The 117,142-nt window shown below is 41.9% G+C and overlaps 3 protein-coding genes and 2 long non-coding RNA genes across 9 annotated transcripts; 3 read left to right on the top strand and 2 right to left on the bottom strand.

Moving 5' to 3' along the window:
- Positions 1 to 22,425: 22,425 nt before the first annotated feature.
- Positions 22,426 to 26,016, bottom strand: LOC125722397 (uncharacterized). Its single transcript, XR_007386359.1, has 3 exons — positions 25,501 to 26,016; positions 24,973 to 25,126; positions 22,426 to 24,409 (listed from the first exon to the last, which is right to left on the bottom strand). It is a non-coding gene; the product is annotated as an uncharacterized LOC125722397 (long non-coding RNA).
- A 2,586-nt stretch (positions 26,017 to 28,602) lies between these two features.
- On the top strand, positions 28,603 to 31,811 carry LOC125722380 (transcription factor HES-4-B-like). Its single transcript, XM_048998538.1, has 4 exons — positions 28,603 to 29,392; positions 29,498 to 29,593; positions 29,701 to 29,788; positions 29,976 to 31,811. Exons 1-4 carry the CDS (start codon positions 29,285 to 29,287, stop codon positions 30,536 to 30,538), a joined length of 855 nt encoding a protein of 284 aa, XP_048854495.1. The 5' UTR covers positions 28,603 to 29,284; the 3' UTR covers positions 30,539 to 31,811.
- A 24,333-nt stretch (positions 31,812 to 56,144) lies between these two features.
- On the top strand, positions 56,145 to 94,680 carry LOC125722368 (uncharacterized). 4 transcript variants are annotated; one of them, XR_007386340.1, is made up of 5 exons: positions 56,164 to 56,436; positions 57,154 to 60,879; positions 73,162 to 73,278; positions 73,880 to 74,024; positions 94,599 to 94,680. XR_007386340.1 is itself a non-coding variant. In XM_048998519.1 (4 exons), exons 2-4 carry the CDS (start codon positions 57,195 to 57,197, stop codon positions 73,963 to 73,965), a joined length of 3,888 nt encoding a protein of 1,295 aa, XP_048854476.1. In that variant the 5' UTR covers positions 56,145 to 56,264; positions 57,154 to 57,194; the 3' UTR covers positions 73,966 to 74,449. The 4 variants fall into 4 exon arrangements, 2 of the variants coding, with proteins under 2 accessions (XP_048854476.1, XP_048854478.1); XR_007386339.1 differs by lacking the exon at positions 94,599 to 94,680 and adding an exon at positions 83,052 to 85,104; XM_048998519.1 differs by lacking the exon at positions 94,599 to 94,680 and having other exon boundaries at positions 56,145 to 56,264; positions 73,880 to 74,449.
- Positions 94,681 to 97,457: 2,777 nt separating this feature from the next.
- On the bottom strand, positions 97,458 to 99,554 carry LOC125722389 (uncharacterized). The gene is made up of 3 exons (XR_007386348.1): positions 99,406 to 99,554; positions 99,086 to 99,129; positions 97,458 to 97,569 (listed from the first exon to the last, which is right to left on the bottom strand). It is a non-coding gene; the product is annotated as an uncharacterized LOC125722389 (long non-coding RNA).
- A 14,026-nt stretch (positions 99,555 to 113,580) lies between these two features.
- On the top strand, positions 113,581 to 116,873 carry LOC125722376 (uncharacterized). 2 transcript variants are annotated; one of them, XM_048998532.1, is made up of 2 exons: positions 113,581 to 113,705; positions 113,778 to 116,873. In XM_048998532.1, the coding sequence occupies exon 2, from the start codon at positions 113,936 to 113,938 to the stop codon at positions 114,914 to 114,916; it is 981 nt and encodes a 326-aa protein (XP_048854489.1). In that variant the 5' UTR covers positions 113,581 to 113,705; positions 113,778 to 113,935; the 3' UTR covers positions 114,917 to 116,873. The 2 variants fall into 2 exon arrangements, with proteins under 2 accessions (XP_048854489.1, XP_048854490.1); XM_048998533.1 differs by having other exon boundaries at positions 113,634 to 113,671; positions 113,761 to 116,873.
- The last annotated feature ends 269 nt before the right edge of the window (positions 116,874 to 117,142 follow it).

Here is a 117,142-nt window from a genome sequence, read left to right as displayed (position 1 = left end):
TGGGATATGTAAGGAAAACAGAGTAATACTATAATCTGTTATGTCGGATGAAACTGACCTTAATATTGCTTTGTTCAAAACATTTACTTCACACTTGATATAATTATATAGGCATGTTCTGTGTTATTCATTTTTATAAAATAGGTATTTTTGGACCCAAAGAAACTCCATGCAAAAGCACAACATAGTTCTTGGTAAAGGTGCATAACTTAAAAACTGAAATTCAAATATACTCAGACAGATTTAAATAACGTGACTGTATTAAAATATAATCTACTCGGATGTGTTATATTTAATACTTTTGAAAGTAAATACAAATACATGGATAATGGCAAGTAAAACACAGTGGATGGGATTCTTTGCACAGCATTCCAGTTGCTTTATGGTTCCATAGATATGGGTGTCCTCTAGGTGTCGCTTAGACGACCTGTCTCAGGGAAACTTGAGACATTTTACTGCCTCTTTTCAATTTGTTTATCTGTTAGAGTGGGGGTCCCGGACTATTTTTCCTCAAGGGCCAGAATGCATCAACAACCTGGGGAGCTTGAGATTTTGGGCCCCATGAAAGCATGTCACATTGGGCCCCCAACTCAGCCCATCACAATTATGAAACAATTGTATTGGGCTAAGCAGGGGTGAGTGGGGGGGATCAATCATGCAGTCTGGTTACTGACCACTAAAAATAATAACAAATTTCACAGATAGCTTGAGTATGTGCAGTGTATAATTACAGCCCTGCTGTTTATAGTAAAATCATTTAACAATAATAAAACTGATGTCCAAGTTATAGATTAATTAATCGTGTTTCATCTGTCTGAGTGGTATCTGTATAATGTAGTTAAGATCTGTTAAGTTTACTGTAAAGATATGCACAAAACCCTGAATACAGTTTGGCAAAAGAAATGTATTGTGCCACAATCCATATCTGCCGGGTTGTGGGGGTCTGGAGGCATGGAATCGACTCAAACTCTGGTCTGCAAAGAGGTAAGGCTAACCCTAACCCTAACCACCACAAACAACTGCATCGCCTCATTCCATTTGGAAGACTGACCTTTGGACAGTTGAAAAAAATCTAACTTTTTCGTAAGTCACAGAGGCTCTGTGTTCACAAAAGATGAAATGATGCGTTCAAAGAAAAGAACACCATTTCTACTGTGAAACATGGAGGAATCTTTGTATATACGTAGGGCACAATAAAATCAGGAGATCATCAAGGCATTCAGGATCAAACCATATACAGACGCTCCTAGAAGTTACATTCCGAATGGCTGTTCGTATCTTGAAATATTTGTAAGTTATTATTCAACATCATTTTAAGGGTATACGCAAGTACAAAGAACTAGGATGATGGGAGTATGCATGCTACTCTGTGGAGGGAGTAGCAGCTTGAAGTTATATCAGGCAGAATTGGTGCAAAGAAAAAAATAATTGATGTTGCGGACAGGAAACAGGAACCCAACAAACACAATTTGGACTTAGTTCTTTTCGTTCGTATGTCTGAAAGTGTGTAAGTTGAAAGTTTGTATGTAGAGGAGGGTCTGTATATAGTCCCTGGTGTTAGAAAGGTCTGTCTCAGTCATAAGTCATTGGTCCTCCAGCAGGATAATGATCCATAAATCACATATATAAAATGACATACATATATTCTAAAAGGTGAAAGAGTTCCAATACTTTTGGCCACTTATGTAGTTGCATCATGTTACCTAAACCTCATCTATCAGAAAACTGATTGTCAGCTAAACAAGTGCCAAGTCCTGGAAAGAGTGTTTATGGAGAGAAAGAGCAGGAATCAGAAGAAGTTCATTTTATTTAAGACTGGTAAATCAGTGAATGTCACTTACTTTCACCCTGCTTTGGGATGTCAGCACTCTCATAATAAAAAAGAAACCCCAGTAAATTATTTTCGATTGGGAGACAATAATAAAGTTCCTTTCACATTAAAAAAAGCCAAACACGCTGTGTAATGACGCTGTGTCTCCACAGAGTGATGCTAGAGAGCTGTGAAATTCCAAACCTTGACATGTTTAACATAGGGGATCCCAACCCGCAGTCCGTGGGTTGGTGTCCCTGGCCAGGAATGCGGAGGGTTTATGAAGGAATTGGTAAATTTGGAAATATAAACTAAGTATTTTTGGCTTCTTACAAATCCACATGTCCGTGCTTTCTGCTGGCATCTGAAAAAACTGCAAACTATTAAACTAATCTAAACAGTACCATCCATCCATACATTTTCCAAACTGCTTATCCTACTGGGTCACAGGAGGTCTGGAGCCTACCCCAGAAGTAATGGGCACGAGGCAGGGAACAACCTAGGATGGGGGGCCAGCCCATCGCAGGGCACACTCACACACCATTCACTCACACATGCACACCTACAGGAAATTTAGCAAGTCCAATTAGCCTCAGCATGTTTTTGGACCGTGGGGGGAAACCGGAGTACCCAGAGGAAACCCCACGACGACATGGGGAGAACATGCCGACCCCTCTAAACGGTACCACCCGATGTGTTTATTGGTCTGCAAATTTTTGAACAATGTAAACTGGTCCACGGATATCAAAACCCTTATTTTAACACATTTTATCTCCATGTTTTAGGGAAGTTTTATTACGTGCATTTCATCTGTATTTTCGTATGGTTCATGACATTTATTGTATACAGGGGTTCTGTAAGGGGGGTGGAGGGCAGTTAGAACAATTCCAAGGGCCCCTGAGTGGCAGGGGGCTTAAAAAATTAGCAAAATAATTGGATTGGTCTGGACTGGGAGGCCCAATGTGATATACCTTTATGGGGCCCAAAATCTCTAGCAACGCCCAGGATTGTATAACTCATATTTATTATATATACTGTACTGCTAATAATGGACTAGGCTATGCATTTTAAAACATAAGGGTTCTCTTAGGTAATAACCTACAGCAATGTTTATGGATGATGTTTTCTCCCTTTTAAATTCTGTATACAGCTGGGGGGAAATTTGACTAGAATTTTAGACTGGCAACAGTGATTTCATCTTCAGCAGTGATTTTGCAGAATCAAGTAAAAATTTCATGAGATTTAGTTTAGCTATACAGTATGCTTCAGGGATTCGCAGAGGCCTGGGGGTAGGGGGGGAGGGGCTTGAGCACTTTCTCCTTCTGCAATGAAAGTCCTGAGTGCCCCTTTTTGATTATAACAGAGGGGGACACCTCATCAGCAAACTTTAGCCATTTTCTCTCGCAGGTGAAAGGACATCTCCCCCTCAGAAAGATTCTGCTTCATTTTACAGCTCCGACTTTAAGATTGACCTTAAATCTTTGCACCTTACCCTCATCCTATACAAACTCTTCATGATACAGTAACAATTGCATATTTAGGAAATAAATGGAAATTATTTTTCGAAAGAGTATGATTTATGTAACCATTAACACGTAAAATGAATGGAAATGATCAAAGCACTATTGAGGACAGGAACCACTGGAATGACAGACATAAGAAGAGAGAAAACTGGACGCCAGGAAAGTGGCCTAGGGCTTTGCAAAATGCCAGAGAAGTTATAGGTAGTCATTAAACCTGTTGTAATCTCTTTTATGAACAACAGTGGAGGTAATAGTGATGGAAGGAGCAGGATTTTCAAGCAAAAAAGCAAAAACTAAAATACTAGCTCCTAGCCATGATGCAAAACTCCTCACCCAAAAATCCCAAACCAAGCACTTCACAGTTTATCTCTAGTTGGTTTTGAAGATTCTGCTTCTAAGCCATACCTACCCGAAAGGCTTCACATTGTCCGGTTTTGTAGATGACTGGTCAAAAGTAGATTGAAAGGTCTGGATATAAATTAAGCATTCCTGTGCTAATCTCACAGAACATCAGTTTTCTGAGCATGGCATTGTTAATATACCATTACCTTATATTCTTATGTACTGCCACCTAGTACTGAATTAGTAGTGTTCCTATTTCCCCCAGATCTTTTTCTTCTGGCTCTATCCCTGCAGGACCTCCACCCAGGGGTGTAGCAGCAAACTTTGGGCCCTGGACACAATACTGTGCTGCCCCCAGCCCAAAACCCCTTCCAAGAAAAAAGGGTACTCAAAAATATATCATTTATTTACTATGTTATATATAATGATTAGGTTAGCTGGTATGCATCTAAGGCTTAAATAGCTGACATTCACTTTGGTTAAGTGTGCTTTGAATGATATATCTTGCTGTATGAGGATTAGACTTAAATTTAGTCTCCGTTCCAAAACAAAGTGTTTAGAGAGGAATTCAAAAGAGAGAAATAAAAACGTAAACAAATGTACAATATAAAAAGCTAATAATCAGCAATGTAAGCATGCTTTGTCTATCTTACTGTGGATAAATGAGAATTTTATGCTTGCTGCAGGTTAGAATTTCACTTGTTTGAAAGCTAACTGCATTACTGCAATATATTTACTGTTTCACACTTCAGGCTCACCTTTTTTTCGGAATTAAACTTGTCAGCAGTTGCATGCCCTCTTTTCAAGTTCTCTCTTGCTCCCTGTGGTCATTGTGCTTCTGAAATCCTGATTTTAGTTTCGGTTTCATTTTGGACTCACTGCATAAGTTATTTACTCACGGGTAGTGGCTGTAATAACCGTGTGTGGGTTGAGCGAGTAGGGAGATGACGCAGTAGGGAAATCAGGATCAGGCAGACGAAGATCCAAAACCACAGGGTTTATTGACGAAAAACACTCACACGGAAAACTTACATCAATGATCAGACTCGGGAAAACAGACTTGAACGCGGACTAAATACACAAGATTTCTCTGCAGGGGTGCTGAGGTTACTCTCCATGACAGGGTGAAGACCCTATTGCTCGATACATAAAGCTTAAGTGTATGCTTTAGTTCATATCAGCAGATACTGTCATGCTACCATTTTTCTCATTCATAAATGCCTCTTACTGCAATTTTTAGGATTTTCACTGAAAGAGGCGTTACTACAGAATTTCCCTGTATTTTGGGGAGGCCACTCATAAATGACAGCGTCACGCAAATATTGAAATTTATTTCATTTGGGTGGTAAATTAGAGCAGCATGGTATCTGGGTATTTTAAGTTATAAATGTGTCACATGTGTTAGTGATCAATAAATTTGACAAGTGATGCCCGCAGTTAATTACCGCGTTTATTTAAAAACAGGAATCCTTTCTGTGTCAGCATCATGGCAAACTTTGCTATTATACAGCTCCCTCAATTATGGGCACCCCTTGTAAAAATTTGTAAAAAGGGTTAGAAAAAAATCCAACCTTTCTTTGAAATAAATGTATTCAAAGAAAAACAAATTCTTCATCAAAAAATAATTATTTAACAAAAATTCATGTGCCACAATTATTGGCACCCCTGGGAATTATAGTGAACACAATGTAACTGAAGCATGTTTCCCCTGTAAATTGTACATCTTTGAGTTGATTGGAGCGAAAAGGAACCTGCAAGCTGCCATCCATGACTTCTTGATTAACTGGGATACAAACATGAGGTGACATAGATCCCAAATTCCCTTAGTCATCCTTCAACATGGCAAAGAAAACGAAACTAATGAAGGAGAAGTGTGTTGACCTTCATAAGTCAGGGAATGGGTATGAAAAATAGTTACTCGCCTGAAAATGTCCATTTCTACTGTTAGAGAAATAAAAACGTGGACAACAACTGGAACTGTTACAAACCTGCCTGGAAGAGGACCCAAGTTTATTTTTTCTCCGCATACAGTAAGGAAGATTGTAAGAGAGGCAAAAAATCCCCAAGGATCACTGGTGGTGAATTACAAGACAAAGTAAAATCTTGGGGTTACGTCTCCAAAAAAACCATCAGACATCACATTCATTCTAACGTATTATTTGGATAGTATGCCAGAAAAAAAGCTTTTTTGTCAGTTAACCACAAATGTAAACACCTTCAGATTCTGAAAGACTACAACCCCTGGCAAAAAGTATGGAATCACCCCACTCAGAAGATGTTCATTCAAATGTTTAATTGTGTAGAAAAAAAAACAATGACATACATGACACAAAACTATTTGATGATGATGCTGGAACTTTTGTTTGGTGCCGTTCCAATGAAATTTATAAAGACAACTGCCTGAAGAAAACATGCAAATTTCCACAATCATTAATGATATGGGGTTGTATGTCAGGTAAAGGTATGGGAGACATGACAGTCATTACATGTTCTATAAATGCACAAGTTTATGTTGAGATTTTGGACACTTTTCTTATTCCATCAATTGAAAGAATGTTTGGTGATGGTAGCATAATTTTTCAGGATGATAATGCATCGTGCCATAGGGCAAAATCTGTGAAAACATTCCTACAGGAAAGACATATAATGTCAATGGCATGGCCTGCAAATAGTCCGGACCTTAATCCAATTGAAAATCTGTGGTGGAAATTAAAGAAAATGGTCCACGACAAGGCTCCAACCTGCAAAGCTGATCTGGCAACTGCAATAAGACAAAGCTGGAGACAGATTGATGAAGTATACTGTTTGTCATTAGTTAAATCCATGCCTCAGAGAATTCAAGCTGTTATAAAAGCCAGAGGTGGTGCAACAAAGTACTAGAAGTGGTTTTATTTGGTGATTCCATATAATTATCCTCAGATTTGTGTGATTCCATATTTTTTTCCTCTGTTTGATCTTTAAAACAGTTGTCATTGACTATAGTTATCTTTCTTTGTTTTTTTAAAAAAGTGTTTTATACAGCCAGACGTTTGGATTGTTGAGTGAAAATAGTTTTGTGGCATGTATGCGCTTGTTTTTTTTTCTACACACTTAAACATTTGAATGAACATCTCATGAGAGGGGTGATTCCATACTTTTTGCCAGGGGTTGTATTACATCTTTGACTAGAACCAAAATTCAATGGTCTGATGAAACAAAAATGGAGCTTTTTGGTATTAAACATTCAAGGTGGGTTTGGTGTAAAAAGAAGGATGGCTGTAGTAAGAAGAACCTTATCTCTACTAAAATATGGTGGAGGTTCTGTGATGTTGTGAGGCTGTTTTTCCTCCAAAAACCCTGGAAACCTTGTTATGGTACATGGCATTATGGGCTCCATGAAATGCCAGGATATTTGAAATAAAACTTTTGCTGCCTGCGCCAGGAAACTAAAACTGTGCCGTCACTGGATCTTCCAGCAGGACAATTATCCGAAGAACATGTCCAAATAAAAAAAATGGTTAGGTGATCACAGAATCAAGCTTCTGCCATGGCCATCTCAGTCCTCTGACATGAACCCCACTGAAAACCTGTGGGTGGAGCTAAAGAGAAGAGAGCACAAGAGAGAGCCGAGGACCCTGGATGATCTGGAGTGATTCTGTAAAGAGGAGTGGTCTCAGATGCCCTGCTTGGTATTCTCCAACCTTATAAAATGTTATAGGAGAAGACTCAGTGCTCTAATACTGGCAAAGGGATTTGTTGTATTTGTTGTACAGAGTATTAAATGCACAGGTGCCAATAATTTTAATAGTTTTTCTTTGAATAAACTTATTTAAAAGAAAGGTGGGATTTTTCTCATTTTTCAGTGTCAGATGAAGCTACTTCACTGAAAGTTAGATTTTTTTAACCATTTTTTACAAATCTTTACAATGGGTGCCAATAATTGTGGAGAGTGTTGTAGGTGTTGGAATACATCAGAGCAGGGCGACTTGGACGTTCATTGGCTTTTACATGTGACACCCCTTGCCAATGAGCCACATTAATCAGACACCAGTGTGTTATATACCAGAAGGAAACCTTTATGAATGACCTTATTAAATTATCGCAGCTCTCATTTCCCATGATGCTGTGAAGTTACCGCAATATTTTTTAAATCAAGCACTATATTTCCACGTGTCTTGGGAATGTCTGGGAATTGCTCAGAAGAAACTGAGTCCATTGATTCAGAGAGGAAGGTCTGGTCTGGGCTGCTTGGTATCCTGCAGCCATGACTTTAACCAGAAAAGTGAGGACAAAGATGAAGTACTTGGATTTTCAAAAAACAAACTCAAACAAATACCTCCTCCTTTTGTCTTACACAAAGCAGAATATGTTGCTTTCATTTATAATGCAAGCATTGTGCTTATGTACTGTTATCTTTTTGATTATGATGCTTGGCTGTGGAGTAAACTCAGAAGTCAAATCAGCACATCTAATATGGACCAGTCAAGGATGAAATAACTTCTCAGGCTTAATTCCCTGATCCCTCATCTGGGGTAGAAGTGACTTCCTTTACCTAATCTAGTCCCCTCACCATGTCTTTGTGTCTCCATAGTGTGGGGTAATAGGTGCCTATATGAATGGGGCAGCTCTTTCTCCATTTATTTGATAAAACTGTATCCTTCATCTTCCTCAGATATGTAGGTGAATCACTCAAATAGATAAGTTCCCCACTTCCATATAAAACAATCACAAAATAAGATACAGAGTGTAAGTTGCCATTGTTTTCAACACTGATACTAATAGAAACATTTCCCAGCAAAAAGTGACTTTATTTATGAATGTATTTATTTGTTCGATCTCTCTAAAAGCACATTTGGCAGAAGTAAAAGGCCACTGTGATATAAAAAATTTTACACAAAATTAAATACTGAACTTTATACAAATTTGTTAAAGGTTGCACACGTCAACTGCATTACCCAATCCACAAATGTGTTATTTTACTAAATGTTACCACCCTGCCCATGCGTGTGAGTGGTGCTGTAGCATAAATACCTGTGATGGAAAATAAGACATAAATTTTCACAGCAAGTGGTTTTCAACGCATTTTATTCTGCGTCTAGCCATTACCTGTCTCCCAATCCCACCACTCTTGGAGCGCCATCTACAGGCCTGGAGATGAAACTATTTCAGTACCTTATGCACAGCGTTAGATCGCAGGTGGTAATGAAAATAACTGTAGGAGATAAACCTCCCTTTGAAACAAACGTTTTCTCCAGCTGAGATTTTAATGAATAAACAGAATAAAATAAATTCTATATCATGCGTTGTGTGATTCTTTTTTTTTTTTTTAGTGGAAGTGTGACATGCATGGGTTCTCTTCTGAAATGGTAATATGACAATTCATCAAAAGGACCTGTGCTGCAGGCCAAACCCACTTCGTCTGAGCTGGTGGCCACAGGCTCTACAGTGCTTTGAACTGACTTTTGTCTCTTGTGCGTTTCTCTTGTAGGTACTCGTTTTGGTTCGTTCTCCAGGGGCAGGTCATTGACTGGTAATAGGAGGTTGCGATGTAGTACCCTGAAAGGCTTACTTCCTGTTTCTGGCTGCACTCTAAATACTGGCCCACCTCCCATCTGTTCCACAACCCGGTACACCGTCTTCTCCCAATAGGCACGTAACTTCCCTGGACCACCCCGTTTCGAGAGATTTCTCACGAGCACTCGATCGCCTGCTTGGAGTGTTGACCCCCTTACTGCCCGGTTGTAATACTTCTTACCCTTCGCTGAAGACTTTTGGCTGTTTTGAATTGCAATCTGGTAAGCTTCTCGCATTCGGTTAGCCCACTTCTCTTCAAAACCCTTGTAATCATATTTCTCTGTATCCGCTCTTAAACCAAACGGCAATCTTGGTGCTCGTCCATAGAGGAGAAAAAATACAGAATAGCCGGTAGCGTCATGCCTTGTGCAATTATAGGCATGCACAATGTGAGATAGATGTTCTTTCCACTCACTCGTTTTCTCCTCATGGAGGGTTCACAACATCTGGAGGAGTGTCCGGTTCACCCTCTCCACAGGGTTCCCCTGCGGGTGATACGGGGTGGTCCGCGAATGAGCAATTCCGGACAATTGTTGTAGTCTACGGAAAAGACTGTTCTCAAATTCCCGTCCCTGATCGTGATGGAGCTTCTCTGGATAGTCAAAACGAGGGACAAAATCTTGAAAGATCCTTTCTGCTGCCGTTTTTCCTGATTTATTCCTCATTGGGTATGCCTGACACAGCGTGTGAAATGATGGATAAGGACGAGAATATACTCATAACCCTCTTTACTTTTCTCCAAATGCAGATAATCCACACAGATTAACTCAAAGGGAGCACATGGGAGCCTTCTGATGTACAGGACGTTTTTGCCTAATGCAGGTACACGTTTTGGTCACATAGTCCTCAATCTCTCGCTGCATAAACGGCCAGTAAAAATGTTCACGTACCAGATGTATGACCTTATCCACACCCACATGTCCCATCTCATCATGCAAGTTCTTCAGCACTACTGTCTTTAACTTTCCAGGAAGCACTAACTGCTTGTACGGTCCACTGGTCCGGTAAAGTATTCCATCTTCCACCCTCAACTTATTCCACTCATGTAACCGCCTCCTTGCTTCAGGTGTCATCAGTTCTTTGTCCCTGTCACTAGGGATCCATCCTCTCTGCTTACATGACATCACATCTTTGATGGCTGGGTCGTCTTCTTGTGCAGCTTTGATGTTCTCCGATGTGACAGTAGCCAGATTCTGGATTGGCACCTCCATCTCATCGTCCTGACTGCTGAGCTGAAGCAGCGCTGTCCTGGGAATATCATCGTCTTTTGTGACCTTACTCCCTTGCCATACGGCGGCCACAGTCTCTGAGGACACCGATGCTGTATGCTCCTCAAGGTGGTCTGGTAAGTGTAATGGGTACCTGAAGAGGGTGTCAGCATCTGCATTCAGCTTTCCGGGTCGATATTGGACATCAAAGTGGAAATCGACTCTCCCACCCACCTGTGTCCCACAGCATTGAGTCGGGCTGTGCTAAGAACATATGTTAAATGTGTTAATGTGTTTGGACAGAAGTGCCTTTTCACTCGATGTATGAGACCCTGGTACTGCCCCAGTTGCTTTTGAAAGCTGTGAAGAAGATTGAGTGTTCCCTTTCAAATCGAGGTCTCAGTATGTATATTTTTATCTTGGCTCATCAGTGTATAAAAGGTCTATCTCTTTCAGACCTTTTCAGACTATTTTATGAATTAAACCTGGTTGAGTTCATTCTTATTCAGGCTCTGTGCCCTATTAGATTTTTTACTAGAAACTTAAGAGAGATAAAGGAGCCTTTTATTGAGGTTTAGTTTCATAGTGATGTCATCTGCTCTATAACAGCAGTGTCTGTACTTTTTCTTATGCTATATATGCATAATGATTGCTCCTTGCTTGTTCAATCATTATGCATTACTTTTCAGACCACAACTGTCAGACTCAGACGAGGGAAGGAGGCAAAGTGCAGGCATTGGGATCAATAGAAACATTTCCCAGAAAACAAAATTGGCTTTATTAAACACAATAAAACAAATGAGGGGTTGAAACAGGGAAGCACAAGGAAAGAAAAAAAATGCAGGCATACACAGGGGACCATGTAATGATGTCAATGACTGCACTAGGGAGCTCACGACTGGGATGCACTTTATAACACCACTGACGAGGGAGCAGACGAGAGGAAGCTGGAGTGAGTTACATGAGGGCTGAAATGAGAGGCAAGACAAATTAACAAATTAACAGGTGGAGTGAATGGGAGGGAGAAGCAGGGTGTAACAGCTCCCCCCCCCCCCAGATGAGTGCAGTCTATGCATGCAGGACAGGCAGGAGGGGACAGAGAGAGATCTAACACCAGGCAGACGTCAGACAAAAACACAGGACCGGATAAGACAGAACAGGACCAAACACATTGAGACTCTCACATGCCCGGGAGCACTACATCACTAGCAGTGGGCAGATTGGCTGCATGGTGGTCTCATCAGGGAGCGATACATTCTATCCCCAAACCTTTCACAAAACCTCTCCGATTTCCATTACCTCCTCAGCCTCAGTTAGAGTGTTACAGTCAGGCGAGGTATGGAGGTGAAGGGCAGGCATTGGGATCAAACAAAAAAGGGGTTTATTAAACACAATGACACAAAAAGATCACAAGGGTGGGGGGTCAAGACAGAGAAACACCGGGAGACCCCACAGATATACACAGGGGACCACGCAATGACATCAATGGTTGCACTGGGGAGTACAAGATTGGGAGGCACTTTATAACACAAGGGTGGGCAATCTTATCTGCAAAAGGCTAGTGTGTCTGCAGGTTTTTGGGATAACCTTTAGGTCAGCTGTGCAAACCCCGGTGTGAGGACTCTTCATCCAATCAGTCTTATAATTAATAATTTAATGAGGGAGTTGCAGCGAAAACCTGCATATACAGCAGTCCTTTCTGGGTAAGATTGCCCACCCCTGTTATGACACCACTGATGAGGGAGTAGACGAGTGGCAGCTGGAGTGGACCACACGAGAGGTAAAATAAGAGCTATTAATATATTAATAGCTGTTCTATTCATGTAAAATATATCCTTTGTTATATATTTTTGTCTTTTAAATGTGATTTTAATGGCTTTTATTTACAACCCCAAATCAGAAAAAGTTGGGACAGGGTGGAAAATGTGAATAAAAAAATAAAGCAGTAATTCACAAATGTCCCTTAACTTTTATTTCATTGCAGACAGTATGAACACAAGATAATTCATGTTTTTTTTGGTCAACATCATTTGATTTGTAAATAAACATCCATTCTTGCCATTCAGGCTTGCAACACATTCCAAAAAAAGTTGGGATGGGGCAATTCAGGGGTAGTAATTAGGCATAATAACTAACTAATGATGTGATTAGAAACTGGTGATGTTAACAGGTGATTGCAATCATGATTCGGTACAATAGCAGCATCGAGGAAAGGCCTACTCCTTCAGGAGCAAAGATGGGCAGAGGATCGCCAGTTTGCCACCAAGTGCGGGCAAAAATCTTTGAAATGAAGAAAAACGTTTCTCAAAGAAAGATAGCATTAGATAGGGCATTCCTCCCTCTACAGCGCATAACATAGTGAAAAGAATCAGGGAATCTGGAGAAATCAGAAACTGAATGGCCGTGATCTCCGAGCCCTCAGACGGCACTGCATTAAAAACCGTCATTCATCAATAAATGATATAACTGCGTGGGCTCAGGACTACTTCAGGAAGTCACTCTCAAGCACTACAGTACGTAGTTACATTAGAAAATGCCAGCTAAAACTGTACTGTGCCAAAAGGAAGCCCTACATAAATAGTGTCCAGAAGCGCCGTCGACTTCTCTGGGCTCAGAGGCATTTGGGATGGTCCATTGTGCAGTGAAAACGTGTATTGTGGTCAGACGAATCGGTTTTTCACATCTTTATTGGAAGAAATGGACGCCGTGTGCTGCAGACCAAAGACGAAATGGACCATCCAGACTGTTACCAGATACAAGTCCAAAAGCCAGGGTCTGTCATGGTATGGGGTTGTGTCAGTGCCTTTGGCAAAGGTAGCTTACACTTCTGCGATGGCACCATCAATGCTGAGAAGTATATTTCAGTTTTGGAGGAACAAATGCTGCCTTCAAGACGACGTCTTTTCCAGGGACGCCCATGCTTATTTAAGCAAAACAATGCCAAATCACATACTGCACGCATAACAAAGGCATGGCTGCGTAAGAACAGGGTGCGGATGCTTGACTGGCCTGCCTGCAGCCCTGATTTGTCTCCTATAGAGAATGTTTGCCGCATTTTGAAATGAAAAATGTGTCAACGAAGACCCCGTACTGTTGCGCACCTAAAACATTGTTTGCAGGAAGAATGGGACAAACTAACACCTGCAACACTTAGTCACTTGATTTCTTCAATGCCTAAACCTCTTTTAAGTGTTGGTAAAAGACAGGGGAACTGTACAAAGTGGTAAATGGTGTACTGTCCCAACTTTTTTGGAATGTATTGCAAGCCTAAATGGCAAGAATGGATGTTTATTTACAAATCAAACTATGTTGACCGAAAAAAACATGAATTATCTTGTGTTCATACTGTCTGCAATGTAATAAAAGTTAAGGGACATTTGTGAATTACTGCTTTATTTTTTAATTCACATTTTCCACCCTGTCCCAACTTTTTCTGATTTGGGGTTAAATCTGCTCTTCTGCCTTGTGTCTTAATTGTGCTGTATAAATTAACTTGCCTTGCCCTGAAATAAAAATAGCTAAATCACAAATTGTAAGCTCGACATCTTGCCTGTCTTTCACAAGCCAAATACTCTATGTTCAATTTAACGGGTATTTGTCTAACTAGAGGTATGATTACTGCAGGCATCCCCACCCACTAATTGTCCTTTACAATTTGTTCACTAATCGAATGTTCTAAAGCTCTGCTGACATTATACATGCCTGTAAGTTCCTTTTAATGTTTCAAGCTTGCCAATTAACCTTTTAAACACAACCAGCCTAGCCTGGGTTTCCATGATGGAGTGGAGCTGGAGAAGGACGTATTGTCTAGTGTTTGTAATGTCATAGGCCACAAATGAGGCTGTGCTGGGTGTTTCACAGCCTTTATAGGACACATTCCAGGCCACAAAATCTTTGAATGATGTTTTTTTATTTAGTCATGTGTTAGAAAGTAAAGAGAAATACTTCAAAAGTTGATAAGATTTAAGCTCAACACACAATTTTATTGAATGGTTAGATTTGTTCTCTGTTTGCTTATAACCACAGGAAAAATCTTCTAGTGAACCATAAGTCTAACAAATATATTATTTTATCTAATTATTATAGAAAAATTAACATTAGTGTCATTATTTTAATTATCATTTTACCAAGAAGTGGCTTTATAATGGGTAGATTATCATTACTGCAGTAATCAGGAACGTGCAGTGAGGGTTTTTTTAAACAGTGTATGCACTGGTTGTTTGAAGTTGGCCGCTGTTCTTTGGAAATTGTGTTTTAACATTTATTGTAATAAAGAGTGCATATTTTACTATAAGAGTTTGTAAAGCATGATGTCACGCCCGGCTCGTCCAATCCTCGTGTGTGCCACGCCCCCTGATTATCCACGTGTGCTTCCCTAAACCATGCCCAGCTGTATCCTGTTGTTTTGCCCTGTTCTGTTTATTTCAGTCCACGTCTCGCCCTGCTTGTTGTCCGTCATTGATGTTAGTAATGTTAGATGATGGCCGTGATGCCCCTTCTGCCCGTAGCCATCTTCCCCTTAATAAATCCCCAGTTTACCCCATCTTTTTGCCTGCCTGCCTTGTCCTTCCCTGCCTCCTTCCTGCCAGCCTGCCCCTCCACACCCGCAAAACCTGACACACGAACACTGCTCTATCATTTTTGCGTAACATACATCTAGCCAGTATAGTTTCTTCTATTTTTGCCCTTGCATTTCCATAACATCAATGCATTTATATGTGAAGGTGCTGCATCTGTGATTATCATTAAAGGTATCGGGTCCATTTATGCGTTGAGCACAATACTCTTGTAGCGAGTGTGTTTTTGTATTATCTATTTATATTTGTGAAGTTGTTCTGATTATTATATATGTACTTTAGGCCGTTGTACCACGGAAGTATCCCTGATCAGAGGTTTATGGGTTATCTGTTATATTCTCCATATATATAAAATGTTTATACACACACCCTGTCACGGGGCGTGCCGATTGGGAGATCGCTCAGGCAGCGCGAGCGATCAGGAACGAGCAGGCAGGCAGAAAACAGAGGACAGCGGGACAGAGGCGGGAGGAGGAACGAAGGGACGAGGGACAGAGAAAGGAGCCATGGAAGGAGGGAAAGAGGCAGGGGAGCAGGGAGAGAAGGCGGGGGAAGAAAGGGAAGCCCGAGGGAGCCCCAGCAGGCGACGGGAGGCAGCCGGAGGGGCTGCAGGCGGCCGGGAGGCCGGAGCCGGAGGGGACCAACGGAGGGGCCAGGGAGGGAGCAGGAGGGAGTGCCAGGGAAGGGGACGAGGGAGCAGGATGGGACCCTGGTGAGGGCAAGGCGAGGGGGGGAGCCGCCGCAGGCGGCAACGTCTTCCGCTGCGCACGAGCGGGTGGACCCGCAGTCGACGGAGGAACCGCCGTCGGGGAGCCCGCAGGCGACCGACCAGGCACCGGAGGGGGGAGCGAGGCAGGGCGACGAGGCAGCGGAGGGAGACCCGCAGGCAACAGCCGACCCGGAGGGCCAGAACCCGCGGGCGCCAACCGAGCCCTAGCGCAGGCGAGGCAGGGCAAGCCAGGGGGCAGGGCGGGTGGGACCCCAGCCCTGCATCTGTGCCCCCTCCCCTTGGTCGGGGTCGATGTCGCCGGGGTGAGAGTGAAGGAGTCACAAGCAAGGTCCCCAAGGGGTCCCATTCAAGCTCCTCCACCTCCGGAGAGGGAGGACCCAAGATGGAGTCCTCTGGGACCTCCTCGGGGACTACGGCAGAAGGGACTGGAGTGGGGTCAGGAGTTACAGGGGTTATAGTCACACAGGCAGGTCGTGGAGGGGGCGCCGGCCCGGGAGCTGCAGGCTGCTGCAGAGGGGGCACCGGCCCGGGAGCTGCAGGCTGCTGCAGAGGGGGCGCCGGCCCGGGAGCTGCAGGCTGCTGCAGAGGGGGCACCGGCCCGGGAGCTGCAGGCTGCTGCAGAGGGGGCGCCGGCCCGGGAGCTGCAGGCAGGAGCGGCTGCGCTGGGGGCAGCGGAGGCGGCTGCACGGGCTCTGGGGTCACGTGCATTGTCGGCTGCACGTGCGTGGGGAACGCAGGTTCTGGCGGCAGCACGTGCTAGCTAGCCGCAGGTAGAGGAAGCTGCGCAGACTTAGTGGACAGCGGCGATGGCTTCTCCGGCTGCACAGGTTGCAGAGGCGGTAGCTGCGCTACTAGCGAAGGCGGCAGTGACGGCGACTGCTCCGGCGCGGGGTCCGCCGGCAGAGGCGGTGGGAGCGCCTCTAAGGGAGACTGCCGCTGGATGCGGGACTGGCAAGTCCCGGGAAGGGGAGACGGGCACGGTCCTCTTCTGGACCCGGGGCACTCGAGGGATCGAGTCCATTACAGCCCTAAAACCTCCCCAATTACTCAGTCGTTCGGGCCGGTAGTGGTACCGGTCCAGGGGCGGTAGCTGCTCCGGGGGGATAGGCTCCAGCACAGGGAACGCGAAAGGCTCATCCTCCTCGTCGTCGCTGGGAGCCCAGAGCCTCGCTAGGGAGCAGGCTCCCATACGGAGCGGTTCTGGGTCGAAGCCCAGGACGAGCTCCTCTCTCTCGCCCTCCGCGAGCGGCCAGGGGTTGGTGAGGGAGCAGGTGCCCAGACTGATCGGCTCCTCAGGAAGCTTCCTTCTCCTCTGCTTCCTCTTTTTCTTTGAAGGGTCTGTCATTCTGTCACGGGTCGTGCCGAACGGGAGATCGCTCAGGCAGCGCGAGCGATCAGGAACAAGCAGGCAGGCAGAAAACGGGGCAAATTGGGGTTTATTAGGGAACACGAAGCATGAACATTCACTAACATCAATGACAGACAAAGGACTCAGGTAAGACACGGACTGAAATACACAGGACTGATCAAAGTAACTAGACACAGCTGGGTAAAATCGGGGAAGAACACGTGGGTAATCAGGGGGGCGTGGCACACATGAGGAGGCGACGAGCAGGTCATGACACACACGTGTGTGTATATAAAATATATACATATAAATATATATAGATAGGGTATTTATTAATAGTATATAGGCCTGTATATATGTGTGTGTGTTACGTCAGGACGGGGAAGCAGGCGAAGGGAGCTGTGAATACAGGCAAACGGGGTTTATTCAGGGCAAACACACTTTAAACATGCAACGTTAATGACGTACTAGGGAAATGTACTCAAATGCGGACTGAAATACATAGGACAAGCTGGAAATAACATCAAACAGCTGGGAACAATAAGGGTTTCACACAAGGTTAATGAGGGGTTGTGGCACACAGGAGGATTGTACAAGCAGGTCATGACAATATATATATACTGCCAGTCCATAGGATAAAAATATCATAATTTGCAATATTTTTTTTATTTTATTAAAGGCCCATACCTTAATCTTTCCAGTTTTTCCCAGGCACTTTACCTTGACCAAGATGTTAGTGCATGTTGTTAATTCCAAAAGCGTATGAGGAAAATATCAAATATTCTTGCACAACAGCAAACACTTTACCATTGCTTGCACATATTTTCTCATTGCAGAAGGACTTTTTGCAAAACACTACTCACAGTGAACATCTGGTAACAACAAATATCATCAAGCTAGTCACGAGCAAATGGCAGCAGCTGTTAACACCCTGTCTCAAAACAGTTCCTGAATTAGGTCAAACTTGCAGTTGGTTAAGTATATCCCACATATCTAACTGTAAACCCCTCAAAGACAGTATAAAAGGTTGTGGTAATGTAGTTTCATTTTAAACACAAAATGGAACAAGGCCAGAGAGGATGTAGACGTGGATGAGGACAAAGACGACCAAGAACAGAGGTCAGTTATGAAGTTAGAGTCACTATCATTGACCATGTAATTAATTATGGCCTCTCTATGCGTGAGGCTGGTGTAAGTGTGCAGTCTAATATTTGTGCGGCATCAATTATTGAAACATTTACTTGTGTAATTTAAGTATAAACCACGGTTCATGGAGTTTTCAGATCTATATATACTGCAATATTCTACATCACATATTTGCCTTTTTAGAATTGAAAGAAGACCTGCAGCTGGTGGGTGTGGCAAGATTTTTACTGCAGAGCAAGAAGCAGCACTTGTTCAGATACACTTTGTTTATGGGAAATACAGGCTGCTGCAATTGCAGACCACACAACATTCAGTCAGTTTGTCAACTATTGAACAGTGATCAGGTGAAGAAACTGAGATATCAGTTTGTACAGGTAATGAGTCAGAGTTCTTTACTGTAACTCTGTGCAGGACCTATTTCATTTCACATGCTTTCGTGTGTTTCCCATTGGAATGGATGTTGTGATTTCAGAGGATTATGGAGCTGGAGTCCCGTGCTGAGCCTCCTACATTCATTTATGGAGATGAAGCTGGCTTCAATCTGGCCAAGACCAGCAGTCATGGAAGGAATGTCATTGGGCAGTAGTGCAGATACCAGGGCAAAGAGGTGCAAACATAACAATGTGCTCAGCTATATCAGAGACTGGTCCTGTAGTATACATCCCAACAGTTGAGCCATATAAACTTATTGAATTCCTTGATAGGCTTTACAGAGCACTTCTGCAGTCTGAAGGGAGAGAAGATGCTACTGCCACAGCTCAGCATTATGCTGTCATATGGGACAATGTTCCATTCAATCACACAGCTGCAGTGAGGGACTGGTTTGTGGCTCATCCACATATACATATAACCATGTAATTCCTACCTCCATATTCTCCATTCCTCAATCCAGTTGATGAATTCTTTTTCTGCATTCTTTTCTGAAAGTTTATGATCACATCCATATGAGGAGAATCCACTGTTTTCTATCATATTACAAAATTTGTTTTCTCAGTACCTGTGTTTGCATTAACACCCAATAAAGCTACCATGCCTGCATGAAAACATGTTTTCTCATTCTTGTGTTTGTTGCTCCCTCTGTGTGTGTACAGATGATTTTATTGCAATGAATGAGTGTTTTGTCTGAAAGTGTTCACTAACTGCTTGTATGTATTTACTGATGACTGATCTGTGTCACTATTTGAATGAGTTAGACTTAGGGTAACAATTTTGCAGCATGTATTTATTGTTTTGACTGACATAGTGGGTTTTGCAGGCAAGATTGGGGAGTTTTTACAGATCTGTTAGTGTTATGCAGGCTGCCTGAAACACATCTAACCATTCAGATCGTGAGTTCAGTCATCAGGCAAAATAAACTTTTTTCATCAATATTCCTTGTTGCTTTTGTGAACAAAAATGTTGTTCTTGTTTTTTTGTTCTTGTCATGCAAATAAATGTTTTAGGAAATTTGATGATTCAAGTTCACACCTGTCCCATATATCAAACAATTAAATAAAATGCACAATTTTTGGCAAAATACAATCAAACCCCCCTCCCCGCCCAGCAAATTTCATTGTAGATCCAGGAAACTGGGGGAGGGGATGATCCCCATATTTCTTCAGATCCAAGTGGTGATGGCTTGATTGATGAAGGCATACATCTCCATTTAGCCAAACACAACTGCACTGTGAGGAAATATCATAAAATTCTTGGGTCGACAGGAGCTGCAGGAGGGGACACGATGGGAGTGAAAACTTTGATAAGTAATGAAGGAAACTACTGTACTTGGAGTTTACAGATGTGCTTTCCTGCTGCGATGATGTTCTAGCTTTCATTGGTATGTTTATGTTGCACATGTAACGTACAGAAAAACAAGAATGCAAAGTTAGACCTAGACTTGCCTTTATTGATTCTTCGTTCCAGAAACAGGCATACAGATATAAAGTCGATTAAAAAACAGTTGCAATAAGGAAAGAGGTATAAATGTTTTAAATAATATAAATAGGTAGCAAAAAAGAGGCCTATCAATCATTTAAAGTAGATACGGTAAACCCTTCTAACCCTTTCACATTGCAAGAGTTCAAAGAGCTCAGGCCTCTCCCACAATCTGAAAAAATTGCATAGCCAGTTTTTAATTGCAATAAAAATACAATAATTGTTTCACAGCCATAATTTTTATATATTTCTTAAGTAGCTTTGACTTGACTATTTTGCAAAAACAGCGCACAAAGAAACCAATGAAAAAGTTACTATGATATCATATAGTTGGTATATAGCTGTGCTGTAACTCAAGAAATGTTTACAGTACAAATGCATATTGTTGTTTGAATGCTATTCGTGCAGAAAAATCATCCTCACTTTAGTACTGAAAGAGATGAGGCCAGATATAAATCATTCCTACTATTCAGGTTTGCTTGCTTTCAGTCGTTCAATGACCAATTCAGTTGTAGATAATGCAAACATGTCCACATATTCTGAGGGTTAGGGTCATGGCTGAATCTTCCTTGCTCTTCCGCAAGTGCTCCTTTTCCTAGAGTGACCATATTATACTCCAGGGCCTCATGGCACTGGTCAACTTGAATGGCAGATAGCAGCACCATCCTTATAAAGGGCTCTTTGTTACTGCAGGCTAAGGTCACCTCTGCTGTCAATCGTCTTATATACATCCACATTCTGCCCTTTTCTTGTTAGTTAAAAGTACAGAGGCATTGGATTATTCATGGGGCAAATGCATAAAGGGACAATTTGCATTGATTTTATCCATCTATAAATGGAGTCACTTTTTGCAGGGAAGCTGGTAGGCATTGCACAATTCACTAACAAAGCAAACAAAACAGAACAGATCAATGACATCTTTACTATGGCCTTCATGAAGAAAATCTTCAACTTGCTTCCTTCCTACAACATCGGTGTTGAGGATTTCCCACTTAGTTTCCATGGCTTGTGTGTCCATTCCATTGGAATGCTGGCAGTTTTATTTTAACAAATGATGGGAAAAGCCATTTTAACAATTTCACTTTTAAACCCACAATGAAAATAACCCTGAAAAGATTTCTTTAATAAAACTAAAAAGATTCAGTGTATGAAAGCAGTGACAAATGCCTACTTTTCTGGTTGTTTTTATCTTTTTTATTTTAGAAATTACATTAGACACACGTGATGGAGCGTGAGAAAGATTCTGTTTTCTTTTCACCCATGTTTGGTTGGATGAAATGGGATTAGACACAAATTTAATACTTTTTATACTTCAGCACAAAAGAATCAGAACTACATTTTTAGATCTTAGGTTAGGTCTTTGCTTTGGGTGTTGTTACATTTAAATACCAGACTATTCTTGATTTCTTGGTAAGTCTACTTAAACAAAACATTTAAACAAAACATTTTAATTAGTACTCCTCAAAAATTAGTACTTATTACTTCGCAAAAATTACATGCAGTGAAAGTTTGCAACTTACGAATTATTTGCTTCTTTGATAATATAATCTAAAAAAATACATTTTCTAAAATTAAAAACTTTTTTCATTTATTAATTTTCCCTGAGACCTAAAATACATAATTATCATTGTATTTTATGGGTGGCACAACAAAGCATGTAAAACATAATATGACAATAAAGTGAAATCAGAGCTTGACCTGTTTATTTAATCATTTATTTGTTTGTTTTTATTTTATTTGACTTAAGATAGAGTCACATTGATGACATTTGATTCTGAAAAGGTTCAGGAAAAAGTTCTTATTTTTCATGTTCAATGTCACTTAATCATATAAAGTATTTTATGTATTATGCAATTCCTTATTCCTGAACAGTATGTGTTTTATAAGCAATGATTTTATTTGGGAATACTCATACCTGTCCTCTGTCTATTATATGTGGGTCTCTTTCAGCCTTCGTTCTGTGCACCTGATTTCTCTCACCATGTGTTACACTGGCATGTGCAAACATTCCAAGTCTGTGGTTACGTGACATGCCAAGACTGACACATTTAGCTGTAGACACAAATGGATGAACTACTTCTATGTAATAGTGTCAATATGAATATAAAGTCCATACTGATTTAAGTGATAACTTTGCAAATCATCAGACGTGTTAAAACAACGTTTATTAAAATTTATAATTTAACACAGGTGGAAAAACACAATATTTCTGATACTCATCATATCCACAAGAAATGTATTGCTGTCTAAAATGCCTTTGCACACACACACACACACACACACACACACACATTATATTGTTAAATACAATGTTACTAACTGCCATGAAAATATTTAGTTAACATTTCCCCATGAACTTGAATAAATTCAAGCAATTGACAGAATTAAGTTTAGGTTGTCTTGCCAACATCACTATTTATCCAGGACTGGTGGAAATGTGTAATTGGCCCAGTCTTCTACTCACTACTCCAGAAAAGAAACACTGTCTAGTATCTTGTGTTATAAGGCTACTTGGGTTTATAAAAGACTCTATTGGAAACTGCTTACAAAAGCCTTTTAGTGGGATGACTTGATGAAAAGTGTATAAGAACAAAAAAGAAAAAGTGTTTGGAGATGTCACAGGGAAGTCTGCGAGTACAGACTTGACTTAATCTGATTAGCCTAACCTCATCAACAGCCTGCATATAAAAGGAAAAAAGAAAGCTATGAATTGGGCAGAGTGAGAGAAAAGATGGTCTTTCCGTGGGTTTGACTTGGACAGATTTTGTGAATAAAACACATTATAATGGACATGCTGCTTTCCAGATGGCAGAATAACAACAAATCTTAAAAGCCCGGCAAACAAAAAAATGATCTGAGGTTTTCTTTTTCTCTTGCAGGTATGAGAACAAAAAGAGTAGTAATGAGATTAAGAAAGAATGAAGTGAAATACTTTACCCTCTCATTTTGGTTGTTGTGCTAAAATTTAGCTTTGAAGTCTAGGGGAGTGAATAGACCCTCTTAAAAAATGGAATAAATATCACCATATTTTAATTAGATCATGACTTCTTAAAAATCACCCTACTGAGATGGCAATAAATCAAAACTTGTAAAGATGAAAGACTCAAGCAAGGCAATACAACTTAAAAAACATAAGACCCAATGCATTAATTAAAGTAATATATCCAGTGGTTTAATTACAAAAAAATCCTGGTGGCTACATTACACAATGTCTCAATCACCAGCCATAAATCACCTCAGATCTTTTGCCAAAGATTTGTCCTTTTGAACAAGAATGCCACCTTACATTCAGCATGTGCCAGCAAAGGTGCACTCAGTTCCTAGATATTGGTTCACGTAATTCGTTTTTAGTTTGTAAATGACCATGAGCTATGAAATGTGGCTCATGCTGGTACCAGTGGGATCTATATCATGGAGAGGGCTGACAAGATTTTTATTCTGTGTTCGGGGTCCCAATTAAATTATGTTTTTTGCATGCAGAGTTTAGATGGCACTCTATTGATGGCTAATTGTAATTTAAGAAACCTGATGCTGTGAATTAAAGGGGTATACATTGATTGTATAATGTGACATCGATTTTCAATTTTATTTCTTGCCCCTACATGCTGGTTGAAACACTTTATAGTTTATTTCCATTAAGCTGATTTAATTTTGCCGCTCAGACTGGACCAAAAGACAAATACAGTCAGTTCTGCTATTATGCATCTTTCCTAAACCTGAACTGGCTCATATATGATTTGTAAATAGGGGAAGATTCTCCATATGACCCAAATCTGTTGTTGGCTTATGACATATTTCAATATAAGATACAATTTATCTGCCGTTTGTACACAAAGAGCTTCTCATACCATGCCTTGCTCTCCATGAGAGACAGTTTTTAGACTGATGTCATCCAACATGGTTCCTGGTCAGGGCTCTATTAAGACTAAAACACTTCAGGACTTTCTCCTTTTTGTGCTTGAGCCACTCCACTGTTAATTTGGCAGCATGCTTTACATAACAGTTAACTACATTGTTAATTAATCTTTACCCAGTTTCATTTTTTTCTGTCAAGAAACCACAGGTTTTTATGAAACTATCTTTTGGACCAATCCTTTGATCCAGTGCTTCATGAAAGGATATTATCCCCGCCATTCTTCACAGGAGGGATGATGTTCTTCCAGTGATATGCCAGGTCTCTTCTTCAGTAAACATAACCTGTTGCAAGCCAGGGAGTTGTCTTGGTTTCAGGACAGCAAGAAGCCTTTTTGCCCAAGAGCTGCAAAAAAGGAAAAATATGGCTTTCATTGACTGGAGCACCCTCCCAGAGAAGCCAGATTTTTCCAGAGCTTCTAAAATAGTTATAAGATGCACAAAATGACCATTCATTTATCCAGAGCCTGCAACTCCTGCAAATTGGTCCTTAGATTCTTAGTCTTAGATTTTTTCAATTCTAATAAGATTCTTCTGGACTCCCTCCACTTCATAATGATTCATTACTTGATCTTTTGAAAATATTTTGTTGCCCTGGAATATCTGCCTTTATTCTTCACCAAAAACACAATAATTGGACATAATGGAGTCTTCTCATAAGGTAATCGATCTCATCTGAGTTTGTAATAATAGGTATTATCAGGGTTATGCACATTTTTACATCCAAAGACTTTTTCATTATTTAATAATGCTTTGTTATAGATTTTCTCAATGCGTGTACCTCCGACTTTCAAATAAATCTTGTTTTATCTCCAAATCTATACAAAAAAAGTCTGATACAATAAGTTGCACTGCAAATGCAAGAAAACCTTAATTTAAATAACATTATAATTATAATTATGTACGCACACAATACTTGGTTAGGACTCCTTTTGCAAGAATTTCTGCATCAATGTGGCGTGGCATGGAGGCGATCAGCCTGTGGCACTGCTGAGGTGTTATAGAAGCCCAGGATGCTTTGATACCGGCCTTCTGCTCGTCTGCATTGTTTGGTCTGGTGTCTCTATGGGGATTAGGTCAGGCAAGTTTGCTGGCTAATCAAGCACAGTGATACCATAGTCATTAAAACAGGTATTGGTACTATTGGAAGTGTGGGCAGGTGCCAATTCCCGCTGGAAAATGAAATTAGCATCTCCATAAAGCTTGTCGGCAAAGGGAAGCATGAAGTGCTCTAATATTTCCTGGTTGATGGCTGCGCTGACTTTGGACTTGATAAAATATAGTGGACCAACACCAGAAGATGACATGGCTCCCCAAATCATCACTGACTGTGGAAACTTCACACTGGACCTCAAGCAACTTTGATTCTGTGCCTCTCCACTCTTTCTCCAGACTCTGGGACCTTAATTTCCAAATGAAATGTAAAAATTTACTTACATCTGAGGACAGGACTTTTGACCACTGAGCAACAGTCCAGTCCGTTTTCTCCTTAGCCCACATATGGCGCTTCTGAAGTTGTCTCTGGTTCAGGGGTGGCTTGACACAAGGAATTCGTCAGTTGCAGCCCATGTCCTGGGTATGTCTGTGTGCCATAGCTCTTAAAGCACTGACTCTAGCCACAGTCCACTCCTTGTAAATCTCTGTGGACAATCAGCTTCTTTAGCAATAGCCTTTAGTGGCTTATCCTCCTTTTGGAGGGTGTCAATGACTGTCTTCTGGACGTCTGTCAAGTCAGCAGTCTTCCCCATAATTGTGTAGCCTACTGAACCAGACTAAGAGACCATTTAAAGGCTCAGTTCTCCCAAAACAAGCGTGATGGGCTGAATGGCCTCCTCTCGTTTGTAAATTTCTTATGTTCATATGTTCTTTTGAATTTTGGGTTTTCATTAGCTGTAAGTCATAATCATCAAAATGAAAAGGAATAAACACTTGAAATATATCACTCTGTGTGTATTAAATGTATATAATACATGTATTAAACTAAAAAAATACAGGTGCATCTTAATAAATTAGAATATCGTCGAAAAGTTAATTTATTTCAGTAATTCAATTCAAAAAGTGAATTATATATATATGTATATATATAATTCACTTTTTGAATTGAATTACTGAAATAAATAAACTTTTCGACGATATTCTAATTTTGTCACGACCATCGATTAATGGTTGCGGCGATCGGGCAGGATACAGGCACGGCAGGCAGGATACGGGGAATAAAGGGGTTTTATTACAAAAACGGGGACTAGGAAGCATCGGACAGGGACTTACAACAAATCCACAATGACGGACAAGGGCAACAGGCAAGACCAGGACTTAAATAGGACAGGACCAATCAAAATAAGCGGACACAGATGGAGACGATCAGGGAACCACACGTTGGTAATCAGGGGGCGTGGCACACACGAGGAGCGTACGAGCCGGGCATGACAAATTTATTAAGATGCACCTGTATTTTTTGAGTTTGATTTCCACCCTATGTGAAATGTCCACCCAATTGACATGTTTTTACCAGCCCCTGAAGTAATGTGAGTAACTGAATCTGGAATAGATGACATCGAATCCTCCCTCACCCCATAAGGATGGTTCCTGACACCCTAGCCAGATCCAGCTAATGACTCAAGGACATCAGCAAATACCTGACTTTTGAGACTAGCACCTTAAGTAAGACCTCAAGAAAACAAGGACACAAAAAGGTTGACAGGGAACACATCAACTGAGACAGATAAACTGACAGGAACTGGGATGTTTCTAGGATTTCCATCAGTGACTTCTGGAATGTGGCACAGAATTTCTCCCTTATGAGAGCTGTGTCAAAAATGTCTTGTGCAGGAACCCAGAAGTATTCCTCTGGTCTACAGTCTTCCCAGTCAACAAAGTATTCCAGTTATCTTAGAATACCTGGAATATAATCCCATATGTCTTATTCTCATTTGTTTCTTGTGGAATGTGATAACAATATCGGGGGGAAGAAAAACTGTTGGTCATGAAATTGGGATGACAACCTTAGTTGGATGGGGTTATCACCGATCACAACAACCTTGAATAGTTCTGGTCTGGAGTAACAGGGGCCCTAAAATTTTTTGGAACATAATTGAATTAATCTGGGTTGGTGGCCTAATATGATATGCTTTCATAGCACCCAAAATTTCTAGCTGCACCACACATTTTCCCCACCACATAGGAATGGCTAAAACCATCTAACTAATTTTCCTTCCTTCCTGCATACAGATATCATGACTTATGTCACCTGCTTTTACAGTAATGTTCCATGAGACAAGCTGAAGGGATTGCGTCAGCCGCTTCCAGTCAAATCTTATCCCACTTAATCATTAATTTCATCACTGATCTTGCAGTTTTAAGAGTTTGTACCAGTATTGAGAAAGAAAGAAAGAAAGAAAGAAAGAAAGAAAAAGAATCGTGTAAAGGAAAGGCAATGGATTCCAAGTGCATTTATAAACCGTACGCGACTCTCCATGATATGAAGTTTATGCAAAAACTCTTTTGCTGTAATTCTTTATGTAACCAACTCTAAAATACAATTGTAAACGTTGTGGAATATTTAACTCGATCCTCGTATAAACGGATTGGCATCCGTTAAATCTGCTTCGTTTTCGCATTCGCATTAATTTATGTTTTTCACAGGGAACGGAGACGATGAAAGCTGTGACTGCCGACTTGCGTAAGTTTTTTTTTTTTTTGTAACTTTTGAGTTTTTTTTTCGCGCCTGCCGATGCCTAACATAAAATGTTGATCTTGATATAGCTAGTCAAGTTAAGGTGCTGTAATCATCGCCTACCTTCTCGATTCAGTTTTATGACTATGATATGTTATATGTTTACGCGTAAACAGTTGTGCGACCTACAGAAGTTCCCGTAGGCGGCGCTACGTGACTTTCAAAGGATTTTTCTACGCTTTAGCATTTGGTATTGTTACTACGATTGGGTATTTTATTCTGAAATATTTATTTAAAAATATCTACCGTCGCAAAATTATTTCAATTTAAGTATTATGCCACTCTCAATGTTTAATTAGTCTTAGTGTGTAGTTAGAGAAGTAATAGGACTGCAGAATTCACAGAACTGTTAATTGTAACAAAAATGGAGCCCTACTATCACGCATGACTGGTAGCCTGAAGCAACAGGTTCCTATAGCAAATGAGTCTGTGTTATTAACAGTAAAAATATAATACACTTTGTATAGAGGAATAATAAATCAATTAATCAAAATAAATCGTTACTTGGGTAAACTGGCAGTTTTTCAAACCTAAAGTACACAAAAAAAATCTTATACAGTCTTTTAACTCCGCTCTTATGAACAGAGCACTGCTTCGGCACGTGCCGCACTGGAGAAGGAGCGCGCTACACACACGTGGGTGAGATATCAGCTTCTCCCCCTCCTCCTCCCCGGAATGACTGACAGATAGAAGTTCTCTGCGCCAATCTGAGCAGGCAGGGACGAATTTGCAAAATATCACCAGTTGCCACTGGCTAATTATATGTGCTGTGAATCGTCCATATAGCTTTATTTACTTATAGGATTATATATTTTGTTGTGCTAAGAATCTTGAATTACTAAAAAAATGTGGCAGCCTGACTTTAGACTATTATACTTTAGTATTTCTTTCAAATCGTTGTTTACATAGTATTATCAATGTTTAGTGTTATGTATTCAGTACATGTGTAGATGCAAAAACGACTAATCTTCTAAATCCATAAGCGCATAAAAGAAAAAACCTTCGCAGACAACAGTCAGCTACCCCCTATTCACCTTATTACTTAACAGCTAGATCCTCCGAACTCCCGGCTTTGTTGTTTGGGCCCATGGGGCAGATCGAGCAGCGCGTGACTGACAGCGCGCGCGGGGCGTTGTCCAATAAGCGGTCTACCCGACGCCCTGTGGGTGAGTCTTCAAGCCCATTGGTTATAGCGAGTGTGGGAAAGAATGCGGAGAAGGTTTCACATAAACCGGGAGCTAACTAGACAGCTATAAATACCTCCTGCTTGTGGCCAAATTATATCAGATATGCTTAAATGGCACGTGCATATGTGATATATCACTACATTTAAGTGATATCATCAAATGGGACTTGGTGTTCCATCGTCAGTGTCACCTGATGCTAGTCTTTTTTTAATGTTCAGGGCATAGGCTAAAAACTGGAAATCCCACAAAAGGATATAACTGTTTGTATATAATTTTCTCATTAAAACAAAGAATACTGAAAATGCCTGCAGACCTTTTGGAGAAAGTTGCAACGTCTCCAATCGCCTGTGCCAGTGCCAATGGGACATACACACCAGACAAACTGAAAAATGCCAGCGAGCACAGAAAGGTAAAACTACTGAGCTCTACATATGCTCATGGTGTATATATACTGGAGTTGTTAGTGTTTAGATGTGTATTTATCCTAATTGTTTACTCGCTGTTAATCTTTCAGACGTCCAAACCCATCATGGAGAAACGTCGGAGAGCGAGAATTAACGAAAGCCTAGGACAGCTCAAGACTCTTATTCTTGACGCGCTTAAAAAAGATGTAAGTTTTCACGGCTACGGCCAGTAGTTCTGTTGCTGCTGGGTGCTTAGTGTGACGTACTTTTCCCCAAAGACACTTATATTATTTTGCTTTCTGCATATTCATAGAGTTCAAGGCACTCTAAACTGGAGAAAGCTGATATTTTAGAGATGACAGTGAAGCACTTGCGGAACTTACATCGTGTTCAAATGACTGGTAGGTATTCCCCATCTGTTGTGTACCCCTGAATTTTACCAAAACCTTATCCAGTCTCCTGTTTACTTAGACTGTCATATATTAAACAACTATATTTTATAACTCTGTTGATGCAAGACGACTTCGTCTAAAATGTCTTTTTTGCGCGATTACGTTTATGTATTTAAATTTGACTCTTTTATTGCAGCGCTAACAGGTGATGTAACAATCCTAAGTAAATATAGGGCAGGATTTAACGAATGCATGAACGAGGTGAGTCGTTTCTTGTCTACTTGCGACGGCGTAAACACGGAGGTGAAGTCCCGGCTTCTGAACCATCTGTCAAGCTGTCTAGGACAGATGATCGCCATGGGTTATCCACAACCAGCCCCAGCTCAACAGACTCACCAAGTACAGCCATTGAATGTACAATTACCTTCGACATTGCCTGTTAGTGGTGTCTCAGTGTCGTGTAAACTGAGTCCCGCTGAAGCGATTTCACCTAAAATCTATGGTGGCCTCCAACTCGTACCTGCAACTGACGGACAGTTCGCCTTCCTCATTCACAATTCAAACTTTGCATCAGCTGCTACCTCTGTTATTCCTGTCTACACCAAGACGAGTATGCCAGTAACTGTAAACTACAGTCCAGAATCCGTGGTTCCGTCGCCAGTCCAGGGTGTCACTTTGTTCGCCGGAGTTTCTCGGGCCAATCCGGCCAGCCCAGGCGCGGATGTGGAAAGCGGCGGCTCCGTTTGGCGACCCTGGTAAATATAGTGGAGGAAACGTAGTTTCCCATGAAACGTCATTTTTTCAGATGAAGATGAGAGTTCCGTTTTAAGGAGCAAGATTTTTTTTCAACTGGACTAGACTTGAGCTATCTTTTATTTATTTTTAATTTGGATGTGAATAATAAATGTAATGTTCGTTCTTTTTGAAAATGGAAAAATGGAAGATAGCCTACTTGTCTATTCTATTATGCTTTTCTTAAAGGTTTTGTACAACTTCGTCAGCTGTCACGTCATCTTGCCAAAGCTCTGTTTTATATTGTTTGCCATTTCGTGTTTAAAACGAATGGGTCACCGGGAATAAAAACTGGTAAAAAATGATAACTGAAAAACACTACTTTATGTATTTTATTACTTTCCAGTATTTCAAAATGCATGTACATCCGCTACATGAATTATAAAGACTATTATACGTTTGTAATGGTACGTGCTAACGTATGAATTACATTTTTTTGTGTTTAAGTACAAAAAGAGGTGACTATCAAAGTATGCCTACAGGCATGCTCCCCCCGTGTCATTGAGTGTCCTCCGGGTCCTACGCCGTCCCCCCACAGTCCAAACACATGCTGATTTTAATTGAAATTGCTAAATTGCCCATAGGTGTGCATGTGTGTGTAAGTGAATGGTGCGTGAGTGTGCCCTGCGATGGGTTGGCGCCCCATCCTGGGCTGATTCCTGCTTAGCGCCCACAGGCTCCGGACCCCCCGCGACCCTGAACAAGCCGCTTTTACAGAGGGCGGATGGGTGATCGAATTGTACTGAAACTTGTATAGAGGTCATTTTAAAGCTGAACCACCCTGCCTCTGTGATTTAAAGTCATCTCTGTATATGCAGCTGCAAATGTAGTTCGGGGTTAATGTCATTCTACTCTGCAGAAGGAAGGTCCTTGCTGTGTTTTGTTTGAAACTTGGTCGGATCCCGAATACCTGAATAGGAGGGAAAGTAATGGTGGTAAAGCTACTTTTCTGAAAATGACTCAAATACATGTAAGCAGTGTGTTTCCGTTGTTTTTTTACTTGAGGGGGCACAAGTAACTAAATAATTCAGGTAGGCTACAACTCGTGAACAGACCATGAACCTATAAAGTTCCTGCATGAACCGTCATGAGTGATTAATGATGAACGAACATGGAATCAGTACGTATCCTACACTTACAGTTACTCGTTAATTAATAAGTTAAACATGTACTACATTACAGTATTGTATAAGTTACCGAGAAAACGAAGTTCGTTTGGTGCTTCATTTCTCATATCTCTCTCTGATGCATACAGAAGCGCATCGCATTCACAATAGAAAAACATAGACGCTTTATGTCGTAATTATAACTTAGTATCTCGTAATTATGGAAAAAGATCTCGTAATTACGAAATCATAAGTAATAGACTAATTACGAGATGCCCGCATACCTTTCCGGGAGGCTATCTACATTATTATTATTATTATTATTATTATTATTATTATTATTATTATTATTATTATTATTATTATTATTATTATTATTATTATTATTATTATTTATTGTCCCGGTGAACCCGTAATATTCATGGCCCTCATACACACACTCTAGTTGAAGGGGTGTGTGCAGCTGTTGTCTGTGCAGCATAGTGGCGTTAGTTAGAAATTAATTAGCTAACTAACTTAGCCGGTATCAAATGTCAGGGCAGGGCAGCGCCAGTCAATGGAAAAATAAATAAATCAGGTTATTTATTTATTTATTTATTTATTTATTTATTTATTTATTTATGACCTATCCTTGTTTATTTATTTGCTTACCCCCCTCCCCCCCGGAAATAAACACCCGTGTGTGCCTGTACATTAATATTTCGTAGTGTCTGATACCTAAAAGAAAATAAAAACAGATTCATTGATTCATTACCCAATGCCTGATCTCATAACTGTAATATACTAGGTCATAATTATGAGAGAAGGTGTTTATTTTTTTCTTTTGTGAATGCAATGCGATTCCATATTCGTGAGAAAAGTCCACCAAACTTTTACACTGCATTAATGTAGTAGCATGCCTGCCACTTACAGTGACATGACTCCACCGTCCTTCCACTAAGACAGGGCTACCCAATCCTGCTCCTTGAGATATACCACCCTGCAGAGCTTAGGTGCCGCTCTAATGTAACAACTGGTACAGATCAGGCTCTTCTCTATCATTTCAGTATTACTGCCACTATGCTGAAGTTAGGGGGTGGCATGCTGGTGCAGTGGTTAGCACTGTTTCCTCACACCTCTGGGACCCAGCTTCCAGTCTCTGCCGGAGTTACATGTGTGCGGAGTTTGCATGTTCTCCCCATGTCGTCGTGGGGTTTCCTCCGGGTACTCTGGTTTCCCCTCACAGTCCAAAGACATGCTGAGGCTAATTGGAGTTACTAAATTGCCTGTGATGTGATGGGAATGTGCACATGTATGGGTGAAACCTGTATCTATCTGTGGGGAAATTTCGGTCATTGAGATTCCTTTTCTGGGACATTCATGGGACACTGTTCTGAAATAGATGTCCAACCATCCAGTCAAATGAAATATTTTTTGACCAATCATACAGGCTCTCTGTATGGCCAATCGCCCAGTAGTTGTAGTATATCTACAAAGAAGGATTCTGTACATCATTCACAAAAAAAAGGAAAAAGCAAGGTTCTCTAACTTTTGGGAACTTTCTCACTTGTTCCATTGTAGGTAATAGTTTTTTACTGTCATGGAAATAGGGTGGAAAAAGCTGTCAATACATCGAAAGGGTTTAGGTTTTGATAGCAGCTGTAAGTTGTAATACTAAAATAGGGCTGAACCTGATTTGCTTAGGTAATCTCCCTCCTAAATGATACAAGAAATATTAATTCTGTCTTTACAGGTGCCTCCTCCTGAAAATTCACTACAAATTAATTAATTTTCAATAATAAATTATATTGAATGAAGTTAGAAGAGAAATGTGTTGATGATAATAATGGCTTCTGCAACTGCAAAGACCCAGAAGGAAGTCCCTTGCATTTTCAATTATTTTGGCTATTATTCTTGTTAAACATCCTCTGATAAGGTAAGCTCCAAAAGCGTTGTTCTTCTTCTCCATAGATATTTATGTTGTGTGAATGATGAGGATTTTGTAAAGAAGTTCAATGGCCTATATGGTAGGATTTATTTCTCATTTGAATAAAGGGCAAAGAAATTAAAGACAAACATTGATGTGATACAGAAAGGTCAGAGATCCAAGCACAGAGCAACTGAAAGCTAGAATCGAGAGACAACAGACATAGTTGGATCCTCGGTTGAAAAGCCAAAAGGTCGGTCTTGGGGGTGTAGAGAAAGGCAGGCAACCATAGACACAGGGAAGAGAGAGGGACAGGGAATCGTGCTCACCAGTCAGTAATGCACTGGTGGATACCGGTATTGCAAGAAGCACATGGCAGGAAACTCATGCATTCTTGAGAAAATGGTGGTTGATGAAGGTAGCATCAAAGTAGAGCCTTACAATTGGGAATTTGGCTTGTATGTATCAATTTGTTCCTGTTTCAGGCTAGAAACTGACTGCCACTGACTAAAAGGGTTATTGAGTCTCAGTCCACAATGGCAACAACTGATAGTGTTACCATGGAGCTATAACCAGACAATGGGTATAGGCATATGGTTGCAATCCTATAATGCCTGAATCCCACACCCCCCATGCAAACTCCCAGAGATAGTCATTTATCAATATACTCTCATTTCATGGTAAATATCAATTACAATGTTCTAACTGATGCACAAAACTTAAAAACTGATTTAAAACACCTAGTGACTTCACTGCTGGGTGCACTGAGAAGTTACATTTTCCCGAGAAACCATAATATTTAATGCTCCAGTGGATACGCATTTAGTTTCATCATAATTCAAAATTTCAAATAAAAAAATAATTCCAGTAAGTATAGTAGAATTTAGGTACAGCTTTGAAAAGATAATGCAAAAGAAAAGTGTCACCCTAACATAACTGAAAATGAACAAAAAATGTTTTCTGATAAAAGAAGTTTGTAATGTTCATCACCCAACTTTTTGTTATGATCAACATACTACATTGTGGTTCCTTAGTGTCTTAGCAAGCAATGGGTTTGGTAGCTGTGCTTAAAGGAAAGGAAGTTTAGGCCAGTGAGAGGCAGCCTGACACAAGTCCTGTACTCTGGCCATTCTCCTTCCAGCTGCTGGGACAGGAGTGGCCCACTTAATGACACTCGCTGGTTTAGGCTTCCACATTATAAAGGAAGCAATAAAACCATCCAGTGGACAACGCACTGCCTGACACTTTACATGAGAAAAAGGGGTTTTCCGTCCATCAGCAATGAGAATAACAAGAACCAGACAAGAAACACTTTCCTGTCTGTCTTTTTGTTTTATTCTTTTGTACAATTACTTTCAGTGGCTGGAGGCATTAAAATGTCCCACAGCCACATTAATGGAAGAAAAACAAACAACCCTTTATACAGTGAGAAAAGAGAAATAGTCTGTGGCAAGCCTTTGAAAGGCTAGAGGTGCAGAGTGCGTGGCCTGATAGGGTGGGATGCTTGAGGACTCCCGGCAAGCAATAAGTTTGATAGCGGTGCTTAAAAGAAAGGGAGTTAGACCAGTGGAAAAAAGTCTCACCAGGAGGGCTCAAGCATCCTTCCCAATCAGGTCATGCTCTATACGTCTCAAGTCTTTCAAAGGCATGCCACAGCCATCAGGATCTCCTTTGTGGAGGCGATAGGACAGAAAGTTCTCCCTGCACCCCAAGCATACAGGTGTCAGAGATTTGTTGTCACCACTCAGAACCAATTAGAGACATTTAATGTTTTGCTGCAGTTATTTTCCCCAGAAAACTGCAGAGCAGTGTCTGCCCTTCAGTGTAATGGAATGCATTTTTTCTTACCCAAGTGTGCTATCAATACCTATGTTTCAAACTTTTTATACTAAGATTTTATTTGGCAATTACAACAGAGAGAAAAACATTTCAAACTTTTCATTTCATAATGAGCTTGCAATATAATTCAAGTTGCTGTAACGAAGTTTGAGTTAACATAATCAAAAATGATACTGAGTCATTAATTGATGCATTTTGTTTGTGATTTTAGTGCTGTCCAATCAGTCAAGTTTCAATAAGCAAAATGATTGGGGTTTAATACTTCAGTATCTCATCTCTGTGGGCCTTTATTTTAGAAATGTAAATAATACATTAATTTGATCACATATGTGTCATCATGTGAATATTTTAGGCTTATAAGTTAAGCTATTCAGTAATTCTAATCTGTGATCCTGGTTCCTCCTTTTCCTGCTCTACTCTGCATATCATTGTGTAGCACAGAGATAGCAGTTGTACAGTCATATTTGATGTCCTTGTCACCCACTAAAGCATTAGAAAGGATAAGCTGCACATGGTAACAGTATAATACAGCCTGTCACTGATATATGGGATATATTCATAGAAAATTACTTTAACAACAAGGTACTAAACAAGGTACAGTGATACATGCAAAAGGCCATGCACTGAACTGCACACACGGGGCCAGGTAATTTCCTCTTTGGTGGGTGGACTTTCAAGCATTCAGAGCTGACAGGAGTTTGAGTCCAGATAGCCAGACCACCTGATGAAAGTGTATGACAAATTTCAGAAGTGTACACAAAAAGCTTTCACTTAAAATATCTAGATGATTGTATGGTCTACATTTAATTTGGGCTCAATGCCTCTCTAATTTTTCATCTGAAATTTTGCTCAGCGCAAAGAAGCACTCAAAAAAGCAGTCAGAAGAAATGTCAAATGTTAAGAGTCAAACTTAAAACCACTTGGATTAAGGTTCTGGCTCAACACATAGGTTAATGAATGAAACACTGTTGGCTACATGCTCTGGTTTGAATAAAAATTTCTACCAAGAAAAATTAAATTCAATAAACAAGGAATAAGAAACAGTGAGTCACATGTGGTTACAGCTGTCTTTACAAACCACATACTTTGTTATCCGTGACCAGTTACTTCAGAAGATGTATTATAAGTAGAGTCTCCGCCTTCAGTCGTGATTGACAGACCATCACTGCTAGTGTCATCCGTAAGAGTGGAAACTAAAGAAAACCTAAATCCCATTAAATCATTGCAAAATATCATTGTTTTGTCTAGCGTTTCAAAAGAGGTAACAAGGACATACTAAGAAAAAAAGATGACGAAAGCAAGAAGATTCTCTAAGGTCCAATTACCCAAAGATTATCTCCTTACATCTCCTCATCACCAGATGAATGAGGTGTATAGTGCATTACTGACAGCTGGGTGCACTGCTATAGGGGCAAGATGGGGATCAGGGCCCAAGGTTAGAGTGTCAGTCACTAAGTGACCCCTGGGGTTAGTGAGGTGACATTATGTAGTGGCATCACCAATGACTTCACTAGAACCTCTTTAGCCTGGCCGAAGGATAAATGAGAAGGGATGGATTTATCCAATGTTTGTCTCATTTAGAGCTAAATGTTACATTACTTAGAATGAGTATGATTTAAGGATGAGGCCTGTTTTGCAAGAAAGGTATATACAAGGAACAAAGCAAAAAAACACAAGCATATTGTAATAAATGTTCTTGTTTTTTTTTCATCAGAGGAAATACACAAAGGGGTTTAAATGAGACCAAGAAGTCTCAGAATTAGTATTTAACACTGATTTAGTGCAAAAAAAAATTATTGTCTTATATCCCTGTTCACATAGTTTTATTTATGAGAAATATATTTTAAGAGAGTTTGAATGGGCAGGAGGACGTAGCCCTGACTCCATGTTTGGAGTTTGCACGTTGTCCCTGTGTAGTCGCATGGTTTCCCGTCTCAGCCCAAACCATGCTCAGATGAACTGGAATTGCCAAATTGGCCAGAGTTGTGCATGGTGTGTGTGTCCTGTGATGAGTTATTCCCTTAGATTCTAGGATAGGCTCTGGACCCCTGTTACCCTGCATCAGGCAGGTGGATATAGAAAATGATTAGATTGTGCTACAGTGATTAATTCCCTAAGCCTATGTTCTATAGCTCAGAGAAAGGGATTCACTTTAGGTTTTTATCCTTATTCACAAAAAGTTTCATTAAAACTAAAACTGAGGTGTCAACTTGTGTTAATTTTTTGCAATACTTTTTAAAAACATTTTATTTAGCATTGTTTTTTAGTGTGGAAGAATAACCGTTTGAGCGGTTAGGCCTTCACCACCTGAAAAATGTAACTGAAACAATGAAGTTGCAGATACAAGTGGCGGAAATGAGCTTCAATTGCAGAGTGTCTGGGCTCGAGCTCAGAGATTCAGGAAGAGCTCGAATAGATCCGCTGCTCCTCCACATCAAAAGGAGCCAGTTGATGTGCTTTCTATGTAGGATGCCTCCTGGACACCTCCCTGGGGAGGTGCTTAGGACATGTCCAACCAGGAAGAGACCCCGGGGCAAACCCAGGACACATGGAAGAGGGAGGTCTGAGAAAAATAACGTTACATTAATACATCATCTAAAAAGAATTTTCAGATTTTTAAAGCTATTTGTAAGTGCACAAAACAAAAAACGCAATTTAGCATTAGAATATATGCAACTTACAAATATCACAATGAAAACTAGTAAGAATGTTACTAATATCTAGTTGGATGGCTAGATGAACACCGCTTCAGTTCCCAAACTTCTCCTCAGGGGCACCTCAGCCATTCCATGATTTTGTTAAATTTCACCAACAGCTCAATTAACTAAATATATTGGTTTAAAAAGTCGGTGACAGATTGACTAGCTGTGTGAGGTAACATGAGTCAAAAAATACATGGCTGCACTGGACGGTTGCTGCAAATACTAGGATGATTTTAGCAGAGGTTCTGAAATGGCTAAGCTGACACACTTTGACAGGCATAATATCAATAATATCATAGTTTTACACCAACACGAGGATAATCTAAATATCATTTTCTTTGCCTGCCTAAGACTTTTGCACAGTACTGTGTGTGTATATATATATATATATATATATATATATATATATATATATATATATATATATATATATATATATATATATATATATATGATGTGATTTGTACGTGTCACGCACATGCTGCATAGACATACAGCATGTGTGCTATCAGGGACAGACCAAATTGTTCTAGTAAACTACCACCCATTTCCTGGCCTTTTCCTCTTTCTAGAACACTCCACCTGACTTTACAGTTTCAAGATAATTGTTTTATTTACTTCTTATCACATTTAAGAACTTTATCCATCACTTAATATTTAATAGCCCACAAATATAAATGTATGGTAAAGCTCTGCTTGCAAGGTGATTTTCCTGGGTTGCTTTCGGCTCCTATTATATAAATATATTATATTATTCTTCTGCAGTTATTAAATGTCATGCAGTAGACTATTTTAAAGTCATACTATTCTTTCGTAAAGGACAGCAAAATGTGATTCTCACGGCAGACAGATTTGCATTACTGCCATCACTAACTAACAGGGTTCTAACGCCGAGTGAAAACAGAGTAACATTACTACTGTTACTACTATTATTAGAAAGTATTACGGAAGCTTCAAGAATGATTCATGATTTTTAATCTTTAATCTTTTTAATCCAACTGCCTGGCATGGAGAGGACCCCACACACGTTTGACTTTCTCACAGAAACAGCTCGCTAAATGGCACCTTCGTAATGGACTCCCTCTGCGGTTCATACGCCTTCTGTACCACATCGCGTCAAGTTTTGTCAATACTATTAACATGACAATGACCAAAAAGAATGGGCAGAAAAGGTCTTTTTGAATAAAAATCTGAAACCATAGAATTCTTTGTTTTGTTGTTAAAAAAAGATAAAATCAAAGATGTGGAATGGCCATTTTATTTATTTATTTATTTATTTATTGCGTGGTGCTAAGTCAATGTCTATTTTACATGTGAAAAGGAGAGGACGTGACTGTGAAGGATGGGAAAGCTCCCCCTCTTTTATGCAGGGAGGCAGGTAGCAGAAGACAAGCAAGCTTGCCTGGCCCCCCTGCCAGGTCTCTGTTAACAAGGCCCTAGCTGAACGGGCGAATGGCAACGAGCTTTTAATTGGTGACACATTATATACATTTAATAATCTCTCCTAGCAGTGCTCTCTTTTTTTGTGACTTTGTGTTCTATCCAAAACTCCACTGTCAGCATCCACCTAACCCATTTCAAGAGGTATGTTTATATGAGGAAAAGAATAAAATGCCATAATCAGGCCTCAAAGTGAGTGGCATTGCTGAATTATTCATTAGGGGTCCATAATGTTCCAGTTAAATCAAGGCAACACGTTTTAAAAAGGTTGCCCTTTGTTCAGGGGGCTGAATCCCTGCAAGACAGTTTAAACCTCCAGATAAAAGGCAATCCCTTTTAACCCTATTTAGCTGTGCCCATCAGAGCAGTGTTCCATGCAAGGGTATAGAATTAACAAGTTTTTAATATTCGCGAAGGCAGCTTTTTGGCCTTCCCTCACAGGATGTGTATGAAGTTCCACCCTGGAAAAATATAATGATATAATAGTTGCAGTAAGAGGACCAGGCACTTCATTACTTCCCCATCTGAGAGATCCTTCTGTAGGTCCTTATTTTTCTGATTTTGAATTTTTCGTAATATTGTCTTTCTGGCAAAGTAAAATAGCAAAGATATACTTTTACCCCAACCCTTTGTAGAGTCGGACACATCCATCTATCCATCCAGCCACTTTTCCATTGTGCTAAGGTGGTGATTTTAAAAAAGCATTTTATGTTTACATATAAGGATGCATGAGAATTTTTTTACTCACAGGTTTGTAAAGAACTTTAGTTAGTTATTTCTTTTTGGCAGTAATTTTGGCACAGTGACCATTATTCACATTCACATCGCTCAGCAGCCTCTGTCCTGCTTTGAGAGGCAAACCCAGTTTCTAATGATCAGGGAAGAAGAAAGAAGTGTGTAAGAAGGGTAATGAAATACTTAAGGTGGTGAAAGGGGTTTTGCACAAAGGGTTTGTTCAGGGTCTCCATTGTGAGGTAGGCGGTGGGCCTGCATGGCAGTGTGGGAGGCCCATACGGAGAAGGAGCACATGGGTCTGCTCCACAACTGTGTCCCAGTGCCCCCTGATGTGGAACTCTCAAAGCTTGACCTTCACCCCCCCCCCATTTTATCTCCCCAGCTCCACAACTTGTCTGCCATTTGAAATAACTCCTTCCTTTCCTAAACCCTGGTGCCTGTCTTATATAAAACAGTACATCCTAACCCATATAAACACATAATAGACTACACCCTAGCCCATATAAACAGATATACGTAAGAGTCTACATGTAAGAGACTACACCCTAACCGATATAAACACATATAAGAGTCTACACCCTAGCCCATATAAACAGATATATGTAAGAGACTACACCCTAACCTATGTAAACACATATATGTAAAAGACTACACGCTAACCTATATAAACACATATGAGTCTACACCCTAACCTATGTAAACACATATATGTAAAAGACTACACCCTAACCTATATAAACACATATAAGAGTCTACACCCTAACCTATGTAAACACATATATGTAAGAGACTACACGCTAACCTATATAAACACATATGAGTCTACACCCTAACCTATGTAAACACATATATGTAAGAGACTACACTCTAACCTATATAAACACATAAAAGAGACTACACCATAACCTATATAAACACATATAAGAGACTACACCGAAACCCATATAAGACACTACACCTTAACTCATATAAGACATTACACATTTCCCACTCAGTTTCCCTTGATTTATATCCCTGTCTTATGCTCCTTTCACAGTCCCTTTAGGCTTCTCAAAAGCACCATGGCTAAACAGGATTCACAGAGATTGCTAGATATTAAGCTACATCTTTCAATGTTACTATTTAATACTGATAATTATCCACAATGATCCGTTTCATAGTAAAAAGTTTTTGAAACACTTAGCGTATTATTAGAATCTAGGAAGTAAGTGTATATTTACTCAAAACACCATTTAACATATGCAAATTAATAGTAGCATCATAAAAACTAACTAGAATTTCTCCTGATCTCCAAATAGGGGAACCTCAGTCATTTGATGTATTCATTAAATTTCACCAATGAGATATTGATTAACCAAGCATAGCATGCTAATGGTCGAGTTAACAAATGCGTGGGTATATTGGACGTTTGCTGCAAGTAGTGAGTAGTGCAAGTAGTGCTCAATGCTTGTAGGATTTTCCAAAGGACAGGAGGACAAAAGTTCTCAATCTGAATTTTTGGAATAAATATCCTGTCCTGCTGAAAAGAGAGTGCTGGTGAAACTGTACTCTGTACTGGTTTCACTACTCTCCGTAGTGTTTCACAGTCCTGTGCCGTGCCATTGTCTTAGTAGGATGTCACGCAGCACATGATGATGGTTTCTGTGATATCGGTGTGTGTCATGGAGAGCAAGTGGGGGGAAGCAAAAAGAGGATTTGCCCACAGGGATCAATAAACTGTGATAATAATAATAATAATAATAATTATTATTATTATTATTAAATACTATTGTTATTATTATTATTATTATTATCCAGCATCCAGACCTGATACAATCTTATAATACTGGATCATGTCCCCCCTTAGTCTCCTTTGCTCAAGGTTAAACAGATTCAGCTCAGCTAACCTCTCCTCATTAGACATCCTCTAAGACCAGGAATCATTCTCGTAGCCCTACATGGCACCCTTTCCAAGGCAGCAATGTTCTTCTTAAGGTATGGTGACCAAAACTGCACACAATATTCTAGGTGGGGTCTGTGATGCCCGGCCCGTCCGATCCTCGTGTGTGCCACGCCCCCCTGCTTACCCACGTGTTCTTTCCCGATTGTACCCAGCTGTGTCTAGTTGCTTTGACTAGTCCTGTGTATTTAAGTCCTGGTCTCCCCGGTTTCCCTTGTCCGTCATTGATGTCAGTTGCCGTCCTATGTTCCCTGCCCCGGATCTCCTGATTAACAACAACAACAACAACAAATTTATTTTTATATAGCGCATTATCACAACATTACATTGTCTCAAAGCGCTTTACAGTATCCTCACCCAAAGCCCCCAGTGAGTAAGCCATAGGCGACAGTGGCAAGGAAAAACTCCCTAGAAGGAAGAAACCTTGAGAGGGACCAGACTCAAAGGGGAAGCCCATCCTCCAGGGGCCGGCAGGGATAGTCAAATAGAGAGAGGAGAGCAAGGAAGATAAGCCAATGCCGAAGCCGAGTCTTCTTCCAATTGCCAGGCAACCAGAGGTAAGGCAGCGGGTCATACATGGAAGATCAGAACGGCGAGCTGGATGCAGGGACGTCACTGGTGGTGGTCGGGTGTGCTGGATATCTTGATAGATTGAGGTCTCCAGGCATCACCCCCAGGAGGAGTAGGGGAAATAAAATGTACAATTAGGCATAGTAGAGGAGGCTATTGGCAGTGCTAAAAGCTAGGTGAGTACAATATGAAGTGCAATCTGCAAGCTCCGGCAAATATGGCTATGGCAGCATCAGTAGGAGGGAGAGGCAAGTGGGAATGCCGGCATGGGGAGTCCCTGAAATGTCAGCACTCCAGTTCCACAAGAGATTGCAAAGCTAGAGTGACAGCACTGACAGTCCAGTTAATCCAAAGCCAATGGCACCCATTGGATCCCCACCCAGCTCTACACCTCACACTACAGGTCTGACTGGGAGTGAAGAGTTAGCTAGGGCTAGAACTAGTGTCCCTATACGCTAAACTAAACAGGTGTGTTTTTAGTCTGGACTTGAATATTGAGAGTGAACCTGAAACCCGCACATCCGGTGGAAGACCATTCCACAGCAGAGGAGCTTTGTAGGAGAAAGCTCTGCAGCCTGCCGTAGCTCTTTCTACCCTAGGCACTAACAGATATCCCATGGCTTGAGAGCGAAGCAAGCGTGGAGGGTTGTATGTGGTCAGCAGTTCACTAAGGTATTCTGGTGCAAGGCCATTTAGTGCTTTATAAGTTAATAGCAGTATTTTATAGTCAATTCGAGACTTAACTGGCAGCCAATGAAGAGAGGATAAGACCGGTGTAATATGATCAAATTTTTTAGTGTTTGTTAGAACTCTGGCTGCAGCATTCTGTACCATCTGAAGTTTATGCAAGGATCCAGACGGGCAACCCGATAGGAGGGCATTACAGTAATCCAGTCTGGAACTTACGAAGGCATGTATTAGTTTTTCTGCATCATTAAGTGAGAGCATCTTACGAAGCTTGGCTATGTTCCGTAGATGATAAAATGCAGTTCTAGTAATACTTCTTATGTGAGCATCAAAGCATAGATCTGAATCGACAAGAACGCCAAGATTTCTAACTTCCATGTTAGGTTGTGTAGGAAGGTTACCAACGTTGAGGTGGTGGAACTTATTTCTAGCAGCCTTGGGACCAATTACCAGAACTTCTGTTTTTTCTGTGTTTAACATAAGGAAATTTTTTGCCATCCAGCACTGGATATCTAATAGACAGTCTTCTAACCGAGATAGCAGTGATATATCATCAGGGTTAACAGATATGTACAACTGTGTATCATCTGCATAACAATGAAACCCAATACCATGATTTCTAATAATGTTACCAAGAGGTAGCATGTATAGGCAGATGAAATTTAACATAGATAAATATAAGATAATCCATGCAGGGAGCAGAAATATAAACCCCCATTCGTCCCGTATCCTGCCTGTTGCCTGCTTTTTGATCGCTCTCTGAGCCGTCTAAGCTGCGATCGCCCCTCGCTCGTCTCCTGGGCGTGACAGGGTCTTACCAAGGAATTATATAATCGTAGCATCACCACCCTTGACTTAAACTCCACACACCTAGAGATGTAACCCAACATCCTACTGGCCTTTTTTATTGCTTCCCCACACTGGCGAGAGTGGGACATGGAAGCATCAACATACACACCGAGATCTTTCTCATAATCAGCTACCTTTATTTCAGTGGAACCCATAAAATATCTGTACTTTATATTTCTGCTCCCTGCATGGATTATCTTATATTTATCTAAGTTAAATTTCATCTGCCAGGTATCGGCCCTGTCGCTAATTAAATCAAGATCCTGTTGTAGCCTCTCTGCTGCTAGATCAGTTTCTGTTACACCACCCACCTTGGTGTTGTCTGCAAATATAACCAGTTTACTGTAAAGTGTACGCAGGCCCACTGTGACATTGTGTCTCTAATAACTACCCGCTGCTTCCTGTCAGATGACCAGTTTTCTATCCAAGCTGCTACAGTTCCTAAAATCCCTGCAGCTTTGCGCTTAAGTAAGAGCCATTTGTGGGGGACAACATCAAAGGCCTTCTGGAAATCTAAGTAGATCACATCATAGGCTTTTTTGTGATCAATTTCTCTTGTACCTTCCCCAAAGAACTGAAGTAAATTAGTTAAACAGGATCTACACCCTGCAGCTACAGCAAACTACAGCAAACTACAGCACTGCTCGATGGATTGAGCAATAATAAAGTTACCTACATACTTGTCTGTACCTCAAGCCGAAGAACTGCTGAATCAGTTCACAAGCATCACAAGTAGTGCATCCATCCATCCATTTTCCAAACCGCTTATCCTACTGGGTCACGGGGGGTCCAGAGCCTATCCCAGAAGCAATGGGCACGAGGCAGAGAACAACCCAGGATGGGGAGCCAGCCCATAGCAGGGCACACTCACACACCATTCACTCATGCATACACACCTACGGGCAATTTAGTAACTTCAATTAGCCTCAGCATGTTTTTGGACTGTGGGGGGAAACCAGAGTACCCCGAGGAAACCCCACGACGACATGGGGAGAACATGCAAACTCCGCACACATATGACCCAGGTGGACACTCGAACCCGTGTCCCAGAGGTGTGAGGCAACAGTGCTAACCACTGCACCACCATGCACACAAGTAGTGCATGTGTTTGTTATTATGAACATAAGAATTGAAGAAAGCTACTACGAGAGGAGGCCATTCAGCCTATCAGGCTTGCTTAGAGGGAATTAAACTAATACATTAAAGTTGGCAGTATATTGTCAAATTCAGAGTTGAAGGAATCTAGGGCTTTATCTTGCACCATTCCTTCGGGCATACTATTCCATGCTTTAATTAATTGTCTAAGTTCTTTCTCAGATCCAAACTAAAATGTTTTCCCCACTAATCTAACCATTGTTTTTAACCTGAGGTTTTCATCTAATAGGCTTTATGGCAGTCTGTTGGTAAACACACATTTGTCTGTAAGTCTGACATTCTTAACCCGAAGTCTGTCTGTGCAGAGAAATTCTATCTCGGATGTTAGCCTACAGGCTCATAACGTACAGAGAGCAAGAAATGCCAAGAACTAACGACAATGGTGTAACAGCATAACAACACTAAGTAAAATGCTGTAGTATGTACAAAAATGGAACATGAGGTAAGATGTGGTATCAGTTCTGTGTACTAATGCTCACAATGCACTTTTTTGGACCTGTCATACACTGCAAAGAAGAACTAATGTATACAAATGAAACTGATGTCATTGTCATAATGTTAGTTCATCCTATTTACCATCATTCAGTTTGGTCTAAATGGCCAGCATTCAATAGACTATTCAAATGAGAGATGATGTAAATGGTAAATGGACTGCATTTATATAGCGTTTTTCTACTCCTCCAAGTACTCAAAGCGCTTTACAATTCATGCCTCACATACACCCATCCACACACACTCATACACCGATGGCAAAGGATGTAAGGTCAAGCCTAAGATGACACCAACTGCTGACCCCTACATGTAAATAGGAAGAAGCCTTAGTGGAATATACAGACAAAACAGGCGAAAAAAAAATGAAATGGAAATAGAAGATAAAAGAAAAGAGAAAGGAGAGAGAGTAAAAGAGTGAAAGACAGAGGTTGTGAAACCCTGCAGGAAGGCTGTTTTACTACTTGCTGTTAATAGTGGAGAGACAAAGAAAAATACCACTTTTACCAGAGGGCTAAAAGAATAAAGAAGATTGGCAGGAAAGACAGCCACACCATAAAATATACAGTATCTTTAACTTCCAGCAGTCAAATCCACCTGATCCACCATTAGGTCTCTTTGTATAACTATTGCTTAAGTATCCATGAATGTTTGAAATATATGGATAATAAATATTAATTAAGCACATCCTGTTCAATCAAAGTTAACAAATTTATGAAAATAAACGTGAAACGGTATAGTTCATCTCCACTAGTTTTCCAATCCACTAGTTATTTTTATGTGTGTAAATTGGCATCACATATTATTATAATGCTCAGGAGTCAATAAAAAGTTCAAATATTTCCCACAGCTGGCTTACATTTTTATATTCCCTATGGGGAATTCTGTAAACTACTTTATGATATTTAATTTATAATAAAAGTTCTTCAAATAAAATAAATTTTCTGTATGGTTCAGCTATTTTTAAGTTTCAACTGATGAACAACGTTCCACAACTGAATGTTTAATTACTGGCAATTGAAACTTTTGATGCAGAAACTTGTGAATCCTAGGCAATGTCAGTTTTCATCCTTTCCCTTTTCTCTTTTTGTAATTCTGAAGTATTTGTAGATCTTGCACTTCACATTATTTTTAGCACATACTTTAATCTCTATGGCAGTTCTGTGTTCACTTGCCTCCTGCTGTAGTTTGATCAGTAAGACAAAGCGCTGTTTACACTAATGGCCCACAAGGGCCTTTCAGTGGAGAAACAAATAGCTCCAGGGGTAGAGAATTGAATTTTACATTCTGACATTTTTCCATATGTTCCCAAAACCAATATTGACCCAGGTCCCCTGCCGGACAGGCTTAGTTCAGGGCCCTACTAACTTGTGGAGCCAGAGAAGCTTGAGCCACAGGCAACGAGTCAAGGGGGGGACACAACAATACCCTGCCCAGGATGGGGCTCTCCCAGTGGGCCTTCTCTCCTGGGCTCCAGCTGGCAGAGAGGGGCCGGCACTGTGAAAAGCCCTGGGGCTGGTCTGCCCATGCTAATGGCCCCTCAGAGAGGGCCAATTGTACTAGAGCTGGGAATCCTGCGGACCAGCCAAGCAGGCTGCATGGAAGACTAGGGGAGGGCGCACAGTGGTTGGTGCATCTCAAAGGCCACTTCGCAATCAATTAGGCCCTAATGATTGGGACTTGGGCTTGTGGCACCATCACGATTCTTCCTGGGAGTCAAAAGCATCTGAAAGAAGTTCAGCAGCAGAGTGACATAGAGTAGATCGGAGCCTGGGGACCTTCTGTATGATATCGGGGTAGGTTCAGGCTGTTAGAGATGTTATTGCCAGCTCCACTTATTCTTATTTAAATCCAAGGAGGGCACCATTCAATAATTAAAACACCATAACCATTTGTAGTACTACAGTTGTTAATGCTCACCAATGTTTAACATGATATGAACATGAAATTTGTATGAATGGTTGCATATTTATTCCAGGAACACCTTGTTGAAAGATGAGGAAAGTGGTCAAAAAAAATTAATGTCCAGGGAGAGACTGTAGAAGGCAGTTTCTTAAGTAAATATCAGATGTACAATACTAGATTAAAAACATGTAAATCATATAGATTAAAAAACTTAAAATTATTTCATTTGTGATCCTCAGTTGTAAAGGATGAAGACATACACCATGAGACCTATGCATTGTCATTGTATCTCCTCAACTGCAGTTTCTCAGAACTTGTCTGGCATTCGAAATAACTCCTTCCGCTCCTAAACCCTAGTGTCTGTCCTATATAAAACAGTACACCCTAACCCATATAAACACACAAGAGACTACACCCTAACCCATATAAACACATATAAGAGACTACACCCTAACCTATATAATCACATATAACATTGTTCACTCCCTTTTAAGTATGTGTCCTTTGGCCTAGCTTCCGTGGTTGAGAAGTTTTGAACCTTCCTATTATTCAACTATTTCTGTAGTTTTTACAAGGATATTATCTCTTTAGATTTGATATTAGCATGAGCACTATTTTAACTGCTAACATAAAATGTCATAGATCTGAAAGAAACTAAAAGAAACACTGAAAGAAACACTTATGCACTAATGGGGTTTAGCAGAAAGTGAGATTAAGACAGAAACTTCAGTGTTTCGTTTTAAGAGGGCATCAGCACATGAAGGTGGATATCCGCAATGGCTCATTAAACATCATGGCGATAGTGAGCACCATAACTGCAAGTTTTGGGTCCCTTGGGGAGGGTAGGAGTTTGGGGGGGGGGGGGGGGGGTGAATACAAACAGGGGGCCTTGGGGCATTGCCTGCTGAGCATTTATGAATAACTTTCACAGTGTGAGGGGTGGTGAGAGGCAGGGGTATCACCAATGGCCTGGGGGGCTTCGCACCTATAAGGAACTTTATCCCTCCATGGGAGCTGGGGAATTGAATCAGGTAAATAAGTCCTGACAAGGGGCCCAGCAGGATATGTGTGTCCCACTGGTGAATTAATAGAAAAAGACCTATACAAACACACAAGCGAGAGAATGTTTAGACAGGACTATTATTCAGTACCATTTACTAGCATCTGACTTAACTACAGTATGTAAGTTTCTTTAAGACCCAATCGTCACTTATAGTTATTGTTAATTCTGTTATTTTTGGTCCATTCCAATGATATTTACATTTAGTTTATTAATTTTAGGTAAAACACAACATAATTGCCCAATGAGTGCCTAAGTGGTTAGAACTGTTAAGTCATTCCCCTAGGGTTTGAGGGTTGAATCAGGTCCCTGTTCTAGGTGCAAGTCAGGTTCTGTGTTCCTGTGTTGCCTGACCTTCTCTCCACAGTCCAAAAATATGGCTCGAAACTGCCTATATGTACGCCTACCCTGTAATGGCCTGTCATCCAGTCTCGGTTGTTCCATTGGCTTGGCCCTCCTGGTACAGTCTCAGTTAGGTCTGTCGCGATAAACGATAAATAAATTAATTGCACGATAATTAAAATGAATAATAATAATTAAAATGATAATTTTCATTTGCCTGTTTGTTTTCCTCGTGTCTCTCTCTACCAAATGGGAATATCGACTCTTTTTAGCAAACCAGCTAATTTGGCTCAGCTCACCAGCTCTTTTTAAAAAACCCGGCCCTCTCTTAGTTTAACCTGATGCTGATTAGCGTGACCTAATTTGAGCTTGTTAAAAATAAGACGCCGTCTCTTGGGTGGGCTTTTTTGGAAGACAACGTGTTCCGGCCACTGTCGTCTTTAATGTTTAGGCAACTCAAAAACCCGGACAATTCTATAAACATTAATAAAATGGCTCTTGAACAGGAGCCGGCTCCCATCGTTCACTAAAAAGAGGTGGTTCAAAGAGCCGTCTTGTTCATGAATGACATATTACTAGTAATGAGGCGTGAACTCTCGTATCAGTGGGCTCTTTGCACGTCAGCTTCTGCGGTCATGGAAATGCGGCTTGCTCATTTCCGGTTTATGAAAAATGGCATTGGTTTATTTTACAGGACTTTCCCAAACTTATGATCAATGACGTACATCGCTTTTGTAAATCCTTCTCCAAAGTACCAACGAATAAATTAGAGAAGGGTTTTAAGATGTTTGCCTTGTCTTACATCCACGGATACGAAGGGGAGTCTTATTCGTTCAACTCTGTGGCTGCCGTTATACATGAGGAAGAAAAAAAAAAACGGTTATAATGATCATCCGGTTATAATTATCAATTTCACCCAGGCAGACGTGTTCACTATAAGCGGTAAAGTAAAATGTGGCAGTAAATTATATGAAATGTGAGTATAAATATGCTGGGTTTGCCGAATTTCCCAGAAATGTGCGTGGAAACCTAAAACTCGATTGTATTTTGAGGACGTAGCACAACTGGACACATTGCTACACCTGAGAGATCCTGCCTTAAGCCACACAAAATCAATATGTTGATATTTCCCGCTCGGAATTTGCCAGACTAAAGTAGCTATGGATTTGCATACAACCTGCTTTTGGAGGTTTTTTCATATGGAGTGTTTTGTTGTTAGTTTGCACTTTTTGTTTACAAAGGTCCTAACTGGCAGTTTTGCCTGTTTTCCCTGTCTGAGCCTAATGATTCATATTTTAAGGGCAATTTTGTTCACAGACTTCATAATCCATTTTATTTATTGTTTTTGGTTGTTTTTTTTATTTATTTTGCATATTAAAAATGTCTTCCAGTCCCAGTGCTAAATGTTCTTTAGAAGTTAAAGTTTATTGATTGTTGAAAGGGTATACCTGCCATTATATATGCCATTATCATTACATCAGTTGAAACGAAAATATTATTGTTTATCACAATAACTCCTGAGACAATTTATCGTCCAGCAAAATTTGTTATCGTGACAGGTCTAGTCTCATCATGGCCCTGTACTGTACTGTGCTTAGCACAGATGGAAGATGGATGATTGCAAAATAATTTCAACACATAATGTACATTTCTAAAAACTTTCATGCAACCTTTCATATTTCTGAGGGCATCAGTGAACCACCGGGGTTATCAAAATTAGCAATAAGAATATTACACTGATGAAGGTATGGAAGTTCATGACAGATGTCCCAAAATATTCTGTTTTCTTGCTCTTGAATTACGGAAAGTAATTCATTATCATATATTTTTATCTTGAGTGGAGTTTTGTTTTGATGACATTTCCATCACCTGTTACAATGTTACTAGCAGCTTCAATCTGGAAAACAGAAGACACTGAACAGCAGCAACTCAGTATGTGCTTCGGATGTAACGTTGCAGGTCATTGGCCAGTCATAGACAATGAGAGTACACTTGCAGTATGGGAGTGTAATATGGTGGGAGTGTAATGACATCATCATAGTCTCAGTGGGAACGTTCTACAGCTTGCCTAGGCAAGTATATGTGTTGCAGCAAAACCCTGGCATATTTATTCACAGTTCTAGGACAGTAGATGCACAATCCTGAGTGGGAATACCAAGGAAGGTGTCATTTCCCGCTAGTGTGGCAACCAGAATGAGTGCTGTCACTACGGACATTTAATCCTATAATCATCTGTTTTCAGTATGTCAATATGACATCCCATCCTAGGCACATTGATGTCAAGGAGGCAGATGGGGCAGGTGGTGGTGGCCAGACTTGGGTGGTATTATCGTAAACTCCCCCGCCCACACTAGGCAAATTATATCAGGAAATACCAGAATAGTGTTGATTTTTAAAATACTGTCAAAACACTGTATATCTCAGTATAATGGCTGTACAGTATGGTGGTACTAAAGTCAGATGCCACTCAAGCCTATTTTGGGCTGTTTACATTAATGGCCCACAAGGGCCTTTCAGTGGAGAAACAAATAGGTCCAGGGGTAGAGAATTGAATTTAATATTCTGACATTTTTCCATATGTTCCCAAAATGTGTCCTCCATTTTCCATATGTGGAGGTGGAATGTCACTGACTTGTCCTATGAGGGGTCACAAGGTTCTGGACCTTGGATACAGCACCTGTCAGGAAGTTGGTAAACATGCCCCCTTTATCACATGGGACACCTACGCAGGGATCGAGTCCCACACGCCCTGCCCCCTGGCTTGCCCTCCATCTCCCTGACTGTGGCTTCAGGGGAGCCTGCGAGTCCTCCGGCTCCTGCTCGGTGGTTGCCTGCGGGTCCCCCTTCGTGGACTCGTCGGTTGCCTGTGGGTTCCCTCCTGCTCCGGTCTCGTGGTCGCCTGCTGCCCCTGCGGCTGCCACCTTCCACTTGTTGGGGTTCCCTCAGGCTCCTCGTTGTCTGCCGTACTCTGTCTTTCTGCCTCCTTCCTTCATCCCTCCTGTCTCTGTTCCTTGACCCTCTGTGTCTCCCATGTTCACTCCTGGTTCTTATATTCCTCCTATTGGTGTTTCCCCAGTGTCTCCCTTTCTGATTTGTCTGTGTTTCCTGTTCTCTGTTAGGTGTTGTCTTGGTGCCCAGAGTGCGCGCCTTTTGGGGGGGGTTCTGTCATAACCTGCTTGTACGATCCTTCTGTGTGCCACGCCCCCCTCATTACATTGTGTGAAAACCTGATTGTTCCCACCAGTTTTATGTTATTTCCGGTTTGTCCTGTGTTATTTATTTCAGTCTGTGTTCCAGCATGTTTCCCTAGGCCTGCCATTGATGTTGGGTGTCCTGGAGTCCTACTCCGTGAATAAAGTCTGTTGTTTATATTCACGGCTTCCTTCGCCTGCTTGCCTGCACCCGACTTTACACTTAGTATTGATTAAAAAATGACAGATGATTGAATAATATTATGATATTAATTATTTACTATTATTAACTTACCTGCTTGACAGAACTGAATCACGGGGTTTTTTTTCAGCTTGTATGAAACTAAATTAAAGTTGAATGTCTCATAATAAGTTGTAGGTCAAAATTAGTGCCTATCACAAAATTAAATACACTGTCTAAAATAATGCAAATTTTATTACCATGATAAGAAAAGTCATTTGCATTGCATGAGCATTCCACTTTTGTATTGCCTTAGTGAAAACTGCAGATGACAGGCGAGCCCCTCCAACTTAATGCTATCTGGCCCAAATTATAGATGTGTACAAGACATGTAAAAAGGAACTCGAACTGGGACAGGCTCATCTTTCAAGCTTAGGACATTTAATGTACCCTAGTGAACACACTGATGGGAAGGTTAGTTTTATGACAGGACACATAGATTATTGGTATTTTTACACCTCAGGAACTTCTTTGAGGAACCAGGAACTTTTTTCAGAACCAGTTGCAGTCGTGTTCACTTCAGGGACTTGGCCTAACTGTAGCTCCTCTGAGGCTTGGCATTCCACTGTTATGCCAAATTTTGTATGTCTGCCGAACCCTGTATGCACTTCACAGGCATGCAGAGCTTAAGGAGAAGTGGATTTCTTAAGGCAAAGTATTGATTTTTGTCAGATGATCTGTTGATTATAACTTTAAAGTAAGGCATCCTGTGTTTCAAACAAAAATGTGAAATGAAACCACAATTTAATCTGAACATGTCTTAAAAGAAACTTTAATAACTCAAATAAGTACTATGTTAAGATTTGTAGCATAACTGAATAGGTGACATATACAGTATAGTATCTAGAATATATTCTGTGGAAATGTTAATTTGTTGTTCAATGTCAATAAAAATAAATGTAAAATAAATAAATAAATCTGTGTGTGCACTTCGATGACTATTAAACATTTCAGTTTGCCATAGTGGGCTTTACTAGGAAATACAAAATTCCACCTGCTGTGTCAACAGGCTGAGTAAACTACATACACAGAATTCCTTGCAATGTACTGACATCCAGAGTGTCCCTGCTCTTCTGCCCTCTGCTATAGGACCCCAAGCCCCATACTAATCTTGTGGATGATGGATGGACATTCTAATTGCAATAAAAATAAAAAATGAATATGAGGAAATATTTTTGTGTGGTTCACAGGCTTAGGATGCTGTGCTTGTGATCAGAAGGACCCAACTTTGTATCCCGGAGGCAGCAGAGACATATCAGAATCAAGGCTTTTAATCTCGACTGCCCCAGGGACTAGCTGACCCTGCATTCTGAGTTGTACGTTTATCTGAAGGGCATCATTCAACACGCAATCCTGGTCTACATTGCCATCTTGTGGTAAAAATTTGTAATAGCAGTATATAAATTAATCCCTCTTGCAACTGCTGACCCAGGTCAGAGTCGCACAGCTACGGCTGTGACATTGTACAAAATCATAGTATTCACAGCTAAAATCAAACCATCCGAAACACCTACTTTATTTGGAAGAACAGAGATATCTTATACTTGAGAAAATCACTGTTTTATTAATACTGGTTGGATAATGCTGTCCTATATAATATAAATGTATAACTCTGATGGACTAATATTTATTATTATTATATATTATTATTGTGACAGTATTGGGATCCCCTTTGGTCTCTCAATATATCACCTTTATTGATATCAAAAAGTCAAAGTAGCTGTCACGCCCTCCTCCAATCCCATGTTATTGATTGGATTGTAGGTTTGCTGACTCCTGACTCCATTTAGCTTTTGTTGAAGTCATTAGCTCAGGGATTCATATACTTTTCCCAACATACCTGTGAATGTTTGAACAATGTATTTAATACACAGAAGAACAATTTAAAAATGTCTGTATTAAAAGAAATGTGCATTATTGTAACTTACATTAAGGTCAGATCACACTTGATGACAATTCATGTAGAAAACCATGTCATTTCCAAGGGTTCACATATTTTTTTTATTTCTGCTTGTCACTGTACATGTCAATATTTACTTGAAAACTACCTACAACTTAATATAGGTGACCAGAACCCCCAAATACTTTGTCCCCAAGGAAACTCAATTTGAGGTATATATTGTCAATCTAAAAAGACTCCCTACAGCCATAGCAGAGCATAGGCTGCCTTGCCTGAATTCTGGGCACCTATTGCAGAATCCCAGATCAGAACAAGGGTGATATATGGAACTCTCTGAAACTCTCTGAAATAAAACCTGGTATTGGTAAGGTACTGAGTTTGCTCATTGCCGAACTGTGGGACTACTGTTGATTTCAGGAATCTTTCCTATCTGATCCTGCTTGTAGATTGTTATTGTGATTGTGATTTTGTGTTGTCTCCTTTTGGATTGTTTCTGACCTTTGCCTGCATTTTGACCATTATTGTTGAGTTAATTATATCTGCAAACCATGCATTCAGATGAGACACAGACAGTTGCCCATAAAGGGAAATAACCCAAATAAAACAGAACAGCACTTTCAAGAATAAATATATTTTGCATGTCTGCCTCTAAAATTTAACGCAATAAACATTTTTATTTCCCTTTGAGGCTCATTGTATTAAATTATGTTGTGAATGTACTAAAGAAGTCTGAGTGAGATATGAGTTAAATACCACACCTAGCCATGTCTATATCTGATTGGCAACATGTTCCCCATAATTTTATGTGAGTTTACGTTTCTCACACAAGTTATCTTGTGTTGTCTCTTATTTAGCTCTGGATTGCTTTTAAATTGCTTAATGTTTGAACGTGAAGCTTTCTATATGAGACTCTCTCTGCCTGTTAAACTGACATTAGAAATTATGCTTCAAGGTGACTACATTTGAGTAAGTTGACAACAGTATAAGTAACTGTGTGTATGTGTAATTGTGTATGTGTACATACATTGTGTATATGTATATTTTCCAGACAGTCAGCAGCCAGTCATACCAGTGCTTCATGGTGCATTCTTATCTGGGACATGGCTGTCTTCCTCAGTCATTCTCTCTGTTCCACAGCGACACCCTTTTCCATTTTCCCATGACGTCACAGCAACGAAGTCTGGAGCTTGGCTGAAACACCTCACTTGATCGTGTGACTAAAATGCAGTCATGAGCCTCAGCTGACTTCTGAGGTAATATGACACCTGGGCAATTCTTGCTTGTTAAGAGACAACATGTGAAATATGTTAAATTACATTATTTTGTAGACATCGTCAAAACCGAACATATGGACATGACTGAAAGCCATACAGCTAATTACCACACAATGAAGATACGTGACTCCCTACCAGCACCTCTCCAGAAAAAACGTCTATTTTAAGGTGCTGTAACGTAACCCTCCTGTCACAGGGCACAATTTACGTGTGGTTGGACATAGCAACTCTATTTATACAGCAGAAGTACTTAGTGTATGAGTGGGGGGTCTAGAGGCCATCCAGATTATGGCTGCAGGAGAGCCCTACTAGCTCTAAGGTGCTAGAAATTGTGGGAGAGAAGAACCACAATCCCAGAGACAGGTACAACTGCACCCTGACTTCGGGAGCATGCTGTGTTGGATATATGAAAACAGGTGTTGAGAATAATAATTAGAAATCTTTTAGCATTAGACACTGAATGAAAATGAGACCAGGATTTTACTTCACGACTTTTGTGATTAATTTAAAAATGCATTATGGTAAGAAACACTGGGTAAGTATCTGATTGAGATGCTGATACTATGACATACTAGCTCAGTGGATTGTGTCTTGTATGTTTTACATCCATTCATACATACATTCATTTCATACTCAGTGTGGAAATACACAGTGATATTATTCAGCAAGGAGCAGCACAAGTTGTATAGGTAAAATTTTAATCATATTATCGGTAGTTTAAGTAAATTGAGTTAAACATTAAAACCATTAACATTTCAATATATATTTAAATTCCATACATAACATTTATGGAAATGTCAAATGACCTTTACTTCAGTTGCTTCATTTGAAAATTAAAATGTGTATCTACAGGCTTTTAGTTATCCATGGTGCTGTAGTACATTCACAGTGTATTCTGTTAGTAACATGCTTCCTTCCACATCCATATCATTTGTACTCTTGTGAGATCTTGGAGGCAGCAAACTGTGCTGTCAGAGAAAGTAGGGGAGATGAGATTTTTCTGCAGGAGTTTTTGTAGCTGCAAACAAACCTAAAATATATATAAAAAACTGGTCTTGTATAACCATTCAGTTGTTTCCATTGATATGATTCTGTTTTGCGTGACTGCATTGGACTTCTGAAGGAAAAGCACAGTGTGGAAGATAGTAGTAGCATGTAAAATATATAAGATGTGATTGGGGCAGACTGCGGAAATAGAGGCTTTCCACTGTAAAATAACATCGTTGCTGAAAGTGTGGGAATGCTGTGTTAGTTTTTACAGATGCTGGTGGGATTAACGTATGCCCCCTCATTATGGACGAATTTGACTACAGCGTACATATCTCTGAGCTTGACTGGGATTCCTTTTTCCATGAGTGTGAGGAGTGTGACCTTCTGTCACCGGCGATGGCCAGTTCCGAGGCATCAGGCGCAAGCGATGCTGATGATGTTGATAGCGGTCCCTCAGATGGAGACACTGATGTTGACTGCACCATAGACGGTCCCCCAGACTGTGAGGGGTTACTGGTGGAAAATTATATCAGCATGGGTGACCCCAGGGATCCTGAGGACCTCCTTTCCAGCAGTGAAGAGGACAGACCTCTGGAGGCAGTAAATAGATTCTTTGAGAGGCTAAGAAGTCTGGCAGATCCTGAAGAGTGTCTCACATGCAGACCGGCTGCAGAAGCCACTGGGAGCGGGCAGAAACTGGCTGGGTTCATTGAGAAATATCATGACCATGTTGCACCAAAGGGACCCTGGAAGTCTGAGACGGACACTAATCAGAGCACAGAAAGCAACAAGACATTCTCAGAGAACACATCCTCGGCTGATGGTGAGAGTGATTTGGAGGCTCGTGCCAGCGAGTCCGTTAGTTTTCCAGTGGAGCTGCTGATCAATGGGAAGAAGGTACTGATGAGGGAGACTAGAAATAAACTCCCCAAAAGTAACAAAGTGACTGAATATGTTAACGTACCAACTGAGGGACAATCATTTAACTCTATGCCAGCTACCCACTTATGTTTAGAAAGCCAAGAAAAAACAAGCCCAAGGGAACAAGATGTAAAGGACACACAACTAAGCACTGAGTGTCCCAGTTTGAGTTCACCCAACTCGGAGGAAGGCCAATGGCATATTGCAATGGATGCCAGTAGTTTACAATCCGAAAACAAAAACACAGAGATAGTAGGTAATACCACTAGTAAACACACAGACTGTGACATTTCTATATCTTGTGCAGGTATTAATTCCACAAATCGTGAACCAGGGATCATAGTGTCTAGTGATTGTGTGGCTTCACCCATACATGAAAACAGTGTCCCTGAGCTACCACTGACTGAGGACAAATCAGTATATCACTCACAAATTCATCCAGTATTTCAGAATAATATCCAAGACAGTGAGGAAGAGAGAAATAGACCTGATTTACAGATGCATCCATGGGAAGACAACAGAATTAACAATGAAACCGAGCAGGATGAGGTACTTCAGGATAAGTTGGAAATAAACACATTGAAAAAATGCAATGCCACTGAATCCAGGGAAGCTGTAACGGTAATCAACCCAGAGGAATTCAGCTGTCTGGAAAAAGGCAGAGAGAGTCCAAAGGTTCACAAAACTCATTATTTACTGATGAATACTCAAGATACTTGCAAGTTTGACAAAGGAGGTCTGATAAGCAGGACATTTTATTCAGATCAGAACAATTTGAAAATTATACAGAATACAGAATATCCTTCATCTCAGAATGGCACATATGGAGTCAAACTAAGAAAGGACAGTTTGTCTGCATCCAAACAAACACAAGTCCATGTAGACCAGAAAAAAACAGAAAATGAACAAAATCTACAGATATATTCACAGGACATGAATCCCAGCACAGTAGGTGGAGACTGTACAGCAGCTGAACAGGAAAGCCCACCAAGCAACTATGATGTAAAAATAAAATGTGACATAGGGATTCATCATAGAGATGATATTGAGAGTCTTCAAATGAGTACAGACTACAATGTACCTGTTTCAGAAAATACCTCACCATTAATTAGTAATAGATTTTTTCCTGAATCTGGAGGACAGTTGAATTTTCCTCAAACAGAAAGCAAGCAAAGCACAGATACTCAAACTGATGCAGAAACAACAGAATCAAGTAATATTTGCAAATCTGATTTATCCACAAGTCCACGTGAAAGCTTAGACAATATTAAGGTGTCAGAAATTAAAAATGTTCCATGTGCACTTCTGGATCCATATGGCAGCATAACCATTCAGACACACACCCATGAAATTATAGCTCTTACTGATGACTCTGAGCTCAGCAATGAAATCTGTAAACATAATCCAGTTTGTGCGGGCTCAGATTCACATACAAGTTCAGGTGACCTAAAAAAGACATTAGATGAGAAGAGTGTTCCATATGTACTTCCTGACACTAAAAACAGCAAATACGTTCAAATGAACACCAATGAACATATTGCCCTAAGTGATATGTCTGAGTTTAGTACTGAAAGCAGTAATCATATTCAGGCCCACACATATAAAGGTATATGTCTTACTGACAACTCTGAACTCAATACTGACAGTAGCCCAGAAGTGCAGTTTTCAGAAACAGAGGCAGAACCTGGACCAATCATTCATGAACAAGGAGAATCCACACACCCTGTCTATGCGATCTCTTCCTTCTGGGATGAAATGGAAAAGCTAACAATCAATGATATCCTGCAGCTTAGATTGGTAAGTAACGCCCAGCACTCCAGCATATCCTCTCACATGCGAGGCAGTACTGTGATGAAAGCTGTGGACTCAGGCATATTCACTCAGCCAGGGGATTACAAGCCAGAAAGCTCCAGTGGGGATATCTCCAGCATTTCAGATATGGAGGAAGAGTTGCCCCTTACTCACAATGTCAGAGGAACTCCCAGTCCAGCACTAAGAGACTTTGTGGACCAGAGTCAGAATACACAGGGAGTTTTGTGGGACAGTGAGCCGGAGCCCATAAGTATAAGGTCTGACGTGGGCTTAGAAGATGAAATGTGGACACAATCTTATAAAACTGGCTATGAGCACCTGAACTTCAACAGTACTCAGCAGTGCCTTCGAAAAATCTGCAAAAACATCAGCGTGCAAAACCTCCGAGCCCTGGAAGTTGAGCCAGGCATGGGACTTGGGCTGAAAGCTGCTTCTCAGCATGATACTCTCATGGAGGATGCTGACCCAATTTCCATTGTAAGCTCTATCCCTACCGTTATGGAAAGCCACAACGATTCTTCACGTCCACCTTTATTTTGCAGAGGATTCTTTACAGACAACAATATTTCTTTTCCAGAAATATTTGAGTATTTCTTCAACGAAGATGATACTGAGACTACACAGCTAGACAACAAAGAGTCAAGGAGCCCCCCAAGGAGCCCCCCAAGTCATGGAAATTCAGTACCTGAGACATATGATTATTTCTTTTCAGACTTTGAGACCGGCAATTTTTTCCTTCCGCTGATCGAAAGAGATAATTGCCAAAATGAACCTGTCCCTATTTTCGCCCACTCACGGTCCAGTAAACGAAGACTCAGACTTTCTACAGAGTATGATTTTTACCCCCCAGATGACTCCCCCGTCATGTCTGATGATGATGATTTTGAAACAGCCCCAGTGCGAGTTGTGACCCACTCTGACCACAGTGGTTTTAAGACTGGGAAGACTGCTACATCAGTTGAGATATATGAGGAATTTTTTGAAGACAACACCTGGACTGAAGACCTGTTCTGGAGAAACCCATTCTCACTAAGGCGATTGTGCCTCCCAGGACTGACAGATACAAAGGAAAATCCCAACACCTGGTCCCTCAGAACCACCGACTGCAATGAGAAAAGCCCCCCCAGGACGCCAAAACAGCAGGCTCACAGTCACAGCTCAGCACACATCTACCACCTGGAATCCTGGGTCTTTAGACAGATGACAGAACTTCAGGAGCAGCATGTAAATCTTATCACAACACTCACTGACCCAAGTAAGTCTTTTATAATCCTAAATATTGAATAATAATAGTCATACTATAAATAGATATAACTGTTTTCCTTTGTTAACCTTACTATGCGCATTTTACATGGTCATATTCAAACGAGTTAGAACAGTGGGTCTTCACATTCTTGATTCTGCTCTTAAATTTATAACCTTGTCTAGTGTTCTTTATTGTGATAATTCTTTACTGTGATAAGTCCTTGGAGTGATGGCTCTGAGGCTAGGGATCTGTGCCAGCATCGGAAGATTTGAATCCCATGAATGGCTGGAAAGATCCTACTTCATTAGGCCTTTAACCTGCAATTGTTTTGTCCTGGGTATGATATTAATTGACATCAAGCCCTGCAAGGAAGTCCTCCAACTTACAGGGATAATTTGAGTTTGAGAATTTGGATTGGCACTCCAGCCACTGGAAAAAACTTTTCTGAATGGAACAGTATTTTTATGGTGCTGATATATCACCCACCACATGGCTGCACTCGGGTTCTCATCCCTGAGGTGGTCTGTCGTGTGATGGGTGCAGCAACGTTCTGTAATCAGGGCACACTCCTCTCCTCCTCCTCTTTTTATAGCCTTAGTCCTCCATGCCTATTGACTGTACTTATGGTATTCATTAAGAGGTCTATTCTCTCATCAAACACTTAAGTCAAAAAAGTGCTTAAAAAGTTACAGGATTTTGAGTTATGCATTTTCTTCCCTCATTAGCTTATACACGCCTACCCATTTGTAAGCTGAAAAAGAAGGCACAACCATGCAAGAAGTAGAATTAATTCATCAAGCAAGAAAAGGGGGTTATGTTTCTGATGATTTTGGCAACAAACAAAACGTGGAACATGGACTTTTTCATTTATATTGTAAACCTAACTGAAATCCACAGAAACCCTTTCATTTTGAAAAATGAAAGCATAGAGGTAGCCCACAACACGTATATTTTATCATTCTCACCAGAAGAAGGGCCTTTCAACAAAAAACAAAATGTTACCATAAAATGTAGTGCTTGAATTTTGTGCAGAACAACCGAGTGACCTTAACTTATTATGTCACGGGTGACAAACTCCAGTCCTGAAGGGCCGGAGTCCTGCACAAAAAAAACCCTTTTTGGGTTTCCCTTCATTTAACACACCAGATTCAACTCATTGTGCTAATTACCACACAGCTCTTGAGCTGAATCATTAGTGGTGGAACAGAGAAAGAAATAAGCTATACAGGACTGCGGCCCCCCAGCACTGGAGTTTGACACCCCTGTATTAGGTATATTGAAACTTTTTAAAAAGCCCACCTCTGAAAGGTCAATGGAACTTCATACATACTTCTAGCAAATCTCAGTCTAGGAAACTGTAACCAAGGTAGTTTATGACTGAAATTAAGAATAAAGTTAGGAGGAAATGGGCTCTGTTCCACAAATTGAAAATAATTAATGATGTCAGAATAAAGCAGAAGTATTTAAGTCTACAGTTTGAGTTAAAAAATAACATTAGATTTCCTAAGAAGAATGTCAAAAGGAAGGTTGCATTAGAGGTTAAGGACAGAGGTGGACATTTCAGGTCCAGAAAGTAAAAATCCAAACCAGGATTTTGTTTCAACCAGCCAGTTGAGCATAAAGAGTCTCCGTCACAGAGTACTCAACTGATTGGTTGAAACAAAATCCTGATTTGGATTTTTACTTTCTGGACCTGAAATGTCCACCTCTAGTTAAGGACAACATTGAATGTTTATTCCAGGATTTTAACTCCAAAAGAGCTGTGAAAGCTGAAGTGACTAATTTGTAGAAGAGTAAGGGTATTGAAATTTAAATGTATATAGTTATATAAATATAGTTATAAAAACAGAGTTTAATGATTGTTTGCACATGTATTCACTGTAGAGGACATGCGTACTGACACTCATTCCTAATCCAGCTTTATCTTTGACACATATATGTATAACTGAAGGTAACGTGCTACAAAGCCTAGCTAAACTCAAAAAAAATAAATAAATCACAGGGCCCTGATAGCATCTTACCTATAGTTTTAAAACAGATGAGGGATATTATAAGCCGACCTTTTACTTTACTATTCCAGAAATCATTATCTGTTGGTGTGGTACTTTCTGATTGGAAGCATGTTAATATAACGCCCATATTCAGAAAAAGGGATAGAAGTAACCCAGCAAACTATAGGCCAAATGGTTTAACTTGCATAACTGGAAAAACAACGGGAGCTATAATCCAAGTGAAAATGGTAGATTACTTGGATTCAAATAACATTCTGAGGGATAGCCTGCGTGGATTTAGGAGAGGTAGATCCTGTTTAACAAATCTACTTCAGTTCTTTGAGGAAGCTATGAGTGAAATTGATCATAAAAAGACCTATGATGTAACCTACATAGATTTTCAGAAGGCCTTTGATGTTGTCCACCATAAACGGCTCCTGCTTAAGATCAAAGCAGCAGTGATTTTAGGAATTATAGCAGCTTGGATTGAAAACTGGTTGACAGACAGGAAACAGCGGGTAGTTATTAGGGGCACAATGTCTCAGTGGGCTTGAGTTCATAGTGAGGTATAAATGATACTGACACAGTAAAATGTTTACATTTGCATATGACACCAAGGTGAGTGGTGTAGCAGATGCTGATCCAGCAGCACAGAAGCTACAGTGGGATTATGATTTAATTAGTGACTAGGCTGATATCTGGCAGATGAAATTGAATGTAGACATATGTAAAGTAATCCATACAGGAAACAGAAATATAAAGTATACGTATTTTAGGGGGTCCACTGATGGAAGCTGATTGTGAGAAGGACTTTGCTGTGCATGTTGATCCTGTCCCACTCTCGACAATATGGGGAAGCAATTACAAAGGCCGATAGGATGTGGGGTTATCCCTCTAAGTGTGCGGAGTTTAAGTCACGGCTGTGTGTAGCAGGGGCGTAGATTTAGGGTGGACGGAGGGGATGTGTCCCCACCAATATCCTCCGACCATTGAAATGTCCCCACCAATAATTTAATCCACTTAAAAAAAAAACAATAAAAACAATCGTGCTGTCAACATTAACCTAGACACGCAGAAAGGGATAAATCACGTTCTCTCCTTGAGTCCTCCCGCCCCCAAAACATATATGAACATTTTGATTGGCTGTGCATTTCCCTGCTATCATGTGAGAGGCTGTGGCTGCGTTCAGAAATAAGCAGCTCCAAATGCAGTGGATTTTTTTCCCCGTGCAAGAAGGTGTGTTGGTTGTGGTGACACATGTGAGGATGGCGGCAGCAAAATTAAGAAGCTGGACATAAGGAGCTTTTTTTCAAAGAAAAGTGTAAGTCACTTCAAGTTCGCTAGTGAATCCATCAAAGTCCATCAAAGTAACGACAACAGTTAACGTTAATGCTAGTGGGGTGTGTTTTTTTACCGCTTTGACGCACATTCATTATAGCAGGGCAGGCTATAGTCTGTGAATACGGACTTAAAACTAACAGCAGATTAAACAGCTAAATGTAAAAGTATAAATATGATCCCTGTCAGTTCTCCTAATCTAATGACGACTATTTGTCAGAAATCAGTCTTGTGAAAGAAATTGATATGCTACATACTAATATTGCCATGGCTAGAATTTTATTGACAGTTCACCAATAGACAATCCACTTCGCACAAATAGATTTTAAAATGCATTCACTGACTTGGCAAACATTAATGATTTGATTCGAGATTTGCACACTAAGACTCAGAAAAAGTGAAATAAAATGATTGCTGTTTAAATGGCATGTGTTTATCCTGTTTTGTCAAGTGACAGAAACCTAAACAACTGTGCTGTGTATCAGACAGTGATGGAGAGAAGGGGTCACAGGTGATGTTGAACGATGACTTGATATTATTATACCTAGTTGTCCTGAGATTTAACATTGTTACCAATAATAGGCTGAGGCATTCTCTGTCAATGCTCATAAGGAATCCCTCAATGTTTTTTTTATTAGGGAACAGAAGCAGATCAGCCATGTTGTAGTTCAGGTGAAGAGGCAAGGTCACAGGAGGTGAATCTGAATGTTGATTATGTATAACATATAATATGTGTGTGTGTGTATTATACATGTTGATTATACTAATATTTAACATTATGAGGAGTGATAGGCTGAGGATGTAAGTGATTCATTAGTGTTTTTGGCAAAAGTTTTGAACTGACATGTTTCACTTTTTTTGTCACGCTATTTCATCAGGTGGCAATCCTGTCAGGTACTAGTGCAGTCAGAGGGGAAGAGTTAGGCTCAAAGGTGAGGCCTGTTAAAGGCATTGTCCAGCCCCCAAAAAAACTTTACTCACTATTTACTCCTTAAGTGGTTCCAAACTTTTATGATTTTCTTTATTTTGTTGAATACAAAATAAGATATTGTGGAAAAAAAGCGGAAAACCGTTAAACATTGACTTCCGTAGCAGGAAAAACAAATACTATGTAAATCAATGGTTGCAGGTTTTCAGCATTCTTCAAAATGTAAAAAAAAAAAAAAAAAATGTAGGAAACAGCATTGTCAGAAATATTGCACAGACTATCATCCAGTCTCTATCTGTCCTGCAGTTCTCAATCATTATAGATGGTACTCAAGATATCTCAGGTGCAGAGCAAGAGTCTATATGTTTAAGATATGTGGATGAGGACCTGGTTCCACATGAGGTTTTTATTGGCTTATATGAGGTCTCAGGAACTACAGGAGTGGAGATTGCCAAGATGGCTGTGGATGTGCTTTTGAGGTTGAATATTCCGATGACATGTTTAAGAGGTCAGACATATGATGGTGCTGCCAACATATCTGGAGCATATTCAGGTGCTCAGGCAGTACTGCAGAAATATCAGCCATTGGCTTTATATGTACACTGTGGAACTCACTGCCTTAACCTAATCACACAGGCTGCATGCCAAGCTAGTCCTTTAATTCGAGATGCTTTAGAGTGGGTACATGATCTAGGGTCATTTAGCAAACAGTCTGGAAAATTCAAAGCTATGTTTGCAGCTGTGGCAGCAGATTCAGATGTACCATCAGCATCACTCAGACCTCTCTGTCCAACCAGGTGGACAGTAAGGGGAACTGCTATCAAAGCAGTGCTGTCTCACTATGAAAGTGTCTTGACAAGCTTAGAGGAGATGGCAGCAACTGGATCTAGCACAGGTGCCAGGGCGAATGGACTGCGTGAGAGGTTTGGAAAAGGTAAAACTGTGCTGGGGCTTCTTTTGGCATTAGAAGTTATTGAGGAGCTAGAATGTCTGAACAAGTCTCTGCAGAAATGGATTGCAACTATTGCAGGAATACAATACAATAGAGTGTGTTAAATCAACTCTCCAGTTCAAAAGGAATGAAGAAAGATTTCAGGAGATTTTTAAGAATGCAGTGAAAATGGTGGACTCTCTTGGCATTGAACCCATTCAGATGCCTCACCAAAGACAAGCATCAAGGAGATATACCGGTGGGGCTAGCCAGCACACTCACAAGTCACCTGAAGAGTATTACAGAGCAGAGTTTTACAAATTGTTGGATTGTGTTGATGTCCAGTTTCAGGAGAGGTTTAACCAACCAGATCTAGGTGTCTTGAATAGGCTGGAAGACATTCTTCTCACAGGAGAGGTGGATGATATTGCTGATCAGTATCCAGAACTTAACAGGGAGACTCTAAAAGTTCAGCTAGCCATGTTCAAGTCCAAATACAATTTCAAATCTAGTACAGAAGTGGCTACTATCATGAGAGGATCAAATTTGATCAAATTGAAACCCTTGTCAGACTGCTTTTAGTTACCCCGGTATCATCAGCTGAAGCTGAAAGGAGTTTCAGTTCTCTCAGGAGACTAAAAACCTGGCTCAGATCAACAATGACACAAATGAGACTGAACAATGCTGCTGTATGCCATGTCCACCAGAACAGTCTGGACAATATTGATGTCAAACAAATATGCCAGCAGTTTATTTCTGTTAACGAGCGGCGAAGGCATGTTTTTGGCTCCTTCATATAGGAGCAATAGGCATTGAGCTGTTGTGTGGTACCTAACAGTAGTTCATGTTTAGATGTAATCTACTTTTATATATACAGATGTTTGAGATGTTTCATTTGCACTATGGCTCAATAAAGAATAGTTTAATAAAGACTATCTTTTTGTCAGTTATTAAACATTCCTTTGACATTACACTATTCCTTAATTTAACTTAATGAATTGCATTTCGAGTGGATTAATATCAATCGAAGCATTTTGCAGTATATAAAAAAAAAACATGCGTTCCGTGGACAGAGTTGGGGTGGCGGGGTTGGTGGGTGGGTGGGGCAGGGGATGGGATGGGGGGGGGGGGGGGGTGGAGTCATAGGTCCCCACCAATGTCCAGAGCAAATCTACGCCCTTGGTGTGTAGGTTTGGTTACCTCACCTTAAAAAGGACTTTGTAGCCGTAGAAAGGGTTCAATAGAGGGCTACAGAAATGATTCCTGGTCTTAAAGGAATATCTTATGTGGAGAGGTTAGCTGAGCTGAATCTGTTCAGCCTCAAGAAAAGGAGATTAAGTGGGGACATAATCCAGGTATATAAGATTTTAACAGGTCCGGTTCTACCAAATAGTTACTTCAATATTAGATGAAATACAAATACAAGAACTCATGGCCGTAGGTGGGAATTAGTGGGTGAACATTTTAAACTGGATTTGAGAAAGCACTACTTAACATGTTATGGAATAGTCTTCCTATAATTGTAATGCAAGATAAAACCTTGGGTTCCTTTAAATCGGAGCTAGATAAGATTTGAATAACTCTGAACTATTTCTTGAATTCTCCACAAAGAAGCTGGATGGATCAAATTGCCTCCTCTTGTTTGTAAATTTCATATGTTCTTATGTAATTTGTAGCTCAGTTTTAATGATCCATGACCATTTTACAAAAATAGGCACTACCATTGCAGACATATTATTAAATAACATAAAACAGATAAAACGTTTTTCATTCTTTCAACTTTATTGCTAGTAACCCACAATAGACACATAATTATTAAAATAATGCTCATTTCTTCAATTGCTTTGCATTGCCCATTGTTTTACTTTGCAGTCGACTCACTACAACAGAGGCAAAATCAACATTATAGACAATAATATAATGTGAGTCTGTTGTTAAGCTAATTTTAACAATTAGAACAGTGGCCTGTACTACAAAGCAGGGTTACTGGCTTATCGGAGTAACTTGTCGGATTTAAAGTAGTCTGGGCAAAATGTAAGTGAACGAATATGAAGTCCATTTAAACTGTGGTACCTTAAATCTGACAAATTACCCCAATAAGCCACAAAAGTGAGCAAGGGAACAGAGTAACAAACACAGAGTAACAAACCACACACATTCTAACACAATGATCCACTGATGAAATTAATAACAGGCAGGAACAAACTGAATCAGGTGGTGGAGAATGAGCAGTCGGGTAGAATAATGAACAATCATGAGGCACAGGGAAACAAGAAACAAAGAGACTATCAGGAAAACATAATCTAACACTATGAATATAACAAAGAAAATCAATACATAAACCACAAAGACACAAAGCAAAAACCAAAACAGAACACAAACCACAAACTGGGAATAAGTAACAAGAAACAAAAACATAAACAGGACCCAGGGGGAACACAGCAAACGTGAGGGAAACCGATAAACACTAATGATTGGAGACAGGTCAAGCCAGCCTCAAAATCACAGTCAGCAGGTACTCAGAATCTGAGCCGCATTGCTCAACCCACTGAGTTATGTAGCAGTCCAGGTGACAATGGAAACACTAGGGGCTTAAGGGCATGCAACAGGGAGGAGGACAGGATGGCCAGCAACACCTAATGGTCAAAGGGGGAGGAGACATGAGGGGTAGGGTCGGACGGTACAGTCCCATATTGGTTCAGAATGGACTATTTCACAATCCACCCAGAAACATACAATGCATTCAGTGTCGATCAGTTGAAGTACATCAACACAAGACCATCTTGGTCTGTCCTACTCTCTCACGATGTTGGGATACACTACTTCCTTTGAACCTATTTTTTTACTCATTTAATTTGATTCACCTGCTAGGCATGTTGACAAGGCAGATGTTATTTAAATCCTCTCTAATGGTAATGTACTTTGTATATACTTATATGTTTCTATATAGTATTGCATTATATAACTCATATAATTATATGAATTATTTAGATGCATTTTTCATTGTAACATTTACTTCTATATGTGTGATACACATTTAAAAGTTTCATTTTGTTACATGTTTGGTTTTTTGAGATTTGCAAAACGGCATTTGACTGTATGGAGGCGCATGACTTAATACCTCTGCCCAAATACTGTACACTTAAGTCCATCCATCCATCCATTCATCCATCCATCATCTACTGCTTTTCTGGGTCAGGTCGCAGGGGCAGCAGTTTTAGCAGTGAAACCCAGACTTTCCTCTCCCTGGCCACTTCATCCAGTTCCTCTGGGGGAATTCCGAGGCATTCCAAGGCCAGCCGGAAGACATAGTCTCTCCAGCGTGTCCTGGGTCTCCCCCGGGGCCTCCTCCTAGTGGGACATGCCCAGAACACCTCACCAGGGAGGCGTCCAGGAGGCATCCTAATCAGATGCCCAAGCCACCTCATCTGGCTCCTCTCGATGCGGAGTAGCAACGGCTCTACTCTGAGTCCCTCCCGAATGACTGAGCTCCTCACCCTATCTCTAAGGGAGAGCCCAGCCACCCTGCGGAGGAAACCCATTTCAGCCGCTTATATTCGCGACCTCATTCTTTCAGTCACTACCCATAGCTTATGACCGCAGGTGAGGGTAGGAACATAGATCGACTGGTAAATCGAGAGTTTTGCCTTTTGGCTCAGCTCCTTCTTTACCATGACAATGCTGACACTGCACTGATCTCCTGCTCCATCCTCCCCTCAATCATGAACAAGCCCCCTAGATACTTAAACTCCTCCACTAGGGGAAGGACCCCCCCCCCTACCCGGAGAGAGCACTCCACCCTTTTCCGGTTGAGGACTGTGAACTGCTCCAGTGAGAGCTGAAGACCACGGTCTGATGAAGCCAACAGAACCACATCATCTGCAAAAAAACGGAGACCTGATCCTAATCACCAAACCGGACACTCTCAACGCCCTGGCTGCGCCTAGAAATTCTGTCCATAAAAATTATAAACAGAATCGGTGACAAAGGGCAGCCCTGGCGGAGTCCAACCCTCACCAAAAACGTGTCCGACTTACTGCTGACAATGCGGACCAAGCTGTAACCCCGGTCATACAGGGACCGAACAGCCCTTATAAGGTAGCCCGGCACCCCATATTCCCGGAGCACTCCCCACAGGACTCCCCGAAGGACGTGGTCGAATGCCTTCTCCAAGTCCACAAAGCACATGTAGACTGGTTGGGCAAACTCCCATGAGCCCTCCAAAACCCTGCTGAGAGTATAGAACTGGTCCACTATTCCATGGCCAGGACAAAAACCACACTGCTCCTCCTGAATCTGAGGTTCGACAATCTGGTGGACCCTCCTCTCAAAGAAACCCCGAATAGACCTTACCTGGGAGGCTGAGGAGTGTGATCCCCCTATAGTTGGAGCACACCCTCCGGTCCCCCTTCTTAAAGAGTGGGACCACTACCCCGGTCTGCCAGTCCAGAGGCACTGCCCCCAATGTCCACGTGATGCTGCAGATACGTGTCACCCAAGACAGCCTTGCAACAGGAGCCTTGAGGAACTCCAGGTGAATCTCATCACCCCCGGGGCCCGGCCACCGAGGAGCTTTTTAACCACCTCAGCAACCTCCACCCCAGAGATAGGGGAGTCCACACCCAAATCCTTGATTGATTCAGAATGCAGCTGCTCGTCTTGTTTTCAACCTTCCCAAGTTCTCCCATACCACTCCTTTGCTGCGCTCCCTCCACTGGCTTCCTGTAGCTGCCCGCATCAGATTCAAAACACTGATGCTCGCATACAAAGCCAAAAATTCTCTGGCACCATCCTACCTAAAGGACCTCATCACACCCCGCTCTGCACCACGATCTCTCCGATCCTCCAGCACTGCTCGACTGGTCCCACCTCCCCTCAAGGCACAAGGCTGACACGCATCTCGGCTCTTCTCTGTCCTGGCACCTAATTGGTGGAATGAACTCCCCCTAGATGTCCGAACAGCTGAATCCTTGAATGTCTTCAAGCGACGACTCAAAACATTTCTTTTTCAGAAATACCTGACGTAGAATTTCTGTATTCTTACTCGGCTCTTTTTCTGGTGTGTGTTAAAAAAAAAAAAAATTCTGTACTACTCAACGGAGTTCTCAGAGAGATAGTATTCATAGCTTGGGTCCTTATTGAGCTAGCATCGGAAATTCATTGCAGAGTCTCAAAGCACTTATGTAAGTCGTTCTGGCTAAGGGCGTCTGCCAAATCCTGTAAATGTAAATGTAAAATGTAAATTTAAATCCTCAGACTCTGCTTCCTCATTGGAAGGTGTCAGTGGGATTGAGGAGGTCTTCGAAGTATTCCTTCCACCGACCCACAACGTCCCGAGCTGAGGTCAGCAGCGCCCCATCCCCACCATAAACAGTGTTGATGCTGCACCGCTTTCCCGCCCTGAGCTGCCGGATGGTGGAGCAGAATCTCCTCGAAGTCGTCTGGAAGTCGTTCTCCATGACCTCGCTAAACTCCTCCCACACCCGAGTTTTTGCCTCAGCGACCGCCAAAGCCGCATTCCGCTTAGCTCGCTGGTACTCATCAGCTGCCACCAGAGTGCCACAGGACAAAAAGGCCCGATTGAACTCCTTCTTCAGCTTGACGGCATCCTGCACCGCTGGTGTCCACCAGTGGGTTTGGGGATTGCCGCTGCGACAGGCACCGACCACCTTACGGTCACAGCTCTGGTCAGCCTCCTCCACAATGGAGACACGGAACATAGCCCATTCGGACTCAATGTGCCCCACCTCCCCCAGGACATGGGTGAAGTTCTGCTGGAGGTAGAAGGTGAAGGTCCTGCTGTTCCCAGCAGACCCGCATTTTACACTTGGGTCTGCCAGGTCTGACCGGCTTCCTCCCCCACCAGTGGAGCCAACCCACTACCAGGTGGATCAGAGGGCCATTCCTCCCAATCACGCCCCTCCAGGTCTCACTATCATTGCCCACGTGAGCATTGAAGTCCCCCAGCAGAACAAGAGAGTCCCCAGGAGGAGCGCTCTCCAACATGCCTTACAAAGACGTATGGGTACAAAAAAGTATGGGTATTCTGAACTGCCGTTTGGCGCATAAGCGCAAACAACAGTCAGGAACCGTTCCCCCCACATGAAGGTGAAGGGAGGCTACTCTCTCGTCCATCGCGGTAAACCCCAATGTACAGGCGCCCAGGCATGGGAGAATCGACCCCTATATGCACAGTAACAGTTACTCAAAGGCAGACCAAACATAGGCTTGAGTGTACTGATGTAAGAGCTAGTGACTACGTGACCTCCCTCATTCACCTTCTTCAACCCTGTGCCAAATACTCTGTGCCAAAAATGACTGGCATAGCTGGCTTGCGAGGTGGAGCAAAAAATAGATACATTCTCATAGTATTTAAAGGATCTTTAACTCTTCAAACTGCCATAAGTATACCATGTGTACCCAGCACAGTGGTATACTCCCCTGTCCCTTTAATGCCCTGTCCATATCTGTCTACTTATGTGGCTACTGCCAAAACCTTTTGATTGGTAGGTCTGCCCTTTCGTTGCTCTGGTCCACTTTTAAGTGTCTGAAGTCAATCCAGGAACTTTTTCAGCTGAACTTGATCTTATCACAGTGTAAGAACAGGAAGTCTCCTGACCTACAAAGAGGTGAGCTGTGGGTGACAGGAACACATATAGGTCTAGTGGGCTATAGAAGGATCTTGTCCCATGGTTGCACAACTGATAATCATAATTCAGAAGCAGTATTATGGAAAATCTTTATTATGTATGTTCTTCGTGTCTTGTACTTCCTTAGTTCTTCATTGTGTCCCTTTCTGTTTAATTGTGTACTCTAATTTAGCTCTCAATGTATTCTCTGCAAAAGTTAGACAATCAGTCATGCAGAACTGCATGGACTGCCAGAGCTTCCTGAACAATGAACTGACTATAATAATCAAAATAAAAAGGAAGAAAAGGCATCTACCAGTGATATCATACCAAAGGATTTACTGGTCATTGCTGACTGTTAGCGGGAGATGATTGTATTATTTATATTGTTCTGTCACCTTTATCATTGTATGGCTGAATAAATGTAGATGGATGAAGTATATATGTGCTGCCCCTTGCCTCTCTTTCATTCAGGAAGGGACAGCCGCTTCCTGGCTCTTAGGCAGTCGGACTTGTGCATGATCTGCATTGCCTTCGCCTCCTGGGTCCTTAGGTCTGCCAGTCCTCAGGCAGGTGACACTTGGAAAGCTGGTAAGTACCTGTTCTTCAACATCTCTACAGTCATGTGCAGCAAAATGACCCTTTGGTCAACGACAGACTTTATTTATGATAGTGGTCCCATAAGATTATAACTGAGCTGAAAAAATCCTACTGCCTAGTGAGGTTGCAATGCACTGCATTGTTTGTGGTAATGCTGATGTAAACAAACTTACGGTGCTGCCAGTTCAGTATAGCAGATAAAATTATATACAGTACATAATATTTGATAATGATAATAAACAACTGTGTTACTAGTTTATGTATTTATTGCACTTTGTATCGTTATTTTAGAGTGTACTCTCTAGTTTGCATAACGTAACTGTAATACTCCCACTTGAGCCTAGGCACATTAGCATGTTATTATCATAGTAACAACAACATTGTAAATATTCTGCATCTCAGTCAACAAATGATTTTATAAAGCAAGCTTTGTAATGCAGTTTTTATTAAGAACTCAAAACAGCAAGCCGAGCAGCTTGCAAATGACTGTCAGTGGTCAGTTATAATGGAAGTTATTTTTTTTTTGGTTAGAAAGTCAGTAGACTGTAAATGGTGATGATTGAACTGCTGAGCTTTTTCGTCTGGAATGCAGCTCTCCTAGCTAACATCAGTGCACTGTCTGCCATACGCTACCTGCGAAGGAGCATCAAGAATAAGGCAGCTCAGGAGGGACCGTGATGCTGCTCAGAAATATCCTTCAGGAAACCTTCTATTATTATTTGTGTGTCGATTATGAAGTGAGTATGTATATTCAGCTAAATTTTTGTCAATATATTTATTTAATACATGGATATTTAAAGCGCCTTGATGTCCAATTTAAAACCAAAGGGATCAACTGAATAATGAGCTGCAGCTGCTTTCTCATTGCATTACTTTAGCACTCTCCAGGTGTCATGTCTGTATTGCTCATTTAGCATTTACTCATATAGGTACTTTTTCACAAAAGGGAGAAATTTAATTGCTGGCCTAATTTGGTGAATAACACAAGCGGCTAATTTGATATTATTAGTACAAAGTCATTCTGCATTCACTGTAGTGACCAAAACCAATGAGTAAGTGGAAAAGTAAAAGTGAAGCAAAAGTGAAGCAGAAACATTTCTCTTTTCTGTATGTCAACTACAGAAAAGAGATATTAAAGAAAAAAAGTGTTACAAGTGTTAAACATATGTGGACAGTTTATCATTGCAAATTGTGTTCAATGTCAGTATATGATATATATACACAGTGACAAAAAAGTCAAGCACCCAGACAGAGTGGTGGAAATTAAATGAATCTGCACGTGGTGAAAGGTCATGTGACATTATCGCAATGATTGTAATATCAGATCAAATGAAAAACAGAGTTGGCAGTATGTGCACACTTCCGGTCCCTTGTCAGTAGGGTGTGGCACCCCACCGGGCCTGGATTCATGCAGCGATATGTTGCGAAAGGGAGTCATACAGCTGTTGTATCCTCTCCTGCGGCAAGTTGGCCCACGGCTGTTGGCCCTCGAGATCCTGCAAATTGGCACTGGGTCTGTATTGATGTCCGAGCTGATCCAGATGTTTGATTGGGGAAAGATTGGGGAACCAGGCTGGCCAACATGACGCAGGCAGTCCATAGACTTATGTGCTGTGAGTGGACAGGTGTTGTCTTGTTGAAACACTGCACCATGGTGTTGTCTCAGGACGGGTGAGACATGGTGACACAGGATGTCACTGACGTAGCGCTGTGCTGTCAGGGTCCCCCGGATCACTACCAGAGATGACCTGAAGTTATACCCTATGGCTCCCTACATCATGATGCCAGGAGTAATGCTGTTGTGTCTCTCCACAATGTTGGTGGGATGTGTGGTAATGCAGAACCGAGATTCATCACTGAATATGGTACAATGCCACTTGTCATCAGTCCATACCTCCCAGTTATGCCACCACTCCAAATGCAGCCGTCTCTGCGTTGGTGTTAACGGCAGCCAATGCATGGGATGGTGAACCTGTAGTCTGGCTGATGTTTGTCAACGAGACACAGTGCAGGGTGATACGGGGTGTTGTAGACAGTCCAATATCTGTGTCTGGATGGCAGGTGCAGATGTCATGGGGTTCTGTAATGCTTGCCGCACAATATGACAATCCTCGCTTGGTGTGGTCTGTCTTGGGTGACTAGAACCTTCCCAATGTGTGTGGGTGCCCTCATGTGCCCATTGGTTCCAACATCAGGGAACGGTGACATCTGCATGCCCCACATGCCAGGCTATTGCATACAACCACCCGGCCTCATGGAAACCCATAATGTGACCCCTATCAAACTCTGTCAAGTGCTGGTAATGCAGTCTAATGCGTCTACGAGGCATCCTCTGTGTCTGGTGACTAGACAAGCCAGCTCCTTGCAAGCTGAATCATTTACATACCCATTGCTGGTCTTCATGTGTGCCAAATTACATAAAAATTGTACCATTACTTCCAACGAGTGAATGGATGAACAGACTCCTGTGGCTGCAGGAGTGATCTTACCAATATTTATGAGACCCTATGAGGATGGCAAATGAGGTTGTATCCAAAAGTATCTACTGCAGGTGTAGTGATAGCTGAGACAGTGGTGAACAAGATGTACAAAGCAATACACACCACGGAAGATAAATGTATAAATTAGACATATCGAGTCATCACAATTATCCCTTTCACTTGAACTTATTTCACTTCTCTTTACTTTTCAATCTCAAGCCCATTTTAACTAACATTCTTAAAAAGACATACACATTATACTCAATAAAAAGTTATTGATTTCTTTAAAGAGTTCTGTCATGCTGGGTTAAATTGCTCTTGGGAAAGCATGTTGTGGAGTCACAACATAAAAAGGCATGGAGATTGTTACAAGATATCAAGATGTGCTATATGTTAAACAGGGTTTTTTAATGTTAATAGCACTGTGGCCTCACACTTTTAGGTCTGTGGGTTTCATTCCCCCCACTCGTCTTTGTGTAAGTAGTTTGTACATTTCCTCCATTTTGTATGGTTCCCTTGATGCAGTTCTGTACTGAATTAGTAGTTTCAGAAAATGTGAATTATTAGGATTAATGAAAAATGTATAGGCATAATTCATTTTCTGATATTGTTTGATTATTCAAAATTAATGACAGGTATGTATGTACATACTGATGCACCGATCCGATATTCGAATCAGTATTGGCGCGGACCGGTCCAGATGTATTTGCTGAATTGGATATCGGCGATAAGTGACCAATCCACAGGTGATATTTACTTCTTTAGATTTTTTCATTCTCTATAAATCTCTAAAAAGCTCATATTTCACGTTAAATCTATTCGAACAATAAATCGCACGACAGCTCTTTCCCATTTTTTATGTAATTTTTGCGACATTCAAGCTCATTTCTTCCTTCCTTACGTGCATACCCTTCACAACAGGAGAAGCATAACATCAGATAAGAGGTTGATTTCGAATTAATTTACACGTTTGACAACAACTAGTAGTAGAATAATTTGCAATATTTGCAAAAAATAAAGTTTTGAGAGGTGGGAGTAGAATTTAGTGGAAATACCACTAAACAAATCGCACGCCATTGTGCAAAACAATCTAACAGCTATGAAAAAACAGTGGATGATTTGGGAGTGTCTACCTTGGGCTGTTTTGCGCACTCGCTACAGCTTGTGATACACGATTGACTGCCACGTATCGTAACGAAATGTAACCCTACCTTCAAGTCATGTAGGAAAAATAATAAATACCAGATGAGAGCATATAAACATCACAACAAAGTGATATTTACCAGTGGGAAACTCGGGATTTTCCAGAGTTTCCGAGTTGGGGGCGTGTCATTACATCAATCATGGCGGAGGCAATGGATACCTCCACTGTGCAATTATTTATTCCTCTGTAATTATTTGATTCTTCATTCTTCAAATAATTTTGAAAGTAGTAAATTTTACATAGCGTGTCATCGCAGAACTCCAGATTGAATAAATTGAATGAAGTTAAATCTGGTTGAGATGGTTAATAAATTGTGTACCGTCAAAAAAACAGAGCTTTTTATCTGATAAATAGCTGACATGCTACCTGCTGAGAAAGGGATTGCCAGAATTTCAATTAATGCTACAAATGCATTTAGGGGTTGGAGAAACGAAAAAAAAACAGCAAGACAAAACATAGCTTTTTATCACTTCCATTTTCCTCCGACCACTTGAACACGTCATGTCATAATTACGATTTTCCAGCTTCCTAGTCGGATCTTCAGAGTAGGACTTAAATGCAGCATAAGTGATGATGTTGCCAGTCGGAGACAAATTGTGGCATTTTAAGCATTCACTAGTTGCATATCCTCGCTTGGAAGATATTCAAATTGAACTGCCAATTCCTCAAAAACGCTTAAAACAAGATGTACTAATGAGGCGAAACAGTATATTATGTATATATCTAGTAGCCTACTTAAAGATTTTGTTGGCATACATTTTTCATCTGTATTTAATCTGTATCTGTTTAAAAATATTAATGATATAAAAAGCATATACATGTTATGTATATTTATTAAGATTAAAGTAAAAAGAACACGTATGTAAATCTGTGTCGGTATTGGTTTTGTATCGAAATTAGATCGGAACTGAAAAAATGGATATGTACCTATATGTACATATATTTATATACAGTATGAGTCAAAATAAGTATGTTTTGGTTGATTGTGTATTGCTTCATTCTAATTTATCTTCTGTAATTCTTCTGTAATTATTTAATTCTTCAGCAAAACAAAACACACCAGTGACCTGTACTACGAAAGGGGTTGAACTAAATCAGCCTTAACCCGGAGGTAATTTGCGAACGCGGGTTTGACAAAATCGGGGCTAATCAGTACTACTACGCCAGTTAGGAAGTTGATTTGTTACATCGGTGTAACTGCATTAGAGTTTGTGAACGTTCACATACATGAAGCACGTTCGGCAGCGCAAGTCACCGTTTAATTCATGGCGCGATCTCCGTATTTCGCGGAGGACTGCATGCTAATTATGCAGGGATATGAGGAATTTAAATCAACGCTGCAAAGAAAGTCCAATGCCACTGCAGCCAAGAAAATTAGGCAGGCTTGTTGGCGACGTATTGCCGACCAAATAAATGCATAAGTACATTTTCACGGTCATAAAACGTGGTCAAAAATATCTCACAACCGAGTATTAGACTATGAAGTGTTGTCTGAAAAGATATACAAAGGCTAACAGATGTGACACAATTCAGAAGTAATCCTATTATTTGCTTTTAAGTAATGTAATGCTGCCTAAAGTTCCATCACTGTGATGTTACTCATAATGTAAACCTAATGTTAACAATAACGTAACGACAATAACAATCCGATTTCAAATGCAATAGTAGTGGAAAGCATACGTGGCAGCAAATCAAGATGAGATACAAGAACACCGTGTGAAGTGGTAGGGATATGTATTTATATTTCTACTCATTATGAAAGATTCATTTTGTCCATAGTTTCCACTTAAGAGCATGCTTCTATGTTTTACAGCTAAAAAGAAAAAGGTGTCTGTTCGTATGGCACTTAATAGAAAGTGAGCCATTGTTTAACAAACAAATGATTTACAACAAGACAAAACAGAAGCATGTGTGTAGTGAGAAAACGAACCTGTCACCACGGTTAAGTTAGCCTCATATTCCATATTCAGTTTTCTGGTTTGAATAACTTTTAACGGAAGTAAGGTGGGGCGTGTTTAATGACAGAATTGTGACGTCCAGTACACAGACAACGATGCACCATTTCGTGATTTGTGCCAAATCGTCTTAATAGCTAATATAATATAGGTCCTTTCAGCTGTAATGACATGGTGGTTTAGCATTTTGGGCTCAAATGTTGCACACACCATTTGTTTCCCAGATTGCTTTACGTACGATTTTAAATTAATGTTCCAATGTATCTGTATAATTTGCAATGGGACAATACATTAATGGGTTAATAACTTTAAAAGTAGACAAGACAGGCACATCTAGTGAATTGTGCTTTGCTCAGTGGACTACAAGGAACCATGCACACTCCTTGGATTTTCAGACTATTTTTGTCTGTAATATTTATTAATTATTACATTGCATCCACTTAAAGTGGAATGGGGCAACACACTAAAGGGTTAATAGCTCTAAAACAAAATGAGCTAGGTATGTCCTATGGAGTGTGCATGTACTCCATTTTATACATATTCATAGTTGTCAGGAGTCAGATCTTTCCAATGCTCAGAAGAACCTGCCCTGAACTCTAGCTGAACTCCTGAGTTCCTTCTCCCTTTGTCCTGCACTGGTACAAACAATGAAAGATTTGTATGAACTCCAAAATAAATATTTATTCACAGTTACTCATATAAAACAATTTTTCAGTCGGAAGCATGCAACAATCGATATTATAGCAGCAAATCCAGAGTGCTTTAGAGCAGACTAAGAGGAAAAGTGCACCACTTTGATTTTTAAGTAGGTATTGAAAAACAGAAAATCCTATAAAGTGCATATTTGCCTGGGAGATGCTAATTGCAGAATGTGCAGTGCCATTTGCTTGTCACTGCATGTGTAAATTCTTTTTGTTCCATATTGATACATAGTCAGTTGTACCATCTTTTACAGCACTTACATTCAGTCTGTTGAGAGAAGAACAATTAGCTGTTGTTTTCCGAACATCCAAGTTATGTAGATCCGTAAACTGCAAAAATTCTTGCACCACAGCATCTACTCCATCTGCTGCATTCCATAGATCTTTCCATACTACTGTTTACCTTTTCTCACTATACCAAGTGCCACTGATATTTCCTAAGAGAGAAAAAAGAGCTGTGGGAAAAATTAATTGTTCTGGGAAATATCAATTAACTTGTCATCTTTGTCTTTAAGTTCAATAGATATGCCTACTTTCATAATTCTATGAGTGCATCATTTCATGATGATCCACAACCTTTCTTAATGATTGTTTTCAGTTTTTTCTTCAATGGATAAATGCTTAATGCTAATTTATTAAGTATGACGAAACACGTAAGCAAGCAATTCAGCTGCAGTATATTTGCTCTGTTGTACGGTGCACAACCTACATCACACTTTACAACTTATTTATGGACTAATTTGTGTTATCAATTAACTGTCAATATGTATGAAATGGAGCAATAACATATAATATGCATACAATGTATTAATTAATACCTGTTAGAGAGACAGTTATTCTGACAATCCAAGGGGTGCGCATTGTCCCCCAGAGTCCACTGATGAAAGCACACTCCATAGGACATGCCTGTTTCATTTGGTTTCAGAGCTATTAACCCTTTAGTGTGTTGCCCCATTGCACTTTAAGTGGATTTAATATAATAATTAATATCTATGACAAACAAAAATAATCTGAAAATCCAAGGGGTGTGCATTGTTCCCTGTAGTCCACTGATCAAAGCACACTTCACTAGATGTACCTGTCTTGTGTGTTTTTAAAGTTAACCTATTAATGTATTATCCCATTGTACATTATATGGATACATTCTAACATTAATTAAAATTCGTACGTAAAGCAATCTGAGAATCAAAGGGGTGTGCAACAGTCGCCATGAGTCCAAAATGCTAAACCACCATGTCATTACAGCTGAAAGGACCTATTATTAGCTATTAACATGATTTGGCACAAATCACAAAAAAGTGCAAAAATAACCATTTTGCATTGTTGTCTGTGTACTGGACATCATAATTCTGTCATTAAAAATGCCCCATCTTCCATTAAAAGTTATTAAAGCCAGGAAACTGAATATCGAAAATGAGGCTAACTTAACCGCAGTGAACCTGTCAGATTTTTCCTTAGCGGAATACTATGAGAATAGTAGATCAGTCATAACAAGTATGTGTTACAGAAGAAGCTAATAAATTACAACACAACACCTTATGTGACTCCAATAAGCGAAGAGAAGGTGAACCTAAGGTAGACGTGTAGTCACTAGCCCATACATCAGATATAAAAGCACATTATGAGAAAAATACCTGTACAGGTCCTTCTCAAAAAATTAGCATATTGTGAAAAAGTTCATTATTTTCTGTAATGTACTGATAAACATTAGACTTTCATATATTTTAGATTCATTGCACACAACTGAAGTAGTTCAAGCCTTTTATTGTTTTAATATTGATGATTTTGGCATACAGCTCATGAAAAACCCAAAATTCCTGTCTCAAAAAATTAGCATATTTCATCCGACCAATAAAAGAAAAGTGTTTTTAATACCAAAAAAGTCAACCTTCAAATAATTATGTTCAGTTATGCACTCAATACTTGGTCGGGAATCCTTTTGCAGAAATGACTGCTTCAATGTGGCGTGGCATGGAGGCAATCAGCCTGTGGCACTGCTGAGGTGTTATGGAGGCCCAGGATGCTTCGATAGCGGCCTTAAGCTCATCCAGAGTGTTGGGTCTTGCGTCTCTCAACTTTCTCTTCGCAATATCCCACAGATTCTCTATGGGGTTCAGGTCAGGAGAGTTGGCAGGCCAATTGAGCACAGTAATACCATGGTCAGTAAACCATTTACCAGTGGTTTTGGTACTGTGAGCAGGTGCCAGGTTGTGCTGAAAAATGAAATCTTCATCTCCATAAAGCTTTTCAGCAGATGGAAGCATGAAGTGTTCCAAAATTTTGATTTCCGAATGACAGAAGCGCCTGACCTGGGCTACAGAGAAGCAGCACTGGACTGTTGCTCAGTGGTCCAAAGAACTTTTTTCGGATGAAAGCAAATTTTGCATGTCATTCGGAAATCAAGGTGCCAGAGTCTGGAGGAAGACTGGGGAGAGGGAAATGCCAAAATGCCTGAAGTCCAGTGTCAAGTACCCACAGTCAGTGATGGTCTGGGGTGCAATGTCAGCTGCTGGTGTTGGTCCACTGTGTTTTATCAAGGGCAGGGTCAATGCAGCTAGCTATCAGGAGATTTTGGAGCACTTCATGCTTCCATATGCTGAAAAGCTTTATGAAGATGAAGATTTCATTTTTCAGCACGACCTGGCACCTGCTCACAGTGCCAAAACCACTGGTAAATGGTTTACTGACCATGGTATTACTGTGCTCAATTGGCCTGCTAACTCTCCTGACCTGAACCCCATAGAGAATCTGTGGGATATTGTGAAGAGAAAGTTGAGAGACGCAAGACCCAACACTCTGGATGAGCTTAAGGCCGCTATCGAAGCATCCTGGGCCTCCATAACACCTCAGCAGTGCCACAGGCTGATTGCCTCCATGACACGCCGCATTGAAGCAGTCATTTCTGCAAAAGGATTCCCGACCAAGTATTGAGTGCATAGCTGAACATAATTATTTGAAGGTTGACTTTTTTGGTATTAAAAACACTTTTCTTTTATTGGTCGGATGAAATATGCTAATTATTTGAGACAGGAATTTTGGGTTTTTCATGAGCTGTATGTCAAAATCATCAATAACAAAACAATAAAAGGCTTGAACTTCTTCAGTTGTGTGTAATGAATCTAAAATATATGAAAGTCTAATGTTTATCAGTACATTACAGAAAATAATGAACTTTTTCACAATATGCTAATTTTTTGAGAAGGACCTGTACATTTATGCTGTGACAAGATTTGCGATTCACTTAATTGCCCTCAAGCTCTCCCAGGGGTGCACTGATTGGGATGTGTCTGCAATCCATGATTCCTGTGACCCTTGGGAATCCTTTGAGAAATTGTGTTCAGTAAAAGCAATTTCCCAATGAAAATATAATATTTTAATGCTGCGATTTACCTGCGATTGCATGAAACCCTTCTTTATTCCGCAGAGCACTTGAATGACCAGGGAAAACCACAAATGTATCCAACAGTTTAGATAGAGCAAACACCACTTTGCAAACGTTTGCACGGCAAACAGGATTCTTGCTCAGATGTTCAGCATCACCAATGGAATACATACTGTAAACTGGCCACTGGTAAAATATTGCAGTGCAAAGCATACTGTCTGCTGGATCGTGAGGGCATTGCTACGGCGAGTGGAATTAGAGACCTCTGGACCGATCAACTGACAAAGGTAACGGATTGCCTTTCTTGGAGAATATTGTCTGGGTACGCCAGCGAATACTGGCAGTCTCTAAAAACCCTCGCCCTGTGGAGAGAGCCCCTCACGATCCGCGTGTCAGTGTCATATGGATCCTCCAGGTATGCCGGTGTTGTGCCGAATTCTGCACCCCTGCCCTCGACTTAACCAAGAACAAAAACTGCTCGGAGCAGGTTTGAGACTTAGCATAAATTGCCATAGCAGCATGCCTCGAGTAAAACCTACCCACCTTCCGTAGTACGGGTTAATCGCGAAGTTACACCACACATCAAGTTACTCGCAAAGTTACCCCGATAAGCCAGTAACCCCGCTTCGTAGTACAGCCCCCAGCTACTCAAACCTTTGGCTGGTAAGCCATACATATATATATGTAATACATCTCTCATAATTTTCAATGATGTCATAACAATTGTTGCGTAACAGGATAATATTTGCAAAACAGTGGGACTTAAAGAATAATATGAATACATTTGACCTGCTTAGCAAATTGCAGTTGTTTCTTTACAGTCTTGATTGCTTTGGCACATTTCATGAAACAAACTTAATGTAATTGAAGGAGTACTGAATGAAGCACATTTCCTGAATTGTGAGGGAGCGTCAGTTACAGCACTACAGGCATGTGAAACGATTCACTGAGGGTGATCCAGCTCGCATGATTCTCATTACTGATGATTACTGTGATAAAAAAAAAAAATCTTAGAGTGCATCTCAAGACCTAGCTGGATCTGGTCACAGCTCTTCATTGACATCACAGGCAATATCCTCATCAACTCTATAGCGTGGGAAGAAACTCCGTCTATGTCACGTGCCTCTTCCATTGCCTGCAGGAGAGGCTTGTACACATAGGGCCACCAATCACACACCCTCCATCACTACACCAAAAAAACCTTCAGTAGGATAGAGAAATGGAAAGCTGGGATGAAGATGTTTTATAAGAAATTGTGAGTGGACAATAAAGCGTTTTAGGACCAGGACTGCTGGAAGCTGACATTGTTCCAAACTATATGTGCAGTTCTGTGTATACGAATGTTGTGCAGTCTGTATGAAAATGCAAGTATGTGGGCTGTCATGTATGTAGTCCAAAGATGGGATGTTGGACGAATGTATTTTTTGACGTGGCCACTAGCACATTCAGCTAGTCAATCTGTCACTGACTTTTTAACCCAATATATGTAATTATTTAATTCAACTGTTGATGATATTTAACAAAATCATGGAATGGCTGAGGTGGCCCTGAGGAGAAGTTTGGGAACTGAAGCGGTGTTCATCTAGCCATCCAACTAGAGTAACAGTATCAGTAACTTTTTAGAAAACAAAAAGAAATTATTACTAGTTTTTATTGTGTTACTCTTAATTTGCACGTTCTAATGTTAAATTGTGTTTTTTGGTCTAGGCCAAAGTACACTTGCTACCCAGATAAACAGCTTTAAACATTTCGTTAGACTGCCTAAGATTTTGCACAGTACTGTATATATTGATGCATATATTATTTTGGGTTTAAAATGATGTCGTTGTATTGTATATGGTGATTTGCATATTAAGAAGTTATGTTTTGTTACGCACAAGTGACTTCATTGTGTATAGGGCTTACTTTCATTGCTTTGCAAATGTTAGTCATTTGAGAAATGTGCCAAAGCAACTGAGAAAAACTGTAAAAAAAAAAAAAAAAAAAAAAACACTTGCTTTTTGTTTATTTTACTGCGTAATGCTTATTTGACATTGTAGTTCTTGATCTGTGTTGATCTTGAGTTTTATGCAATAAAAAGGGAAACAAAAATGTATCCTTTGTCTACTGTTTTATATACTTGTACTGTATGTTTTTGCATGATCTATCATCTGCTTTTCAGCAGAACAGGAGATTTTATTCCATTAAATGGTTAATCGCTTTGAATGACAGACAAATTGATTGATAAATAGCTGTTCATTGACAACTGACACTATTGTTTAACAGCTACAAAATTATTGATTCTCAAAGATTCTCAGATTCAGGCTTGGCTTCAATTTCGTTACTCCAGAACCTGATCTCTCTTTGCCACTCGAGAGCCCATCCATCCATCCATCCATCCATCCATTTTCTGCCGCATATCCTAGGTTGGGTTGAAGGGCCAGCAGTTTAAGCAGGGAAACCTAGACCTTCCTCTTCCCGGCCACTTCATCCAGCTCCTCTGGGGGGATCCCAAGGTGTTCCCAGGCCAGCGGAGAGACATAGTCTCTCCAGCGTGTCCTGGGTCTTCCCCAGGGCCTCCTCCCAGTGGGACATGCCTAGAACACCTCACCAGGGAGTCATCCAGGAGGCATTCTAAGCAGATGCCCAAGCCACCTCATCTGGCTCCCCTCAATGTGGAGGAGCAGCTGCTCTGCTCTGAGTCTCTCCTGAATGACCAAGCTCCTCACCCTATCTCTAAGGGAAAGCCTAGCCACCCTGCGGAGGAAAATCATTTCGGCCGCTTGTACTCATTCTTTTGGTCATTACCTATAGCTCAAGACCATAGGTGAGGGTAGGAACGTAGATCGACTGGTAAATCGAGAGCTTTGCCTTTCGGCTCAGCTCCTTCTTCACCAGCACAGACCGATGCAGCGCCTGCATTACTGCTGACGCCGTACCGATCCGCCTGTCGATCTCCCACTCCATCCTTCCCTCACTCGGTAACAAGACCCCGAGATACTTAATCACTTGGGACCTCCTCCCTGACCCAGAGAGAACACCCCACCCCTTTCCGGCTGAGGACCATGGTCTTGGATTTGGAGGTGCTGATTTTCATCACAGCCGCTTTACACTCGGCTGCAAACTGCTCCAGTGAGAGCCGAAGGTCATGGGCTGATGAGGCCAACAGAACCACATCATCTGCAAAAAGCAGACACCTAATCCTGAGGTCACCAAACCGGACCCCCTCAATGCCCTGGCTATGCCTAAAAATTCTGTACATAAAAGTTATGAACAGAATCGGTGACAAAGGGCAGCCCTGGTGGAATCCAACCCCCACCGGAAATGAGTCCGACTTACTGCCGACAATGCGGACCAAGCTCTGACACCGGTTGTACCGGGACCAAACAGCCCTTAAAAGGTAGCCCAGCACCCCATACTCCCTGAGCACTCCCCACAGAACTCCCCAAGGGACATGGTCGAATGCCTTCTCCAAGTCCAGAAAGCACATGTAGACTGGTTGGGCAAACTCTCACGCACACTCCAGGACCCTGCTGAGAATATAGAGCTGGTCTATTGTTCCACAGCCAGGGCAAAAACCACACTGGTCCTCCTAAATCCAAGGTTCAATTATCCCACGGACCCTCCTCTCCAGCACCCCCAAATAGACTTTACCAGGGAGGCTGAGGACTGTGATCCCCCTATAGTTGGAACACACCCTCCGCTCCCCCTTCTTGAAGAGGGGGACCATCCCAGTCTGCCAATCCAGAGGCACTGCCCCCAATGTCCACGTGATGCTGCAGATACGAGTCAACCAAGACAGCCTTGCAACAGGAGCCTTGAGGAACTCCGAGCGGATCTCATCCTCCCCGGGGCCCGGCCACTGAGGAGCTTTTTAACCACCTCAGCAATCTCTGCCCGAGAGATAGGTGAGCCCACCCCTAAGTCCCCAGACTCTGCTTCCTCATTGGAAGGCGTGTGAGTGGGATCGAGGAGGTCTTTGAAGTATTCCTTCCACCAACCCACCATGTCCCAAGTTGAGGTCAGCAGCACACCATCCCCACTATAAACAGTATTGATGTTGCACCACTTTCCCGCCCTGAGACGCTGGACGGTGGAGCAGAATCTCCTTGAAGCCATCCGGAAGTCATTGTCCATGGCCTCGCCAAACTCCTCCCGTACCCGAGTTTTCACCTCAGCGACCGCCGAAGCCGCATTCCGCTTAGCCTGCCGGTACTCATCAGTTGCCTCCGGAGTCCCATAAAAAAAAAAAAAAAGCCCGATAGGACTCCTTCTTCAGCTTGACGGCACCTCTCACCACCGGTGTGATGACCAAACCTGCACAGAGTATTCTAGGTGGGGTCTTACCAAGGAATTATATAATTGTAGCATCACTTCCCTTGACTTAAACTACACACACCTAGAGATGTAACCCTACATTCTATTGGCCTTTTTTATTGCTTCCCCACACTGGTGAGAGTGGGACATGGAAACATCAACATACGCACCGAGATCTTTCTCGTAATCGGCTACCTTGTGGAACCCATAAAATATCTGTACTATATATTTCTGCTTTGTAAATCTGACAGTGTCTAGAAAGAAATGCTCCACTGGGGGCTCCTGTGCAGTTAATATCAATAATAATATCAATCCCTCTGATAAGATTAAATGAGCCACAACATAAACCCATCATAAAATACTCCTTATTAAACATTTGCTCTTTAGCAAACAAATCACTTCTTGTCAATTACATGATGCTTGACACTGGTGAAGACCTGGTTTTTTAACATAAACCTGGCTTAAATATAGCCTACAGTGCTGCCATATTCCAGAACTGCAACCTACCCGGAGTGTCCAGAAGTACAAGGTGTTCAGTGCTTAGAGACATGGCCAAGGTAAGGAGGGCTGAAACCCGACCACCACTGAACAAAACACACAAGTTGAAATGTCAAGACTGGGCCAAGAAATATGTGAAGACAGATTTTTCAAAGGTTTCATGGACTGATGAGATGAGAGTGACTCTTGATGGTCCAGATGGATGGGCCCGTGGCTGGATCAGTAACGGATACAGAGCTCCACTTCGACTCATATGCCAGCAAGGTGGAGGTGGGGTACTGGTATGGGCTGGTATTATTAAAGATGAGCTAGTTGGACCTTTTCAGGTTGAAGATGGACTTTACTATGTGAATAATAGTACAATGATAAAGCACAATAGATGTTTTACAACTTTTCATGTTTATTGCACATCAACAGGCTGCAAATGGTGATCAAATAGGTCTAAATTAAATTATGCTTGTACCAAAATTAAGCAATGTAACAAACAAAAAATAAAAAATCTTTGCAGTGCTAATTAAATAAATCAAATTGTCACACAATTTCAGATGTCTGGTAGACATACTGTATTTTAAAGTAAACAGTTTAACAATAAGAAGTGCTAGCAATATAATATTAAGTATAATACTGTAATGTTCAAGAAGTCATCAAACATGAACACACACTTCCATCTTCTCTCTTCTTACTTTATTTTCTCTCTCTCTTGACCCCACCTCTTACATCATCTATCTTAACCTAGGCCATGGGGACATCTAGAGGACACTCGAGATATAACATTCCCCTTTACCTAAAAGAAGCTTTATACTAACATAAGATATATACTGTAAAAGAGCCTTGGAACTTACAAACTTTTTTTTTTCTTTTTTTCATGATTTATCTTCAAATTTCCCGCCTGTAAATTGAACCCTTTAGTACAATACAGAATAGTAAATTATTTTGCATCCATTACATAATCTTTAGTGCACAATGGTTGGTTTCTCTCCCATCCTCAATGAACTGGATACAATCTTAGGAGCCTCAGTAATGGACACCTGTGTACTCCTTGGACAGGATGATAAAGCTGCATTCCACCGCTTCCCATCACTCAACACGAAAGTGCTTGGCCCAATCTGTGTTTGTACCAGCAGTGGATCAGTGAACTGGGACTTTCCCTTCCTTACTCGAAAAGGCTTTAAGACTCTAACCTCTCCAGGGTTTATGTTGTGGTCCTTGCATTAAGTTTGTAGTCGGTGTAGTGCTTGCTTTTCTGTTGGCAGTGCTCCCCTCTGCTCCTCTTTCCTCAGAATAGGTAAGACATCTAATTTTGTACGCATTAGCCGGCCTCGAAGCAGTTTAAAAAGGTGACACGTTTGTAGTGGCATGAGCCATAGCTCGGTAACTTTGGAGCATCGTAATTACAGCAGTTTTCCAGGGCAGTTGGTTTTCTTCATTGAATACACTGCTTCAAAACTTTGTTCCACCTTTCTACAGTGCTGTTTGCCTGGAGGTGTTAGACGCTAGAAAGAGATTCCTCTTTCTATGAGAAAATCTACAAATGCAGTGGACATAAACTGCGGACCATTGTCTGTAGACACTGTACATGGATCTCCTTCTCTTGCAAAAATGCACCGCAGAAATGACAGTACAATCTCCATAGTCACATTAGCTGCTACTTCTGGCCATTTACTAAAATAATCAATCACTGTGATTGCAAACCGGCAGTCAGGGGGGGCCGCAGTCAAATGGTCCCACAATGTCGAGAGCAATGTGTTCAAATGGTCCATTCGGAAAGTCCACGGGTTGTATTGAGGGTGTGTATATTTTTGCAGCCTTGTCACTGCTTTGACATTCAACACAAGAGGACAGAATTGAACTCACTAGACAATCCATGCCGGGCCACTAATACTGTTTCCGTAGCCTCATTTGGTGCGCACGATACCCTGATGTCCTTCATGTGAGAGGTGAATAACCCTCGTACGAAATGAAACTGGCACAATCAGACGCGACCCACGGAAGACAAGGGGGGCTTCCACCACAAGTTCATTATTCACCATGAAGTACGGAACCATATCCACAGAAACATCTTTTCTTGCTTGTGGTGAACCGGTTTGCAATCTGTCCCACAGCTGTGACAGTTGGGTACACGACTCACATTTCATCATGAACTCTGCCAGTGGCACTGCAGTATGCAGGGGAGATATTTCCACCACAAGGTCAGGTTCTTCGACATGCTCATAGTCTAGAGAGCGCAGCGGAATATGTGATAGGCAGTCGGCTGATTCTTAATGCCAGCCTGGTATGTCACATGATACTGAAAGCACATAAGCCTCGTGGACCAGCGGGCAGTTCTCATACCAGCTCAGTTCATGCCCTTGGTGGCCAGTAGTGTCGTAAGCGTCTGGTGATCCATTCTGAGAGTAAATCGCTGCCCCCACAAGAACGTTCTCCACTTTTCCACTGCCCATATGCATGCCAACGCCTCTTCTTCTACTGTGGAATACTTCCTCTCAGCTGGTGTCAGAAGCAAATACCACAATTCTCTCACCATTATCAGGAAGCAGCTGAGTTAAAACTCCTCCTAGTCCGTAATCTGAAGCATCTGTACTTACAAAGGTAAATAAATTTGTGTCAAAAATCGAGAGAGCTGGGCTATTCGCGAGCATAACTTTCAGTTTTAGGAAACTGTCCTGAACTTCATCAGTCCAGGTAACTTTGACCTGGGCTCCAACACGGAGAATATTTCTCAAAGGCTCCACAACTGTAGCATAGTGTGGAAGAAACTTACTGAACCATGAAGTAAGACTCAAAAAGGAAGGCAAAGCGGGCATGACTGGAGGTGCTGGGCCTCTGCAATAGCAGGGATATGACTGTGTAGGTCGCAGTCCATCTTTGGAAATTACATGTCTGAGGTATGTGTTACTTTCCTGGTTGAAAGCGCACATTTCCCAGATTAAGATGAAGTCCGAATTCAGTGAAACGTTGTAAAACTTCTTTAAGGTGCTTATCATGATCGGTTTGTGATGCACCATGCACTATGACATCGTCCAAGTAGTTGCGAACTCCTGGAAAGTCCTTAAGTACAGTCTGCATTATTTTCTGAAAGCAAGATGGTGCCGACGCCAGACCAAAGGGTAACTGGGTATATCTGAACAGGCCATCATGCGTTATGAATGCAGTAAGGTGTATGCTGACTTCACGAAGTGGCAGCTGGTGATATGCTGACCTCAGATCAATCTGTGAAAACACTGTCGAACCACTGAGCTTTGTAAGCAGGTCTTCTATGTCAGGCAGAGGGTGGCAATGCATGATTACGCTTTTGTTAAGCTCCCGTAAATCGACACACATTCTAATTCCTCCACCCTTTTTGGTTGTGACAACCATGGGGGAAATCCACGGGGAAGCATCTATTCTTTCAATGACTCCAGATTGTAACAACCGCTGAAGTTCAAGAGATACTTCGTCCCATACACAGAGAGGCAGGTGTCGCAATTTTTGTCGTACTGGCCTCACTGTCTCCTCTACCTGTACTTGATGAACAAAACCTTTCACACAGCTTAACGGTGTAGTTTGCGTTGATTCGGTCCTGTTTTAGCCGACTGACTAGTACTGCTGCTGGTGTGACTTCCCTCGCTCATCACGGCTGAGTTTAGCGGTTATGGTTTGTATCAGAGCTGCCAGGCCCACAAGCAAAGTAGCAGTTTTTAGGGCCGATTCCACCTGCGTGGCTAATTCTACTGCTTCGTCTAAACTAATCCATTTTCATCAGTAGTTCCTTTTTCACTGCCTGTTCATTGACTCGCTCCAGCAATTGATCTCTCAGCATCTCACCTTTATTAGCACCAAAATTACAGTTCACTGTTAGCTTGCGTACCGCCGCTATGTACTGACTCATGGATTCCTCTGGTCGCTGTGCGCATTGACGAAATGCATGTCGGCTAGCCACCACATTAACTTTAGGCACAAAGTGATTTTCCAGCACCCTCCAAGCTGCCACATAAGTCGTACCTCCATTCGGTAATATATAGAAAATACGTTGCCATTCCATGCCCAAACAATGCAGTAGTGTGGCACGGAGACCAGTATCTGGCCAATTATCACCAGTTGCATTTATAACAAGTAAGTAGTTCTCAAAGATTTTCCTCCACATTTCAAAGGGAACAGCAGGCTCACCCACACAGAGTAGAAAAGGAACAGGGGTATGTACCAAAATTGAAAGGCTTGGGTCTTAATCCTTGTCGCCAATTGTACTGTTTAAGAAGTCAAACATGAACACACAGTCCCGTCTTCTCTCTTCTTACTTTATTTTCTCTCTCTCTCGACCCCATCTCTTACAACCTCATTTCCGGAATTCCATCATCTATCTTTATCTAGGCCATGGGGACATCTAGAGGACACAAGATATAACAAATACTAAATCAAAAAATCAAGCTTAGGCTGCATTAATGGCATGGCTTCGTCTCCTTCTTTGTTAGCGGAGCTCACGTTAGCCGCACCTGGGTTTGGGCTGCTATCAACATCCATCTTCTTGGCTACTAGTTTTGATGAAGCGTTAGATGACGAGAGGTGCTTCATCAGATTTGAACTGCTCATTACCGATGTGGATAAAGACTTAGTTCCAGGACATAATGTGCATGTAACATATACATTCTTGCCTTTAATTTCAACAAGGGAAAAGAAATGTATGCATTTCCACTGTAAAAACAGTACTTTTGAACTCGTCATTGCTGTCTCTCCTTTGCGTGCGTGAGTGTTTGTATAAACACCCGCCCACCTCAGCTTCTGGTTGGCTTACCATGAAATTTTACTCTACCTTAGCCAATCATCATCACTTATGCAGTATCAAAGCTATGCTTTCCACAGCTACGTAACATTTCCAAACTAGAACGATTCCTTATTATTCAAAACACTGAGAAATTGATACATGCCCTTGTATACAGTAGGTTACACTACTGTAATGCTCTGTTATCTGGGAGCACACGTTGCACATTAAACACCTTGCAGCATATACAAAATGCAGCAGCTCGAATTGTCAATTGTTTGAACTGGCTTCCTGTTAGGTTCAGGACTGATTTCAAAGTCGTCCTATTTACATAAAAGGCACTTAAAGGCAGGCACCCACCTCCCTAACAGAATTTAACTTTATGCTACAGGGCTACTGTATTGTAGAAGGGTGTGCCAGCCTATGTTCTGTATGGCGAATTGGTCTCAGTCTTTAAATCTAAATTGAAGACCTATTACTTCAGTTTCTTACCCACAACTTAACATATAATACAACATATCTAATTAATATTTTAGGCACACTACTTATCTGCTTACCAAATTGTAACCATAAATAAATGTCTGTAAACTACCGTAAAGCCAGCATGCAGACAAATGTTTCTCCTGTCATCTGAAGCCCTGTTGATTATTGCACATGTGCCGTATAATACAGTAGTAATTATATTGACATGATCTTGACAGCCCTAGCAGCAAAAGTAGAATTTGTCTACCAAAGAAGAGGGGGTAGCGCCAGCAGTTTGATCTAGCCTCTCACTGGCAAATGATAACACTGAAAATTTCATTAAACAAGTTTACATGAGACCCTTTATTAGTGAGGCCTCTGGGCTTCAACCCTGGTAAGCCAGAACATTAAAGCACATCTGTCTGTACCATAATATCCACTTTTAAACATTTAAGACAAGTATAAACAAGGTGAATATTACTGCCGGCACCTTCTGTCCAAGGCAAAGTGAAATTGGCCCCCCAGTAGGAGCCCCTTCAGAAATTGGCACCCCATGTGGTTGCCTATAGGATTAACCAGCCATGACATAACAGCCAATACAATTAGAATATCACCATTGTTAAGGAGAAAATTACATAACCAGAGATTGACATAACTGGCACCTCTTTACATGCGTGGTATAAAGGTTAAAATATGCAGTAATTTCTTGACATAATAGTATAATTACATACTTATTTTGTGTGCATTTGTGCTGTTGTAATAAGAAATTACCATGCATTTTAACCTTTATAAGGTTCACTTAACAGCATTTAACAAAATATTTAATAAAACACTTCACGTGTCTAAGTACAGGTCAGTATATATCTCTGTACTGAGTCAGTACAGATCTTTATTATTATTAGTATTACAGACTATCTCTTGGTATGATGATATAGATCTTGTGGTTTGGAAGGATGGTATATGTCAGTGTGAGTGCTGTTTTTATTGTTTAGAGTCCTCCGCATGTTCATGTATCTCTTACATGTTTGGAGGTTGGAGAGCTGGGTTGTCTGTCTTTGGTGGATCCTCATTAGTGTCCAACGGGTAACGGCCATTGTAGCATATGTTTGACTATTATGTGTGGTGAAGGACTTTGGGTATCCACAAGCTATAGGACAGTTGCAGGCTTTCATTTGTCTGTTTCTTACAGGAAGTGAACAGTAGCTCCCTTTTCCAGTGCAAACTGTGCCTATGCAGTGCAGTCACAATACTATTTCTGTTTTATTTGTTTCAGATCCCTCCTGGCATGTTCTGATTTCTGACTGAATACTGTACATGAGGCTATAGCTGACTGTCTGTTGTGGGTAGGATGCAGCATAGGCATTGGCTCATGAGTAACTGCAAAGATGCTTTGAATCCATCAACAGGTGTACACCTATGTTCACTCAGGATTTGCTAAGGGTGTTTTTTCTCATATTATGCCTTATGGCTTTTGCTGATTAAACTTTTTCCACAAAAACAGGGACTGGATGTTACATGCATGAAATCCCACACAGCTGCACAGCTTTGAAAGTCACGTGAACTATATTGCGACCCATTCTTTGACATTACTTTTTCAGACACTGCATGCTGGCTTTAAGATTGTGGATTATGACTGCAGAAGTGCTGAAGTGCAGCCTTTCCAAGAATCTGAAACAGGAGTCAACAGGTACTACTGGCATGCTATTCTCAGGGATGCCACTAGAGATTTTGAACCCTATGAAAGCATATAATATCAAGACCTTAACCCAGACCAATTCAACTGTGTTATAGATTTATTAGCAAACCAAGCCAGTAAATAATGGATTTTCTAGACAAAGCATCTGTTATGTCTCATGTGCAGACACAGCACCAACTAGCCTGATCATTAACAACTGCAGCTATACCTCGCCTATTTCAACCTGCCTGTCTCAGCTCTCAGGTGAGGTATTGTTTGTGACATGCACCATACTGAGAGCTTCTTCAGTCTTTCATTGCGTCCATACCATCTGTTCCTCTTATGTCCCCCAGCCAAGCCCCTTGTGTTCAAAATTTCTATTCTCCATAGAGAAGCAAGGAGGTGCAGCACCAAGAAGAAGGGTCCAGCTACAGACGCCTGTAGAGTGGAGCTCCACTGGAAATGCATCACCTCCACAGGAAACACGTGACCTCAACTTTGATGTACACAGCGAATAAACCATAACCTTAACCTTAACCCTAACCGGAGCTCCACTTTACGTCCTTAAAGATCACATGTTTGCTGTGGAGGTGACTTCCGGTGGAGCTCCATTCTACAGGCGTCTGCCGCTAGACCCTCTAGGCTACAAGCGGGTTTTTCAAAAAGGACAAAAGAGGCTTATGGTCAGACTCAACAATGACCTATTTTACTATTCTGTCCCCTGCTTTTGTAGCTTGCATTAAGTGACAGATAGCTAAACAGCCGTGCTGGCCACTGTAAGGATTAAAAGATGACTCAGACATTGAAGTAGAGTTGAGTGCTGTTTTACTTGTTAGTCTTCATCAAAGCTTTTTAACATTACAGTATATCTAGCACTTATATGTCACATATATAAATTGATCCTTAATCATTAACAAAAGACATACAAATATAACTTACAAACCAAACGTCTCAACACAGGTGGATGCAAAGGGTTAGACAGTGTGCCTTGCTGTGTGATTTTCCCAGTGAACTGCATCTGGGTGATGGTAAACGTGAATCTATGATTTTTATAACAAAGATTTATAAATACCGGAACTGTATTGAAAAATGATGTTGCCTATGAAAGTAGGTGAGTCAGAATTTCAAGTTAGAGTTTCATTGTACTTTGTACACATGATACTGCTATCAAACTTCATCCATCCATCCATTTTCCAAACCGCTTATCCTACTGGGTCGCGGGGGGTCCGGAGCCTATCCCGGAAGCAATGGGCACGAGGCTGGGAACAACTCAGGATGGGGGGCCAGCCCATCGCAGGGCACACTCACACACCATTCACTTTCACATGCATTCCTACGGGCAATTTAGCAAGTCCAATTAGCCTCAGCATGTTTTTGGACTGTGGGGGGAAACCTGAGTACCCGGAGGAAACCCAACAACGACATGGGGAGAACATGCAAACTCCACACACCAGGCGGAGATTCGAACCCGGGTCCCAGAGGTGTGAGGCAACAGTGCTAGCCACTGCACCACCATGCCGCCCCGCTATCAAACTTAAAACATTAAATTTTGAAGAAACTGTACACAGGTTCTTGCTTCTGAACATATATAGTTATTCCAGCCATTCATACTTATCAGATGTTACTTTAATACTAACCACCATATAACAGAGTTCTGTGACAAAATCTGACCGCACTGCCACCCCAGTTTTTGGTGGTACTGCATCTTTTAATTTGTGCTTTAACTCACCTCACGATCATAAATCCTGAGGATGTCACGCAGCACCTCCGAGACCTTGCCAGTATGTGACGCTTTTTGCCTGTACAAGGCAAATAGTCGTGGTGTATGCCTGTCCAATTTGGCATAGAACTGGTTTCGAAGATTGGTGTTTGTGATGCGATGAAACTCTGTACAAACCTACAAAATCATAAATACACAAAATGTATAAATGACATCAAAACAGCCTTAGAGAAACATACAATGCAATCATCTTGATAGAAGTTAAGCATTATTCTCCAAAAAAGTTTTTGCTATCTTTGAAAGATTAAGTAGTGGCCAATTCACAGACATTCAACAAATTTCAACAAATACCAAATGCTAATAAACAGCAACAAACTCCAATAGTTCAAGTCTCACTGACAACTAGTTTGTTAGTGTTTGTTTTACCTGCGACTCAATCTGAAGTGCTGGCCATTTCACCAGGAAGTCTTTCAACAATGGGTTTTCCTGTACGATCTCTTGGCGACGAAGGGAAAATGTCATCTGCATTAGATTATCTATCAACAACAGGTTTTTCTCACTCTTCTCAACTTCGAGTAGAATGTCTAATCTCATTTCTTCCAAACTGCCCTGGTTTTGTCCCTTTGGAAAGTTTGGAAGGAAGTTCACTTCAGCTCGTCTTGCTCGTTTTATGTTGGAGTGGGGAGGGTCTTTGTCAGGATTGTTCTTACTTGTTTTGCCTGTGTTGACCGACACCTCCAGGCATCCAGATCTGGCTAGCTTGGTACGGTAATTGCCCATATTGAATTTAAGGCTTATCTTCCATCTATATAATCCATTTTCACTTCCAGGCTCTTTAAGGCATGGGTGAGCTTTAACAAGAGCCTCTGCTGCCATACCCACATCCCTGTCACTTGGGTAAGGTTTGAAACCATGGATTACTGATGCCATGCTCTGTAGGATGTTGTGCTTTTGGGCCCTGGATAATTTCAGTGTCTTTCCAGATCTGTCATAGGCAATATTTCCCTCTTCAAGCACATGCTCGACTTCATAGGAAAAAGTAGGCACAGGAAAAACACCATCCCCTTGTAAAACATCCTGCAGGTCATGATCATGGCTGGCTTTTGTCCTTGGGGTAAATTCAACATCTCCAACAGCAGAAGATTGAATCTCTTCTCGTGTAGCTTTGCAGAACCTACAAACATATCCAGCTCTGAAAGACTGCACAAAGCCTGCTAAGGAATGGGCTGCTAGATTGTCAGCCACAACCACTGAAACAGTACCCCGAACTGACTGACCAAGGGACTCGATAAAAACCCCATCATGTTCAAGGCAGCGAAGGTCTTGCAACAAAGGAGAAAGTGCTCTTTGATAGCCACAGCTGTGAAGGTCTGGTACCTTACATAGGGCAGCAAGCTGAATCACATGCAGTGCAGATCGATATTTAGATGGCAGATCAGCAAACATCCAATAGACTGAACAGAGTTTGTGGATCTTACGTGAAGTCCCAAGTGGATTAGCAATTTCTAGATCATCTATGTAGAAAATCAATGGCAGTGACAGTTCTGAAGATGACAACAAAGTATTCTCCTGGAAATACTTGCCATCTTTATGGCTCATATAATGACCTTCCTGTGATGCCGTTGTTTCCTTTATTCGGTCAAGGATGTCAGTATGTTTGAATATTTCCTGGATCATCTGAAGTATTGGGACATAAACAACTGTGCGCCCAGGCTCCAACACGTACTGCACTGGCTTTACCACAGGAAATGTTTTTTCAAAATATGTTTTTCTTCGTTTATTTGAAGACAAGTCCTCACCTTTAGCTGTGGCACTGACAAAAATGTTTGTGTCGTTAACAGCATTTACCAAATCATTCAAGACAGCTTCAGTAGGAGATACATGATGCTGTTGTAGTATCATTGATAAGAGGTTGTGATAAGGAAAATATCTCTGACAGATAATCAACTATTTCCTGACATGCCATGTCAGAAACATGAAGAACAGTTTGCATCTTCAGAAACAGGGAAGACAAATTATGGTGTAACTGGGCTCTTAACTCTCCGATGTTGACACTTTCAGCCTCAGGAACAGAAGTTGAAGTGTCTGCAATCCAACAAGGAACTGGATCATCTGCATTAAGGTCTGCAGTGCTTGTGACTGGGGAACTGTCATTTTCTATTGATACAATGTGATCACAAAAGTCTAAACTTCCAGAATGCTTCCTACTTTTGTGAGCATTAAATGATGAATAAACATTTGTGTGGTAGGTACAGTTCTTAAACGGGCATGTCACATTTTCATGGTTCTTCAAGTGGCTCCTTAAATGGCAGAACATGTTTGATTCTGAGAAGGGCTCTTTGAGGCCACACAAGGGACAGGTAAAAAATGAAGATCCTGTTTTTGAACCTTCACTATCAAGAGTTCTCTGTGTGTCTTTGTGAATCCGTGACAAATGAATTTTCAGTGCATTAAATGACTGAAATGTGCAAATGCAAGAGTCATAGAGGCATGGCAAAGGCTTAACTCGTGAGTAATGACTGTGCTTTAAACGGTAGTGCCGAAATAACTGTGCCCGGGTGTCTGAGGAGACAGCACACAACTTGCACTTCCACTCCATTGATTTTTTTGAACCCTACAATTGGAGAGAATACTTTCATTTTAAAACCAAGAAATTTAGCCTTAACATTACATTGTGTTATGTAACTTACCACTGGAATTGAATCAGGTCTTCACAATAACAGGGACTCTACATCTATACAGGAAAACAAAAAATACCAGCATTTCAGTTTTCATGATTATAATATATTAGATCTGGCAAATGCTACAAAGTCGACCAATGAGGCCAAAGCCAATGCATGTTTCAGTCATTGTTTTGTACAATTTGTACATTGCTTTGTAAACTCTGAACACGTTATTCTACTTCACTCAGTTGCTAACTTGATCTGTACAAAATTAGATAAATATTCAATGCAGGGTTATGTGTGAAGCTGTTAAAAATATCTAAACTAAACGAAAAAAGGATACTTACCACATTCACAGACTCTGCATCCACTTTAGCCTACAAGGCCAAAAATATGTAAATGTTAATGCCAGCTTGCCGGTGTCTCTACCATCCCTAGTTTTCACAACTCTTATTATTAACTATTTTCCCAATGTATTGCTAACTTTGTGTCATTATCCATAACGTAATGGATAAAAGTCACAGCTAGCAGTACTGGGTAGTACTGCTTAACCGGCCTGAAATGCAGTTTTACGAGAGTTTTCCCGTATCGGAAGGGTGTCGCCTTGGTCAGACTTTAACTCGATGACAATGTTATCAATGTGATTCTTGCAGAGCGACACGTAATGAATCCTGTCGTAAGATATTGTGACCATCGAGTTGTGTTTCCCCACTATATGTACGCTCCGTAAAAGAGGCACGTGGCTGTCACCCACTCTTTGATGCTCGACAATGTCTGAATACACGTTAATCGTGTAAAAACCGGCGCTTATGTCGGCGGGGTACGGTGCCGATGGTCTGTTTCCAATCTTCTGAAATACATCAGGCACAAACCCCAGCATCCATGCAAGGTTACCTTTCGCTTTAAAGGCAACGTGCGGTGGTCCAACCATATACACTTTGCTTTTTATCGTGCTATAGTCAAATTTTAGTTTTGACACTCCTAGAACCTCATTCGTCTCACTGATTAGTTTTTCAATATCTCCGTAAGTTATGGTTGTTTAAGTGCACCATACCCTATTTACAATTTCTTACATTTATTGAATGAGGCGCAGGCTGCCCTCCACCTATGCAGAGCGAAGTTGTTCTAAGTAGTCACAGTTTTTTCTGCAGTTCTAATTGTAATTACATTAGAACAAAAACCCGATTTCAGGCATATTAAATCTTCAATATCTCTGGTTCTATTAAAGATATATTGACAAATGAGGTATCATTTTTTATGGTTTTTTAATCTCTTTCCATTAAAATAGTTGTGAAGTTAATCAAGACACCTTGGTGAAAAATTTCCAAGTCCCTACTTTAAGCTCATACATGACGGCCTCATCAGCACCCTGTACTTTCACGGGCGAGGGGTGGGGATTGAACACTGACACCGCTTTCGTGATGATATGTTTAAACCATGGTCTATACAGCTTTTTGACCAACTTTTCAAAATTGATGAAGTAAAATGGCTCGGGGTCGTACAGGCACGTGTGCCGACGCTGGCTAGGATGCATCACAGAGCAACCTACACAGTCCTCCTTCAAGTCCTCCTCGATTACCCGATTCAGAATGCACGCAAGAGCTCCTTTGATAATTTTCATCGCAGAGTCAGTGATGCTCCCATCCACAACATCTTCAGACAATGACAGCGCCTCAAAACTCTCGCAGAACTCGTCAATCGTCGGTGACTGGGCCCGTGGTGCTCCCAAGAATACATGCGGGGTCACCGCCGCAGCCTCAACCATCGATGCCGGCCATTGCGCCAATGTTGGGCTTGAAGGGGGTGACGATGAAAGGTGCGGGTCGCCATACGGACCTCATGATGCGGCCTGCTGAAGCTGCTGAAGGTCAAAAGGCTCTGGTGAGTTGTCAAGTCAACGTTGTTCAGCAGCAGTCCAAAAGTATTCTCGTCTATCAGAGGCAGCGGACGGGACAGATCCAGCTGCGTGGTCGCTTCAGGAGACGTCGGGATGGTCGAAGTTGTCTGTTTGCACGCCATTGCTAGCTGGGGAGGTGTGTCTCGTCGTGTTTGAGTGCGGGCTCACAGGCGTGATGGGTATTAATACGTTTTTCACCATGGTTAAGTACAGCCTTCTCTCATCTTATTGGCTGCTATCGACACAAATGGGCTGGCCTAATGATTCCCCGTCGATCTCACTTTGTTCAAACTTTATCTCGAGTTTTATACAGACACATTCTTTATGCGAGAATATGCTGCACAGAGCTCCATGCTTGCGATGCCTCCGTGGCTTGCGGGGTGCCCATGTTGTGTTTAGCGGCACTAAGTCGCAGTGATGGTGCATCGCTGGTGTCATCAACCTCATTGCGGGCACTTTCTGTATGAGATCGGCAACAATTTGACAATTGTTCGCCATTTGACAGCTGCTTGACGCAACGAGCTGGCTCTTTGAAGGAAATGCTGTGTGGATCTACACGCATGCGCTACATGAGAGTGAGCCAGAGAGAGAGCACATGCGCTCGTTTAAACAAGAATTAACCGCGTTATTCCTTGATTATTGCTGTCGAAAATGCTCAGAGCGCTTTACTTTATTATTCACATTGGCAGAAAAGTGCTTCATTACTTAAAACACGTTACGGTTATAGGGGGTTATTTGAAATAACAGGCGCTCTGCCGTTGTCGCCATTTTGAAATGGGCGTCGGCGTGGGTGCGCATGCGCCAAGCGCCGGACCCCGGTCTTTCATTTCAACCGCGTTGCTCAAACAGGCAAGTTGCATGTGGCAGAGCTCCGGGCTCGTTTCGTCCTATTTCTTCTAAAAGTTTGCTGCTTAAATGCTTTCTCCAACCTGGTAAATATCACTAAACTCTTTCTTTTAACGTGGTGGTTAAATGTAATGAGTGCTCTCTTCTTTTAAAACGACGGGCTGTATGTCTATTGGTTTCGCTTGTGCGTGTTTAACTTTGCTCTTCTGCTTCTTTCGGGCATGTTTGTTTAAATTCACCCTGCTTTTCTTTTAAAATAACACTAAAGTTTTTCTTCTTTTAAACATTTTGGTGCTTTCTTCTTTTAAAATACGCCGTGGCGCTTGTGTCTACTAACAACACGTGGCTACGGCCGGACGGACCCCGCTGGACGCATTCATCCTGCTATATGTTGTATTATTCCTTAAAAACGTAATTAAAAAAAGAAAACACATTAATAACATAATAAATAAAAACATATAATAAATAATAGATGGGCTGGCCCCCCCATCCTGGGTTGTTCCATGCCTCGTGCCCATTGCTTCCGGGATAGGCTCCGGACCCCCCGCAACCCAATAGGATAAGCGGTTTGGAAAATGGATGGATGGAAAACACATTAATAACATCACGTGGCTACGGCCGGACGGACCCCCGCTGGACATGTATGCGCTAGCTTGCATTCATCCTGCTATATGTTTTATTATTCCTTAAAACGTAATTAAAAAAAACACATTAATAAAATACATGTAATGTATTTTTATTCTATTAAAGTTCAACAACAATCTCCCAAACCATATGGCCCCCTATCGGCAGCACGTGGCATAAGCATGTATGGTATATAGAGATAAGCCCCCGACCAATCAGAATAAGGGATACGCCCCCCTCCCGCTTATGACATCAGAAGCGGAGCAAAATTAAGCTCCGCCCAATGTACCAGGTAATATCTCTACAGAGGTCTTTTTCGTAATCAGCTACCTTTATTTCCGTGGAACCCATAAAATATCTGTACTTTATATTTCTGCTCCCTGTATGGATTACCTTACATTTATCTATGTTAAATTTCATCTGCCAGGGATCTGTCACGATTTCGGTGAGCGCGGGTAATGCGTCCTCCGACGCGCCGGAGCGGGAGGACCCTTAGGCGACTGAGGAGCCGCCGCAGGGGAGCCCGCAGGCGACAGCCGACCCGGAGGGCCAGGACCCGCAGGCGCCGACCAAGCCCCAGAACAGGCGAGGGAGGGCGAGCCAAGGGGCAGGGTGGGAGGGACCCCAGCCCTGCGTCTGTGTCCTCTCCCCTTATGGGACACGGACATAAGGACCCTTGGCCGGGGTCGGACTCGCCGGGGCAAGGACAGAGGAGACAGCAGGGAAGTCCCTGAGGGGTCCCACTCAAGCTCCTCTACCTCAACGGAGGGAGGAGCGGTGGTTGGGCTCTCTGGGACGTCTTCAGGGACTGGGGCTGGAAGGACCGGAGCTGGGTCAGGGACAGGAGTGGGGCCAGGAACAAGAGCCCCAGGGGGCACAGTCACTTGAGGCGGAGGGAGCGCCTCCGGCGTGGGCGCGGGAGCTGCAGGCAGAGGGAGCGCCTCGGGCGTGGGCGCGGGAGCTGCAGACAGAGCGATCGCCTCAGGCGTGGGCGCGGGAGCTGCAGGCAGAGGGAGCGCCTCGGGCGTGGGCACGGGAGCTGCAGGCAGAGGGAGCGCCTCGGGCGTGGGCGCGGGAGCTGCAGACAGAGCGATCGCCTCAGGCGTGGGCGCGGGAGCTGCAGGCAGAGGGAGCGCCTGCTCGGGAGCTGCAGGCAGAGGGAGCGCCTACTCGGACTGCGCAGGAGCTGCGGGCAACGAAGGCGACTGCTCGGGCTGCGCAGGAGCTGCGGGCGACAAAGGCGGCTGCTCGGGCTGCGCAGGAGCTGCGGGCGACGAAGGCGGCTGCTCGGGCTGCGCAGGTGGCAGCGGAGGCGGCTGCTCAGGATGCGCAGGTGGCAGCGCAGGCGGCAGCTCAGGCGTACTGGAGAGTTCCAGCACGGCCAGTGCAGCAGGCGGTACCACGGGGAACACCGCCCCTTCTGCTGGGGAAACCTGCTCCTTCCTCCACAGGAGCTCCTCAGAGTCTCCTCTGCTACAGACAGATGCTGGAGTGGAGACTCTGGGGTTACAGCAGCGAACTCCCTCTGCAGCTGTTCTAAGAGCTCAGCCGCTTCTGGGGAGTCTCTGATGGCTGGTTCCCCCGTGCCAGGACAGATCCTGGAGGGCGAAAAACCGCTTGGCCAGGATCATAGCCGTGGACGGAGCTGGAGCAGGTAGCGCAGTGGCTGCGACAGGCAGAGGCAAAGGGAGCGTCGTGGGCCGAACGGCTGCAGCAGGCGGCGGGACGGGCAGGTCCCGTGCAGGAGAAATGAACGTGGCCCCTTTAAGAATCAGGGGCACACGCGGGATAGCGTCCCGCATCGCGCTGACCTCCCTGTTGGCCAGCCGCTTGGGCAGAAAGAAATACCGCTATATTAATACGCTTCCAATCAGAAGGTACCACACCAGCAGATAAGCATTTCTGGAATAGTAAAGTTAAAGGATGGCTAATAATATTCCTCATGTTTTTTAAAACTATAGGTAAGATGCCATCAGGCCCCTGTGATTTATTTATTTTGAGCTTAGTTAGGCTTAGTACCACATCAACCTCAGTTATACATATATTGGTCATAGACTACGCTATATTCGTACTAAATGGTGGTAAGTTACTCATGTTCTCTACTGTGAACACCCTTGTAAAATAATCATTAAACTCATTTACTATTCTCAATTTCATTTTCAATTATAAGGCCCTTACTATCCTGCAGATTAGTGATTTCAGCTTTTAGAGTTCTTCTGGAGTTAAAATATTGGAGGAAACATTTAGTGTCATCTTTTGTCTCCAATGCAATCTTTCTTTCTATATTCCTCTTGGAGTATCTAATGTTATTTTTCAATTCGACCTGTAGACTTAGATACTCCTGCTTTATTTTGAAATCATTAGTTAATTTCCATTTGTGGAACAGAGCCCTTTCCTCCTGACTTTATTCTTCATTTCCTTAATAAACCACCTTGGCTGCAGTTTCCTAGATTTAGTTTTGATGGAAACAGGTATGAAGTCCTCTTGCACTTGCAACAATGAGCTTTAAAAAAAATCTCATGCCTCTTTAACCGTTTTGCTATTTAACTTCATCCAGTTTACAGTTTCTAGTTTCAGTCTCATACCATTAAATTTAGCCTTCCTAACATTGTATACTTTTGTTTTGGACTTTGCTTTTCGGGCACCTCAAATTTAACCATGTTATGATCACTACCGTCCAATGGTTATAAAACCTATAATTTTCCAATCCTATCATGGTTATTAGAAAAAACAAGATCAAGAAGGGCTAGTCCCTGGTAGGGGTATTAACAAACTGAGTAAAAAAAAAAACAATCCCATATTCATTCCACCAACTCCAGTTCATTTATGGAAGAGCCAGAGACTATGTCCCATTATATCCCAGGTAAATTAAAATCACCCCTAACCACCACATAATTTTTATTACTCATACAGTAATCCTGATATCGTCATATAACATTCTGCTTTCCTCTGCATCTACATTAAGTGATCTATAACAAACATCGATAATTAGACCATTTGAGTTTTTAGCATTTACTTTTATCCATACAGCTTCTGTACTTTTATTTTTGTCAGTGAGCTCCTGTCACGCTTCCCGGGCATGGCTAGTCGGACAGCTGCCAATTAGGCTCCGCACGGGAGCACTAAAAAAGTGGAGAGTGCGCAATCACACATCGCAAAGTATTTGCCTATGTATAATAGCAATACCGAGTGGTTTCTTGTCTCGTGCCATTCCCTGATTCCTTGCCTTGTCCATCTGCCTTTTGTATACTCCTCACCCTGTCTGCCTTCCTTCCCCAGACCCAAACCCATTCCTGAGTCTCCCATCCAGCCTGCCCTGCCTGCCCCTGGACTTTGCGTCTCCCCTTCCTTGTGTCTCCGTGTCCCGTGCATGTGTGTAGGACAGACCACCCCAGCTTTTGACCCCTGCTTTCGCCCACGACTGCGATCCTCGTTTTGCCCCTTTAAACTCCGTTGCTTGCCCGATCTAATAAAGATCATTCTGTCCTGCAATTCTGGGTCCGTGCTTCCCTTCGGGGGGTCGCCTGACAGAATACTTCGCCCAGACCACCGCCTCCACCGGGAGCCGACCACCCGGAGCCCCTGCAGCTCGGAAGGACTCCTCTGACGACCAGTGAGAGACGCAGACTAGCCCAGAGGGGGTTATGTCTGTACTGCGGGGAGCCCGGTCACGTCCTGTGCAGTTGTCCCGTCAGACCAGAGCGAGAGATGCCCAGTCTGGCAGTAGGTGTCTCTGCCTTATGTGTAGCCGTGCACACCCAATTGACTGTACCTGTGGTAATACGAAGGGGTGGGTAGCAGTTACACGTGCGCTGATTGACAGTGAAGCGGCTGGCACGTTCATTGTTCTCTCCTTAGCGCGCCAGCTTGGCATTCTGTTGCAGGAGCTGCAACACCCTATCTCCGTCCTGGGGGTGACTGGCGAGCGGATGCCGGAGGGAACCATCCAGCACCGCACCGCCCCCATTTCACTACAGGTAGGTGTGCTCCATGAGGACAGCCTACAGGCGTACGTGCTCCCGAAGGCAAAGGATCCCTTGATTCTCGGGTTGACCAGGCTCCGACGGCACAACCTGCAGTTTGATTGGAGAACCAGTGAGCTGATCAGGTGGCATCCCAGTTGTTTCACGTCTTGCATGTCTGTTCCCTGCATGGCTACCAGGATCGAGAGCCCAGAGCCGGAGAGCCCTATTCCCACAGAGTACAAGGAGTTTGAGGACGTCTTCAGCAAGACGAAAGCTTACTAGCTACCGCCTCACCGGGAATGCGACTGCGCAATAGATCTCCTTGAGGGATTTGCCCTGCCTCAAGGAAGACTCTACCCCGTATCGCTCCAAGAGGAGGAGTCCCTCGAAGCCTACATCACCGAGGGACTAGCACAAGGAATCATCTTACCATCCATCTCACCGGTAACCGCCAGGTTCTTTTTCATAAAGAAGAAGCATGGAGGGCTCTGTGACTGCATAGATTACCGTGCCTTGAATGCAGTGTCTGTCAAGCGTACAGAGCCGCTTCTTCTCATCCCCTCGTCCCTCGAACAGCTGAGAGGCTACCGTCTTCACAAAATTAGACCTGCGCAGCGCGTATAATCTGATCCAGATTCGGAAGGGGGATGAGTGGAAGACCACCTTCATCACCAGCAGTGAGCAGTACGAGTACCGCGTGATGCCTTATGGATTAGCTAATAGCCCTTCTATATTCCAGAGCTTGATGAATCACGTCTTCCGGAACATGCTAGGTAAATTTGTGGTAGTTTACATGGACAATATTCTGATTTACTCTCGCTCCAAGTGGGAGCATGTCCAGCACTTCAAGCAGGTGCTGCAATGGTTACGCGAGCACCAGCTCTATGCTAAGGGAGAGAAGTGTGAGTTCCACCAGTCGAGAGTGAAGTTCCTCAGTTATATCATTCAACCCGGGGCAGTGGCCATGGACACCCAGAAGGTGACAGCCATCCAGGACTGCCCACGCCCCCGGAATTTTAAGGAGCTGCAGCGCTTTTTGGGGTTTGCAAACTTTCATCGCAGGTTCATTAGAAACTTCAGTCAGGTTGCGACTCTGCTCACCACGATGACCCGGGGTCAGCTAACCCGATTGTGCTGGCAGCCCGAAGCTGTCATTGCGTTTGAGCACTTAAAGGCTTTCTGTTCGGCCCCTGTCCTCATCCAGCCCCAACCCGAGCTCCCGTTCGGGATGGAGGTAGACGCCTCCGAGGCAGGGCTCGGGGCTGTCTTCATACAGAGAAACCCAGCCACGGGACGTTGCCACCCCTGCGCATACTTCTCGCGGAAGCTGTCTTCGGCTGAGAGGACCTACGATTTAGGGGACCGAAAGCTCCTCGCGATGAAGCTGGCGCTGGAGGAATGGCGACATTGGCTGGAGGGGGCCCATCACCCCTTTGTGGTGCTAACAGACCACTGCAATTTGGAGTACCTACAAAGCGCTAAACGCCTGTCAGCCCGCCAGGCGCGGTGGGCGACCTGGTTAGCCCGTTTTGAATTTAAAGTCTGCTATCTTCTAGGGTCCCGGAACGTCAAGGCAGACTCGTCCCATCCCTTCAGGATGGCCCGGAACCGCCTGTATGTGGCCAAGACACGTCGGGCAAGCCTACTTTGGTGGGTCCATGCTCAGCAAGGTACTGGGTACCCAGGGCCCACCGCCACTCTGTGCCTGGTCACCCGGAGATACTGGTGGCCCGGGATGGAAAAAGGGGTAACTGCTTACATCGAGTTCTGTGTGGAATGTGCCCAATTGAAATCCGCCCACCAAGCTTCGGCGGGGCTGCTCCATCCCTTGCCTGTGCCTTCCTTCCCCAGACCCAAACCCGTTCCTGAGTCTCCCGTCCTGCCTGCCCTGCCTGCCCCTGGACTTTCGTCTCCCCTTCCTTGTGTCTCCATGTCCCATGCCTGTGTATAGGACAGACCGCACCGGCTTTTGATCCCTGCTTTCACCCACGACTACGATCCTCGTCTTGCGCCTTTAAACTCCGTTGCTTGCCCGATCTAATAAAGATCATTCTTTCCCACAATTTTGGGTCTGTGCTTCCCTTTGGGGGGCTCACCTGACAGCTCCCTTGCCTGCAAATTTTCTTTTACGTATACTGCAACACTCTTTTCTATCCAGTCTCTAAGGACAACGTATAACCATCCATATTATATTCTTCGCCATCATTGTGTCATGACCTGTGTGTCCAATCCTCATGTGTGCCACGCCCCATGATCATCCACGTGTGCTTCCCCGATTGTGCCCAGCTGTTTTCTATCAGTCTGTGTATTTAGTCCGCATCTGAGTCCGTATTCCCCATACTTGTCATTAACGTTAGTTGGTTGCCGTCTGCCCTGTCTTCCCCGGTCTTCCCAAATAAAACCCCTGCCAGCCTCATCCTTACCCGCTACCTGCCTGTCTGTCTACCCAGCGATCCTAACACATTGTCGCTCATCCATATTTCAGTTATTTCTATAATGTCGTAAGAGCCTGATGAAATTAAAGCCTCTAAATCCTGAATTTTGTTTCTAAACTCCTAGCATATAGATACACCGCAAAGGGTACACTGTTAAAAATGTACTGTAAAGTTCACAGTAATTAACTGGGAGCAATTAACAAGTAACCTACTGTAAAAAAAAGCAGTAATTAACTGGCAGCAAATTAAATGCAACTGTAAAAAAATATTTATATTTTTAATTTGCAGTGACAATCGCATAACTATAAAGTAAAACACGGTTACGTGCTATGTACTGTATTTTTGGGTTACAGTAGTAGTGTACCAACTGTAAAATAAAACACAGTAATTACAAAATATTGTGTTTTTTGTTAATGTAATATTGTATTAACTGTAAAATAAAAAATAGTTTTTAATGTATTACTGTATTTTTTCAATGCCCAGGTAGTGTTTTGACAATAGTGTTTTAACTGTAAAGTAAAAACAATAGTGTATCTTTAAGTTACATTACCAGAACTGTAACTGATAAATAAAACTTTCTTCACGCCATACTGGTAATTTACAGTTAAATTTAACTGCATTTTAGAATGATGACTGCAGAATGACAGCAAACAATACATTTAACAATTTATTTTCAATAGTTGAACAGTAGCCATAGAACAATACATAAACATAACCAAGACATTTGGATGGCCTGAGAACATTTTTTTGTTTTTTAAACGGTGGCAATAAAACAATGTCATGCCCGGCTCGTCCGCTCCTCCTGTGTGCCACGCCCCCTGCTTACCCACGTGTGCTTCCCCGATTGTACCCAGCTGTGTCTAGTTACTTTGATCAGTCCTGTGTATTTAAGTCCTGGTCTTGCTTGTCCCCCCTGTCTGTCATTGTAGTGTATTGTGGATCTTGTGTGGTTTGTTCCTGCCTGATGTTCCTTCGTCCCTCTTCCCTGATTAAACCCCCAGTTTTCCCCGATCTCGACCTGTCTGCCTGCTCCTTGCACGCCTGCCCGCACGATCGTCGCTTACCTCCGCCATGATCGTGACAACCAACACAAGATCATCTCCATCTACTCATTTTGCCAGTCAAACTTGGTGAAAGCCCTGATGAAGGAAATGACACGTGGGTTCATCTATATCTTCCGCTTCACAATTCCTCCAGTTTTTCAGCTTGTCTGGACTTTGGCACTTCACTTGCTGAAGTCAGGATTAATCCTGACAAGCAGTCTAACAGAAATGAAAATGTAAGTTAATAATAGAATCACCTGGCCGGTTTGATGATTACCGGGAGATTAACGGGAGTTCTCCCAGGGCAAATGGATTGTGAGCAATACCTCTGAACAAACTCAAGCATTGTGGCTGCTTCAACCTGATATTCAATATTAAATACATAGAAACTGGCAAACAAGACAGCAAAGGTAGTTGTGAAATCAGGTATGGGAGGTGAGTTTGGGATTACAACACGGCCCTCAATGGAGAGTATCCACTTGTTTGCAGACCACACAGTGTTTTCTACAATAACCAAACAAAACATCCATTCAGTGTTGATATAGTTATGTCTGCAGACTTTTGACTTTCCCTGCCGGCCCCAAAAAGGACAGCAATTTGCAAGGACAGCTGGCAGTTGGTCATCATTACTTGCCTGAGAGCATCTGGGCTTTCTCAGACAGGAAAGTGTATTGCCTCTAGTAATATATTCAATTCTGCTCTTGAGCTGATTGAGTAAGCTAAAGTATCCACATCCAATTATTTCTCCCTCCTCAGTTTTATCTAAAAAGCTTCCTGGATACTTTTGGATTATAGCTTCTGCTACTGCTGTGCAGTCTTTGCGTGTCATATTTTTGCCTACATATTGCAATGTTAGCGGAATCATTATCATTAAGATTTAATCAACTTATTCAACATGTAAATGAAATAGCTAAAAATGCACCCGTTCTGAAATTCTTACCACTTTTGAAGGTATGAAGAAGCTTTCTACACTGACTGGTGTGAGCAGATGTCTAACATCTTCCTCTTTAATGAACTGCAGATAATCTGGTCCTTCCATACCTAATTTTGACACCAATTCTCCAACCACTGTTTCAGGTTTCTCTCTATCCAGCTGTGGTAAGACAGTCTGAATGGCATGGAATTGAGTCTATGATTTAGTCTTTTCCCTGTAACACACAGAATGGTGCATGGCAATCAAGTGGAGACCAAATTGATTATACACAGGCAATGGGTAGTAATCTGCAAGACTGTCCACATTCACACACTTACAATGAGCATCATTAGTGCTTTTACGACAATGCACACCAAGATCCACAACAGGTATGGACTGATACTGCTGAACAACTAAATGCACACATGACTGATTGACCAGTATGAGCACAATTTTTCCAAATTTGTAGCCCATGTCATTCTGGTGAACTACAACAGCCATGCCTCTTTTGTACATTGTCCGATTAAATGTGACAGAGTGTGCTCTGGATGAAGGCCTTTGAGACTAATAGCCCTCTGAATGCCAGTCTGGTATAGTTGATCAACAAACTTTGTTGCTTCCGCTATTTGAAGCACAGGAGGAAATACACTGTTGGCATGTAAAAATGCTTGTAGCAACTGGTGTCTTTACAAAGTATTACAAAGATTTTTTAAGTTATGCAGTTTCCTTGTACACTATTTAAAATAGCTGTGCTTACTTTCAAATCCTAATGTCCAGAGTTGAAGAAGGGGACCAAAATGGAGGATGACCTCTGGGTAGTGGACAAGGTAATGGGCTGGAACATTTTTTCTGGGAATAAAGTGCTTCTTAGTTGGAGGTATTCCTCAATATGAAGCTTAAGATATGCTACTTGGTTGTTATGGATTTTGGGTGCACATATCAGTTCAATAACCTCCCTTAGCTTGAGGCACAACTGCCAAACATCATTTTCAAGAGGAATTTGGATCCTGTTCCCAATCAATACAGGAAGCATGGCTTGTTGTTCACATCACTGCCTTTGTATGGGACGTTTGCTATTATCCTGCTCAGCTGACAGTAAATGAAATGTTTCTCAACTGTCACCAAATGTTTAATGACTGCAGCTAGATCAACAGAAACAATCCCCTCAAACAGGTCATAAGAACATAAGAACTATACAAACGAGAGGAGGCTATTCAGCCCAACAAGCTCGCTTGGGGAGAACTAAACTAATAGCTCAGAGTCGTTAAAATCTTATCTAGCTCTGATTTAAAGGAACCCAAGGATTCAGCTTGCACTACATTATCAGGAAGGGTATTCCATACTCTGACTACACGCTGTGTAAAGAAGTGCTTCCTTAAATCCAGCTTGAAATGTTCTCCCGCTAATTTCCACCTATGGCCACGAGTTCGTGTATTTAAACTAATGCTGAAGTAACTATTTGGTTGAACAGCATCCAAACCTGTTAGAATCTTATATGCCTGGATCATGTCCCCCCTCAGTCTCCTTTGCTTGAGACTGAACAGATTTAGCTCAAGTAACCGTTCCTCGTATGACATTCCTCTAAGACCAGGAATCATTTTTGTGGCCCTATGCTGCACCTTTTCTAAGGCCACAATGTCCTTTTTAAGATATGGTGACCAAACCTGCACACAATATTCTAGGTGAGGTCTCACCAAGGAATTGTATAATCTTAGCATTACCTCCCTTGACTTAAACGCCACACACCTGGAGATATACCCCAATGACCCAAACAGGGTGGGAGGCCTGGCTGGCAAGCATGATACTTCAGCTGATTGAAATCAGTCAAACTTTACCCCATAGGTCATTTGCTGCTTTAATGATGCCTGTGTCACACATTTTTTGTAAGACTCCACTGATCTAACAGGGCCTGATGTTGTGGGTGTTTGCTGGAAGGTCTCCCTGTCTATGAGGCAATACCTGCAAAAAATATCTGGTTTCACTAAAGTTCCCAGAAAAACCTTTAATGCAGTGTGACCCTAGATTGTCCCCACTTATAGCAATCACAGTACTCCTCAGAATGCTCCCATCAGGACAACAAATTCCAGTTTCTTCCATTTCTTTTAAGTCACTAACTGCAGCAGAAAATACTTTTTCTTTGCAAAAAAATGTGAAATCGTGGTCCCTGCATTTAACAGAACTAGCTGCATTGGATCAGTGGAAGACCTGTTATATGTTGTGATTTCTGCTATGATATACAGCTAAAATCTTGTGTTTTTTTTTTCGGCCAGATCCTAGAGGGTTAGCTACCTCAAATGAGTCTTGATACAGTATTATGGATACTGAGGATGATGATTCATATAACAATCTATTGTTTTTGATAATTTTAATCTCTCAGGTCTTCCAGCATGGGGGTGGCATGGTGGTGCAGTGGTTAGCACTGTTGCCTCACACCTCTGGGACCCGGGTTCGAGTCTCCGCCTGGGTCACATGTGTATGGAGTTTGCATGTTCTCCCCATGTCGTCGTGGGGTTTCTTCCAGGTACTCCGGTTTCCCCCCCCACAGTCCAAAAACATGCTGAGGCTAATTGGAGTTGCTAAATTGCCCGTAGGAGTGTATGTGTGAGTGAATGGTGTGTGAGTGTGTCCTACGATGGGCTGGCCCCCCATCCTGGGTTGTTCCCTGCCTCATGCCCATTGCTTCCGGGATAGGCTCTGAACCCCCTGCGATAAGCGGTTCGATAAATGGATGGATGGATTTAATAATGATTTCCTCTAGGCTTATCTATCGTGTCTTGCAATTTTCGCAGACAGAAACATGGGTTTGTTTGTTGATCCAGAAAAGACCAAGCCTTTGTCGGCCCCATTGTTTTAGGCAGCGTGGGACACGACCACGTTTTATCTGGATGAGGTATTGACCATGCGAGTCAAGATTGTCCCTGCAGGTAAGCTATGATTTACTTGTATGTTCACTGTACTGTTATTTATCATTATAACAAGTTCTATTGATATTGAAGAAAGCAGTTGAAGAAAACATAGTGGGGAATTGTTTGGAGCCACAGACCTCCACCTGCTCCTCCTCCACCGTGCCAAACCCATCCAAAAGCAGACAAAGAGCTGGCCCCCCGGAGCCATCTCTGCTCTTCAGGACTGTTTTGAGCACACTGACTGGGACATGTTCAGGAAGGCTGCAACCTACGGTGACTTTACCAACCTGAAGGAGTACACAACATCGGTCATTGGCTACATCAGTAAGTGCATCGATGACGTCAATGTCTCCAAGAACATCACCACACGCTCCAACCAGATGCCCTGGATGACTACGGAGGTGCGCACGCTGCTGAGAACCCGTGACACTGCCTTCAAATCAGGTGACAAGGCTGCCCTGAGAACAACAAGGGCCAACCTGTCCAGTGCCATCAGAGCAGCGAAGCGTGCCCACGCCCAGAACCTACTCAGCCACTTCAAAGACACTAGGGATGTTCGGTGCATGTGGCAGGGCATCCAGGCCATCACCAACTACAGGGCATCTCCACCTGCCTGTGATGATGAGGCCTCCCTTCCAGACGTGCTGAATAACTTCTACGCACAGTTTGAAGCCCAAAACATCATGGCAGTGAGGAAGTCCATCCCACCTCCCAACGATCAGGTGCTCTGTCTGACCGTGGCTGATGTGAGGAAAACTCTGCTTAGAGTCAACCCATGGAAAGCTGCTGGTCCAGACAACATCCCTGGTTGTGTGCTCAGAGGATGTGCAGAACAACTGGCAGATGTTCTCACAAACATCTTCAACATCTCTCTGAGCACCACAGTCATCATCCCCGTGCCAAAGAAGTCTTCAGTGTCATGCCTCAATGACTATCGTCCCGTAGCAGTCACGCCCATCATCATGAAGTGCTTCGAGAGGCTCGTCATGAGGCACATCAAGTCCCTACTGCCACCCTCACTAGTCCCCTTGCAGTTTGCATACCATCCCAACCACTCCACGGACGATGCCATCACCACCGCCCTTCATCTGGCCCTCACCCATCTGGACAAAAAGGACACTAATGTGAGAATGCTGTTCATAGACTTCAGTTCAGCATTCAACACCATCGCTCCTCAGCATCTGATCGGGAAGCTGAGACTGCTGGGCTTAAACACCTCTCTCTGTTAATGGGTCCTGGACTTCCTGACTGGGAGACCTCAGTCAGACAGGATCGGGAGCAACATCTCCAGCACCACCACGCTGAACACAGGAGCCCCCCAGGGCTGTGTGATCAGCCCTTGATTTTTCACGCTGCTGACCCACGACTGTGCAGCAATGACACAACTGTGGTGGGTTTGATCAGCGGGAAAGATGAGGCAGCATACAGAGAGGAGGTGCAACAGCTGACGGACTGATGCAGAGCCAACAATCTTTCCCTGAATGTGGACAAAACAAAGGAGGTAGTTGTCCACTTCAGGAGGGCACAACGAGCCCACTCCCAGTTTGGCATCGCAATAAAGGGACATGCTTGTCCTATATATGGGCTGTCTCCCAACAATTTGTAGTCCCCCATCTTTTCTTGCCAGTCCAAATAAAAATGAGAGGCCCTCAGCATTCTTCCAGGTGGACCCACAAAAATGTCCATGAAATGCCCTCTCACACCACAAATCCCCTGGAGCATAACAGAGTAATATGACTTCCTGTTCATATAGTCACCTCCTCTGATCTTTGGCCTCTGGATTCTTATGTGACACCCATCAGTGGCTCCAGTAATTCCATTGATGCCACACAGCCTGTGGAAAGTGGCCGATAACGCTTTCTTCTCGCAGGAAGTTGGCCAGGAGATAAAGAGGGGCTCAAGAGTATGGAATAGCTGAAGGGCTTCAGTCACAGCTTTGCCATTGACTGTGAAATATTAAACTTGTCAAAAGTCTCTCTGAAACTGTTCTGGTTTGCCATGTACCACAAGAACATCAAGACCTTCTGTCTTACAGGAACAGGTGGAAGCCCTCTGGTCGGTTCCTCTGTTAGCCCCTGTTACTGTAGCTTCAGTAGAAGATAGTCACACTGACTTTTGGTCACTCTCAGATGGCGAAAAAATGTGTTGTCGGCCATGCTCATCATTCATTCCCATTCTATGCCCATCTTCACAACCACCACCTCTTCACAACCTCTTGGTCACTCTCAAATGACCGATTTCCGTAAACGTTAAAACCGTGGCGATCAACCGTCACCATAGAATTTCGCACAATATGTCTTCAAAAATAAGTATCAACAGTTATTCCAAGTTGGGACCTTTCTTAGTATTACACAAATGTACTTCAAATTTAAAAAGCGTTACAGATGAGTGAAGGTTCGTTTCTTTCTTGCTGGTTATATCACAATGGCTCTAAATTGTGGCCAGAATCATACAAAATTTGCTTAGTCCTCTCTTTTTTGTGGTGGTACACAATGTAACCTTTTTCTCCGTTCTTTCTCTTCGGTTTGGTTTTTTATGGCAAGTACTCTTTCCATGAGTTTTTTGTGCTCAGACAACAGCAACAACAGCACATTCATAGAGGCAGCCATGTTTGTTCTGAGTTGTGGTAGCTCAAATGGGAGATTGTCGGACGTGACGTCACTCAACTTGGAATTTCCGAGTTCCGAGAGAAAAACAAATGCACCATTAGTCTGCATTCAAGTCTGTTTCCCCAGTCCAGTCATTGATGTTGTGTTGAGTTCTATCCCCGCTCCCTGCTCACTCTTCCTGCACACAGTTACGACCATATCATGACCGTAAACAATATGGTAACTTTTGTTCGGGGTCATTTGGATATTTTCTGTTGTCATTATGATGTAAAAAAAGGCAAACACAATTGTTTGATAATAAATGGCTTCACCCAACCACTAACCACGAGTGACAGAGAGGTTATTGTGTTATCATTCATATTCTCTGAAAAATGGCCAAAACATCACAAATTCTGCCAGGGTATGTAAACTTTTGAGCACAACTGTAGATGAATGACGATTCTTGATGCAGTGCCTCCTGAGGGATCGGAGATCATGGTTATTGTTCAGTTTAGGCTTGCGCCCTTGTCCCTTATGCACTGAAATTCCTCCAGATTCCTTGAATCGTTTAATTATATTATGCACTGTTGAAGGTGAAATATCCAAATCTCTTCCTAACTTTCTTTGATGAACATTGTTTTTAAACATTTCTATAATTTTCTCACGTATTTGTTGGCAAACTGGCGATCCTCGGCCCACCTTTGCTCCTAAAGGAGTAGACCTTCCTTGGATGCTGTTTTTATACCAAATCATAATTACAATCATCTGTTGACATCACCTGTTTCAAATCACATCATTATTTAACCAATTTACCTCACTACTGGCCCTAAATTGCTCCCATCCTAACTTTTTTTTTTAAATGTGTGG

This window comes from Brienomyrus brachyistius, unplaced genomic scaffold (assembly GCF_023856365.1).
Source record: "Brienomyrus brachyistius isolate T26 unplaced genomic scaffold, BBRACH_0.4 scaffold38, whole genome shotgun sequence".
NCBI lineage: Eukaryota > Metazoa > Chordata > Actinopteri > Osteoglossiformes > Mormyridae > Brienomyrus > Brienomyrus brachyistius.
This window is presented reverse-complemented; position numbering and strand designations above follow the sequence as displayed.

Coding starts and splice junctions, on each gene's coding strand:
- LOC125722380 (XM_048998538.1), top strand. CDS start 29,285: ATGCCTGCAGACCTTTTGGAGAAAGTTGCAACGTCTCCAATCGCCTGT. Junction 29,594..29,700: donor TTGACGCGCTTAAAAAAGAT/GTAAGTTTTCAC, acceptor GCATATTCATAG/AGTTCAAGGCACTCTAAACT. Junction 29,789..29,975: donor ACATCGTGTTCAAATGACTG/GTAGGTATTCCC, acceptor CTTTTATTGCAG/CGCTAACAGGTGATGTAACA.
- LOC125722368 (XM_048998519.1), top strand. CDS start 57,195: ATGGACGAATTTGACTACAGCGTACATATCTCTGAGCTTGACTGGGAT. Junction 60,880..73,161: donor CACAACACTCACTGACCCAA/GTAAGTCTTTTA, acceptor TCTTTCATTCAG/GAAGGGACAGCCGCTTCCTG. Junction 73,279..73,879: donor AGGTGACACTTGGAAAGCTG/GTAAGTACCTGT, acceptor TCTGGAATGCAG/CTCTCCTAGCTAACATCAGT.
- LOC125722376 (XM_048998532.1), top strand. CDS start 113,936: ATGTTCAGGAAGGCTGCAACCTACGGTGACTTTACCAACCTGAAGGAG.